Source organism: Emydura macquarii, unplaced genomic scaffold (genome assembly GCF_026122565.2).
Source record: "Emydura macquarii macquarii isolate MOO-44397 ecotype Brisbane River unplaced genomic scaffold, CSIRO-AGI_Emac_v2 contig_3220, whole genome shotgun sequence".
Lineage (NCBI taxonomy): Eukaryota > Metazoa > Chordata > Testudines > Chelidae > Emydura > Emydura macquarii.
This window is the reverse complement of record NW_027133357.1, coordinates 10,143,669-10,247,130: the sequence shown is the minus strand read 5'-3', so window position 1 is coordinate 10,247,130 and position 103,462 is coordinate 10,143,669. Positions and strand designations below refer to the sequence as shown.

Sequence of the window (103,462 nt, the reverse complement as noted above, 5' to 3'; positions counted from 1 at the left end):
CTATGTCTAAAATAGAGACTTGCACCATTCGTAATGGAACCAGCCAGGTGCCCTCAGCAGTGACTAGTTCTTTGTTGTGACTGTTACACCAGTGTTTCTGATCCACACTCACCCTTCAGCTGTAGAGATCGGCAAAGGGAAGGCACACATGAATGTCTAATCCAAATGAGGATCTCATAGTTTAGATGGTGTTGGGAGCATCTTTGTGAGTGGAATCACCTAGTGGTTAACACGTTACATTCTGAGCAAAACTGACCAGTTCAGGTTAACCAGGGTTTCAAGCAGGGGTGAGCTGCGCCTATGCAAACTGGTTTATTGCAGTTGTGCCTATCTACACTAGTGGTATGCACCAATGCAGCTGCATCTGTGTCTTCAGTCGCACACAGGCAAGGCCTCAGAGATAGAGGCAGACCATCTCCCTGACTGATTCAGACATGCCAAGTTGCAGCAACATTTAACTGTACAAGTGTTGTCATGTTTCAGAGGGGAAGATTAAGAAGTGTAGAAACCATAATCACTACTCTCACAGCATTCTGCATTAAGCCAAGGGCAACAGGTTCCCCTGCATGGGACCAGACCCAACCGGTCCCCTTTGATTTGTTTAGAAAGGAATGGAAAAAATGTTCAGGTTTCATTAAGTCTTTAGTGGCCGGGGTGTCTGCTAAATAGCCTTTTGTTTCCTCCCTGCCTGCACTGCTGTGTGTGGACCCCTCACCTCCTATTCCCTTCCTGAAGTGGTAGAGCACCTTCCGCTCTCCCCAGGATTTGGCCCCGTTTGCAGTGGGCATGAAACAAAGCCAGATAATTGTGTTCCGTGTGGAATGTTAATCGGGTTAATGTAAGTTAAAGAGCAGCGCCCAGCCAGAGTTCTAATAAGACTTAGTGCTTAGTAGAGCCCGTTTCATCTTCAAAGCATTTTTGTTAGCACTAAATAGGCTGCAATCCCAGACCTCAGCCTCTGGGATCAGGACCTTCATTAGTTCTTCTTCTCCACTCCATCCTGATCTCTTCCCCTTCTCCCACCAGCACAAGTCCAGATCATTCTCTGTAGCCATGACCAGTGCAATCGTGCCCCGCACCTGTCCCTTCCACAAACAGTAGTTTGCTCAATCCAGTCTCTGCTGAAGTCAATGGAGAGATTTGCACTGATATCAGTTGGCAGTGGATCGAGCCCTCTGATTCTCACAAGCGCGCATCTGCAGAGAGATAGGTAAGTGGCATCCCATTTGATGGCGAAACAGCAGCAAAGAGATCTGCAGAGTCCTGCCTAAGATCACACTTCCCCTTAAGAATTCAGGTGGGTCATGGATTGAGAAAAAAATCCGTCAAGCTGATCGTGTCGTATCTGGAGTGCAACTTGACAGGGTCCTGCTCTACCCTTTTATTCTCCTGTCTCTCTTTAATAAGGGTTTGGGAGCTGTGCAGACATTAAATGGGGGCGTGTAAGTACTACGGCTTTCAGATGATTCTTTAGGATATAAATACAATGAGTATAATAAACATTATTCATGCCAAGGGCTTTACATGTGTATATGGAGATAAGACAAATCTAATGCCTGGCCTGGCCTCTGGCTGAGTTACAAAGAGCTAGTAAAGTATCAGAACACCCCTTTCAAAGTTAGGTCAGTAGTGTTATTTCCCAGGGTACAAATGGGACAGTTTAGATACAGAGATTAAGACTCCAGCTCAACAAAGCATATAGGCACTTGGATAATGCCTGTAGGATTTCACCTGCACTTTAAGCAGGCGCTCAAGTGCTTTGCAGAATCAGGACCTAAATGATTCACCTAAGGTTACCCAGCAGAGTGAAAGCGGAGCAGAGCTAGGGGTAACGTCCCAGTCCTGTGCTCCCACTATGTCAAAACCCTGGCCCCATTCTTCTCTCCCACAAGCACACATCAGGAGTAAATACCCTGTGCTATAAGATGATATAATGCAGTAAAGCTGGCATGAGCTGGGTCTAGGATGTGTTAACAACAAATATTTTAAAATCATGTATTGAGTCAGATTAATTCATTTTGAGTGCCCCCTGCCCCCGGGTTAGTTGTGTCGGTGTCAGAACAGACTGCAATATACAAGGTTGGGCAGGGACTCGCTCCAGTCGTCGTCCATCTGCCATGTAATTGCAGTCCACGTACTAGGATGCCATTAACCCTGCAGAGGGTCAGTCATGTTACTGCTGGCTTGTCTGCAGAGGTGGCACTGTTACTGCAAACTCCTTCCCACTGCAGCAGCCATGCAGCTTCCTCTGACGAGCACCAGCAAGGCTCGCTCTGCGCTGCAGGTTTCAGCTCCTTGCCTTGGCTTTGCGTTCACAATGTGAGTGCTGCGGGTTTGCATAATCCTAACTCAGGGTCATGCTGTTGGACACGCAAGTGCTGTGGCCTGGAAAGCGGAATTTGCCCTCTGTCGTCTGTAGCAATTTGAGCAAAAGGGTCCTGCTGGGAACAAGCCAGGCATAAATGTCCTTTACGTTTTGTAGTCTCCTGCCTTCCCACTGCCTTCAGGCCAGGCTGTGTCTTTAGATGAGACTCAGTAAAGTGCATTTCACTGAGGGGAAAGTGACAGGCACCCGGCACCGGCAAGCGGGGCTGGTTGTGGCAGGCGCTATGTGAACGCCTGCCGTGCAGTTCTGCCTCTGCACCTCAGAGCGGAGCCTCGTTAGGCCCTGCTTCTCCAGCCCAGAGCCAAAGCTGGGATTGTGCAGCGTCTGCTGTGGACAGATGTTCAGCAGAGACTCACTATAACTTGAAACCACACTCAGGTGCCTTCAGTAGGCTTTATCCTGAGGTCTCTGGTGGTCCAAGCCTGGAGTATTAACCCACTGCTCCAGCTCCTCCACTTCCTACCTGAGCCCCTTTATATGGTGACCAGAGGGTTTCCCCCATCAGTCATGGCTACCCTACACCTATTCCCAGGTGCCTTAGTGCCACATTATCTCGCTAATCTGTCTATGTTTTTACAGGGTGACACATCACCCTGATAGCTATAAATCTCTCCCTACAGAACAGCTTTTCACTCCAGCCCATACAGTCTTTCCCATGGGCTCGTAGCATGCCTCCTAAAATGGCTCCCACTTAAACGGTATTTAAGATCTAGGGTAACGCATAAAACGCAGTGTAAGGATGATGCACGGGCCTTTTTTGTGACAGTCAACTGTAGCCTGACATGGCTAAGGAATTTTTTATGGGGCTGAGCACAGTATAAAAACCTAGTCTGATAGTATTGCTTCATTCGCTTTCACGCTGTACTGAGGTACCATGTTCTGTCTCTGCAGAGCCACAGCCTATCATCCAGTAAAGGAATGGGCCTAAGCCAGAACCCCTGATCCCAGCACACATGAACTTTGAGAAACTTCTGATCTGGAGCTGAACTTAGTAGGATCCAATTTCACTACATCTATGATCTTATTTATGTAGAAAGGTTTCCCCCAGCCTCTTCTTTTCAGCCTAGCTCTGTCCTTCCCTCAGCCCCCCACCTCATGTCCATGAAGCTCTCGATCCTCTGACAATAGTTACAGAAGTGACCGTGAACATGTCCATAGCTGTCCAGCCCCACCAGCCATCGAGCAGACAGAGGAGCCCCGTAGGGCCAGGGTCACCCTGGAGTGTACAGAGCAGACAGCAGCACAGCTACGGGAAGGTCAAATTCCACATCAGCATTTTTCTAAAGAAAGCTCTGTTGCTGGCTTCTGTTGAAAAGGGACGGGTTTACTGTGAACCCTGGGGGACTGCGGCTTGTTCATGTCTGTCAAGCACTGAGTGAAAGGAGCCCGCAGGAACAGAGTGTTTACAAAGGCATTTCCTCCCGCCTTCTTGCATTCTTGGCTCCTCTTTTGCCTTTTCTTCCCTGGTAAAATTCTAGAGGTTGTGAGACCATTTTTTCATGCAGCTGCTGTGGGAACTTCTCAGCTTAGCCAGGGCCCCTCAATCCTGGTATGCAGCACCCCTGGCTATCCTAGAGAAGGGTTCCACACACCCAACTCTGCTAGGGCCCTGCAGTTCTGGCCTTTGGCACTCCTGTTCTAGAGCATGGGTCCTGTGGAAAAGCTGCCACCCCAACACACACCCCCTCCTGGATGACTCTGGTGCTGCAGCAACTTTTGCCTCAGTTTCCTCCACTGTCTTTTGGCCTACTCCAGCCATAGTAGTGTCCTGGTCCTCTGGCCAGATCACTTTGCAGAGTCCTTCCCCTTCCAGGTCCCCTTGTGCTGAAGCAGGACCAAGTAAACCTAGACCATCCCTGACAGGTGTCTTCCCACCTGTTCTTAAAGGCCTTCAGTGATGGGGACTCCATGGTCTCCCTTGAAACCCTATTCCTGAGCTTAACTATTCACACATCTAACCTAAATCTCCCTGGCTACAGAGTAAGCCCATTACTTCTTGTCCCACCTTCAGTGGACATGGAGAACAGTTGATCACCATCCCTCTTCAATCTTCTTTTAACCTTTCCTCATAGGTCACATTTGCTAAAACCTTTCATCTATTTTGTTGCTCTCCTCCGGACTCTCTCCAGTTTGTCCACATCTTCTTAAAATCTGGCCCCTAGACTTGGCCACAGTAACTCATTTTGTGCCTTAGCTTCTCTGATTCAGATCACTTGGCAGAGTCCTTCCCCTTCCCGGTCCCCTTGTTCGAGTCTGCTTCTCTGAATTCCTTATTCTGCCGCTCTCACTAACCCCTCCTGAGCAGCATGAAATCTAGCGTTGCATTCCACCGTCCGATTCGCTACCAACTCCTCCCTGTTGAATAACGTCTAAAATGGCTGCCCCCCTGTTACTGCCTCCGCTTTTGGAAACAAGACGTTGTCCCCAGCACATTTCAGTCTTTTACCAAAGTCCAGAAAAAGTAAACAAACCCCAAGCGTCAGGCCAGCTGGCAGCCACCTCATCACAGAAATGCCGCTGCAGCTCTGTCCTGTCCTAGCTAACCACAGGCTTCTGTGCCTCAATCAATCCCCCAGCCTAGGGGCTGACATGCTCCTCTCACCATGGAGGGGTTCAGGCAGGCTACAGCTCTTCAGGGAGTCTGTCTCCAGACAGGCTTCCAGCTGCCCCTGAAGCAGCCAGCCTGCTCTGTTTCTCAGTCTACTTTCAGGCTATTTCCCAGAGAAAAGGAGCTCTCTACCTCCTCCCTCCAACTGGGCTCACCCAGCAGGGCTTTATTTCTAATTACTGTCTCTTTTCCAAGCTGACCAGTCCCGGTCTTTATGATCTCTCCTCCCATGGAAGCTGTTGCATTACCTCTATTCATTTTTTGTTACCCTTCTCTGTACTTTTTCCAATTCTAATATACCTTTTCTGAGATGGGGCGACCAGATGTATGCAGTATTAAAAGTGCCAGAGTGCCGTGGATTTATATAGTGGCACTGTGATATTTTCTGTCTTATTATTTTCCTTTTTGTAATGGTTCCTAGCACTGTTAGCTTTTTTGATTGCCACTGCACATTGAGTGGTTGTTTTCAGAGAACTATCTGCAATGACTCCAAGATATCTTTCTTGAGTGGTAACAGCTAACTTAGACCCCATCGTTTTGTATACAGAGTTGGGATGATGTTTTCCAATGTGCATTACTTGGCATTTATCACCACTGAATTCCATCTGCCATTTTGTTGCACAGTCACCTGCTTTAGTGAGATCCCTTTGTAACTCTTCAGTCAGCTTTGGACTTGGCTACCTTGAATTATTTTGCACCATCTGCAAACTTTGCCGCCTCATGCTTTACCCCCTTTTCCTGATCATTTATCAGTAGATTGCCCAAAAAAGGTCCTAGTACCGATCCTTGGAGGACGTTGCTATACCTCTCTCCCATATGAAAACTGGCCATTGACCCCTACCCTTGTTTTCTATCTTTTAACCAGTTACTGAGCCATGAGAGAACCTTCCCTCTGTGAAGGGGTTCACTCACCCCAACTGATACCTCCTTGTGGCTACTCTGTGGATCAACTCTCACCATGTCTGGCACCCTCTTCAGTCAGTTACTCAAGCTGGGACCCCTCTCTCTTTCTTCATCGCAGGAGATGCTCCTGCTTCCTCACTCAGCCCCCCGGCCAGGTCACTATATATCTGTGGTAACCTTGTCTCTCTGGACCAGCTGTCTGCTCAGCATCTCCAACGCTCCGGGGTCACTTCTTGGAGTTACTAAGGAACCTGGGTCTATTTTCTACAGTGGGTTCCAGCCCAGGAACCCCATAACAAGCAATCAAGGTCTGCACAGTCCTACCCCTTACTGCCATTTCCCTGGGCTTCTTCTTATCTAGCCCTTTCAGGCTTCCTTTTCCTACAATTCCTCTAGGGTTGACCCTTCTTCCAGAGGTGACGCATTGGGATGGGGGAGGCAGGTCACAAGCTCCTTCCCCCATATTTGCTGCTTGGTTTGTACGGAGCATGCGCAGTAACACCAGTGAAGCCAGCTACCCTCATTCTACACCCCCTCCCCCCATTAGCAGGCACAGGTTGTGTCTGCCTTCTTCTGGAGCTAGAATGCTGGAGCTTCTTCCCCCCCCCCCCCGAAAAGAACTGCAGAGTCTCTCTGTATAGCACCTTTCCACTGCAGACTTCCTGGCTTTTATAATCTAGCTCACTCCTTCCCAGCTGGGCTTCTTGTTCACCTAAGCCTGGCTCTGCAGGTGCAGCCAGGAACCCTAATTGGCCCCGTCAGGGTCTGTGCAGGAGGACACACCTCCTCACACCCAGGACTCCTTACTTTGCTTAGGAGCCTAATCAAAGGCTTTCTGAGAGTCCAAGTACACTATGTCCACTGGATCACGCTTGTCCGCATTTGTTGACCCCCCTCAGAAAATTCTAATAGATTGATGAGGTATTATTTCCCTTTGCAAAAACATATTGATTTTTCCCCAACAAATCGTGTTCATCTATGTGTCTGATCATTCTGTTCTTTACCATAGCTCCAACCAATTTATCTGGTACTGAAGTTAGGGTTACCAGCTTGTAATTGCCAGGATCGCCTCTGGGGCCTCTTTTATAAATCAACATCACATTAGCTATCCATGAGTCATCTGGTAGTGGGCCACCCTAGCCTATCCTCCAGGTGCGAGCAGGTAGGTTAATTGGCTTCTTAGGTCCATATTAACCTTTCCCAGGGTGCATGGGGTACACACCCCATCACAGCTTCCCACAGGAATTCTTGCCCAACGCACCTCAGTCCTGATATGCACTCCTCCCTGCTATCCAGTTCTGCCATTCAACACTATAACAAGCAATCTGAAATGTTTATAGCCACTATCTGATCCACTGTCCCTGCTCCTCACACTCTACCTGTAATCTACTAAAGTAGCCATGTTCCGTGAGCTTTCTCCTGAAGTGCTGTCTGTGAGAAGCAGAGAGCTAGCAGCGTGTTAACAATATAGAGTAGAAATCCTGCTAGTGGTCATCAGAACTACTGTCCCAGGGAAACTTTGTCAATTACCCAGCCAGGCATGTGCCCTGCCTGCACCAAGCTGCCGTGCAAGAGGCGTGGGTTCCGTTTCCAGTGTCGTGGCTTCCCGGGGCAGCAGGGGCTGCAGAGATAATGAGCTCAGCATGGTGAGGAAGGGAGTGCACCGCGTCATTCAATAGAGACCCCTGTGACTGATTTAAGAGCGGTGATGACCGCCTCCGGAGGAAGCTATGTCCGGTTCTCAGCAGGAAGGAAAATGACCGCATCAAGGGGCGGTTATGGCAGGGGGAGTAGAAAGAGTAAGTGCACTTCAGCAGTGAGGGATTTACCTAGCAGCTGGCCAAGGCCTGGGGCAAAGGGACATGAGAGTCGACATCCAAACCGCCAAATATGGCACTGGCAGCTTTTCATACAGTTTCCATTGTGCTTTTACTCTATTGCTTTTTGTTATAGCCAAAGGGAAGCTCTCAGACCACTTGGACACTGTGTCCCGAACTTGCACTATGAAGGAGCCTGGTGACTGTCAGCTCACACGCTAACCTGGTAACTAAGCAGCCAGCTCCAGCTTGTTGTGTGGACTGGTCCTTGGCTGCTCCACAGCCAAGTGGGAGGATGACGGCGTGGTAACCGTGTTGGTGCTGTGGCTCACTGGATGCTAGCTGCCCCTTTGGCTCACGCTGCAAAGGATGGGACAGGTTATTTGCATACCTTGCTCTTAGGTGGGGCAGACTGGAGAAGGAGAGCAATATAGGCACACAGAAATCCCTACACCAGATCAGTCCATGCAGTCCAGCCTCCTGTCTCTGCCAGTGGCCAGCACCAGCTGCTTCAGAGGAAGTTGCATGAAACTCAGGAGATCGCTACGGAATAACCTGCACCCAGGGGACGTTTCGTCCTGATCCCCATGAGTGGGTTCATACCCTGAAGCAGGAAAGTTTATATTCTTTCCAAAGCGCCTGAGTTCTTAAGCCTTAGTATGACAGTCCTGGATGCTCTCATTATCTACATCCTTGTCCTGACCCAGGGCATCACCAAAGGTTAATCCAGCCCCGGTCCTTGGGGCTTTGTGAGGAGAAAAGAGGGATTGAATGGCACTGGTGTTGTTTCCAGGCTCATTACTATCAGCCTCCCCTCCCGATCAGGCCCATGAGCTCTCCTGCGATAACACTTTGTTTCCAGCTCATTTTCTGAATCTAACCCAGCTCTCTGGCTGTACCCAGAGTGAGGCGAAAAAATGTTAGGCATGTCCTCAGTTTGTACAGGACAGGTGGCCATGCTGCTGCCAGCTCAGCAGCTGTTGACACAGGAACCCCTGGCTTCACGGAACACAGGAAGTGAGGGCCTTTCCGGATCCCCTCTGCCCGGATGCTTCGGCGCAGGGGAAAGCACTGGAAACTTGTGTGGGTGACGCTTAACTGTATTCATCACGCCCTGCGCAGCATGTGAGTCGAACTTGAATGCACCAGAGCTGGGCCGTCACCTCCCAGCCTACCCCTCTGCGTGAGAAAGGAGATGGGGGCACCCACTTGCTTTGAGAGCTGGTGAACACAGCCCGCAAGTCCCGTGTTTTTCTACAGACTAGCTCACGAGTAAGGCTATGTCTACACTAGCCCTTTTGTCAGTCAGAGGTGTGGAAAAAACACACCTCTGACTGACATAAGTTTAATCGGCAGACGCACCAGTGTGGACAGCGCTGTATTGGTGGGAGAGGCTCTCCCGTCGGCATAGCCGCTGCTGCTGCTGGTTGAGAGTGGTTTAATCGTACCAAGGGGAAAGCTCTCTCGGGGCCAGGCGTACAGCTGGGCTGCTGTATGGTCTCTAGCATAGATGTAGTCTAAGGCACTGAACTAGGATGCAGGAGACGTAGGTTCATGCCTTCTCTCTGCTGCCTATTTGCTGTGTGACCCTCTTCAACTCACTTAATCTTTCTGCCCCAGATCTTCAAAGACCTGGGAATTACACACCTCAGAGGCCTGGGGAATTGGGCATCTGTGCCTCAGTTCCTGTACTGTGAAAGAAGGATAACTATCCTTCCTTTCTGCTACCCGCCTTTTGTCCATCTTGTTTATTTAGACCAATGGTCCCCAAACTGTAAGGCTTGCCCCCCAAGGGGGTGTGGAGAAATGTTCAGGGGCACATGGCGGGGCCCAGGCCAGTTCCCACGGGGGGTGGGGAGGAAGCACCACCCAGCCCTGTTCTTCCCACAGCTCCACTCTGGCCCCACCTCCTGGCCTTGGCCACAATCCTGCACCTGGCCCTGGCTCCCAACCGTGGCTCCTGGAGGTCGGGGGAGCGTGGAGGCAGATTACATTGGGGGCCATGACTTTGAAAGTTTGGGGACCACTGATTTAGACTGTTGGCTCTTCAGAGCAGGGACTCTCTCGCTGTTTGTTTGTACAGCACCTAGCACAATGGGCCCTCCATTTTGATTGGTGCTACTGTAATCCTATTCATAGCAAATGGCTTCCTAGGCCATTACTAAGCTCCTGCACAACGCAACGCTCCAGAGTCACAGTTCAGTACTGATAAAAATTGTGTAGCTGCTGTAAAATGCATGGGCTTAATCTTCTGAGATCCAGTGTGGCTGGACTGTTAATTGTTTCCTTTCCAAAGCATTTTGCTGCCTTTTGTACCTGCAGCCCAGCAATTGGAAACCCATGATTTCCCATCCTTTCATCCTGCTGCCTGTGTGATCTCTGCACGTCAGGGCAGCCTTTTTGGATTTTATCTATTTCTGTTTTCTCGTCTTAGGGGGCTTTTCCGGCATGCTTCCACTTCCTGAGCATGCAGCTGGCCGGGCCGTCAATTAACAAGGTCACGCTTCGGTGTGTGTTGTTTTTGTGTTGGGTGGGAAGGGCGAGGTTTTAGAGCACATGGATTTTCAAAACCTGTACAAAAGACATAAAGGGGGGACAAAGGGATTAGAAAAAGCCAGGTTCTTCTGAACAAAAGAAGTCAAATGATCTTGTTGCCAAGGCAACAAAGCAGGAGTCAGGACTCCGGGGTCCTAGTCCCAGCTCTAGAATGGACTTATTATGTGGTCTTGGGGATGCCTTGGCCTGTCTGGGCCTCACTTTCCCCGGCTGTATAATGGGGTTCATACTTACCTCCCTCCCAGCGGGGTGGAGGGGTTGTGAGGAAGGATTAATTTGGCTGATCCTGCACTACTTTTCGTTGTGATTTTGAGTGCAATGGCAGGGTGCTGAGTGAGGACCCCCTGCACTTGGTGAAGTCAGTGGCAGCTGCAGCCCCCTCTGAAAAAATGGCACAAGGTCATCAAACGATTATTAATGATCCCAGGCCAGCTACTGTAAATCAAAGCCAATGGAGCTCTACTGATTTACACCTGCTAGGATCTGGCTCTAGCACTTGTACGCCCTGAGGAGTGAAGTATTTTCAAAGGGCCCCAATGCTGCGCTGTTGAAGGTTAGAAAATCTGGCATGGTTTCATTTTAGCTGAAAGAAATCCAGACAGTTTGAGATTTTCATTTTTCTTTTATTGTTCCATGAAACACTGATTCATTTCATAACGTGACTGCAAAGGAAAGAATTTTGAATCAGTCCTTAAGGAAGGGAGCATACAATAGAACTCCGCTTCATCTTACACAGAGAAGGGGTTGATATTTGGAGAGTGACCTGGCTTCCCTCCCTCCCAAAGTTTAGAGCCAGAGTTTTGAGCTGGCTGGCTGAAAAGACAAGGGAGGAAGTAGTCGATTACTTATTCAGGAAACCTAGGTTCAATCCCCTGCTCCACCACAGACCTCCTATGTCACTTAGACCCAGATCCTCAAAGGTACAGAGGCTCCGAACTTCTATTGATTTTAGTGGAAATTAAGCATCTAAATACTTTTGATGATCTGGGCCTTGGTTTCTCTGTGTTTCTGTTCTCCTATCTATAAAAATGGGAATAATACTTTCCTGCCTCTGAGGGGTGTTTTGAGGTTAGGTACATTAAAGACTGAGAGATTATTCTGGTAATGGTGGTTAAATAAGTCCCATAGACAGAACTCTGATTCCATTGTATTCAAAGGCAAAACTCGTTTTTGATTTCAGTGAGCACACAAGGCTCACCCATGAAGTTTGATTCCAATGTATGGCATTCTCAATGTTCAGGAGTGTTTGGATGTAAAGTTTTGATTCTGGTCTGTGCCTAAGACACGGGGGTGAATTCCCCTTTCAGTGGCACCAGCAATGCTGTATTTTCCTCACTGTAAATGAGGGCAGGATTTTAAATGCCACCGTCTTTGCAACCTCCAGGATCAACTGCTGAGATCCCTGTTTCTCATTTGGTCATTCAAGCACGGCACGGAAATGACCTTTACAGACAGTACATGCAGTGTCAGCTCCCAAGCCACACACACTTACCTTGGCAGCTACATGCTTTCCAAATCTTGGGCATGTAATTTACAGAGCAAAACAATGCGGTTGCTTTCTCAGCCAATAGAGGTTTATATTAATGTTTACATTAACAGCCCTGTTGATAGATTACATTGTTTGCACGCGTCACGCAGCTGATTTTCAAAATGACAGTCTACACCCACTCTTCTGTTTCCAGATTAATGAAGCAAATATAGATCCTATTTGGATCTTTGTAAAGCTGGCACAAAGTGCACAGTGTAAACTGTGCAGTCTCCATTTTCCATGCAGGGCAGGAGTGGCACTTTCCTAAAATGGTGGGATGGGCCCACACCGCCAAACCAGATCTGAATCCACGGCTGAACTTCCCCGCAGCTCAGAGATAGTGGGATGCAGGTTTTTATTCAATGCCATTGCTTTTTTTAAAAAAAAAAAGAGAGAGAGGACAGCTCATCACTTCACATGCGTCTGGGAGAGCTGGGGGCGAGTACCCCGGCTGGAATAGAAGTAGGTGCTAACAATTGGGATTGAGGTGCACTGGCAGAGCTGTGAGCTAAGCTGTAGTGGCAATGTGAACTAAGCGCTGGGACCAAGATGCGCTGGCAGAGCTGTGCGCAGGTACCTGTGGGCCTGGAACAGCAGTATTAAGATCGACGTTCATCAGTGGAGTGTTGTGAGAGAAGCTTACCTTACATCTGACAGCATAGTGCTTAATTCTAGCTATCCATGCCAATTTCACTGTCAAGAGAGTCAGTCATCAAGCCCTTCCAAAACAACCATCCCAAATACTAAAAGAAAGACAAGTCTCCATGTAAAACTAGCTTGTAATTCCCTGAGCACAGAGGGGTTAAATAACACAAAACATAACTCTTTAGAGCTCTCCATCAGAACAGCTCTCTTGCTGCAGAACCCTGATGACCTTGGTTTCTTTATTTTAAGAGATGAGGTCACTAGTTGTGTTAATATTTGACTCACTCTGTGTGTGGGGGTGGGGAGCAGACCAGAAGCAGTTCCTGTGTTGGACCCCCCCCCCCTCCCCTTCCCTTTCCCCCCGGCCCCCACTACCCTGCTGCAGAAATCATTGGTTCAGGACCTGTCTCTAAGGCACTGAGCTTGGGATCACGTAATCAGTTCTGGGTAGTAATTTGCCATTGACCATTTCCTGGGAGGAAAGGAAAGGCAGGAAGGAAAAATAACAACTGGTCAAAAGTTCCACTGGTGATTTAAAAAAAAAACCCCACCTGAATCAGAGAAGCTGGTTTCATTGATAGAGACAGAACCCTACAGAGCAGTAAGCAATGAGTTCTGCAGGAATTAGTGCAGTTGTGTTTTTGTCAGCGGTGGGGGAGGCAGTTTGCCATAGACCGGACTGAGAACGAGAACATGTATCACCTTATGGGGATAGTTTTCTCTTTGCAGCTACACGAGGGGATCAACGGGATCTCGTGGACAGAGCCAAGGAGCAGAAGCCAGGACTACTACTTCCTCCTTGCCGCTTCCCATTCAGGGGTGGCGCTTTTTATAGCCTTCTTCCCAAACGCAGGCAGTCATGCAATGGGTGTCTCTGAGCTCCACTGACATGCTTCTCCCAGGGGCAGCACCAGGCCAGCACTCCGGAGTCCCTCCCAACTCCCAGTCCAGCAAAGCGAACCACCCCCGGACCCCACTCCCAGCCCCCTTGCCTCATTCCCCGCCTAGGGCTGGGAACACGACCCAGGAGATCCCAGCCTCACTCCCCCGGGCCGGGAATGCTCCCACCCCCCCCCTCAGCCCTCATTCCCCGCCTAGGGCCGGGAATAGAACCCAGGAGTCCGGGCTCCCACCCCCAGATCTCACTCCCCGCCTAGGACCGGGAATAGAACCCAGCCCCCACCCCCAGCTCCCACCCCCAGATCTCACTCCCCCCGCCTAGGGCCGGGAATAGAACCCAGGAGTCCGGGCTCTCACCCCCAGATCTCACTCCCCGCCTAGGGCCGGGAATAGAACCCAGGAGTCCGGGCTCTCACCCCCAGATCTCACTCCCCGCCTAGGGCCGGGAATAGAACCCAGGAGTCCGGGCTCCTGTTCCAACCCTGCCCCCTCCCAGTCCGCGCGGCTGCGGACAGACGGACAGACAGCCCTGGCCCGGACACGTGCACTGCACGCACCAGCGGCGCCACAAGAACCCGCCGGGATTAAAGGGAAGGCGGCGGCGAGCTTCGCAGGCAGCCTGTGATTGGCTCCCCCGCCCTGCAGCCCCGCCTCCCAGGGCCCGCCTCGCCGGCCTCCTTCCCCGTTGCGATTGGCTGGAGCGGCGGCCAATGGAGCGCTTCGCTGGGGGGGGCGGGATCGCCTGTTTCGTCAGCAGGCGGCATCCAATCCCGCAGCGGGCCGAGCCGCAGGCGCCGTGCCCTCATTGGCCAGGGGTGATGTCACTTTCCGAGCGCTGGCCGGCCCGCGCGCCTTCGCTGCTGGAGCGCCGCAGGCTGGGTCAGTGTGGCGATGTAGCGGTAGCGGCGGGCAGCAGCCTCCCGGACAGGGCAGGTCAGTGCACGGCGCTGTACGTCCCGCAGCTTGGGGGCGGGGAGTCACTGGGAGGTAGTGGGGGCTGGTCACCTGCTGGGAGAGGTACCCTGGGAGGGGGCAGGGCATCTCCCTATCAACCCTCCCCCGCCCTGCACACACCAGGGGACTCTTATTTGGGTGGGGGGACCTGCATCCTCCCAGAGCTCAAGCCTGGCCCGTGGCATGCCGGGCGGGTGGTGGTGTCTGAAGGAGCCGCTGTTACATGCGGCCGCTTTCGGGCACGTCCCTTTCATTCCGTCTCAGGCCCGTTGCTAGCGCTGGGTGTGCCCCAGTAATAGGGCCCCCCCACCACCACCACGGGGCCCTGCATGGAGGAGGTTTCGCAGGGTTGTACAGCACCGCGCGCCTGGGGTGGGTTAGGAATGCGTTTGTGTTTCCTTAAGGGAGGAGGCTTATGGGTCAGGCCCTGGCCTGCCCTCGATCCTAGACCCTGTCCCAGCATGGCTTGTGGGGAGATGGACTGGTGTGTGTGTGTGAATCCCCTTTAACATTATTCTGGATGTGACTGGGATTGAGCTGGGGTGGCTAGTAGAATGGTGCTGGACTCCAGCCGCATGGGCTCAGGTCAGGGGAGGAGGGATTGGGGGTATTATCGGGTCATGACCAGAGAGTGGCAGGAAATTAATTCACAGGGCCTAAAGCACCCCATGAAGGTGAACATTGTGTGTGCCATCATTCCTGTTCCTCTCTTAAATTGGAGGTAATAGACCATTGTCAATTCCAGCCACTAGGGCTGTGACCCCGAATGTGTGTTGGGACTGGAGGGGCCTTGTGGAGCTGGCTGGGTTACTTAGATTCCTGAAGCACAGGCTGGTGTATCTGAGCGCAGTGGCATGGCTAGTAATGATCACCAGTGATTCATTGCCTGAATCACAGGCTGTCAGAGAGAGGGTGAAAAGGAAGCACTAAGGGGTGATGGTGAACTGTCTAAATGCTAGTGTCTGTTGCTTAGTGCATTGATGGCTTTTAGGATGTGACACACAGAGCTCTTCTTCACCCTCAGTAAAGATTCCTGGGGTGGAAGGGAGACTGGACTGGGAAGATATGTCAGGGTAGCAGGGTGAAACTCTCTAGCTTCATGTGGGGTTTTTCCCTCTGCCGGGTTTGGGGTCCAACTAGTTTTGCAGTCAGCACTGTTCCCTTTGTTCAGCGTATGTCTTATAAGGTGAGTGGCTTTTCACGACACTGTAGTTGCAAGATCCATTCAGCAAAGCTGGGACTCGACTTACAAACTGAGTGATGGTTCAGTGTGGCAAAATTCCTTTTCTTATCACACTCTCCCCTTCCCCACCTCATAGCTAATGAATTGTGCCTGTAGGTGGACGTCTGCTCACCTTGTATTTGGGCCGCGAGCCAGGAGCACCGAGTAGAACTTGGTACTCGCTATGGGTTTTCGTACCACAACAAAGATGTTACTTACTTGCACTGCAGTAGCAGGGAGAAAGCTCTGGACTTCCAGCTCCCCAGTCAAGTGACAGGTGCTTTCCTTGACCTGCTAGAAAGCCAAGGCCCATGGTGCACACAGAGCACTTGTGAGTCTATCCAGCAGAGTGCAGTAGTGCAGACACACCAGCCCGCTCACGACTATGGCTGATTAACTGGGCTTTGCCCCTATGACTTCCTCTCAGGCATATTGCAAAGGAATAGGGAAATCTTGGCTCTTGAACTCAGAGGCTGCCAATCGGTGTGTCGGCTGGGGAAACCTTCCACTCCGCTCTCAGGCATGGCTGGAGCTTGCAGCATGGGCCATCTGGGGACATGTGCACATCCGCTGCCTGCTGTTGCGACAGTGGCTCCCAATGGCTGAACAATGGTATTTGTCCTCTGGACTGAGCACATCTGTTCCCTGTGTCTCGTGACTTTTGTGCACAAGCATCCCAACCAGGGCTTTCCGTGCTGGGCGCGGGTGATGGGAGATGGATGGGCCGGGTGGAACGGGGCAGCCTGGTCACCATATCTAATGCAATCTGTGCCTCCTCCCCATTTGACACTGTCCCACCAACGTGTGCGCCAGGCGTTGTGGGGGAGGGTTAACTAGCTCAGCTTAGCTCTGGAGAGCAGAATAGTAAAGCTATTGAAGGCTGGTGCAGGGGAGGGAAGCGTTCCTGAATGAAAGAGCCACTTGTGCTGACTGCTAAAAAGTTAGATACAATATTCTTATCCCTTGTTTCTCTCCTGTTTTAAGGTGAAAGCGAGCAGCAGTCCCTGGAGTGTGGGGGTGAGACAGACAATCTCTGAAATGCCAGCATCCATGCCAGTGCTAGATATGCTCACCAAGTAAACCTATCTGAGAACTTCCCGTTCTTTAATTAAGCGTCCTCCTTGCCACGTGTTGTAAGGTGAGATTCCCTTACAGAGGAGGAGGAAGGCGGAGGCAGACGACGGCAGTTGGAGCTCACTGGTGACCCAGCTGTTCTACAGAGAGCACGGAAAAGATTCTGTAAGGCATGAAAAGGCAGTGCTGTCAGCTGCTAGACACCCACTGAGGCTCCTTTTCACTGTCTAAAACCCCAAGAAAGCAGGGTGCCTATGAAGAAGAAAGCAGATCTGTTGCTCTAAAGAAGAGAGCTCATTCCGACAGTGTTTTATTTTTAAACTCTGATCCTCCCAGTTCCTGGCCTGGCTAAGTAGTAAAACTGGAATGGCCCGGAGAGCTGAAATCGGGGGAACTTTATTTATTATTTTAAAAAGATAGAAACCAAATCTCCCCCCAGAAATTTTAAAAAATAAAATCCTGCTTTATTACACCCAGGTTTGAAAGTCTCTTTGACTCGGTTTTACGTATTCCCCTGCTTCCTTTTAAAAGCAGCTGAGCACAAGTCCAGCTGCTGGAGCGAGGGCTGGGTGAGGGAACGCAGAGTGTTGGAAGAAGATGCACTAAGGTGTCAGGAACCAAAGAAGAGAATCTGGGGGACTGTGTGTACCGCTAGGGCTCTTTGTTCCGGGAAAAGGAGAACTAGAGCCAACGTGTTGTATCTGGAATCGTCTCCTGTTTCTCTGCCGGCTTGGTGGTTGGTGTCTCCCGTTCCTGGATTGTGCTGGATGGGGGTCTCTGCTAGGGGATCAGCCTCTGCAGTTGAGGGCAGGAGCGTGAGAACAAAGGAAGCGGCCTCTACGTACGGGAAGGGGCATTGGCTTAAGCCCCTGGCGGAAGGTCTTTTCTGGGACAGCTGACTGCTGTCGTCCCACCAAGGTGAGGGTAAGCAGGACAGCCGCCCTTCAGCATGTCCTCCAAGCTGGAGCAGAAGGAGGCTCACCAGACCAACGGGGTGGTGCTGCCAATCGTGGCTGTGCCCCTGGACTGCCTTGCCAGTCCTGACCGGCAGCAGCTCGTGGAGCCCTCGGAGTTCTTGGAGCCCGACGGGGAAGGGGTGGAGGTGGTGGTGCTGGAGTCCCGGGCGAACGCCAAAGGGGTGCGAGAAGAGGACGCCCTGTTGGAAAGTGGCAGCCAAAGCAACGAAAGCGATGACACCAGCACGGATCAGGGCCCGGAGCCTGCCTCGCCTCTCAAGGAGACCTCCTTCTCCATCGGGCTGCAGGTCCTCTTCCCTTTCCTGCTGGCTGGGTTTGGGACGGTCGCGGCTGGGATGGTGCTCGACATAGTACAGGTAATGCTAAAACCTACTACTGGTTGGGGGAGACGGTGCGGCTTGGGCTCTGAATCCCGTTCTCTGGCTCCTGGCTTGATCCTAGCCCAGTGTAGCAGTGACCCAAATGCTGGGACCATGGCATGGGGTGGCTTGTGGGTGGCTTGCATGGAATGAGACATCGCTGTCAATTCCAGTTCCTGGACGGATTATTCCATAGTGCTAGTTGGACTGGGGTCTAGGGAATGGACTGCCCCAAGTTGCCTAAAAGCGGCCTGTACTAGTCAAGGGCAGGAACTCACTGGTGAAGCAGTGTGGGGGAAAGTTTTCCCTAACCCGGGCCATGTTTTTCTGTGTATAAACAAAAGGGTGGTTCAGTGGTTAACGTGTTAGCCTGGGACTTGGAAGACCCAGGCTCAATTCCCACCTCTGCCACAGATTTCCTGTGAGAGCTTGGCCCTGTCACTTCGACTCTCTGTGCCTCACTTTCCCATCTGTGCACTGGGTATAAGAGCACGTTCTTGCCTGATGGGAAGGTAGTAAGGATAAATGTGTGGGATTGTGCGACGCTTGGCTACTGTGCTGATGGGGCCATAGGAGTACCAGTGGGAACTTTTCTCCAGTGCTTTAAGGTAAACTCAGGGAGGATTGGAATTCAGGCATCTGCTTCCGTTGCTGGAGGTGGGAGGTCTGTAAGCACTCCTGCAGCCACATCTCATTCTGTTCTGAATCTGGGAATTGTTAGACCGAAACAGCAATGCTAAGAGAGAACCCGAACATGGACTGGAAAATTCGGAGTAGCATTCGACAGGTGTGCTGCCGGAGCAGCTGTTGGAGAGTTCAGCCCCTGCTGTGCTTTAATTTTTTATTTTTTTTTAAAGAGCTTCCATGTTTCTGCACAGGGTCACTTTGGGCTCTGGTTACAGGATGCAGAGCCCCACTTTGCTGGATCTCTCGTCTGAGTTTGAAGTCAGAGACTTAAGGCACTAATTGGGGTTGGTTGGGCTTATTCTTTGCCTTAGCCACTCTAGCTCCGTGCGCACGGCCTGGTAGACGTACAATCTCTCCTGTCATGCACAACGGTTAGACAAGAGGTCCCGCTGAAGGGAACGTTCTGCCCTGGGTCACTCTTCTGCTGTCCCAGTTGGAATTAGCTGAGCAATTCTGGATGCTGCTCTTCTCCCGTGCGTGGTTTTGCCTTCCATGATATTGGCAGAGCCCATGAGATTCCTCTGACTGTTGAGCAGTGACTCCAACAGAGGAGTGGTAAGGCTTCCTTGGGGAAGCTAGAGCATCTGATTTTATTTTAAAGTAGTATTGCAGTGACCTGAACGTCTTGGACTTGGATAGCACCCTTACAGCCTGTGAGAGGGTGACTTGCATTGCAGGGAGTGCAGCCAGAATGAACAAGCTGTGCAGGTGACTTGGATTTTATGTGGGGAAAGTGACCTAATTGACCATCGATCTGGTGCCAGAGTCACACACTCTAATCCTGGTGTTCCTGGCATTTGTGTCTTTGGCAGCTGATCAGCAGCTTAACCCTTTCCCAGCTGCCCTGAAGGGTTGGTGCTGTGCAGGGGCTTCCTGAATGCGCAGAACAAGACAGAAAAGGGGCTTCTTTGATCTGTCTTCCACTGTAATGTCACACAGTGCATCAACTGACGGGGAGTAAAAACGGATGCAGGGAATATGGTACCAGTTTGTTGTGGGTGTGTGAAGTTATTTATCTGAGCAAAATACAGCAGTCCTAATGAACAGTTGCTGTCAAAATAAAAATCCTGCTGTGCAAGTCCCCACAGCTGTCCTGAGCTGTGGTATGCAACTTTATCATTCAACATGAAAATACTGAAGCAGCAGTCACTTATTGTTATTGCTGGCTTTTAATTTGCACAGGGTTCAGCGTGGAGACAATAGGCCAGCCAGTTTCAATCTTGGGCTTAGTGTACTATTTCTACCATGTCTAATCAAAACAGAAATCTTTTTTGTGAGCCTTCACTGCTTGGGGTTAGAATGATATTTCTCTTTCTCACCTCTTCTTCCCTCCCTCCAGTTTACTGCAAACGTGTCCATTAAAGCAATTTGCATACCTCTTGTTGAAGCAGCTGGATGACATGGCCTTCTGGACTCATCTGGTGTGGCCATTGCTATGTCTTTACTGGGATGTGTAATTACAAAAAAAAAAAAAAACAAAAAACCCCACCCCTTAGAAACGTTTCTCTTCATAGGTTTTGAGCTCCAGTTCTTTTTGAAGCTCTAAATCAACCTGAAGGTTCCTCTAAACAAAGAACTACCCCAATGAAAGCTGGGGTGGAGGTGGGGTTAGCACACCCGCTCACTGGTTTGGTAACCCCTCTTTTATTTCTGAAGGCAGCAAATTTCATCATTCCTCGGTAACCTGGTAGCTTGACGTGTAACTATGCAGTGTGTGCTGCCAACTCCCCAGTAGCTCTCTTTAGCCTTGGTATCAAATGATGCACCTAAATGCCATGGGACAAAAAACAGGAAGCTTTTCTTGACTCACTGTCCTGCAAGATCTGGGGGTAGCCCTCTTGGTAACTGGGCAGTGCCTTCGTTAACATGACTGGCCTGCTCCCCCTAGCATCCCCCAGTGCTGGGGGTTGCTCACCCATTGCACATGCAGGCGGCAGTTCTGGAGGGGGCCGTTGGGGAGGAAAGCTTCTTCCCTGCTAGGTGCATTGCTCTCTGCACAGTGACAGCTAGCACCGTCTTGCCCCGTTGAGGCCTTCGTTCGTGCTGCTAACACAGGAGTGATACATAACTGGTGTCCCTAGATCTGGCATGCCAGCCGTGCTGTATAATAAGAGGAATATCTAAGAACTAACCCGCTCTCTGATGGAACGTAGCGCTTGGGAGCTGGTGGGTAACGATACGTCCACGCAGTTGGGTTTCCTCTTCGCTTGTAAGGTGATCTAAGCACCGCATGACTGCCAGCTGGGGTTGGGCTGAAGAGGGTGTGAAGGGCAGAGAGAAGGAGCTAGGATGGGTATCACGTGTTTGCTCTCCTTGATGGGTGCCAGCCCGTAGAAGGTTATGTAAGATGTGGAGTGGGGCCATGCCTTTTGCACATGCCTGTAATTCACCAGGAGAACTGCACATGATCTGCAATCTCCTTCGCACCTGCATTTCACACACCCCCTGAGTTTTGGGGTCCGGTGACCCTAAACACTCAAAGCAAAGTTGTGTTGAAACAACATGGTTTTTGCAGATTGCAGGTGGCACCAAGTATTTATTGGAGACCGGCGGCCTGACTTCTCGGTTTGATTTGTGATAGAGTTGGGGGCCCAGCCCCTTGAGCTAACCTTCCAGGGATGTCGTGAGGGTCGTGGCATTGGGACAGAAAGCGGAATATGCACAGTGTCTTGACTAAGGTGCTCATTGGCCGGACTTGTATCCTCCCCAGGGTGCTTCCCCCTTTTCAAGGTATCACTAAACATCATGCAGCTGCAGCCTCTGAATGAGTAGGCCCTGCTCCTCTTTAGAAACACCCAAATATGGTTACCCACGGAACAAGACCGAGTTTTCGATGCAGCTGTTGTCCTTGAAGCAACAGCACTTTTGCACAGACACGGATCATCTCTTATTCAGCACGATGGCGAAAGCTCCACTTGGCAGGGGGGTGACTTTTGATGGCATGTGCTAGCTCCTGATCTTTACAAGTATAGCCCATGACCTTAAAGTGTGCCTGCTCTTGGAAGTGTGTGTGACTTTAAAATAAACAAGGCTTCCGCTGATTCCATATCTGTTCTCAATGATTGCAAGCTCAGTCTCCAGATGCTCCGACTTCCCTAACTGCTAGGGCTGCGTATACATCCTGTGGTGTGACAGTGACACAGTTCCCCCCTTGTGTGTTCTCTGACTGATGGCCCATCACCCTCCCTGCTATGGGAGCTTAACTGACAATGTGGTATGTGAAGCAGAACGGAGTCCACGCCTTGCTGTCGTGCATTTTGGCTCTCGTTGCTGCCAGGAATTTAAAAGCTTGACTTGGTGAAACTTTCAAAAGCACCTCGGCTCCAACGGCCCTTTTGAAAGTGGAACTGAACTTTCAGTGAAAGCTGACGGGCTTGAAGAACGCAAGTCTTGCTGACTTCCATTGACGCTTGGGTTCTGAAGTGCCTCCGTCACATTTGCAAAAGGGATTAACTTGTGCTTCTGAAAAATCTTACACCAGCTTTCAAGTCAGTTGATGTGTCAGCAGACAGCTGAGACTGCCAGGATCTCTTGAGGTCTTCATGTTTATTGTCGGATTCCCCTCTTCGGCCCGAAAAACATTTTCTCCTCATGCTGTTGAAAGGGGCAAGAAGGGATTTATGTGCATGACTTTATCCACAGCATGAGTCTCTCCTGAGCTTCTGTGCAAGCTGGGGGGGTGTTGCATTATCCCACTACGGCGAGTTTTGTCCCTTGTAGGAGCTATTGGGGCTGGTATAAACATACCTGTACATTGGGCTTGTATAACCTCTTATATTAAGAAAGTGGGCGGGAGCCCATGGATCTGGCACTCTACATGAAGCAAGCTGCTGGTGCAGATGAAAAGTCTTGTTTTCCCTCCTCGGGGAGAGGTTCCCTCCTCCCCCTTCCTCTAGGAACATCCCTGGCTTGGCCCAGTGCCTGTCCTGCTCAGGGAACGTGCTGTAGCAGGTTCTGGTGACAAGTCGCTGCAGCTCTCCTGGCACTAGCGTGCTAGGCAGATCTTTAAAGCTCAGTGTACAATGGCAGTGTATGTGGTCAAGACGGGGGGAGGGCAGAAGGCTCTTGCTGCTGTCTGGATGTCCCAGTGTAGTGTCCCCTGCAGCAAAGGTGCTGCTGGGTACGGACGGACCCTGCTGGCCCGCTGTTCTCTGCCTCCCAGGCTAATGCCTGCACTGCCTCGTGTTGTGACGGGTCCTGCTTGGACTTGGTAGAGTTTTCGAAAGCAGGTAAGCTCTCCTGAAGCACCAGTCCCATTGACGGTGCGCCCCGGGCTAAAGAGTCAACGGCGGATCTCTCTTCCCCAAAGTGCTAAGTGCTCGCAACTCCCAGTGCTTGAAAGGTGAGCGGCAGAACGGAGTCAGGGGGGGCTGCAGGTGCTCCGCACCTCTGAAATCCAGACCCAAAACACATCTCAGCGAGCTTCATATGGGGATCTCAAAGGGCTTGATGAAGGAGGTCGTGTCGTTCTCCCCATTAAATGGAGAGAGCATGGCTCGAGGTAGGTAAAATGACCTCGTCACAGTGTGTGAGGGTTGGGACTAGAGCCCAGGTTTTCTGATTCCCCTTCTGTAATTACTATACCATGTTGCCTCACTAACGATCCTTTTCTCACAGTGTGAAGTACCCGTATGTCCAGGTATCCCATGACTTTTTTTTTTTTTTTTTGGCCCAGAAGGGGCCATTCCGATCATCTAGTCTGATCTGCATAACACAGGCCATGGAATTTTGCCCGGTGATTCCTCCTCCTGATCCAACTTGTGGTTGAACAAGAGCACGTTGTCTTCCCTGAGCAGCCCCAGTGACACCTGACTCACTCCGCTTGTGTGGGGGAAGCAGGGTAACCGATGATTGAGTTCACGTGTGGGCTGATAGGGGCTGCCCTGTCAGGCTCTGCACTGCCAGTTCTGCGGGGGCATCGCAAAAAGCAGCAGCATCTCCTACTGCCAGCCTAAAAATAGTTGTTCTGGGAAGCGGCGCTCAGCCGCTCCTATCTGTGACCTTAGAGGAGGCACAGCCTGATCAACCCTGTGGCGCACACAATGTTTCAGAGGGCATTGCTGCTGCTCCGCCCCACCCCCTGCTCTGCCACATGTGCTCTGGTCCTGACCCTGAGCCATTTAACAAAGTCCTCAGCAGGGATGCAAAGCTCCCTGGCTCAGGAGCGGAGAATGATCGCTTGACTAGGCTGCTCAAATGCATGGGCTTTTAGCGCCATACGGCGCCCCACGTAGGAGCCAAGAGGATTTCGCTCACGTTGGAGAAGGGCAGCAGAGACCTGGTTCTTGTCCCACCTCTGCCGTGGGGTTGCGGTGTAAGTAGGTGGGGGGCAAGGGCTGCATGTGACTGACCTGCTCCAGTATTCACATCTGTAAAATGGGGCTAACCCTTGCCTATCTCACAGGTACGCTGGAAGGCTGAGGATGCTCCTATATTGCTAAGGCACCTATGGAAAATCCCCCTCGACTGAGGTCGGTAAAGTGCTTGGGCACGCTGTGAGGAAAGCGGTACATGCTTCAGACCCCCAAGTGCTACCAGATTGATCCATATCCATTGTAGGTACTTGTATGGCCCCATTACCATAGTGCCTGAGCATCCGCGTCTGCAGGGAATGCTAGCAACAGCCCATGTGAGGCAGGGAAGTCATGTCTCCGGTGCGAGACCAAGTGACTTGCAGTTGGTCCCATAGGAAGCCTGTGGCTGAGAAGGGAATAAAACCTCGCCTTCAGTCCCAGACTACTGCGCGAACCACCGAACAGTTCTTCCTCTGCGTGGGTTAAAAACAGGAGAGACAAATCCAGTCCCGAGCTTGTACCGGTGTGATTCTGGGAAGGGCAGTGACGAGGCTGGATTGGCATGCCAGTGGGCCAGTGACCGGGTTCATTACCCTGCCCTGCTGAGAACCTGGCAGAGGAACTGTCCTCGCTGACGCCCAGTGTCCCAACGCTGACGGTAAATGGCTGAAATAATGGAAAACCAAACAAGGCGATGGAAGCCCTTCCCAAGGGAAGGCGTTAGTAATGCAGCTAGAAAGCTGTGTGTCTGCAATAAGTTTTAAGTGCGCGGTGTTCCTTGTGATAGATGGGAGCACACATCTGGCCAGCTTTTGGCATCTCTGCCAGTCTAGAGCTGTGTGGATGGCAGTGCAACGTGGGAGATCTGCACAGCCCATCACAGATAAGGCCTTAGTGGGTATCATGAGCGCAGCAGGGGCGGAGGTGGTGAATGTGTTCATTGTAGGAACAGGCTATGGCAGCCTTTCTAGAGAGCATGGCAATGCCGGTGCCATTGCAGCTGTATGCCCAGCTTTTATTGCTATTAATTTGTGTTACCATGGCACCCGGAAGCCCTAGCTATGGACTAGGACACACACCCCCCCACCCCACACACACACTAGGCACTGTACAAACACAACAAAAAGCAGTCCCTGCTACAAAGAGCTTCCGTCTGATATTCGACAGGAGACCACAGGTAGGTACAGCTGGGTGGGGGCAGTGCCAGCATACAGTGAGTCCGCTTTACGTTCAGGCTTGGTTTTGACTCGTGCTCAGGGCCGGAGTGCCCCAGTTTTTGAGATGCCAGTGTGTGCCACCCCGGGAAGGGAAAAGAGTCCTGTTCGTGTCCCCAACGTCCTGCCGATAGTGGGGCAACTCGTGGGCTTCTCTGTAGGGTTGCGTAAGGGCAGCTGCATAATATACATGTTGCTGGGATGGCCCATAGGCCTTACCTCCAAGAGATTGAGACACCACGTCGCCATCCGGATCTGTTCCAAGGGCAGACAGGAGCAAGGCTATGTAGGGAGCAAAGAAGCAGGTAGTCTGTACCAGAGCTTTTCGCTCAATGCTCGTGAAAATAAAGCTTCGACCCTTTGCGGTTTTTTATAGTCGTCAGTCTTTCGGCTGTGATCTCGGTGGGTTTTTTTCCCATCCTGCCTTAGGAAGGCAGCTGCTCTGCTTTCGGGCTCTTTACCCTGCAATTACTCTTCCTCTCTTTCCTGAACAGCCCTTCATTTTTAGCTCTGTCTCTAGCACAAGGAGACTGGCTTTGCTGCGGAGGTGATGTAGGCAGCATGTCCCCTAGCAATGCAGGTTGCAGAGTGAGCGAGGGGAGGCTTTCTCCCTCAGCAGGATCAATCAGTCTGTCCTCCTCAGGCAGAAGCCTAGAGCACATGATGCTGTCTTTTTGGGGGGTTGGTGGAGGAGGAATGTAGGGGAAATTTTTGCAGCATGACGTTTGTGTTTGCACCCCACACGCCGAGGAGATGGTCTTGTGGGTGGGGCACTGGACTGGAGACCTGGCTTCAATTCCCGGCTCTGCCAAACATTTCAAGTGACTGTCTGCACCACAGTGTCCACATCTGTAAAATGTCCTGTCTATTTGGAGTGTGAGCTTTTCAGGGCAGGAGCCTTCTCTTACGAGCTGTCTATGCAGCACCTAGCAAAGTGGGGCTGTGATCTCAGCTGGGGCCCACAGATGCGGCAAATGAAAAATCGGAATAACACTGCAGGGTCCAAGAGCATGTTTGTTCTAGTTTTGTCTGTTCACTGGCCAAGCTGAGTCAAAAAGTCAAACTGTGTAAATAATGGAATAGCTTTCATGAAATTCCCTTCTGAAGTGAAGTCCTACAGTGAAGTTCTCCTATAACTGACTCTGTAACCTGTCTGTGTCCGTCCATGAGAGCAGGACCTATTGGTCTCATTGGAGAGACACAACGGTAGCTCGGTGCTCGAATCCTGCCCCTGCCCTTAGTGCTGCAGTAGGAGGTGCAGGGTGACTCCAGTCACAGCTGTAGGAAAGGGCACATCAGCACAGAGCCTCTCCAGCACTTGTGTCCACTTTGCGAAGAGCTTGGGGTTACCTTGGTCTTGAAACAGGGATGGAACAGAGCCGCAGCTTGGGGTGTGTCCAGCGCATTTGGGGCTAGGGAATTGCAGGTATTGCCAGTTCTGTTTCAACTGCCATAGATGTACTTCTAAAGGAAGGAGCGCTGGAAATCAAGCTCTTCTACAGTCTGGCTGGTATTGTATTGTAGTGCCTTGTAACCCCCATCATAGAGTAGGAACCCACTGGGCTAGGTGCTGTTCAAACAGAACAAGAAGACCATCCTTGCCCCAGAGGGAGGAGGGTGTGTGTGTGAGAAATACAATACATATACTCTTTTATATAGTCTATATGATTGTACAATACACTCCTTTTGTCTTGCAGCACTGGGACGTATTCACAAATGTGACTGAAGTATTTATCCTGGTTCCTGCGCTGCTGGGGCTAAAGGGGAATCTAGAGATGACTCTGGCATCTCGTCTTTCTACAGCTGTGAGTATCCAAGAAGGGGAGGGAAATTCTACGTCTGCTTGTGTTTGTCTGTGGAGAGGAGGGGGCAGAAGAGAGCTATTGGGGGTGGGAGGGGCTGCCACATAGCTCCTGCCCGTGGAGTCCTTTGTACCTTCCACTGAAGGTGGCTTAAATCATGGTGGCTTAAATGGCTGGTGGATTTGCCTGGCTATAGACACTTCATTATGCAGCTGCTTTGAACTGGACCGTTGTGGGTCTGCCGGTCTCGAAAGCTCCCCCAGTTCCCTCTCTCTGCTGTGCTGTGCCCGCTCTCTGCCGACCAACGCCAGTCCGTTCATTAGGCTTGCTCTCCAAGGCCGGGAGCTCGCTGTGCTTCTCAGTGAGTTGTCAGTATCACACCGTAGTGAGTGTTCCCGAAGCCGACATAAATATTACCCTCTCCCTTCCGGCTCACTCTAGAGGCTCTCCTTTCCTTCACTCCATCATGTCAGAGCAGTCGAGCTATTTCCTGTCTCTTGTTCTCTTTCCCTGAGCTATCTTCGTGGGCGTCTAGTGTCCCGGACTCCAGCTTGCACAGATACGGCACCTGCCCTGCTTCAGTTAGCAGGGTGCTGAGTCATGAGAGAGAAGAGGAATCCTTTTTCAGGGTGAGTGGGTGGTTGAAGAGAAGAGCCTGATCTTAAGCTTTTCCCATACACAAGGGGCCTTCGGCATCAAGTCAGATGAGCAGTCAGCAAAAGAGGCACCTGTCACAGTTCAGGGCAATTACATCTGTATGGTCCAGCGAGGGCGCACACTGGCCGCTGCCTTGCTTGGCTGGAGACATGCATCTCACTCCCTTCTGACCAGGGTATCTTCAGGGTGAACAATTTCCTGCCTTCACTGTGTTATTCCCAGTGCAAGACAGATTGCCTAAGCCGACCCCTGTGCTTTCTCGTTAGAGACTAATAACAGAGCAACTGACCACAGTTAAGCTACTACACAGCGCTTGCCGTGAAAGCTTATTTTTTCTTAGGGTAAAAACGCTACACAGAAAACCTATTAACAACCATAAAAGAACCTACACATATGCTAATCCCAGCAATCGTCTGACACGTGGCCTCTGGCAGTCGATAGCCCTTTAACCCCAGAAAGGGGTCTCTTCTATGCGCACAAGTTTCTAACAGCTTGACTCACAACTAGCACCCCCATGTAAAGTTTAATCTATCTTTTATACAGTTCAGGGGTCTTTGATCTGGAGTTTGCAGGAGCAGTAATCAGCAGACAGTGGGTTTTTCTCCCCAGGGCATAGTTGAAAAAGGCCTCTCTAGCACCTCCTGTGAAGTCCATTTCACACAATTGTCCCAAACTTTTTTTTTTTTTTATGTTCCTAACATTTCCCCAGGGTTTACATTAGTCAGCCTCTTGGAAAAGTTACATGCAATCAGACAATAACACATAAGCAATTGCACTTTTAATACAATGGGCCCTAGAGGTCTTAAACTTAATTCGATAAAGTTAGTCCAGGATATTGCAGGAAATTGCCCTCTGTCACAGTGGCCGCTTTGTCAAGAGCTTGGCAATTCAGGAAGGTGTTATGAATATTACTTGAGCAGAAAGACTGATTCACGTCTTTAAGCCTGGTTTACAGCTCTCACCTGCCCTGAGTGCTGCTCTGCCTAGAGGCATGGCTGGGTCCAGGGGAGTTCTTATCTCCAGAGTTTAAGGGGATCTGACCTGTTCTTCAGGAAGCTAAGTACAGAAACGCCTCAGAAGCAGGCAATGCCGTTTTAAAACCTGCCAGTGAAAGCCTGCAGATAGCAGCGGCTGCAGCGCTTTGAGAAAATCCTACTTCAGAGGCAAGAGTGGAGGCAAGTTCTCCTGTGCAGTGAATCCTGCGGAGATCATTGGGCATCCTGACGGAAGCCTATGGAAGTCAATCGATGGGCAAGATGGGGCATTGCCCCTGTGTGAGGGTAATGGCCAGATATGTACAGTAGTGAGCTTCCCAACTGAGACGGGGGCAAGAGCTCCCGGCTGCTAAGACAGGACTGTGCAAAGTGCCTGAATGCCAGGTGAGCGTGGTTATAACTGAACTAGTGTGCCCATGTTTCCTGAAGGGAAAACAGGAGAATCCCCCAAACCCTCCCTTCCCATCCCCACCATGAGGCTGGTGTTGCTGCTCCTTCCACCCCTCCCAAGCGAGACTGGCGGTGCCGCTCACCAGCGCCCTGCCTTCCCCACCCTTTCTGTCCCCCCCCGTCCCCCTCCCCGCATGTTCCTCCGCTCCCAGCTGGGGTTGCACCGCACTTCTTTTGTCAAAACTAGGCATTTGTCCCATTTGCTCTGCTGATCAGTTGGCAAGAGCAAACGGGACAAATGCCCAGTTTTGACAAAAATGTCAGGACGGCCGGGACCGGGCTTAAAAAAGGGACTGTCCTGGCCAAAACGGGATGTACGGTCACCCTAAGCTGACCTGCCTCTCGCCTCGTTGCATCCCTGCAGCTGAGCGGTGCAGGAGGACTGGAACCCTTTCCTGTTAGGGATTGGAAGTTCTCCCCCCTTTCCATAAGGCTCATTCTTCCAGGCCGTGACAAAAGGCGACTGTTCAATGCTGCCATGCCTCGCAGCACCCCCCCACAATGGGTCGCGAGCTGTGATTCTTAAAGCACCAGCTGCAGCTAAACTCTTAACTCTCTGTGCCCACTGAACGGCCGCATTCAGAGGTGCAGCCTTCGAAGCGCACAGCCCAGACTGGTCTTCATAGCACAGAAGAGCAGGAAACTCTGCTCAGAAACTGCTGACTTTGGAAGAGTGAGCAGTTTCCTCTCCTGGCTGGGTTGGCTCAGTCCAGCCAAGCAGGAAGCATGCAGCCCCCCACTGCGTTGCTGAGATCAGAGCTTAGCCCTTCGGGCACAAAGGCAGAGTGGCACCGCTTCCTCCATCCCTCTCCTTCCCACCAGTGGTGCTGGCACAACCGGGGCCTTGGCTGGGAACCAAGACAACCCTTGCTGTGCAGAAAGTTGCCGGAATGCCAAACTTTCTATCTCCCTCTGTGTCCACAGCAGGGTCACGAGTCAACCAGCCCAGAGAGCGCGCTGACCCGGCCTATCTGCCTCCCTCAGACGGTCCGTGCCTCAGCGCCACACTGCATGTGCCAGCTGGGTCTCCTGCTGCTGCCTGCTGACATGCCACGGCCTTGATCTCACTAGTGTGGAGAAACTAGCTTGGGCTTCTGGCCCATAAAGGGATCAGTTATAGGGTGGTGCATGGTGCGCGGGATGACACACTGCCTCTGAAACTGCTGAACTCCCTTCCTTTTGGCCTTCTCGGGGTCCCTTCTGCATACTTGTGTTATAGGATCATATGACCCATTTGGGTTGCTTTCCCCTCCATCCTCATCTTGTTCCTTCCATGGCGTAGGAACCCACCCCCCTATCAAATGGCGGCAGAAAGCCTTTCTCTGAGAAATAGCTTGGGACAGGGTCACTGCGCTCTCTCTGCAGGACGCCAGGCTGGAATGGCGTCCCCAGGCTGCAGATTTCTCATTAATGCTGCATGCATTAAGGCTCCCCAGACCGTTCCTTTCACAATTAGGAAGCAAAACTTTCCTGTTAGGGGATTAGAATCTTGTTGCCACTGACTACAGCCAGGCTGTGTTAATTCTAACCTCCTTGCAGGATGGCAGGAATTTCAGATCCAGCTTCATATTGAGTTAAAACACCTGTGGGGTATGTGCTGAATGTCCCTGTCGTTGCCTTTTTCCTCTGTTGAGCTGGCCAGACTGCAGAAATTCCTGAGAATGCTCCTTAACCCAGGCTCCCTTAGTGTCGGAAGGTCTATTTTCGGATATGGATGCACTTCCTTCCTGAACAGAATGGTCCTGTGTCCTACTCTTACGCCACGTGCCCTGATAATGGGAGACATGGGGATAGATTTCCAATGAGGCACAAGACTTGTTCAAAACCATAGGTCGAAATCCCTATGACGCCTTGTGCAAGAGGAGGGTTGTTATCTGGGCATCCTGGCCACATTCCAACTGGGGCACCTCTTCTGTTTTACTAAATTGACCCTGTCTACTCGGTTGGCCACATTGTTTTTCTTCCCTTCCTGTCCTAAACAGGTTTAGCATTGTCATGCTCCACCCCAGAAATGGCTGCATTTCCGCAGTGGATGAAGTGATTTGTCAGAGCCTCTGCAATCTCTTGGTTTGGAAGGTGCTATGGAAATGTACAAGCAGTGGCAGGGACTGCGCAGTAGGGAAAGCATGCAGATTTGAGATGTTGATTTCTCTCTGGCCCAGAAACTGCCACCATATCCTTTCTAACTGTTAAGGGCCTTGCTTGTTTTTTGGGGAACCCTTTACACACTGTACTGCTGGATCTGCGCAGGTTCATGGCTTGAGCCAGGAGCTAGCAGTCAGGATACCCGGGTTCTGTTTCTGACACTCAGTCACTGTGACCTTTGGCTTGTCACTTCCCCTCTCTGTGAATCCATTTCTGTTACTAAATTGGGCCTAACAATCCTTATTTTGCCTCCCTGGGGAATGCTGTGATACTTCATGTCTCCCAACCGCATAGAGGTCTGAAAGGGACTGCTCAAGAGATGTGCTGGCTGCCACTGAACGACGACGACGGCAGGGCCGTGTGCAGTGACTCTGCTACAACATTGCAAAACAGCAAAGTTGTCTGCTGCTAGATGAGAGCAACTTCCAGTCTGTTCTTTTTAAGCTGATTAGCGTCTCTTGCAGCCATCCTGGTGCCAAAACAACCCCACCTGCTGTGGCTGCTACTCACCACGCACCCGGCTTCCACAGGGCATTAGCTTTTGTTTACATAAATGTATGTAAAAGGAAAAACTGTCGTTGTCACTTTGACCTGCCTTCCTTATCACAGCTGAGGTGTTACCCACACACTCTAGGATACCCCTCCTTTTCCCAGTCCATAGGGCTCCAGGCATAACCTGGTTAATTTAGGCACCTCCACCCTTTCCCAATCCATAGGACTCAAAGGTGAAAGACACCTACCCTTACGCAATTCCTAGGGCTTAGGGCCACTTCATAGTGCTTGGGGTAAAACTAACCTGGTTAATTTAAGTACCCACACTCTTTCTCAATTCATAGGGCTCCGGATGTATTCTTCTGTGGGTTTTCAGGACCGTTTACCAGTGAAAGAGCCTTACACAGTAATACCCTTAACTTCTCTTTATGAACAATTACCAAACGTAATACACATGCTAAGCACACAGTGCTATGCTCACTAATCCTGATCAGGCAGGCGGACTTTCCCTGTGGGCCGGGCAAGGTCAGTCTCGTCTGGGTTCTGGTTGCTCCACGCCACGGTCGTGCAGAGGATGCAGCTCTGATCTTGGGCCGTGTCTTGGAGGTGAATTCTTCTTCTTCTTTCAGGTCCTTACTACTTCTTTTTCTCTAACTGGTTTCCCTCTTGTTTCCCTATAGCGAAATTTGAGTCCTGCTTAACTATATGTTAACCAATCATTTTACTAAAATATTACAAAATTCTTGGACCAATCCTAACATATTGTGAAATAATTCTCTAAGCAATCATACCTGCCACCTTAATCTATTTCAATTTTGCACACTTGGTTAGGTAGCAGACAGAAACAATTGAAGAATCTGACAGAAACCATACCAATAAACAAACAAACAGAGAATTGGGTACCATAAAACAATAAAAGGTGTAGATTTTACAGCCACAACTATTGAAAAGTGATTCCTTGCCAGACAGAATGCTATCAATTAAAGTTTTCTTTAAACATCTTAAGATCTGGTTCTTCATCTGGTGGTGGTAGATACCATTAGGACAGTAACCCCTTCTTAACTGCCCGATATTACATTGTTTGATGTAATTTAGATGGAAATATGAAGGTGTGACCAAATGCTTCTTAGTTTATAGCTGCTGTCTGGCCTAATATGGCTGCTACTGCTTAGCCAAGAAAACAAGGCCTCAGATCTTACATAGGGTGTGCTCTGATAGCAGAACTAAGGTGTGGAACACTTTGGCCAACTGTGGGAACAGCATGACTTAGATGAGTGTGAGCCACCATTGGTAGTGAGCTGTGGTGTTCTGCGCTTCACTGGGAGATCATCTGCGGTGTCTAAAACCCCATTCCAGCCTGTGCTAAAGGGGAAATGGAGGAGGTCCTGCTGCCATCCCAGATTCGTTAGCAAAGTCTTTGTAGACCCTGATTTCCAGAGCATTTGGCAAACCCTGAATCCTTGCTCCACCCATATGGCATATGTGTTAACCCTGCTTCTGCAGCTAGGAGAACGGAGGCGATTAAGGGGCCTGGCGTATGGGCTTAGAAATTGAGCCTTCCTGCCATCCTGTCCTGTGTTTGGAGCAGTAGACCAAAACTGCTGGTAACCAGCTTCCTCCTTCGCTGATCGGGTAGGTCTTGGGTGCAGGATTCTCTTCTCTCTGCCAGAATTGAGGACCTTGGGAACCCCTAAAGCAATATAGGAAGCCCTCTTCACTCTGCAGCTCATTTCCCGTCTCAGCTGGGGTGGGAGGTGAGTGGCCACCTTGCTAGTATCCACATCCTGCTGCTGCGTTCCTGCAGCACAGCTGACGTGGGGCAGTTGGGAATGTCACAGAATGGCGACTGGATGTTGGTTTTTTTCGTCTATTGAGCCAGCATCGCAGGGGGCTTGGGTCTAGGAGGAATCATTCTCCCCTGTCCCACAACAAATGTACAGCCACTACAAGCAAGTTCAGAGTGCTAGATGTCTGAGTGGGGTTCAGTCTTAACTAATACCAGGGTCTCTTCTTACAGGCTAATATTGGGCAAATGGACTCAGCCAAGGAACTCTGGAGGATGATAACGGGGAACATGGCTCTGATTCAGGTAAGCTCGGGGGGATATGGGCCTGGCTGTGGGGGAGGTAGCAGTGACTATGGAAGGAGGGTTTAAATACTGATACTGAATGTCTGGTTGAAAAGCAAATGGTGATTTCTTGCCCCATGATGAATCCTACCTAAAAAGATAAGTTGCTGTCTCGTCTTCCTAGAAATGAATCTGGGAGGGCCTGGGATGGTGCTTTTTCTCTCTTCCCACTCTGGGTCTAGTTTAACCTCCAGTGTGCGTTTGCTAGGTTCAAGCTACAGTGGTTGGTTTCCTGGCTTCGATGGCTGCAGTGATATTTGGCTGGATCCCAGATGGGCACTTCAGCATTGGCCATGCCATCCTGCTGTGTGCCAGCAGCGTCGCCACCGCCTTCATTGCCTCGCTCGTGCTGGGTAAGACGTAAACCCTTGTCACGCACCTTCAGTCTGAGCGGCAGTGCTGGGGGGCTTACACTCTTTCTTCCTCCTCTGGGCCTAGGAATGATAATGATTGGAGTCATCATCGGATCCAGAAAGATGGGGATCAACCCAGATAACGTGGCCACACCAATTGCTGCCAGCCTGGGGGACCTCATCACCTTGGCGCTGCTTTCAGGGATCAGCTGGGGCCTCTACATAGAGCTGGGTAAGACATAAGAGATGCTTTCCATCTCCCCTCCTAACATGCGCCGTAGCCCTCTGTTCTAGCTGTTTACGAGGCTCTGTATCATGTCTGGTCTTGAGGTTGATCAGATCTCTTAGTGAGGCGTATTCAGAGATGACTGAGGGGGAGGGGAGAGAAATGTAATGGATCTGCATAGACCACACAGGTCTGGAGAGGCGTGGTGGGGCCCTGGGTGCACCCTCCCTGTCAGATAGGCAAGGGGGGCTTTTTAGCAAGGGCCAGAAGCTATAGGGCATCACTGGGTGAAGGCTTCGGAGGTTCTGTCTGTTTCCAGTGCACCCGGCACTTTGAAACTCTCACTGAGGCCTTGTCTGCGCTACATAGATAAACCGACCTGTGTTAGGTCGACTGACAGCCACAGCAGTAATTGCTGTGGTGACCAATGTCCACGCGGCCCTCCTTGGGTCAGTGGTGTGCGTCTGCGCCAGGAGCAATTCCACCGACCTGAGAGGGGCAGTGTGGAGAGCCCGGTCTCTCAGCTCCCCTGGCAGCTCCCTGCTGGGAGCTTGGCTGTCCCACGGGCACCTGGCAGGCTGCCTTCCCACTTCCCTTTCCCTCCAGGAGCCAGGGGAAGCCACGCAGAGCTTCTCCCCCTCCCCACTCCCAGCTGGGGCTTCTCGCCCTGCTCCCAGTCCAGCTGCTCAGCTCTCGGGGACGGGGGAAGGTGGGCTTTAGCTGTCCAGCTTTCTTGTCATGACACAATGGTGGGAAGGCTTCTTGACATGTTGCTTCTTTTTTTTTTTTTTTTCCAGAGGACAAAGCGTACGTGAATCCTTTGGTGTGCGCCTTCTTCGTAGCGCTGCTGCCCCTCTGGGTTGTCATTGCCAAGAGGAATCCAGTAACCCGGGAGGTGCTGTACTCGGGCTGGGAGCCGGTCATCATTGCCATGGCTATTAGCAGGTAGGAAGGCATGAAATCACCAAGAGGAAGGGACACCCTGGCTTCCCTTCCAGCTCTCACCCGAGTGGTGCACACTGTGCATAAGAAACGGGGCAGGGGGCTGGAACCGAACCCCTTCCAATGTTAAAGTTCAGATGTACGGTCCAGGCCCCTCCCTAGTAACAGAGCAGAATTGCACAGCCCTCCAGCAGAAGGAGGCTAACTCTGCTTCTTAGCCTGTGCGGCCTGCTCCTATGGAGCTGAGAGCAGAATTTCTCCTGCTGTCTGTCAAAGGGATTTTAATGTGCACAAAACAAGTGTCTCCTAAAACAGAGCCCACAAGTACCTTGTCTGTTTGCTGTCATCTTATCAGCTAGGAGCTCCAACTGGGATCTGGGCCCACCAGTCTGGCCAAGCTACAAACCCATAGTGAGACAGCCCTTGTCCCAAAGAGTGGAGGAAAGAAAGTATTGGCATCCCTGTTCTACAGGTGGGCAGCTGAGGCACAGAGAGATCTAGTGACTTGCCCAGGATCACATAGGGAGTCTGTGGCACAGCCAGGAAATAAACCCAGACCTCCTGAGTCCCAGTCGAGTGCCTTCACCACAAGAGCCGTCTCTCTGGGAAGAGACTGCCTCAGACGGGTTTGTTCTAACAAAAGGCTCTTTGTGTACTGTGGACACGAGGATTTACAACCTCTGTTCTTTTTGGGGCGTTACATCCAAAAACTTACCACCCAGGTGGTGTGACGTGTGCCAAAGCGCAACATGCGTCATGTGAAAGCGGCTCCTATACAACCCTGCAGCTCCTGCCAAAACTGTCTTCTTGTGTGTCTATGACACACTAGTAACACTTTTCCCTCTGTGCTCTGATATTATGCCTCAGCTTTTAAGAGGCCCCAGAGCCGTGTGCAGCTACTTCCGTTGCACAACTGGGTATCTAGCTACCTGTGACATCGCAGTAACCAGCTGCACAAACAGCGGGCACTGCTCCTGCCTAAATTAGATCCTCGTAATCCATTGGGAGTCTTTGGATCTCTTGAGTGGTCGTTTTCTCTTAGGCATCAACTTCTTCAATGTCTTCCCTTGCAGTGTTGGAGGGTTAATATTGGACAAAACTGTGTCGGATCCAAACTTCGCTGGGATGGCCGTCTTCACGCCGGTGATTAATGGTGAGTTCCCTCTTGCTCTGCCAATGCACCTCTCAGCAGTTCCTGCCGGACAGTGGGTGGAATCATCAAAAGCACCCAAGTCCCATTTTCCAAAAATCTGTAGACTTAAATCTGTAGATGCTGATGGGCCTAGATTTCCTAGGCCTGAGACAGGGTGTTATAGCAGCTCTGTCATATGGCTGCTCCCCCTAGTGATAGATTAACATGGGGGAAGCATCTCAAGTGGTCTGCCCTTGAGTTGATACTTCAGTGAAGATGCACCCCTGGGCTCCTATGCACTTAAGCATCTAAATATTTTATCCAGTCTGACGCCTCTTGCCTGTTCCTTGAGCTTGGGTCTGAAAGTTTCAGTGCCTCAAACTCCCTCGCCAATAGAACTGTGGATCTTCTCATCCGTATGTCTCACGCATTTTAAAAAATCCTATTAATCTCTTGGCCTTGTGGCAATGAGTTCCACAGGTTACGTGCTGTGCTGAAAACAAAATTCTTAGCTCTTTTCAATTGACTAGAGTGACTGTGTCCTTGTGTCCCACACACTGCGCTCAAGGCTCTCCAGTAATGCAGTTGCATCGGGGTAACCGGAGGTTATAACGCAGTATGCTTTCTCTTTGCATCCTGCAAAAGTGGAATGGGGGTCAGAAATGCTGTCTTAGGGCTGACAGCTTGATCTGTAACTGAACCAGTTGCAGCTGCTTTCTGACAACACACGGAAAGAATTCTGCTTGCGCGGAGCCCGAGAGGACTTGTTCGCCTGCTGGGCTGAGTGTTCCAGAGGCATGAGAAGGGTCGAAGTTCGAAGGTCAATCGAGCCCAACGTGGCTCCTGAAGACGCAAGTGCACCTGAGTTGTGCAGGAGGGGAGTTACCCTCCCGCTCTCACTGCTCCCCTTCTGCCCTGCAGGTGTCGGCGGCAATCTGGTGGCTGTCCAGGCTAGTCGCATCTCCACTTACCTCCACATGAGCGGAGTGCCCGGCGAGAGCTCCGAGATGGCGCCGCGCAAATGCCCGAGCCCCTGCAGCAGTTTCTTTAGCTCAGGTATCTGTTCCGTTCGTCGGTGGCTGGGACGCTTCCTCTATTAGCCAGTGCCGTGCCCTGGGGCTTTCCTAGCTAGGGGACTTCCAGTTCACTGCACTGGGGACTTGACGTGGTTTGACGATTCCCTGGCTCAGCTTGACCTTGGGGAGGTCCACTAAGCAGGAAGAAAGGGAAACCAGAGCTGATGGGAGGCAGAGAGACAGGCGCTGGCCTGGCCTGTGCTCTTGCTTACAGAGACAGTGTGAGTGTCGGTGTTGTTTCCGTGGGGGGGGGGCTTCCCCGCTGGTTGGGAGAACCAGGCCGCCTTTGCGGCAAGTGTGCCTCTGACTCCCCAACATTGTAAAGACGAGTTCCCCTTCTGCCTTTTAAATCCTCACCAGCTGCATTTGGGCTGCAGAAGCTTGCCTCAGGGCTTCCAGAGGCTTGGCCTGGCCTGGCCCGGATAACTGCAGCTGCAGGAAAGGTTCCTGTTAGTAGAGGCTGTGTAATGTTTTCATTATTTAGTGGCAGACCCGGATGTTTCAAGTAAGGATGGATGTGGGGGTGGGAGGGGACCATGGCAGAGGCAGGGGGCTGTTTAGGGAGAGCAGGAGGGAGGCACTTATCATAGAAGATGAGGGTTGGAAGGGAGGTCAGGGAATCATCTAATCCAACCCTCAGTTCAAAGCAGGACCAACCCCAACTAACTCTCTCCCCGTGTTTCCTACCACAGCAGAGTGCAAACAGGAAAGGGAGCTGCTGCTCCGCTCTTGCCCACTGGAGAAATCTGAAGCCCTTAGCTATGGGCTGAGAAGCTGCTGCTGGCTGACAGGGCTGTCCCCCTGGGGATCAGCTGCTCCCTTCACCTCCTTGGCTCTGGGGTGGTGAGAAATGTAAATGTCCCAGCTGTGTGGGCTGTGGCCGCTCCAGGCCAGGAGCTGGAAAGCTGTCTGTAGTGCTCTCTGCCCCCTCTCCTTTGCAGAGCCAGTCTAATGAGGTTCCCAAATGCCCCCTCCTCCGGCTAGGTGGCTGAGCCTATGCACCCATTAGAAACCCACTTGCCAGCCCCCGCAGCCAGCAGCAGGACTAGCAGCCCCGGGACCAGAGGGGTGCTCAAAGCCCTTCATGTGGGTAAATAGCTCCTCGTTACCCAGCTGCTGGGATGAACCAGGAGAGAGCAGCTCCTGGCTAGCTGTGGCCGAGAAAAGAGACCTGTTGAATCCTCATCTCCTTATGTCTCTCCCACAAGGCTGATCAGTTTTATTTTCAGCGTGACAGTCAGTGGGTCCCTGGTGCATTTCAGTTGCTCCTGATGGAAATCGGAGGAAGTGGTTGTACATACCTCTACTTCTCAATCAGAAAACAAAAATGTTCTCTTTCTTGAAGTAGTCTCTACCACTGGGACTGTGTTTTGTTTTGTTCTTTTGTACACTTTTTGGAGGGCTCTTAATCCTACCAGGTTGTAAATCTTGGAACAGGTCTCTTTACTAACTTCCTTAATATTTGAGTCTGCCCTTGAAATGATATTGTTTATAGGGCAAATTTTCTTAATAACATTTAAGACAGTTTCCTATTATATTTTCATTAAGGCACGGTTAAGAGTCGTACAATTGGATCACTATAGATACATACTCAGGATTCCTATATTACGTTACAGGACTGAATAATTTCTAGAGGCTAAAACAGGCTTTTAGATCAGTTGTTTGTAAATGCAAGTTCAATTTTTAAATTGTTTTTATGTTTTGAATCTTTCCATCTTTAGAACCTTGAATTGAAGTTTTTCATTTGTGCTGAAGAAATATCATTGTATAAACAGATTACAATGTTTAAGACTTTATTTTTAATTATTGAATAACTTAATAGGAAAAGAAAACACATTGCCATTGGAAAAAGTGATAATATTTTTATATACTGGAAATAGACCTTCAGTTGTGTCAGAGCTGATAGGAAACCCATGTTGGCCAATGTGTTGTAATATTTTCTTTCCAATTATCACTTTACAAGCTTTTGGTCTTTTTTTTTTTTTTTTTTTTTTTTTTTAAAGCTAGTGCCAAAACAAATTTGTTCTCTAATTTGTGAGTTATTCCATGTTTTGAAGAATGTTTGAGGGGAAACTCAACCACTTTAGCCTTCATAACCTTTTAATGAGAAATGAGATAAACACACCAAGAGTGAAAGTTTGCTTGCTTATAATTTTCCAGAAGTTACTTTTTTATTTTTATTTATATTATATGGGTGTTTGAGAGGGATCGCTGTGACGTTGTAAGGACAGTGATATTGAGCAAATGCTGCATGAATTTTATTTTCCAGTTAAAGTTCTTGTATGAAGGTTCCAAAATTGATAGAGGAAAGTTAAATGCGAAGTAATGCACATTGGAAAACATAATCCCAACTATCCATACAAAATGATGGGGTCTAAATTAGCTGTTCCTACTCAAGAAAGAGATCTTAGAGTCATTGTGGGTAGTTGTCTGAAAACATCTGCTTAATGTGCAGCGGCAGTCAAAAATAGTTAAGAATGTTAGGAGCCATTAGGAAAGGGATCGATAACAAGACAGAAAATATCACAATGCCTCTATAGAAATCCACGGTATGCTCACATCTTGAATATTGTGTGCAGACCTGGTCGCCCCATCTCAAAAAAAGAGGTATTGGAATTGGAAAAGGTACAAAGAAGGGCAACAAAAATGACTAGGTATATGGAGAGATTAAAAAGACTTGGACTTTTCAGCTCGGAAAAGAGACGACAAATTGGGGATATGATACAGGTCTATAAAATCTTGGCTGGTGTGGAGAAAGTGAATAAGGAAATGTTATTTACTCCTTCACGTAACACAAGAGCTAAGGGTCACCTGTAATGAAGTTAGTAGGCAGCAAGTTTAGAACAAACAAAAGGAAGTATTTCTTCACACAACGCACAGTCAACCTGTGGAACTGGTTACCAGGGGATCTTGTGAAGGCCAAAATTATAACAGGGTTAAAAAAGATTTAGATAAATTAATGGAGGATGGGTCCATCAGTGGCTATTAGCCAGGATGGACACTGATGCAAAACCATGCTCTGAGTATCCCTAGACTCTGTTTGCCGCAAGCTGGGAATGAACGACAGGAGATGGATCACTTAATGATGACCTGTTCTGTTCATTCCCTCTGGAGCGCCTGGCATTGGCCACTGTCGGAAGACAGGATACTGGGCTAGATGGACCATTGGTCTGACTAAGTGTGGCTGTTCTTTTGATATCTCAAATTTTGGGATTAGGAATATCTTGCTGTATTATCTCTTGATTGTTCTAAACTTACATATAAACTTAAAATATGGCTTTAATTGTATTTGTGCATATTTCTGTCTTTCCTTATATAGGAATTAGATACAGTGCTCTTGTCAGCTAATTTCTAAGTTACTATCTGCCAAAAAACCTGCAGTTTTCAGGTGCCTAAGTAGACCCTGGAATCAAGGTTAAAGTGGCTCTTCCCCCTGTCCCCCCCCCGAAATCTGAAATGGTACCCCTGCCCCGCCAGCCTGTAGCCAGAGAGCAGACGGGCCTGGCCTCTGAGGGCAGGGCAGCCCCCAGAAGCGTGGCTGGACGGCACTGAGCAGGGTGCGTTACGTTCTTGTGTGTCAGCATCGTCTGTTACGCCATGCGGGTAGGTAGGTGTCCAGTCCAGCTGTGGTGGCCAGAGGGTTGGAAAAATGACCCCCAACAGGGGGCAGGTACAGACCTTGGGAGCACCAACTGCCTTGCTTGAGTTGCTCTTTTGAATTCCCCTCAGTGAATTCAGCTTCCCTGTGGATTATTGAAAGGCGTGTCCTGAGCCCCTGCCGAAAGGCACCATTGCTATAGCCGTGGGGTTTTGTGTAGAGCCTCTTCCTTCGCCAGTCCCTTTTGACCCTGTCGGTGCGAGGAGCAGACGTGCATTCTCTCTCCCAGATCCCAGTGCAGATGGGCCATTGACTCTTCGTCAGCTGGGCTCTCTAAGCCAGTGTTCGGCGCACCGACACATTTCTGTTACCCTCCTTTCACTTAGCGCATAGGTGCATGGATCCGGTATGCTGTGCAACGTGATTGACTAAACCCTAGCCTGCTCTTTAGTGGACACATCCATGTTGGTACCCAGGGGGCTGGCCACAGAGTTGGATTATCTGTTTAAATCCTGAGCTCCGTCCTCTCCATTTCCCTCCAGACGTGAATTCCCGCTCTGCCCGCGTGCTCTTTCTGTTAGTGGTTCCTGGGCACTTGGTATTCCTCTACACCATCAGCTCCATGCAGGGCGGGCACACCACGCTCACCCTGATCTTCATCGTCTTCTACATGACAGCTGCACTTCTCCAGGTAAGAGCTGGCTTTCCCTGACCGGTCTCCTGTGCGTGAATCACGGCCTGGATTGTGATGGCCGTGCCAGAATAACCGGCACTAAAGCACCACCTGCAGTAGAAAACGGGCTCGCTGCTGCCCTGGGTCACCCTCCAATGCTCATTTATAGTAGCGGAGAAATAGGTTTCAGCACCAGTTCAGTGGGACCCGTTGGCAGCCACTCCTTAGTGTGGACAGGCCTCCGAAGTGGGGTGGAGTGAGGCACCTTCTCCTAAGTAAGGGGAATCTGCATGGTGCAGGGCTACAAGTACAGATGACGTGATTTTTTTTTTTTTTTTTTTTGCATCTGGAACAAATACAAAATATCCCTTTGTTTGTATTCAGCATAATGCCTAGTCGTGCTCCAGGACCCCATTGTGGTACGCCTGTCTAGGCACAGCAGAAAGACTGTCCCGGCTCCAGGGAGCTTACACAAAATACCCCTCCCCGTTGAGTAGGGACAGAGCGTGAAACGGGCATCTCCTGGCCCCGATCTAGCGCTCCCCTCGCATCCCAAATGCCCGTCAGAGGCCAGACAAGTTCGGGGTGCCCAGTGACCGCAGCGTGCTCCTTACTGTACCAAACGCTCCCCTGCGCACACAGCAGGGCGGGGAGGAGCAAGGGAGAGCCCTGCGTGGTGGACGTCAGTCACCCCTCCTAATACGTGACGGGGAGATGTTTGGATACTAGGGTGATGAGGGCAGCCGAAGAACCTGTGTAGCTGGAACGGTCAGGTGGGGCTGGCTGGTTGAGGGTCCCTCTCTAAAGTCCTTGTCTGTTGTTGTATCCCTCCCGATAGTGTGCCTTCCCTGCGGGGAACCCACTGCCTTACGAATGGTGGTGAAAGGGGTAGAATTAAAATCCCCGTCTAACAGCAGCGCCTTTTAAACCGAGGCATGGCTGTCTGCTTCAGTGAGCCTGTGAAGATGAGAGCATCAGACTCTCTTCTGTGCCCAGCGTTCCCTGCTGCTGTCAGTAGCTTTACAGCCTACGCTTGGCTTTTCAAATCTTCAGGAGCAGGAAATTTGCTTCCTTGGTTGTAAAGAGCCATGAGCGCCGAGTGGGGCTGTGTCAGCATTCAGACTGCCTGGCAGAGGAAACAGTATGAAGTGTGCAGCGTCCCACGTGGCTCTTCTTCCCTTAGCTGGGCCTGTCCCACACTGGAGAAGTCTGGCTGCCCTGCCAGAGCTGGGCTCCCAGACACCTCTCATATTCTGTGTCAAGTAATGATCAGTGCTTGAGGGGAGGTGTGCGCGCTTGGGGATGTGCGGTAGGATTTTGGCTTTGCAGGGGACTTGGGCAGCCAAAACATGCCCTCTGCCTGCCTGTGTAGGAGGGGAAGGGAGACCATGGCCAAGGAGTTGTCCTCCTAAACACAGCCACCTCCTGGTGCTTGTGAAAGTTGTTGCTGGTTTTAACCTCCCCCTAAAATCAACAACCGAGCATCCAGAAGACAGAAAAACAGCGCGTGCTACTGATCTAAATCGTGAACCCCAGCTGTGTGCTGGACTCTCGCCAAGAAGCTTCCACTAGCAACCGCTTTCTAAAGTCCCTAGCACTCTGCCCCCTGCAGAAAGCTAGCTGGGCTGTGGGAAACTGCAGGGCGTGAGCAGAGTGGCAGCTCACAGGTAACAAAATGGATTTTACTGAAGGAAGTGGCCTCGACCTAATCCTTCCAACTCTCACTCTGCTCACAAGTGTAACAGCGAAAACCTGTCCATGGCTTGAAATGTCTGCATCTGATCTGCTGCTAGATGGATTTATGAGCATTTCTTCTGGCTTTGCTTAGGACTCTGTGTGGACCACTGACATGGGATATCCTCAGGGTTATCCTAGAGCAACCGTGAGAACCTGACAATCTGGGGATTCACGTCACTGCTAGGAGACCGCTGTCCTGCCCCCAGGAAGCCAGGACTCTGCTGCTCCAACTGTGTTCCCCTTTCGCTGGGCTTTCTGCTCACTTCTGAGCACCCCATTGTGAACTTTGGATTGGATCCTGCCTCCACCTCCCTGGCTCTGCATCCACGTGCCCCTCTCCCCTTTTGGTTAGAGTTGGGACCTGAGCTGCAAAACTTGGATCTGAGTCAGACTTTCATCCTTTTGGAGGCTGTGAGGCCACATGCAGTGAGCTTCCTCAGACACCTAAATTACGCTGGTGGTGACGCATGGGGCACAGAGCAGCAAAGACAAGTTTTCAAAGGCACAAAGGGGAATTTGAGACTCTGCTCCCTAAATAGTCACTTGCAGGCACCTCTCTGCCCATCAAATCTCCTGTTTTCCCTTGCTCGAGGATGTTCCTCTTAACACCCAGCCCCACCCCTTATTGCTTTATGAGCTATTCCTTAGGCTTGAATGGGTTTGATGGGGGCTTCAGTCAGGCTGCTGAAAATCAAACGCCAGAATTCGGATGCACTTTAAGAGCCCAGGTGGAAAGCTTTGTCCTGAGGAATAAAGGGGTGTGAAGGTCTGGACGAGTAGCTAACATGGCTCTTTCCTCTTGTCTGTCTTCCAGGTTCTCATTCTTCTCTACATTGCTGACTGGATGGTGCATTGGATGTGGGGCAGGGGCCTGGATCCCGACAACTTTTCCATCCCTTACTTGACGGCGCTGGGTGACCTGCTTGGGACGGGTCTCTTGGCTCTCAGCTTCCACATTCTCTGGCTCATTGGAGACCGGGACACGGATGTGGGAGACTAGCTCTCCCCATCATTCACTTTTTCCACCTTTCATTGACTTGCCCCCTTCCCTTCCCTTTGTCTCTCTTGGGACTTCAGCTTTGATACTGGATTCTCATTATTTTCAATGGGAATTTTATGTGGTTTCTATTTCAAGCCAAGTTTGTACAGAAAAATCTAGTTTTAGGAAGGACAAAAAAAAAGTGTGTAAGAGACAATCACCAAGTGCAATTTCATAGCAGTAGCATCTGAACCCAGGTTATATTGGGGACATTGATGGATCAGTCGGATCATAAAGGAAGCCCATGTCCACACCTGTCACTCAAGGCGGAGGGTCATCTTTTGGTTCATAAGCATTCAGTGTTCAAGATACGATTCAGGTTTGTTTTAATTGTAGACTAAACAGTGGTTTGGGAACTAGCTTGTGTGGGCCGAGAAGATCCCTAGTAAACATCCACTCCAACCCCCATATGCTTTTCAGGAGTGCTCACCCTGTTTGTTTGAGGCTTTAAAACATAACTCTAAAGTTGCTGGATTTTTAATGGCATGTAGGTCTTTAGTTTTCCCTTTAAAAAAAATAAAAAATCTTAAATGCATTCCTAATTACGAAACACAGACCTGTGTACCCTTGTAGTGGCTCTTATTTTCTGATCCTGGGTCAACTTCCATATCTCGCACACAGGCTCCTTAAACCAGTTCTGTCTTTCTCCTTCCCAGCTTTCCCCCAGGAGCTGGGAACAAGTGAGAAGCGATACTCAATGTGTTCGTGAAGGATTTTGATTTTCTTCTCCTAAGTGAGGCTGGATTTCCAGATGGGATTGTTGACACCCAGCACATTGGCTAGCTGCACAAGTATGGCCGTCTTGACTCCCATGGCAAGGAGTGATTTTCTGGGAAGACCATCCCACCTTACCCTGACTGGGGGCTACGCAAGTCAACAACAGCCCAGCCAAGTACATCTGTAATGACCAGAGATAGGCCCATGCTGCAAAATTCCAGTCTGGAATTGGCGCGGCGCTTTCCCAGCAGTTAGAGACCTGGTTTAAGGACAGGCATGCTGACGGATTTGAAACTGAAAGGAGAGTTCTGTCATGGACTGATGGGGGGAACTAATACCAAAAAATACAGGAACTTACAGAGATGTCTAAACCAAATCAAATCACATTTAGTGTCTTGCACGCTGGGAAGCTAAGTGCAGAGGGGCCACTGTCTAAAGGTATTTGTAGAAGAATCGTTTCCTGTTGCATACTCTTTGCAGGACTCCTTTTTTACAGCCTTAACTGTTCACGGTATTTGGGAGGGAGACCAGGCTTTTAAGGAAAGGTTGCCGTAAATCACAGAATTGCAGTTCTTAATAGTGTGCTGTCTCAGGCCCTGCGCTAGTAGGGAGCATGTTTCCAGAGGGTTTTCATTTCTATGTTAGAAGGCCTCAGAACTGCTTTTTTTCAAATGTCACTTGTGGTTGTAGCTCTTCACCCCAGTGACTTCTCATTAATCTAACTTGTCAGGGCTTCTGTTGAAATTTTGCTGCACTGGCGTCTCAAAATTTCTTGGAGACCTCTTCCTTAACTTCTCCCATACCTCAGCATTAACAGAGCTGGAAAACGGTTCACCTGCTTCCATGCTCAGTGCTGAGGGATACATTTGAGATTTCCCCCCTTAGCACTTAAGCTTTTAGTAGATCCACTCCTAGTATTTTACATGTCACATCACTGCTCAGTTCCCTAACTAAAGAATTGTGACCATGAAAGAGACCAACCTTAGATCAACCTTTTGAAGGCCTGGCTTGACAAAGCCCTAGCTAGGATGATTTAGTTGGAGTTGATCCTGCTTTGAGCAGGGGGTTGGACTACATGGTCTCCTGATATCTCTTCCAACCCTAATCGTCTATGATTCTGTGAAACCCTGCATGGTCTCAGCTGCATAACTGAGGGACGTAGAGGCGATTGTTTTAAGAGCCATCGTGCTACTTGGGTGATGTACCTAAATTTTTACAAGGTTTAGAGAAGGGAGGATGGGCGGGGAGGGTAAGAACTTAATTTACATTTAAACTTAAAAAAGCTTTGAAGGACAACTTCTTTTTTATTTTTCACCAGTTGCACTCGAATGCATGTGTACTTTAGATCTGGCTGCAAATGAAGAGACTATTGGTTTACTCTTTGTATGAAAATTAGAAAAGACTGTCTGAAATATTTATAGTTGATGTAACTAAATTGACAAATGTCAACTTGATGGGTTTAAATTATATTTGGTAAAATAAAGATGGCATTTATTTATGTGGATTGTGCTCTACATTGTTTCTTCAGGCCATCATTTCTGAATGCTCCTTTCCCTGTCTGTTAGTTTAAAACTGTCCTCCTGAACTAGGGAGCTGTTCTTTCCACTAAAGGGGCCTGATTTTGTTCACACCCATACCAGTTCTACCCTGAGATAGCTGCAGTGGAGATACTTATGCTTTTTGTAAACAGGGAATGAGGGAAAAATTCAGTTCATAGGCTATTGCTATCCAAGGTTACAGGTTTGATGCTGATATGTACAGTCTTGTCTGATTAAGAATTGGCCATTGAATAACACTAGTGTATCCTCTCATGCAGCATAGAACTACAATACATCACTTCTAGTATGAATTAGTTCTGAGGCAAACTAACTCTGGTTTTTAACAGAGTTAACAGCAGAACGGTGCAGCTGTGGAAAAGTACCCAGCGGAAGCTTGCCCAGTCACACAAAGCACCCTCCATAGCGATACAAGTGTTGCACGTTGGGTTGGGCATGCGCAAAATACCTGAAAGTTGGGGAAATCGAGGCTGAATGTCGAGGAAGATTCCCCCTGCTAGGGAGACTTGTTAGAGCGGCGTAGACTCCCAAGTGAAGTGGTGGGAACCCCGTAATCTAAGACACTTCAAACCAGGTGCCATTCTAGAAAATGTAGGGAACAGCTTTGTGTGGGTAGGACTGGACAATCCATTTTAGTTTCCTAACACTCCTCATTCCATGCAACTCTCCAAAGAAAGAGACTGAATCGCAAAATGTGCTGTGCTCCCTTGCTTGGACAGCGGTAGTGGGAATTTAAAGTTAAATACTTTCAACGTGCTGTGGCCTAATCATGTGAAAGCCTGAGTGATACAAGGCTTCCCTGCATCACTGCGTTTGCGGAGGAGAGGAAAGTGAGGCTACAGATTGACAGCTTGGAGCTGCAGGCTAGCAGAGGGAGGACTGGGACAATTCTGTTGCAGTTTCTATAGCAGAGTCCGTCCTGAAGGATCCCAAAGAACTTGCACCACTGCTTCACATTCAGCTACCACAGGGCTGACGGGAGATACCCAGCCAGCACACAGAGGGCATCTTGGTGAGGGGTGTCATGACAAGCTCCTGCTCTTACTGACTCTGCTCTCTAATAGTTACGTAATGCAGACAGAATGCCAGGTGAAAGGCTGCTGCAGGATTCAATCTGACAAGCTGCTGACTAGGGAGGGAGCTGCCAGACACCCTGTTTGAGCAAGGTCCCATACAGTAAACTCTGGCTCCTTTCCCCTATTTCAGAAGGGAGACACATGCAGCTGCCCCAGCTTGCACCAGAGAGAGAGCCATAGCTGACGGAAACATTTCCACATTTTAAATAGAAAAGGCTTCCAGAAAATGGGAACTTTCACCCCAAAAAGCTCGCTTTTTAAAGATTTGCAGGGGTTGTTGGAAAACACATTTGGGGGAGGGAGTAGTCTCAGTTGGGGATGTGTGTGCATGTGCTAGACAGCTTACCGATCAGCTTTAAGGCCAACCTTTTGGTTCAAGGATTATAGATGTGAAGCAGGAAGCACTGACAACCACTTAGCCACTTTGCTTTCCCTGTGGAAGGGTCACCAAGTGGACAGCCAGGAAGCTGATGTCTATTCTGGGTTGGTCAAAGGTTGCTCTCCAGTCCTTGTTTATACAAATGGGTTTGCATGAATGGCTTATTCATTCAGCACATCTGGCTTAATAATTGATTTGGAACACGGTACGTTTTCTGAATTAATAACACCTCGCCTAGTGCATTGTGCTCAAACGTATGTCAAGTGCAGCAGCCACTTGATTAAAGGTCTTTCTCTAGGCCATTGCAGGCTCATCTTGACTCTCGCTAAAGCTCTCTAGCAACTCAGGTGGTTGTAATGAGCAATGGAATACATGTACAAATTTGTATTCAGAGCAAGCAGCCCATGTCGAACGAAAAAGACCGATTGCAGTCCACCAGCATCTACCCATCCCAGCTGCAGCTCTGCGTCTGGATGGAGCCGTGTAAACTGAGCATGAGTTCTAGGCAGAGAATGCAGTAGTTTGTTCGGCAGCATGATGTGTGCCAGAACCCTTGCTGTTTTTGTAATCACAAGCTCTGATGGCAGGCCATCTCTGTTAACATGTATCTCCTCTTCTCCCCTAACCTGTTGGTCAAGGACTGTGCCACCTACAAGCTGCAGACTTATTTTTAAAAGACCATGGGCCATTTATTATCCTGTATGGATGTGCTTTTTGACTGCTTCCCTAAGCAAGGGTCACCTTGTGTTTTCTGAAGCCAACCCAAGCTGTCTCACTGCCCTAAGGACAGGTGAAAACCAGTGACATCTCATTTACTCTCGAAATCCCTCTTCTCTCAAGCTATGTCCTGTTGCCATGAGTCAGACACGTAACAACAAGCTGTGTGCCACTGTCATTCTGGGTTATACATTTTACAGAAAAAGCAGAAACAGGCTTTTGCAGGTGAGAAGTAATTTTATGTTGCAAGCTGCCCTTTCATTGGCTGTACCTCTCACCGTGCTTCCTCTAACAAACAGCCCACTATGAATACATGCCAAAGAGGGCTCTTGCTCATGTCTGTTTATTCATGGGAATCTGTGGGAGCATTTCTTACTGGCTGTTTTTTCAGGCAGAACCGTGCTTTTTGGTCCCTCTTGCCACCTCTGAGCGTTCAAAAATCCTGGGTGAAACCCTGCCCCTGAGTCTCACTCCTAAAAATCATGAGACTTTTTGTTTGTTTGTTTTTGTTTTAATGTTGGGTTATTTTTATTTGCCTTTTAGTTTCTGAGCCATTAGGGCGTTTTCTAATTTTTCTCTACAACTGCAAGGGGCTACAGCTTGAGATTTCATTTTTGTAAAAAAAAAAATTTCCAATGAGAGTCTGTGATCATGAGACTTCAGATGCTGGGGCCAAATATCTCGAGAGCTGGTAGTGCTGTGAGCTGCTTCCATCTTGCTCATTCCACCTGGACTCACTCTCCATGTTGTTCCTAGTGAATTTAATGTTAGAACAGAGGGTCAGATACCTGACTGGAAGCTGGATCAAGCCAGGTCTGACCTACGGGACCAAAGACTCCGAACTTGCAAGGTTATTTCTTCTTTAAAATAAAATTTAAAAAATCAAAATTTCTTAGTCCCTGACTCATTTTCTAGGTGAACTTTTTTCATGTTTATTTCTTCAATTCACCCTTTGTTTTTAATCGTGATTTCACGTTTAGAGTGTGATAGTGCCTACAGGAAGGCCCTTACTGTTATACATAAACATGCAATAAATAACCATCCCTGCCCCGAACACTGTACAATCTCTGTTTATGCTTAATCCTAATTAAAACTGAAATTCCTAGTCTGTGCCAATTTGAAACTTTGTAGCCAGAATGAAACAGTTCCTCTTGCTTTAAATGAACAGGCCCTTACCACCTGATCTGAAGGAGAATCTCTGTTAGCAGTATAAGGTCTATGATTGCATTCTACCCAGCATAAGGGCAGTGGCAGTAGTTAATTACAATGTGCACTTACAAAGCATCTTTCTTCTGGCAATTTCCATATGTTTTGTAGCTCTTAATCAAACCTCACTTCATCCCATGGGTGTCAGTAAGCAATATTGGACTCATTGAGCACTGTCTGCGTACACCTACAGAACCTCCGGTGCTCACAGTCTATTCTGGCTATAGCTAATACAATTCAGACGCATGATACACAGGCTGCAGATACTTTCAGAGGAGTACATTCATTCATTAATCGAGATGGTTGGAAAATATGGGAGGGGAAAATCGCTACCTTTTTTATCCACATTTGAAATGTCTAAAACATTTTTTCATCAAAAACGAGAAATTCAGAAAAGTTTTGATCAGATACCAAACTGGAAGAAAAGCAGCGTGAATTATTTGAGACTTTGGGGTGGGGCGGGGGGTTGATAAATTTATCTTTCTTTATATTTGAAATTTCAGTGACAAAAAAAGTTGGGAAAAAAAATCATAATTTGCAAAATGTCAACCTGTTTTAATAACTGAAATTAAAAAAAAAAAAAAAAAAAAAGTCCATGGGGTAGCAGGGAGACACATCATCATGCCTTTGTGGAATAAATGAATTTAAGCAAAGCGCTGAATGAAAAAGTCATTACATAACAATAGTTACCTCGTAGACAGTGCTTTTCATCTGTAGATCTCAAAGCACTTCACAAAGGAGGTCAGTGTCATTATCCCCTTTGTACAGATGGGGAAACTGAGGCGGGGGGGGGGGGAAGCGCCTTGTCCAAGGTTGCTCAGCAGGATATTGGTAAGGCAGGAAAAAGAGCGCCTGAGTCTATCTGGTGCTCTGTCCTCTAGGCTACACCCGGGCGGCAGCAGCAGCAGGGGTGAGATTAGATCCAATCAGTCTTGCCCCCCCTGCTCTACCTATATGCTACACTGCCTCTCAGGGATGGAATAAGAACCCAGGAGTCCTAGCTCTCAATCTGCAACCACACATATTTCTGCGCCACGCTAGTGCTGGTTGTATTACAAATCCTAAATGTAATCCTAATCCGGGGGAGGGAGGGCATGGATCCCACAGCACGGAAGGAGAGAAAAGCACTGCGTGTCCCTTTAAGAAGAGAAACGCGTCGCGCCTCTCCTCCTTGCAGACTACACTTCCCACCAGCCCCTGCGCCCACAGCCTCCCCTCTCCGCCGCCCTTTGCGCCGCGCTGCCTGATGGATAGTGTAGTTTGCCTGCTGGGGCCGGGTTAGTGCAGACACCTGACCTTCTCACATGACGGCGGAGCAGCTAGCAAAGGGGGTGGTGGCTGGTGCAGGGGGAGCAGCCGCTTTTGCTGTGTCCCACTAGGCGGAAGGAAGGCTAGGTCTTTATCTCCATCGTCCCCTGCAAGGAGAGGAAACAACCACTGCGTGGTGGGGTGGGGGGGGGAACTCTTCCCCCATCTGTGTGATGAGCGTGTTAGGGCTCAGCTCTTCCTACAGTGCAGCTGCATGAAGGTTGAAATTCCAGGAAACCTCCTGGGTTTGGCTGTCGCTTTGTTTTGGGTTGTCCTCATTTATCCAGTGGATCATTCTTCCTCGGGACTAATTATTTTCTTTCTAACTTGCTTTCAATGCAAGCCACTCAGAGGGGCGTACGTCTGCAGGAGGAAGCAGAAGTTATTCAGGAGCTAGATCTGTCTGTCTGAGGGAGCTGCACAGAGAAGGCCATGCCTTGCAGGAGGAAGCGGAAAGTTATGTACTGGAGCTAAGTAATGGAGTGCCCCTCTTAAATGAAGGGCATTCTACGTAGCGCCCTGCATCTCCAGGGAAGAGCAGAATGTTACATAGAAACTAAACCACTTTCTCTGTCTGTGTGTGTTGTGCAGAGCAGGTCATATCTGTGGGAGGGGAAATAAGTATTTACAAACTCTGGCTAGCACTTGCATGTCCATTTCCCTGAGAGTTGATTATAATTTTTCCACAAGAAAAAACTCCTCTTTGGTTATGGGCACTCAGATTAGACTAAATATACTGGAATAATAAGGAGAGGGTGGTTGTGTTTGTTTGATATAAAAATGGGGCATCATGACCATATGTTTAAAGTTCTCATTATTGGAGATGCCACGGTTGGGAAGACGTCGCTGGTCCAGCGATATGCCAACGACAGCTTCAACAAGCACTACAAATCCACTGTGGGAGGTGAGTGATCATCAAAAGGTCGCTGCGTGCAGCAATTTTACTTGTCAGGGGGAAATCAGCAAGATTTTTTTTTTGCCAGGGGGAAATCAGCAAACCTCTTCCTTCCTCCTCCTCTGTGTTCTTAACTGTGTTCAGCGTCTCTAAATATGGAGTATTTTCCCGGCCGGGGATGTATATTTCCCTCTCCTGTTCCTATATTTGTCTGTGGATTGCATTGTCATCTGCTAAAAGGGTACGGTGCGTTAATTGTCTTGGGGACAAGGGCATCATGACAGAGACTCCCAACACAGTTGACTTTAGTATACAGGACCTTAATAGTGTGCAGAAGCAATCCTGTGTTTGAAACGTCGTCTAGCACACCTATAGGTGCTAAAATAGCAGGGTTGAATTACAGGCCAAGTGCAGAGGCACTAAAGCTCAGTCCAGACCATCTCCAAGTGGGACAGACTAATAGGGGCCATTATGGGAGTTTTTCCTCAATTTCAAAGCACACGCTTACTTTAATTTCTCTGCTGGGGAATCTAAGATGAAGAACTAGGTCAGAGGTTCTCAAACTGGGGGTCCACACCCCGCTGAGGCAGTGATGTACAAAGCACCTGGATTTGTCCCTGCAAAACATGCACTTACACACAGCTTTGATCATTTGTAGCAGCAGGAGTGTTGCAGTCTCTCTTTATCCTCAATCTTTAGAAAACAAATCCCTCACTTCAGAAAGTTTGAGTCACTGAACTAGATGTTAGCTCAACTGGACAGCTTTCCTTTGACTTGCAGCTTATCACGTTTTTATCACTTCTGAAAAAACGTAAGTCATGGGTGTGTATTTAAACTCACTGGGCACTTGTTAGAATTGATTTGTTTTGGAGTGGGGAGGTTGCGTGTGAAAGGAAAACTCTGCCCCAAAGAGTATAAACACACTGGGATTGTTTCAGGCGCAAAATGAAGACAAGTAAAAACAAAGCAAACAAATCTGTTAATTTTGTAAATTCTTGGGTGTTTGTGCAGGACCAAAGCTAGCTTCTGACAGATGGCAGCGCTTGTTTTTAATGCGATGAAACGTTTTACTTTATTAAAAAGATTACTAAACATAGCTGCTTACTTGCCATTTTTTTTAGTTTTGATCTAGGATCAGGAATTTAAAAAAAAAGGGGGGGACAGGAGATTAGCAAGGCTGACTTTATCTTTTAAACTAGCCCCATTGTGTATATTGGACCCTAATCAAAACGATCTGATTAGTTCTGCCTGCTGTTTAAACTGTGGATTAAGGGTACAAAATGTGCAATCCAAATACTCTTGACTGAAATGTAAAGTAAATCCAAAGGATTGGAGGAGGGGGAGGTCTCCTGTAAAGCTCTCTGTGTAATAAGATTACCAATATCTTTTTTTTTTTTTTAGTTTACATTGTTATTTCTCAAGGTCAGGTTCTCGAGAGGTCTTATTCTTCAGAACTCTCCCTGCAAATTTATCTTCCTTTGATGATATTATTTATTATTTCCTCTACCATAGCACCTAAGAGCTCCAGTCATCGCCCAGGACCTCGTTGTGCTTGGTGCTTTACAAACAGACCAGAGAGGCTCTCCCTGCCCCAAAAGAGATTACAGTCTCAAGCCGCGGTGCTTGCCTAGCATTGCTAGCTGAGAGTGAGACTCGCACGTGGAGTTTTGAGTCCCATTCTGCAAACTAAAAGTTTCGGGTGGCATTTTCACAAAAGCTAGTGGTGGGCCGAATGCTGAGCCTGTTGAAGTCAGGGCTGGCTTTGGTGGGAGCAGAGTTAGCCCAGCAGTGAGCTAATCCCACCTGGTTTGCCTCTCTCCTAAAGGACAGGGGTGATATCTTGCACCAGCTCAGCCCCGCCAGTGCTAGCAAGTGGAGTGCTAGTGTACCTACCGCACAGGTGTCTCTACCACTGTGTTATCTCACCCTTTTCAAAGTGCCTATAGACAATGTGGCAGTGAAAACCCCAATGCTCTTTCCAGTACCGGTGCAGCTTCAACGGCAGACTTCCCACAAAATGCTAGGGTAGGCAAAACGATAGCCTGCATGATACACCAGTACCAAATGGAGCAGGATGGACATGGGGTTGGCTGTGCCCAGGGAAAGAGGAAATGACAGCAGGGGTTTAGAAGGAGAAAAGTCAAGTGTGGCATTCATGGTACGGTCCACTACAAATTGCCGGTGCTATTAAAGCATCCATCCGTTGTAAAGCATGAAACCTAAGCACCGCTAGAAATGAGTGGGGGGAATGCACAGTGGTTTTGCACAATCCCTAATTAGACTTCCTCTTTCTTTGGGGCCTTTCAGTGGATTTTGCTCTGAAGGTGGTGCAGTGGTCAGAATCGGAGACTGTGCGGCTTCAGCTATGGGACATTGCAGGTGAGCTCTAACAAGCCTCTGGAGTTAGCAAAGGACAGTGTTTCCAAGTGTCCAACTCGTTAGACTTTTTTCTTCTTCAGCAAAAGGCCCTTAAAAAAAAAAATTAATTTTTTCCAACCCAAAATAAATGTTGTATTTTGTAATATACAGGGTTTTTTTCCAATGGTGATTAAATGTTGAATCACGTGGCTAGTCTAGAGAGAACACAGCAGCATGGATTTATAAATTCCACAGTGTCCTGTCCACAATTTTAAAGCAGCAGGACCCTCTGAATGAGGAGAAAGGGAGGGTGACATGTATCTGAATGTGGATGGAGCTTTTCACCTTTAGGTCCCCTGTCTGAATATAGCGCGGGTTGGTGGCCATGAGTAGTGTGCTGATTCTCCTCTCCCTCCGGTCTAAATTTGGAGTAACTCTATGAGAAAAAAATTGGGCCCTAAAAGTTACCATCCAACAGCTGTTGGGGGTGGCCTGTGTGAAAAGAGTGGTTGGTTTCCTAGAGAATAAATGTCCACATCAGAGATGGGGAGGCCAGCAGTGAAATGGCCATGGAGGTGGTGTGTTTGGGTCAGGGTGAGGCACATCGGTGGAGGACAGTGGGATGGAGAAAACTTTGACTGCAGCAGCCTGGGCTGCATCTGCCACTGTAGAGAAAGAACTCAGCTTCCAGCACTGTCAAAGATAGCAGCAAAGAGGAAAGAGACAGAGCAGTGTCAGGGGGCGGGAGGACCGGTGTAGCATGGAACCTGTGAGACCGGGTAACTGAGTGAAATGCCTAGCTGTGGCTTTATCCAGTTTCAGTATCGGGGTCTGTGTGTCACGGATGTCAGTCTAATAAAAAAAAGGAGAAGTTGTTCCCATCGCAGCAGGATGCAGATGTCAGCCAAGTGGCCATTTATGGTTTGTGGGACTAATGGCTGCTGCATTGTTGTGTAACGCCCGGCAACGTGCTCTGTGCTGTACTTGACTGGCAGATACTGCCAGTTCCTGCCCTCTCGTGTTCACACAGTCTAAAAGGCACACAGAGAAAATAGTAGTTGGGAGGTAAGTAGATTGCTGCTGCTGTTGTTGCTGAGCCCTTGCCAGCGTAAGAGCCTGTAAGTGCTTACAAACCTACAGTGCTGTGTGGTTCTAACCCAGTCGTTGTATACAATGGTTTGCCTGTGCAGATTTGACCAAGTCCCATTTCAGTTGTTAGTGAATCATGTAACATGAATGATTCATAGTTTGGTCCTGTCTACACAGGCAAGACCAAATTACATTCTAACGTAAACACGGACTATGGCACTAGAGCGTTTACATCGGCGCAGCTGTAAGCCCTCTAGTGCAGCTGCTCTAAGCCGACGGAGAGCTCTCCCCTGGACTTAATTAACCCACCCCCAAGGAGCAGCAGTAGCTCTGTCGGCTCTCCTACCGACACAGCGCTCGGCCATACCAGCGCTTTGGTCGGTGTAACTTGTCGCTCATGGGGTGGCTTATTCACACCCCCAAGTGACATAAGTTATCCTGACATAAGTGGTAGTGTAGACATAGCTACTGTCTAAGGGCTTTGTTCACCCTGTGGTGAAAACTGTACTGCAACTGCTGTGTACTTACCAGGGTCCTAGCAGTTCCTCTAACTAATGTGGACAGGTTATTTTCTGGGAACAGTGTTCATAACATTAGTCTGTAGCACTCTTTTGGTAGCAGGTACTTCGGAAAAAATCCCGGTGAGGACTGATCAGGGAAATGCCACTAGAACCCTCTGAATAGCTGTGTTTAGACCAAGTATTGCTGCTGTTGGCCAGGCTTCCTTGTGGAGGAGGTAAAGCTTCAAGTGGGAAATGAGAGGAGCTTAAATGGCCTGAAAATGACAGTGAGGAAAGTGGCTGGAAAACAGAGGCTTTGGAGATTTGTGACTCGAGCATGTGGGGGAAGAGGGGGTCAAGAACTGCTAAGCTCTAATACCAGCTGTGTCACTGATTTGCTTGGGCAAGACACTGATCTTCTCTGTACCTCCAGAATGGGGATAATGGTACTTCCTCCCCCAGAGGGGTACTTTGGGGCACAGCGTCTCAGTCAGGTGGCTGGCCCTCGCTGGCTACAGCTGGGGCAAATCCCCAGCATGGACCAATCCAAAAAGACGATGTTTTAAAAACCATCTCTCAAACTCTCTCTCCCCAGGGCAGGAGCGCTTCACATCCATGACCCGGCTGTACTACAGAGAGGCATCGGCCTGCGTCGTCATGTTTGATGTCACCAACGTCAGCACGTTCAGCAACAGCCGGAAGTGGAAACAGGATTTGGACAGCAAGCTCACCCTGCCTGATGGAAGCCCGGTGCCTTGCTTGCTGCTGGCTAACAAAGTGAGCAAGTAGATGAACTTTGGGTCTCTGCGTGTCTGGGGGGAAAGGGGTTTAAATTGAAGTCATAGAGGGAAGACCTTCACCGCTAGACCTCGCCTGAGCTGTTACATGCCTTGTTGGTCTCGCTAATCCTTTCCTTGATCTTTCTGCAAGGATCTTGTGGTTCAAGTGCTGAGCCGGGACAGGGCTGCTACTGACCTGGCTGTGTGCTGTCAGATGGCTGCTGCGTCTCACGCTGTGGGTAGCACCAGTTCAGATCGGCAGGTAGAATTCTCAGAACCGGCAGCAGGGAGCTCTCAAATGAGGGCTCCGTCGCTGGAATCTGCTCCTTCTGCTGCAGGATCAGAGCTAGAGTCTGTGGGGGCTTTCAGGGAAGGGTTACAAAGCTTTTCTGTCCACACAGACCTTTAATTGGCACCAGGTTAGGAGGATGAATATGGATGGCAGGGCAGGGAAAGGGTTAGTATTTTAATGAGGTCACCTATATGAGTGACCTGATACTTCCCCTGTGGAGAGAGATGCCATCTGTGTGTTTGGGCACAGTGTCACGTTTCATTGTTTAAATCACTTGCTGCTTTGTTTAATGACTTAGTTCTCTTGTATTTTAAAAAACCCAATCTTCTGTGGCTACAGGGGCGTCCCTTCTTTGTGCCGATATCAGTTCAGTGGCCCCTTCCAAGTTCAGATTGATGAGGCTTGCCTAGTTTGAGAGAGAAGGTCTAAAATTCAAGATTACTCAAGACCTGGTTATCAACGGCCATGGTAAAGGGGACAGCATGTTATACAGTCATTCCGCTTCCTCTTCACCTCCTTTGGGAGTACACCTCCTCCTGATAGCAGAGTTTAAAGAATGTAGGCTCTGCCAACAGTAAGGAAATTTGCACCAGAGCAACTAAATCAATGTAAATCAAACCCCTAATAGAGATGCACTTCACCTTACTTCTCTATGTTTGCATCAGTGTAACTGCATCAGTGTAGTTAGACTGATGTGAATTGTCTTGATGTAGATGGAGCATTATCTAGTTTGGATGAGTGAGAACATTTCCCTGCCCCACTGCTCACTATTCCGCTCTGGAAGGATCTCCAGCACATGCATAGTTGCACCAGATGTGTCAGTTACTCTGAGCAGATAAGCATGTTGGCTGTTAAAACATCCCATTAGGAACCCCTATCAGATCATGTTCTCAAGGGTGGGAAGGGCTGGCACTCCATGCTATCATTACGTCTGCAAACTGGTGGTGGGGGTGGGTGAAGGCAGGCTGCTCCTTTTGTTTAAAATAAAGAAATAAAACCACTCCTTTTAAAGTGCCGGACTCTTGTTTTACAGTGTGACCTTTCCCCGTGGGCAGTGACTAGGGAAGTGATTGATCGGTTCAGCAAAGAGAATGGTTTCTCTGGCTGGACTGAAACATCTGTCAAGGAAAACAAGAACATTAATGAGTCTATGAGGTAGGTATAATGGCTTGTCATGGTGCAGCTAACGCCGTGATACTCAGATTAAGGCTCATGAGACAGAAGTGGTTCTTTAATGTGTCTCCTGGGGCTCTTTGCAGCACATGATATTAAAATGGTGTGTTTTAATTAACCAATCTAAGTTACTAACCAATCAGGATGCTTTTACTATGTTGTTAACCAATTATAGTTGGTCAGTCATTTTGCTGTGAGAATTTATATATAGTAAATGAAACAATGGTGGCTATTTTGGGTAATGCTGATCGCTAATTTGGTTCCTGAGCTACTGAGGTCTAAGCATCACTGATCTGAAGGGTTAACTCCTTAGGGTACTGAGCACACCAATGGCATTCACCATATAGCAGTAATAATGTATAAATCAGTCAAAAGGGAAACTGCAGCCTGAAAGGTCAGAAGTTCTCCTGACCATGTCTAAGCTGTGGCATGCACTGGGAAATGTAGGGTTTCAAAAAAATACAGTAGATATTTTTCAACTGCTGGTGTCTATTGGGAGAATGGGAGCTGGGTGTAAGAGGTTGGAGATCTGTTTGTAACATGGGGTTATCTCAGAAGAGAACTTGGCCCTTTTACTCTTACTAGGGCTTCTGAAAAGGTGTTGGATTCTCAGTCCCGGGCACCGAAGCCCTTTGCCCACATAACAGATAGGCAGGAAAATGCAGACTTCCCCATCCAAGCCTGCTGCTGTGCTGTAATCTGTAACAGTAGGGTCCCACCTCTAGAGGCGGGGAGGGTACTTTAGTATCCATGGTTCATTCAGTCATTGGCCTCTCTACTGATGCTTCCAGCATATGAACCCCCTAGAGTCACTGGTGGTGCTGTTCGTGATGGGGACACTTGCCCACAGGGAATTGGGTTATCTAGTATTGTCCCTTTTAAGTCCACAGCAACCAGCTCTGCTGTGGTGGGTGCTGGTGTTCCCACAGGAATGGTGGATATATGCAGGTGTGCGCCAGACTGTAGGGGTGTCGCCTGCGGCTGCTTGTTACATCATGTGTGTTGTTTCCTAGAGTCCTTATTGAAAAGATGATGTCATCGTCCACGGGTGAAGGAGATTTCTCTGTTTCTGACCGTGGGAATTACATTACCATAAAAGATGCTTCCCCATCTGGCTGGGGATGCTGTTAGCTATGCTCACTTCCCTGTCTGCATCAGAGTAAAAGGGAATGTCTTTTTCACTGATACTGGCTTTATTAAGTGATCAAGAATTGTTTCCTGTTCAGCACTCCCTGAGTCTCTGTAAAGTGCTGCTGTCAATGACTCTGGGAGAATTCCTCTTATTCCAACATAGTGGCACCTAAAGCTCTCTGCTGCTCCAGTCACTCCGTCTGCTGAACAGTTTGGGTCAACACCTCTGAAGTAAGCGGTCCACTTACTTCTGTAACAAGTTACAAAGACCATCTTTGTTATGAAAGTGAAGAGCTGGCGGTTTGCTTCTGCCTCCTGATTCCTGACATGGCGTTACAGTAACTCCTCGCTATTTCACACTCTGGAACTGCGCACGACTAACTGATCTGTTGTGGAAGTGCCCAGGACTCTTTGTCAGCTGTGGCACTCATCCTGGGTTGAAAGAGGACGCTTTCTGCTAGCCAAAATGCCTACTAGCAACCGGTGTGGTGTTGCCTGATTTGCAAAATGTATTGGTGTGAATTTGGGAGACTCTATAGCATAACTTTCATGTGTGTACATTGACTGCAGTAGTTAGTTTGTTTTCCCTGCCTTCTACTCTGTCTCAAGAATTGTCCAATTGCCTTTTGTCAGTTATCCCTATTTGTCCATCTACCCCATACATATAACTCTTCTGATGCCACTTTATTCGGGCATCCAGCGGTGAATGAGAAAAAGGTTGTAAACCCCCTTGGGTTGTAGAACAACAATGGTACTCTTTGCTTTTATAGCATCTGCCATTCTGTGATCTCAACTCACTTTACAAATGCTGATGAATTACTTCCTTACAACCATTTTGCAGTGGTGAGTAAAGCCTTAGGTGGTGTGGCTCACTGAAAGCCTACCTGCTGCTTTTAGTGATCCAAGGAAAAGCAAAGAAAGGGACTTAACCGATCAGAAGGAAGTAATGGAGAAAACTCCTCTTTGCCCTTTTGATGCCTGCTCTTTTCCGTGCATGTTCTACAGGCAAGCATGGCTGTTGGCTGACTTTTGGGCAAAAAATTCAGATGATTTTGTAAAAGCCTGTATTTGCCAATTTCCAGTAAAGGAGCTAATATGACTCTCAGCCCAGTAAAGCAGTGGTTACGTGGAGTGAGAGGAGGTTCGGTTTTACATCCTAACTTAAAGTAAGGCCAAGATCGATTCTCTGAAACACGGGCATTTTTCTGTGGCAGATTCAATAAGGAGGCTCTGTGGGGGAAGGATATTAAATGGCTACTCTCAAATAAGAGTGTGATCTGAACAAAAGACTGTGAGCCAGGAACATAGAGGATCCATTGCCTGGTACGGGAGTGATCTCTTCTGTGGCCTTTAGTAAATGGGACTAATTACCCTACTCCCCGAAAGAGCTGAAGATTAATGAATGCTTGTAATGTACTTTGGACTCGAGAAATTCTATATAAATGATGAGTGTTAATGAATTTAGGCTCAGCATTTTGTTGACGGTTAAATCTGAATAAGAATAGGACACAAACAAAATTCAAGCTTTTTTTTTTTCATGTTAAATGCATTCAAATATTCCATCACTGTGCAGTCGGATTCACAAAGAACCCAAACTGTGTAGAAGCTATATGAGAACTGGAAAGAGGAACTAAACAGCAATGAAGTGGAACTGACCAGTCTAATTTTACTGTCCAAACAAAGTATAATACAAAAAGCAAACAGCCTAAAATAGAAGTAAATGGGATTTTAAAAATCCTATTTTGGTTTTTAGAAGTCTAGAGATTCAATAGGAAAAGTAAAAGGTCTTGGTTTTAAAAGGGTTAATCTTGACAGCGTTCATCTGATGATGATGATGATTAATAATACCTAGCATTCTTCATCCATAGTCTCAAAGTGCTTTACTAGGGAGGTCAGTATTAATATTTCCATTTTACCAATGGGAAACTCACACACAGGGAGGGAAGTGACTTGCCTGTGATGGCACAGGAAGCTAGTAGCAGAGTCAGGAATTGAACTCCCGTCTCCTGAGTTAAGTCCAGTTCCCCCACCCAGTAGGCAAAATGGCCTGGAGGCATATATTTCATCACATGTGGTGATTTGCTTTAACTTGCTATTCAGTAGCAGTTCTGCACTGCCTTAATTTTGCATAAGTAACTGCCTCTCAAAAATAAGCAAAAAGCTTGAAATCCTTGAAGGTTTCTCATGTGCAAGACATAAAGTATCTGCCCAAGAGCTTTGGAATGCTTGTATGTGCACAGGTTTGTGTTTTTATTTTCACACACAATTCACTGCGTCATAACCGCTCAATAGGCGCAAAAGAAAAAGAAGTGTCAAAAATCAACCCAGTGCAACAAAGTCTTTGCTTGAGAACTGTCTAAAAACTCAGCCAAACAGGAAAACAATCTGACTGTGCACATGAGGGTTTTCAGAGCTGTGTCTCTGGCACACAAGACACTTAAAACAAAATAGCATGCTTGTTGTTAACCTCAGTTAAAACTCCAGTTCAAAGGCCCCATATAAACTCAGGGTTTGTTGTGTTATGCAACCAGTCGTAAACAATGCTTTGTAAAACTGTTTCTGCTAATGTGATTAAGTCCTGTCCATGGTGGTTGGGGTACCTTAGCTTAAAAGTTCGTTGGGTGTGTTAATATGTGAGACCAAGGTTTCTAAAAAAATCTTTATTAAAAAAATAATGTCCCATCTATGCAGGTGTCTATAGCTGTTCTATCAGAAACATGATAGGAAACTGTTTTTAAGTAAAGAAAGTTTGTGGATTTTAATCTCATCAGTGCTTATTATTATGACTTTGTACTCTCTTTGCATGATTCTGTGCCAGTTGACCTCTCTTTCCCCCACATTATTGCTTAATGTCAGAGCTCTTTGGTCTATGGACATGGGACTCAGAATATATTAGATTTAGTTACACACTTTTTAAATGGTGAAACTTGGATTACTACACATCTACCAATAACCAGAAACTTTTACTGCAGTAAAACTTGCAGGTGATGGGTACAGACTACAGAGCAAAGGGCCAATCAACCATATCAAAAGTCTGAGTTCTTGTTTTTTTTAAACTATTTGCTGTTATGGATAGTCTCATAAGTATATTTTTATAGACAAGATTCTGGTTAGTGTTTCTCAAATTACAGTATTCATTTGTTTACAGAAAAGGGAAATGCTGGTGATTTTTCTGTAACAATCAATAACCCAGGCAGTATTGCAAAAACTGAAACAAATCTGAATTAAAAATTCTGACTGTATTCTCTTACTTGGTTATTGGTTTCCTGTTGAAACAGTCCTAACGGCAGATGAGTTCCCATGTCCAAAACAGAAAAATATCTCACTGTCAACAACCATGGTATGTGTAAAGAGAATTGTGTGCGTGAACATTGAACTGCTCCCTCTCTGCCCCAAAAATAAGGTTTCTCTCTTACAATGCCAGCAATGCACATGGGTCCTTTTCATGTAAATACATTGCTGTTTTGATACTCTGTTAAGAATTATATTTGCTGTTAAATTTGTTGACTCTTACGAAACAAGAGATTTAAAATTTTCATGTACCAATCTGAGGCTCTGTCTACACTACATCATTTACTGTGGCACAGGTGCACCAATGCAGCTGTGCTGCTGTAGCACTTCTCATGAAGACGCTCTAAGACGACAGGAGAGAGCTCTCCCATCAGCTTAATAACTCCCGCCTCTGTGAAAAGCGGTAGCTAAGGCAGCGGGAGATGTTCTTCCACTGGCATAGCGCTGTCCACACCAGCGCTTAGATCGGTATAACTTCGGTTGCTCAGAGGTGTGGATTATTCACACCCGAGTGACACAAGTTATACCAAAGTAATTTGCAATGTATACCAAGTCAGTCGTTCTACTTTTGCCGTCTCAAAGCAGTCTACAGTTTCACCTATAGTGTTCTTATATAATTCATGATCATAGCTTGTGTCCCTTTAGCCAGATAGTGGGAATCTGCCCTGCTTCTGGCAATCACTGTCCCAAGTACAGTTACAGTGGTGTTAACAAGGCAAGCTAAGATTCACAGTGGAGCAGCTCACACTGGTTTCAAATACAAGTAAGCCCCACTGTTGCAAACTGCAGCTTTTCTTGTCCACACTTGGTAGAGGTGCAGTTACAGCAGTGGTTGACCATCTAATGCAGGAAACCTGCCCCAAGTCAGTGTACACAGGGCCTTTATTGTGGGTGCATCACATACGTTTTGAGGGCAAAATCCATCCTCTCATGGTATGTTGACAGTGAGAATAAAGCTAGGGTTTTATTACTGGTGAACTTAAACAAGTAGAAGTTTCTATCCCTTTTTTATTAAGAAAGACACACAAGCAAATATGTGCATTCATTTTATAGTGTTTTGGGAGAGCTTGTATGAAATGAGATTTTATGTATTATCACTGGCATTGACTTCTAAAGCTCTGTAACTGCTCATTGTAAATGGACATTGATCCTCCCACCTCTGAGGTACATATATATCTGAAGTCCAGAAATGAAGTGATTTGAGTGAAGTGACAGGAGTGTGTCTCACAGATACGAGTAGAGTTCAGGTGTTCCCAGCTCCCAGTGCTGTGATCAGACCACTCATCCTATTGAAAACATTGTGTTCAAAGAAGGTAGTGAAGCAGGAGGGACAGCCTTCAGAGCATGAGAAAGCCAATGTGAGTTGCTATGTTATCATTAGCCCGATGTTGATAGTTTGCGTGTCATTAAAATTTTAACTAGTGTATCAAGGCTGCTCAAAAAGTATTGCAAAAGCTACCAAATTACCTTTAGGGTCTGGAAAAGTTAATCGGTGTTTTTAATCCAGTACACTCTGCTTTTTTAGCTGAGACGTGTGGGAGGGAGGGCGGGGGGAGGCAAAGTTTGCTTTCCTAGTGACTGTATCCAAAGTTGGTGGTAGTGGGGAAATGTAACAAAGCATGTAGACCTATGAAAAGTCTGGCAGGGAAGGGGGTAGCAACTGCCCCCTCTGCTCCATAGCAAATGACCTGACAAGGAGGCCTGTAGTAAGTTTACCTTTCTACAGTGTGGTTTTCTGTGCAGATGGGCAATTGGCCTCCATTGCCTCAAGTTTGGGGGTATCAATTTACACTAAAGGTAGAGGCATAATTGCATCAACCAGAAATATGGCATTAAGAACTGCATGGGAGACATAAAGCCCAACAGAGGTATTAAATTAATTCATAATTACTTCTGTAATTAGGCAAAAACTGATCAGATTTTTCTGTGGTCAAATTAGTCTCCGAGAATAAAACTTTATAGAAAACTCATGTAATATAAAAGGTACTAATTGCTACATTTAATCACAGCGAAGAATAAATCGTTGATAACATTTAAAATGTAAAGTACAGTAAAGGATAATTAGCTATGACAGAGAAAGCTGCCATCTTCATGTGCTGTAGAGTAGATGTAGAAGCAGAATTCAAAGTGGTAAAATACATGTAGGAATTTCTTCATGGGCTTCCCAATTCTTAGATTAGTCTGAGGGCAAAACTAAACCCATTCTCCTTCTTTAGGGGCTATTTAGGAGCAGAAGTTGGGAAACATGAGTGGTGGAGTGTACTGTTTTCTTAAAAAAAAAAACAACAAATCCAGTATGTTCACGAAGATTCATTGAGTTGCTTGTGAGACCAAGGCACTGGACTCGATGAACCGGGAGATCCCTTCCAGGCCTATATTCATATGTTCCAGAATCTCAAACACGTAAAATAAAATTGTAGGAGAAGTGAAGTAGTGGTTCTGAGAATTAGATAGCTCCGATAGTTGCACTATGGGGGCTTTCAACCCTGGATGGCTGTCTGCAATAACATACAGGTCCATGCAGACTGAAAGTTGGTGGTTCAGTGATGTGTGAGAGAGACAGGGTTTTTGTTATATTGGGGAGGGGAGGAGGAGGAGATAGGTGGGGAAGAGGTTCTGCTTCTATCCCAAACAGTATTTAGAGAAATCAGTCGATGGAAACAAGTTGGCAGGTGCACCCACAGGTCTGGAGTGAAGGCAAAAGTTTTCATCCCTGTTCACATTTGAGGTCCAAAGCCATTTTGTTCTTGGACAATAGTGCCTGTGGATACGACAGTGTCAGGATATTAGATCACATAATAGTCTTTTGAACAGAGCAGTGTTTGTAGCTATCGAACTACACCATGTATTTCGGATTCAAATGAGCCAACCACCTGCAACTGAAACACCGCCCAGACTCTGGCATTTTGCCTAATTTCTACCTGCTGTTAATGTTGCCCTTACTCTCTACTAAAGCCGAGTTTGCTTACGGAAATATTACCCATGCGGGGGCAACAATGAAATCCAAATCAGCCACAATTCATCTACTTGCAGCTTTCCATGAGGAAAATTTTATACACATAGATCCTTGATTCCACATGAAACAATAGATGCAAATCAGCACTATGATGTACTGATATAAACTTCTCCTGATCAGCATTGCACCATAGCTATTGGCCTTATTTTATGAGACCATCCAGTAGACACTTGGGGGATGAAGGTGTGAAAGGATGCTGCCCACTTAAAAAGCTGCATAATTCTGAAGGTAACTAAAAAAAAATGCCACCAGGAGTTTCTGTGCTCATCTTTCAGTGATTTCCTTATGAAATGTTCTATTACAAAGAGGGACATGTTTTTTGTTTGTTTGTTTGTTTTTATTTAGGTATCAGTCCTATGGATTTGTGTGTGGCTGGCAAGTGGTAAACTAGCTTTTTGCACTTCTGGTGGCAGCAGAAAGCAAGCTATCATAGGCCAGTCATCATAGGCCCTAATCTCTAGGTACTGTAGCATGTGAGTGCCAGTCTCAGTCATTATAGTTATCCTCACCCAACCCTTCTGAAACAGGGAAATATAATGATTGCCATTTTAAATGCAGAGAGACTAAGTGACATGTCAAAAGTCACACAAGGAACCTTGTGTCCCAGACAATTGCTCCAACCTTCTTCCCTGGAGGAGGCATAATAGGAAATGGGTGACACACCAGATATGTAGGACAATGAAGTGATGATAAGATGTGTGCAGTTATAGGTGAAATCAGAGCTGTAGCCTGGTGGTGGGAGATCAGTTAATGGGAGGGGAATGGTGAGTTAGCAGGGAATAGGATGAGTCAGTCAGGCTATTATTTAATCTTTACACTATGGTAGCACACAAGAGCCACAGAACAGAGCTGAGGGATTGAAATATCAGGGCTATCACAGGGGGTAGTATAACAGCAGCAGTGGTGCTATAACACTGGACTGGGCCTCCCTCAGGACACCTGGGTTTTATTCCCAGCTCTGCCACTGGCCTGCTGGGTGACGGTGGGCAACTCACAGCCCTTCTCTGTGCCTCAGTTTCCCTGTCTGTAAAATGGGGCCAATGACTCCTGGGTACAGCACGGATGAAAGGTGCTAAGTAAGAGCAAGGCAGTATTGTTTTTGACAGGGTAGAGAGACTGCTGGGCTCTAGACAGCAGAGGAAAGGTCCAAGGGGAAGCAATCAGGGCCTGGGGTAGAGGAATGAGGCATGGATAAGTACCCGCCTGGCCATTGCGATGCTTAGGTCCAGGACAGTGCCAGCCAGGGGCAGAGCTAAGGGGGTTGGGGGAAGGAGGGTTCAGAGAATCAGGGGCGGTATGGGCAAGGGGCTCAGGTTTGGAGGCCCAGCGCTATCGTGCAAGTATCAGGGGAGGGGCTCGCCTTGACTGACTACATTTTCCCTCCAAAATCTACCCAAGCCAGGCCCCGAGTGGCGAATCTGCGGATCCGGCTCCACTTCCCGGCCTGTCGGAGACCCCTCACCAATAATAAAATGGGGGCCGAATACATCTGCCAGCTACGGGGGTCTGTAACTGGGGCTGGGCCGGGCCCCGCCGCAGAACTGCTCGACTGCCAGGGCGACCCTCACCCGTGGCGAATCTACCGCCGTGGATCCCGGCTTGAGCTTGTGTGGGCTGTTATCGGCTGCTCCCTCATAGCAGCTTGAGCGTGTGGGGCGTCCTCTTCTCCCCCGCCCCTCGCGGAGAGGAGGGGGTGGAGCCGAACCTCCGTGATGGTTCGAACAGGCCAATTGGGTTGGACGGGCTGTCCAGGCGGCCAATGAGAGGAGGAGGAGGAGGAGGCAGCGGGCTAGGTTGTATTGCTTCTCCGTTCAGCGCATATCCTCGACTGGGCGAACGAACGCGACCATTTTGCAGGAGGGGGGGGGGAAGCGGCGAGTGGCGGCGAGCCGGAGACTGAGGGCGTGGGGAGGGGAGAGCGGGAAGTGGGAGGGGGGCACCTTCCGGCAGGGACGGGAGCGGCGGCTGCAGCGGCTGAGGGAAAGGCGACTCCGGCGGCGCGGCCCGAGGCGCTGGGCCCAGGGATCCCGCTCGCTCCCGCGGGGGGAGGGGACGGGTCCGTCAGCGAAGCGAGGCTAGTCGTTTGGGGTTTTGTTCCCCCCCCCCTTCCCTCCCCCGTGGCCGACGTCGCCCGGTTCGGGCCCCGCTCGGGTTGGAGAAAATGTCCAGGCCTGTCAGGTGAGTCTGGGGGTCCCGCGGCCCTTGGAGGTGCCCCCTGCGGAGAGGCAGGCGGCCTGGGGAGGGAGGCGGGAAGGCAGCAGCCGGGCCTGCTGCGGGCAATGCCGCGGGGAGGCGGGCCTGGGTGTAACGTGCATTGCTGCGCACGGGCGGGGAAGGGGGAGGGGGGAGGGAATGCATGTCTGCAGGCGCAGCGTGCCCTTGTGCACCCTGTGGGGGGGGGGCAGGAGGGGGGCTGGCTGCTCGTTGGAGGGAGGATTACATGCTTGTTGCACGGCGTGCTCTTCTGCACCCTGGCTGCATGCGTGCTCGTTAGGGGGAGGGGCGTGTGTGCGGGCCCTTCTGCACCCTGTAGGGGGCCTGGGGGAGGCTGCACACTGCATGCTCGTGGGGAGGAGTGTGAGTGTGTGTGTGTGTGTGTGTAGCGTGCTTTGCACAGGCTGGCGGTAGTTGTGTGCATGCAGCATGCTCGCAGGGGTGGGGGAAGGGGCGCGTAGGCATGCATCGGACCTTGTTGTACTCTTGGTGGACGGAGAGCGGGCGTTGCTGCAAGCTGATGGGGTGCAGGAGAGCAGGCATGCAGTGCGCCGTGGTGCACTTATTGGGAGGCAGGAGGAGGAGAGCGGGCATACGGCGAGCTATCCCCCATGTTCATCCTAGGGGGATGAATGTGCAGGATGCCATGACCCACTTTCGGAGAGGAAGGATGCAGGGTACATGGCTGTGATGAGCTATTTAACACTTTCAGGGAAGAGGCATGCAGTATATTTTGCTGGCTTTTCTTTGGGAGAGGAGTGGAGCGCTAGAGAAGGGCAGACCATGCTCTGCGCTTTTCTGGGGGGGCATGCGGGCATTATGCCATAACGACCATGGCACGGGGGCTTTTGATAGGCTCCGAGTCTGCTTCCGCTAGGCAGTGCTGGGGATTTGTCCCACGTTTGGGGGAGGAGTTAGGAGTAGCCGCCCACCTCGGGCGCGGGCGGAGTGGTATTTGAACATACTCCCTTTATTTTTTTTCTTTTGCCCTGAACTCAACATTCCTCTTAGAGTGGGTTTCCTGCTATTTCCCAGTCCCTGGAAGACCTGTCATTAACTGATGGGTTTGGGGATGAGGAAACAGTGAAATATTTCACTAGTCAAGCTGTTCTCTTCCCAATTCAGAAGGAGGTAGGTGGTGATGCTTATACTCATATTAAATGGTTTTGGGCTTGGTTTGTGATGGCGGATTTTCTGGAGAGTGTAAATTACAATGCTAAATTGTGCTAAGATTACAGTTGTAAAGTTCTGTAAAGTTTTCCCATGGTAAATGATTGTAGCATGCCTATATTTTGATTACAGTTTTGTGCATAGCACTTAAAATTGTGGTGTAAATTAGTGATTGTGTCTTTCCAATCTTAAAATATCTTAGATTATTGTTTGCAGAAGGGGATTGTGATATGCATTGGCTTGACTTTTGTTTTAGAATAACAAATATTAGAACTGTTGGAGTTTGTGTTTTAAAGATGGGATTCAGATTTGTCTGGACTGCAAAGAAGATTTTAGAGAATTGGACTACTTTGCTGAACGTTCTCAAATAGGGAGGGGTAAAAGGACACATTCAGTAGACTGATAGTTGAAAACTAATCTTAGCTTTTGGTTCTTTAGTGTATTTTTGACCAATAATTTGTGCATGACAAGATACGGGTGATTATATCTCATAAGACAGGTCTGAAAGTAATTGCCCAGGGTAAAGAAGGGGTTTTTTCCTCCTCCTCCATGAAACACTTAAGTGCCCTGCTACATTAGCAGGGATTGTGTGCCCCTTCCTTTGAAGCATCCGTGTTAGCCTTTTGCAAGACAGGATGCTGTTCTGGATGGATTAGTGGTCTGAGTTTGGATGACAGTTCCTCTGTCCTGGAATACAGTAATGATGCTCCTTTGCTACTCTGTGTGATTTAGTATACTGCTGGTGACTTAAATGCCAGTACTGGAACCTGACTACAGGTAAGGAATGTGTATTTTTAAAAGTGTGGTTTCTAAATATTTTTATACTAAATCTCCAATAATCTTTTATTGTAACTAACTTTAAACAAAATATTAAGAAACTATACATACTTGTAAAAGATGCAACTTACCTTAATATCTGTAGACAGGCTCTGGTTTCCAGCAGATTAGGGTCAGAGTTCAGTGGGATGTTAATAGCAAAATACTGCTGGGATGTGTCCTAACAGGCCTGTAAAAAATGGAAGGTAAATCTTCAGCTGCAAGTGTGTTCAACATGCCCCTCCCGTGTTAGTTAATTGGAGAACTCTCCACATAATTTTAAAGCTTTTGGCTTGAAAATATGTATGATTTGCATGAGGACTGCATCTCTTATTGTATTGTTAATGATACAAGGTGGGTGAGGTAATACCTCTTAGGGGACCAGCTTCTGTTGGTGAAAGTGACAAGCAAAGCTCTTCTTTGGGTATTGTTAATGGGAGATACAGGTGAAAGGCTACCCATCATGAGTCAAATTTATCCCAGGTCAGCAGTGATGAAATATTGCCATGTTCCAGTGGCCTCTGTGAAATGAGTTTATGGTCTCAGTTCACTTTCTGGTTGAACAAGTATCCATCTAAAAATACCTCCCTAAATGGAAATTGGGGATAACCAGTGTTGGGAAAGTGTGGGAAAGCTGGAACTACCACCTTATTCTGCTGATAATTGGAGGACTTTGGTCTCAAAGCCTGAATCAGTGCTAAAACTGACTTTTAAAAAAAACCTAGTTTTGATTTATTTGCAATTTCTTCTATTTCACAGCCATCCAAAAAACCTACCTCCAGACTTAGTATTTTTTGGTGCCCTGGAGTAAAATACTACTTATTTAACTGTGTTGATTTTGCTAGCATCCGTCTTCAAAAATGTGTGTATATATCTATAGATAAATATATCCTGCAGGTATACAGTAATGCTAATACTAATATCAGTAGAACATTGCAAAGATCAAAAAGTAAGGGATGTTATTCTAGGATCTCTATAGAATATGGCTAATGATTTCTGAATAACATCCAGGTCATTTACAGCATGTGGTTGTATCATCTCCTATTGCTCAAATTTTAGAGAGGCTATTAAATTAGACAGCTTTTATATTTTCTTGCATTATTAAGTCTTCTGAGTGTGTGTTTAACATCTAATTTGCTTTTTTTTAAAAAAAAAAAAGTAATGCAGTTTACTTCTGTCTTTGACTCAGTAGTCAGTTTTACTTGCCTCTGGTTTCTTTTACTCGCAGGTACTTCTGCACCAACAGTGTTGTGGAATAAAAAGCTGCAAGCAAATATTTAAATTAATTTGTATTAACTGAGGTCTTTTTAAAATCAAAACCTGTATTGATCGTTAGTTGTGTAAAACTTTGAATTTTTAAGCGAGTGCTATGGTGCTTGTGCCAGAGTGATTGGAAAGGTATTTCCATAGTTCGGCAGTCCCCACTTAGTCTCACTCATATTTTATTCTCTGGCCTCACCTGAGAGGTAGCTGAGTGATTCTGCTAGTATTCATTTAACCAATTTGCTAGGCAATGTGGCCAGTTGCTAGCTTTTCAGGATTTACTCTTCTTGCCCAGCTGGACTCCCTATGCAGTCAGGGGCCAAGTTTTCTTGTTTGTTTTCTTTAATTTTAATTTGAACTTCAAACTTCATTAGTCACTGTAATGCCAAGGACAGACCTTGAGGTTAAGCACCTCATAAAGCAGGGATATATTGCTCTAATCAGCCTTCCTAAAGTATCTGCACACCACCTTCTTGAGCTTTTACTCACTAACGTGGTGACTTGTATATACTAATACTGAGTTTGGGAGTGCCTTTTTGCTTAAGATCATATACAGCTACTCAAGCAACACTTAAAAATCCATTATACAGCCAACTTACAGTTTTAAAAGTGTGGTAAAAGGTCTTTCCACCATGGACGAACACCTCTTAAAACTCGTGGCTCGGGATCTAATGAAGTATGATATGGGGGTTACCCAAAGAGCATTTTGGAGCGAAGTGTTCTTAATAAGTTCATCTATATGCATTTGCCTAGTGAGGCAACATTCAATACTATACACAAACATACTGTCCTTGTGACTTAAAAAGTATTAGAATGGCTTCTATGTCCTAACCCCTTCTGTCTTCAGGACACCCTTTACCATTTTTCTGCCAATGGCCATTAGAGATTGTATTTTTGCTGATCTTCGATGAAACTATCATGATGAGGGAATGTGGAGCACAGAATAAGAATGCTAGACTGAAGAACGGTTTGACTTTAATTTCAGCTTGTAGAGACAACCACAACAGTCTTTGAATATTTGTGTGATTCTCCCTTGGCACCTGTTCTGTACTCCTTTCCAGAAGTTTCTTGTTTTTCTGTATCTGGCCTCTTATGTCTCTGTAGTCATTCTTTTTTTTTTTTTTTTTGTCTTGCAATGCAAAAACTAACAGTCTTCTCTGTACAGCTGTCTACTGATTTTTATGGCACTTGCTCTAAAATCAATATTGCCGTAGACAAGGTAATGAGAGAGCACAGTAGGGGCTATCTTGCTAGCCCAACCTGTAGGGTACTGCTTGGAAGCCAGACAGAAGATTGGAATTTTTTCATTATTTGCCTGACATAATATTTTGCATTTTAAATATTTATACTGCATTATGTTCTAATAACATGAACGAGCTAGGTGAAGCCCTGTATGACAGCTTGTTTATTGGGAGATGCTTATCCTATAACTTACATCTTGGTTAGTAGGTCAGTGAAATGTGAAGACAATTGTCTTGTGAAATTGATAAGCTGAGCATGCAGCAAAATTACCTGCATTTTTTTTAAGGTGGAAATAAGTTCATAATACACACAAAATAAGGGGATGTGCACCAAATTAACTTTTGTCTCATGGTTTCGTGCTCGTATTTCTTTTTAAATATTTTTAAAAATATACAGCCTTAGTCCTTTACAGTGGACATGCTATGTTAGGCCCCAGGAAGGCTAATTGTTGAAGCAGGAATTAGAATTTGAGTTTTTGTGGCCTGGTCTCTACACCTCAATGAATCCTGCCAGTAGGTATAGTCCCCCAATTCATATTTTACAACCTTCAGACTACAAATGAGTGGGCAGTGTGATACATTGCAGCTGTGCTTAAATCCTCTTGTCCTTTGTGTTGGTTTCAACATTGCAAAAGTCTGACCGTCTACCTCTTGAATCTTTTTTTTTTTTTTTTTTTGAGAGGGTTGGCTTAGAGTTGAAGTAATTTAATTATGGTGCATCCTCTTTCTCTAAGGTTGTTCCTAATAGCCATGAATTGAGGCACATGGAGAAAGGAAGCTGAGAAGGAATTTCTAAGGAGTTGACAGCTGTAGTCACAGTATGATTTTAGCAAAAAGAGCCTCACCAAGAGCGCACTGTATTAATCTCAAAGTGCTTCTCCATTCTGGATAATGAATGTAAAATGGCATTGTGTGGTTCTCTTTCTAGATTAGAGGGACTGTGTACACAGATGAGGGTGGCTCTGTTAATTGTGTTCTTAAGGTGCGCAAAGAATACTGTTCAAAAACTTAGTGGCATTTTAAAAAGCAATGTAATGTATACTTGGTAAAACTTCCAGTTCCTATTAAAGATTGTTAACGATTATTTTTTTTAATAAAAACGTATCCAGCCTTATAAATCCTAATAGCTCCACAGGAAATCCTGCATTCATTACTGACGGTTAAGATATAGATAGCTGAGTTTCTGGAAGTGTTTTTAGAGTTGCTCTTTGGAGGTGTTGGTGGGTAATGGACTTTGCAGACTTTAAATTCAACTTCAAAAACCAAAGTGGTGTTTGCTAGTTTAAAAAGGCTGTCTTTCTGAGATTATACATTTTTAATTAAACTTTACTTTTTTTTAAACAGGAACAGGAAGGTGGTCGATTACTCACAGTTTCAGGAATCAGACGATGCTGGTAAACTTTCTTGTTGTTTTCAGAAAAAGATTACAAAATTTTCACTCATCACAATGGCTGTGAAATTAATACGGGTTTGAAAATGTAAATGCATACCTCAATTTTTTTATATAGTAAAAATCTATTTAATGCTTATTATGTTAGCTCTTAAAGTCCATTGGCAAAAACCCTCTTCCCTGGTTTGTCATTGGCAGAATGTTCCTGAAAATACTTCCTTGTATCTTCTTGCGGCCAATTTATTAGTTTATATAGTTGATCCTAGCACACAGGCTTTTCTGTGAATCATCCTTTTTTAGTTATTTGCATATTCATGTGAATTAGATAATCCATATGGCTTCAAAATATTATAATGTTTTATTTTCTTGGAAAGTAGATTTGCTGCTGCTGTCTAACTGAGGAAACAAAACGTGACTGAACTTTGCATAGCTGTTAACTGCAATACTATTAATAGTATTGCAGTTACTGTTGTGCATAATTTGGTACTTAAAACAATTTTATGAAAGACATTATACCTTTATTTTTGTCATCACAAGAACACATGTCCTTAAATATCTGAATATTAAAGGAACACCTAAGATAAGAAATAGGTGCTAATTTGTAATGGATTTGTGTATGATTCTAAAATATAAGGTTCTGATTTTCCATAAAACTAGGATCAACCTTTCTATTGCTGTGAAGCATTTTTTAATAGTATTTCCTATGAGTCCTGCATCTCAAACTGGTTAATTTATTATGCAGTTTGCAGAAGTACAGGTTGATTATATGTCACTTTTGTAAAGTTGGATTGAAATTTTGAAGACCCGGGTTCTTTGACAGAGTGCTTATCTGACCTCCTTTAAAATAATATGAGTTGGTAACTTCAACATATATGTGAAGAGGTAATGCTCTATTGGCTATTTGGATTTCTGGAAGTTAGAGCATAGTTCACTTTCTTTCAAAACCATTTCCTCCAATGTATTGTCCAGATGAAGATTATGGAAGAGATTCAGCCCCTCCAGCTAAGAAAATCCGTTCATCTCCCCGGGAGGCTAAAAATAAAAGGCGGCCTGGAAAGAATTCTCAGGAGGACAGGTAAGGAGTTGTTTCTCTTACTTCTGATTGCCCAACATTAGCTAAACCAAACTTGCTGTGTAGGTTGCAATAATTGTAAGACGTGCACTTCATTGCACTGAAGCCTTCAGTACTAGTTGGTATGATGATAGGCTTTCAGGGGACTCTAGAAAGATTACAGAAATCTTAGTCATGGAATGGTCCCCTTACCCTATATCTAAGGTTCAGTTACTTTAATCTTAGGTTGTGTAGGCATCTCCAGTTTAATAGGATCCTAGCAGAAGGACTACAAACCTTCCAGCACATATTAACCATTTGGTTCTTTTGGGTTGTTCAGATTGCCTGTTGGCCTTATTTTACTTTGTATTCTCTCATCATTCCTAGGCTGATCATTCAATTATCATCTTGAAGGCCTGGGTTGGTTGACCATTAACGTCCCACATGTTTTGTTTACTTTGTTTTGATATTATTGTAGGAACATATGGCCGTCTATTTCTGCCTACCCTGGTCTCGCATATAGGGGTCAAGACTTCTAAACTTCTGGGTTTGAGTGACTAGATAGGAGTGTGACTTCAGCTGCCGTTTTATGGATTTTATTTATGTGGTTGGGTCTCTAGCTTGGGAGAGGTCTGGAAAAGTGTGATGCTTTTTTTTCACCCTATTCTACATTCTTCTACCCTTCAGGTTTACAGAATCTGCCTCCATATTTATTGCATGTGAATTTCCACTTGCAGGTGGCTAGCTGGGCATTGAAATTGATTAATGGAGTCTGCTGTCTAAGGAATTCTATTTAATGTGGTTTCTGGGACTTGGACTCCCAAATCTGAAGGCCTGATAGATCCTACAGTCTTCTTGCTGAGAGACAAAGGGGCAGAAACATCCCACAAGAAGAGCATGTTATGTCTGTGGTACATGCTGGCAAACTCATTCTGTGAACCTTGGAAGGTGCAGACTCCATGTTGTGTAAAAGCACATCTGATTCTAGACATAGAGCTCTTAGATCTCTTGGACCAGTAGATGGAGCTAACCTGAGTCAAAGGAGCATTGAGCAGCTATCTACTGTAGAGCTGAGGAGTCTTCAGCAGAACTCGAGGGTCTGTTGGAATACAGGACTGGATCTGTGCTGAGTTGAAGCGTGAATGTATTGAGGGAGCCAGGTCATATAATACACATGGTTGTGAGTAGGGTGCATAGTCTGTGTAAGCTTCCTAAAATGGCAGAACTGTTGGTGACCAAGCCTGCATAATCGGATTGAACACTGAAGTTGTCTTGCCTCATTCAATCAGGCAGTGAATCCAGGCATAAAGCATTTGTCAGCATTAAAATCACTTTCCAGAGCTAGGCAACTGAAACAGGAGCAAGTAGAATTAGCACAAGAGTAGATGGGCTACCAGTTTGATACATTTCGGTCTGTCTGTAGTTTTACAATGCCTTATATTCATTATTGGGTCTGATAAAAAGCCCTTCAATTATTCTTAGCAATGCTTTCTATAGGGGAGAGGAAGCATTAGCAATAGGGATGATTTATTAGTTCTCCACTTTCATAGTTTGTCTGGCAATTCAGTGTGCTTCAGAAACAAAAATGCCTTATTTTGATTCCTTTGGATGCTCAGAAATGTAAAGGGAGCCAAGGCCTTAAGGGAAGACCGGTTAAAAAATTACCTGCATCTTATCAGATGGGATAAAAAAGGTCTCTTGGCTTCTACTGTAAACCCAAGGCAATCATCACCAAGAAGCAGTTGGCCTACCATTACTGGATGAATGGTGTTCCATAATGTCCGTTGACAATTTGCAAGCTGAAGATTAGTCTTGGAAATCAAAGGTATGCCAACTCTGCTTGGTGATGGCTGCCTTGGGGTTTATTGTAGAAACTAAGGCCATGTTTATACTACAATGGCATAGCTACAGCATTGCAGTGCTGTAGTAAAGATTCTTCCTATGTTGATGGAAGGGGTTTTCTGAATTCACTTCTCCAAGAGGCAGTAGCTAGGTCGACAGGAAACTTTTTCTATTGAGTTGTCTGCGTCTATAGTCAGAGGTAGGTGACCTAAGTTGCATAAGGTGCAAAATTTTTCACAGCCTGAGCAGTGTAGCTCAGTAGATCTAATTTTAATTGTAGATTAGTCCTTAGTCGTCTTTCTGTTGTTGTTGTGTTTGGTAGAATGCAGGTCGTCATTTTTCAGAAGGACCTTATGTAAAGTGTTGAGGTGCTTTTACACTTCTGTGCATTGAGAAGGCAAGCTGGCAGCAGTTGTAGGGTTAAGTAGGTAGTGGTGAGTGCCCCCATGCTGGGTTGGTGTGAGCGGCAAAAGGATAAATGTTTCAGTCTGGCTTTGAACTTCAGTAGTTATCCTAGAGACAAGGACATTTGGAGCTGAGATATTGACCTTTTTACATTAGGTGCTTCAGGGAAGGGTGCTATCCTGTTTGAAAAACACCATAGCTCTATACTGCAACATAAATAATTAGGAATCTGAACCAAAGGGATTTTTAGTGTTGGAGCGTCAAGCACTTCTGTACCACCTTCCTAGGTGGGCTTTTGTTTTAGCCTTTGCTTGCTGGAGGCAGTGTCATGAGAGCTGCTGCAATAGTGTACTTATGCTGCTATGTGTGTTCTACTTACCCGTGCTCCAGTAGCTTAGAAATACTGCAGGCCAAGATTGCTGTCTAGGAATTACTCCCCAGTATCTGAATCTAGATACTTTGGGGCACTTTTAAATTAAATAATTTGAGAGAAGCAGGTCTGAAAACACCTAAATGGTGATTGCTATGAGAGCCATTCCTTCTGTTACTTGTCATTGTGTGGAAAATTTGTGTATCTGTGATGCAAACTTAATTGTTCTTCATTCAAGACTTGAATTTGAAAACAAACTAGCTTATTCAAATAATCGAAACACACTTCAGAAATGCCTGGTGTTAACGCTAGATAAGAAATCTGAAATTTGTTCTGCGATCCCCTATCCGTTATTGGCTTTTACCAGTGTTTCACCAGTCCTATTGAAAACTGTTTACTGTTAGGCTGGGATGGCTGTGTTAGCTTTACACCCTTAGTGTCTGGAAGGACAATCCTTTCACTACACACTGATTCTTCTGGCTAATTATAATAGTAATTATTTCAGAGTTAACTGTTTACTGAGCTGAACTGTGCAGCTCACATTCTCAGAGCTGTTGTTTCAGCTGTCAGTCAGTCTATACTTGGTTCACAATAACTTTTTTTAAATGACAGTTTAGATTCTGAAGCACAAAGTGACAGCCTCTTTTTTTAAAAGTACCAATTCACCCAGCTGCCACAGGCTAATCCAGTACTGCAGATCCATCCTGTTGAATAGCAATAACACTTTGTCCTTCTCTTCTTTGCAGTGAGGATTCAGAAGAAAAAGATGTGAAGACCAAGAAAGATGATTCACACTCACCAGGTAGATACCTAGCTGCTAACAAAGCCAAGAAAGCTTGTTTATAGGACTATTACAAGGATAATATTCAAAGTAAGGTACTGATGATGTTGGCAAGAGTGATGTTCATAATACATAGCTCTGCCATTGCACCTTAACCTGGATGCTAGCTCTGATTCTCCTCTTTCTAGTCCTGGTGGACTAGACTACCAGATTTTCTTCCTTTGTGATATAATGTTAGTGAGACAAGGTGGGTGAGGTAATATATTTTATTGGACCAACTTCTTTTGGTGAGAGGGACAAGCTTTCAAACTATACAGAGCTCTTCCTCATATTATGCTAGCATGATTCTTGGTCTCCCCAGCTGAAAATATGTTAGTCCACTGTGCCTGCCACTCCCTTATGGCTCCAGTGCATATGTTCTATTGAGAAGTATTTGAGACTTCATTTTGTTACCTAGATGAAGACTTTGGCAGCGAGGATGATGACTTAGGAGCAGATGATGGCAAAGCTGACAGTGACTATGAGAGCTCGCAAAAAAGCAAAAAAGGAAAAAAAGCCAAACCTGAAAAGAACAAGAGAGCAGCCTCTAAATCCAGGAAAAGGGCTGCAGGTAAAAAGAGTAAAAACAGATCTTTCCTATTGTTAAGCAATTGTATTAGGTATGTTGCCCCAAAATCAGTATTGAGTTGGCCTAAATATTGTTGAATGTTTATTGAATGCCAAAGGTCCAGAAAGCAAAATCAGAAGTTATGAACTAATTATACTCTGCTGTATCCCTCTTGCAGCTTATGTACACCTCCTTCCCTGCATACCTCTATCTGTTGGATGGAAATGAGTAGAGTTTAAATAACTTACTATAGTATTTCCCAGTTTATTCTGCTTTTGAAGCATAAAAATACTTTGACCACCCAGTCTATAACCATCATGAGTGAAATGTATATTTTTCTTTGTAAACTACTATAATGCAACATTGACTTGAACAGTTTGTCAGTGTTCAGTTATGTTTGCTGTGAGAATCAAAAACTGTTGTATAGATTACTCGTATAATACAACAGCATATGCTATTAAACTTACGTTAATTAAATCTTACATTTATAGAGCACCTTTCATTACAAAGGATCTCAGTAGCATGTTCTCAGTAAGCAGCACTTGGCTTCATATTAGAAATGGTTTGGTACAGTATGCTGGGACAATATAACTGTTAGAAAAAGGTGTCCTGGTTCTTAAGTTCATGGCTAATGGACAGGACCTAGATGTTTAACCATTTCAAAACGTGCTTGAGATACGGAGAATCTGACCACACTCAAATAATCAGTTGATAGTTGTCCAGTAATCCTCTTAATTCTCCCTCTTTATCGTAAGTGGTTTGACCTTCACTCTGCTCTTAGCCCCTATTGCAAACCAGGAATATGTGCAATGTCCTTCGAGTCTTCATTATAACAAGGTGAATTTTGTATTACAGAGGACAGTGAGGATGAGAAAGAAGAAGACCACAAAAACGTGCGCCAGCAACGGCAGGCAGCATCCAAAGCAGCTTCCAAGCAACGAGAGATGCTTATGGATGATGTGGGCAGTGAGGAGGAAGAGCAGGAGGAAGAGGAGGCACCATTCCAGGAGAGTAAGTAGAGGGAGATTGTAATGACAAACACACTAAAACAGCTGTTCAGAGTAGTGTGACCTGAGTGTAGTAAACTTCTTGGGCATTGAAAGCAGACTGGCTCACTAATGCATTCAGTGTTGAGGCGATTCTCTTCAAGTTTAGCTGTAGTCTACAGTGTATCCTTTTTTTGTTGTAAGCTCAAGGCAAAGAGGTGCATGACTAGATATGCAGTCAGTTTACAAATACCAAGTCACAACCTTTGTAAAGGTATTTTATGGTGATCTTCTGCTATGAAACATTATTTACAGATGATAAACTAGGCACAGTGGTAAAATAACTTGTTCAAGACGACACAAGTATGTGTCAGCTTATAGATCTAAGGACTCCTGACTCTTATTCCTCTCCCTCCCATCCACCCCCAGTCTAATTGCTAGACCACTTTCCTTTCTCTGCACTTGGAAGAGATATACAGGCTTCTTCACAAACACAAGCTTCCTTCCTCTGTCCCTGCAGAAGATTCTGGCAGTGATGAAGATTTTCTCATGGAAGATGATGATGATAGTGACTACGGCAGCTCAAAAAAGAAGAACAAAAAGGTGGCCAAGAAATCCAAGCCAGAGAGGAAAGAAAAGAAAATGCCTAAGCCCAGGCTAAAGGCTACAGGTGAGCGTACTTGAGGGGAAGCCACTTGATTACCACATGAGTATTTTGCAGCTGTAAGTATCCGTTACAAGCCTGTGTCTGTGTCTGTCACTCTTTCCTAATTGATCTGTTTAAAGGGACACTATTCAAATGATTTTCATCATCAATTTCTAGAGATTAATAAGGCATAATTAGATGACTTTACTTAGCATGTCAAAGCTAACTAACAGTCTTGTGAAGTAGATAAGAATTAAATCAGTTTTACTGACAGGGAAATTGAGGCAAAAATGAGGGACACCTGAGAAGACTGTAGAAGCTTGCTGTCTGTTAATGCAACAGATTTGTGATGTTGATAAACTTCATATGATGGCTAACTCTGAACTAAAACACTACAGTGGTGTGACATGAGATCAGGGGTTCTCAAACTGGGGGGTCAGAACCCCTCAAGAGGTCATGAAGTTATTGGGGGGGGGGGGGGGCTTTAGCTGTCAGCCCTGCGCATGGCTGACCGCCATAGCCTTTCAGAGCTGGGTGGCCAGAGAACAGTGGCTGCTGGCCAGGCGCTCTGAAGACAGTACCACTCCCAGCAATAGCGCAGAAGTAAGGGTGGCATGACATAGGGGTGGGGTGTGGCATGGCATGAGGGGTCACAACCTGTAATACTTTCAAAGGGGGTCCCAGCAAAAAAAGGTTGAGAATTCTTCCTTTAAATGCTATGTGATAGCCTTCATAAAGGAGTTCTGGTGATAACTTCAGCCAATAAATTGGAGTTCAGTCTGATTGAAAATGAAAAGATGGAGTTTCTACTATATGTTCTGTTCAGTACCTCTCTTCTACTGATTTGCCTATCCCTGACTATCTCCTTTCAGTTTATTTTGAAATTAAATGAGAATCATTGATTTTTCTTTCTAAATTGCTTTCCTGCTTCTGCTGATTTCTCATTGCTCAATTCATCTTGTTACTTTGGATATGGCGTCATTGTCCACATGAACGCAGTTTGTTGCTCCAACAGCATTAATGCAGGACTCCTAATTCTACCAAATTTTTGCAAGTATCATAAAAAAACAACCTGGATAAGGTTTGGGGAAGACATTTTCTAAATGTCTGCTTGTGTAAAGCTGTATGAATTTTCTTTGTTCATGTAATAGTAGCTGATCTCATGAAACTGGTGCTTTTCTTTCTTTAGTGACACCCAGTCCAGTGAAAGGCAAAGGGAAGGCAGGCCGCTCCACAGCTTCAAAGGCATCGAAAGAGAAGACCTCATCCCCCAAAGAAGAGGATGAAGAGCCTGAAAGCCCCCGAGAGAAGAAAAAATCGGCCAGCCCTCCACCAGAGAAATCGGGGGATGAAGGGTCCGAAGATGAAGCAGCCTCTGGTGAAGATTAAATGGCAGTTCGGGGAAATTCTGTTTTTGTTTTTATTTGTTTTTTTTTGTTTTTGTTTTGTTTTTGTTTTTTGTTTTTAAAAAGAGGAAAAGAAAACATACTTAGGGGTAGAACACGGTTTTGGCTGTGGCTTGACTCATGGGCTTTGATTGCTGTCTTTGCTTTCAGCTGTTCAATACAGTTTCCTTTTTTAAAGAAAAAATCCTTATACAGATCCGTTTTTTGAAGTCACTGATCTCTGTTGGCCATTCCGTTCTTGTCCCCCACCAAATCTGAAAGCCATTTAAAACAAATTAATGGATCACTTACTAAAGATATATATTTTTTTGAAGGGATGCTGCAGTTGTGAAGCAATAACTTATGTGGCTGATACTTGGAAATTACAGTTACAAATGATCAAGTAGCATAGATTTCCCAAAGCTGGAAAGGGTCCTTGAGAATTACTGTTCCTTTTTGGAACACACAACAAATTCACCTTCCAACATGTGGTTTAAATGGTTTCCATTGACACAAATTCTTTCCCTCATCAAAAAGAAGTTTAAGGAATTCTCAATACAACTTTGAGAACAATTCTAAATAATTACCCATATTTGAGCTTGTTGGATTCATGCAACTATTTTGAATAGGCAGTGTTCAGGAGACTTGTAATAGATAGTCCACTTTGTGTTTCATCCTTTTGGAAAGGACTCGTCCAATAAGGACATGATACCCTTTGCCTCTGGCTGGGTAGAATTGCACTCTGCTCTTGGCAAACTGCATTCATTAGGCTTCAAACCTGCAACCCACCAGCTGCTCATACCCATTACTCCTGTCATTTTTCATGGCTGGATATAGTTAAGCAGAGCATGGAAGAAAGTTTAAAACAAAATTGTTAAAGCCTGGTTTTCTTGTGGTATAATGGCAGTTTTTGTTTTCAAAGTGAGTCCTTTTAAGCAAAAAATAAACTTAAACTAAAGTGTAGTTTTGGGATCGGGGGAGGGAGGAGGGGTCCTTTTTATAAATGTGAAGTAATGGATTCCTGTAATGCCCACAGTCTCAGATCCCATGAGTCATGCTTAAGTGTTTCTCTTCTCTCCTTCCGTCTGTCCTCAGAAAGGCTATGTAGTCATACCTCTCAACCCCCTCCAGCTGCAGTGTTGGATGGCAGACTCCCACCAGTATAAAACATACCTTTACCCAACCGTCACTTCTATTTCTTCTCTGTCCTCCTTCCTGCAGTGTGGGGGTGCTCTTTATGCTGATCCCATGCCTCTATGTCTGCACCTAATTAGTCAGCATTCTGCTCCCTAAGCCAAAACACTGGCTGAGTAGGAATCGGAGTACGAATAGGATGAAACTGGGAAAGAAGGGGGTAGCGGGGCAGTGGTTTATAACAAGAACAGGCTGTCCCATCAACTTCAAGACACTTGATGTCTGTGCAGTGGCGTTTTAATGCGCTTTTATAAAAGCAGCCATATTTCCTTTAACCCTTGTGAATAAAAGTACATGGGATTTGTCCTTCAGACCTTGTTACAGGGGCTGCAGTATTGGTTGGTGGAAATATAAACTGGACTTGCCACCTTTTTAACCCTTCATGCTTTCTATAGATCTGCACGTTATCTCATAGCTGGTAAGCTTAACAGTCGTATTCTCTCCCGTTAACGAGGTGAATTATATATGTTCTTAAACCAGCCTCTTGAAAGTAACAAGGCAGCTAGAGAGTTGGATTTCTGGTGCACGTGCTGTTGGGTTTTTAAGACTATTGGATTTCTGAAAGCTTTCAGATGTGATGCACTGGTATGATCTGGGAGGAGACTTGGCAGAGCATCGTATGGAGCCTAAAGACACTGAGCTTCGTGTGTGGCGCTAAAGACACAGAATGACTTAATAGCAGCCAGGTAGCTGATTTGTAGCTGTGCACTTCATTGGGAGGCTATACTTTACCTTGTCGTATGCAAATTAAGTTCTCTAACTCTCAGCTACAATGAGACTAACATTGCCACTGTAATAAAGATCAGTGTTCCCTTTGTAAATCTCTATTTTTAGGGGGTTTAGCTTTACAGTACAGCTTCAGGCTCGATTGTGATGTAACAGTCTTGACCAAGAAGTAAATGTAGAACTTTCCCATATGAGGAGAGCAAAAAATCTCTTGCTATCCTTTAATGGAACTTTTCAGATCTTAGTCCTGTAATTCTTTAGTAATGTAGAAACAAATTTACATGATCAACTTCTAAATGGTCAGCTATGTGGCTACTGTGTGTGTAAATTTACTTTTTTTAGTAACATGCTCTTCCATGACAGTCTTTTCTGGTCCATGCAAATAATCCCCCTCAGTACAAGCTGCAAGTATACACACTTAAGCCTTTCTTGTCTGTTGGGTTGTTAGTTCACACTTGTTTTTTAAGTGCACATGATTAAGAGTAGACTGCCCCCGGTAGTAGATCATCATTCAGCTAAATGTATTTTTAATTGTCTAAATACATTTTGTCCCTGGACCAGATTTGTTTTGAAGGGTGTACATCTTGTAGTTTCCATTAGTTTAATTTTTTGTTAAAAAGAAAAATTATTTAATTTCCATGCTGTGATACATACCTGAAACTTGGAAATTCAATTTTCAGTCTTGACCTCTGTTATGAATTCAAATCTTTTAGACCAGAGGTGGCCATACTGTGGCTCATGAGCCACATGCAGCTCTTTTACAATTAAAGTGCGGCTCATAGAGCCCCCTGTGGGGGGCCTCCTCCTGCGCCCCCCGCCCCCCCCCCCTCACTTCTGCCCTCTAGCCAGCAGGGTGGTGGAGCTAGAGGATTCTGCCCTGTGGGGGGGGAGATCTCAGGGGATAAGTAAGTTTGGCCACCCCTGCTTTAGTCTATGGATTCTCTCATTCTTGGCAATTATGGCCCTGAATCTTTGTATAATTGTGATTCTGCTTGTGTATTCATGACTAATCGCTAACATGACAGGATGTAGGATGCTTAATTTTGAATCTGTCACAATCTGAACACTATGTAAATGTTACATTTTTGTTTGGATTTTGTAACTGTTTCACTGTAGGCTAGTGTTTTGGTAGTACATGCAAACACTAATCCTAGTGGGGTAGATCCACTCGTCTCCAGGTTATCCTCTCAGTTTGGAAATACAGCAGCTCATGTTTCCGCAAGCGGAAGGAAGTTGTGAAGACTAAATTTTTGGTGTTTTTAAGATAGATTGAGCCTTTCTCATTAGCAATAGATGTAACTTTTTAAATATGTCCTTTTTAAATGTTTGTTTTTTCAAGCATTTTAATTCCATGAAGGAAAGTTGTAGGGTGTCTCTTTTTAGGAGGAGGATAGGACTGGGTTCCTATATCAAAGAGCAGAAATAGTTTCGTTCCTGTGAGAAGGTTTAAAAAAAAAAAAAAAAGAGAGAGAACAAAACGGATTGCTGCCTCCTCCCCCCATTTACCCATGACTGTCAAGTATTGACTACTTGGGATAGATTGTGGTCTAGGTTTATCTTTGGAACATCTGGACTGAAGTGAATGGACTTACTCCAAAATTGCACTAATCTAGCACCTGTCCTGGTCTCCCTCCTAAAATGGCAGCTTATCCATTAACTTCCATCAGATACCTTTTGAGTTTTCTCCTTCAGGACCCCACTACAACACTTGAGTTTGCATTTGTATACAACTAGTGATGTCTTTAACAAGCCATTAGGTGTGGCCAGCAAAGGTTTACAAGCAAGATTTCACTGATGTCTGGAAACTGTGTACTAAATCTTAATATCAAACAAATATGGCTGTATTGAATTTCTGTTTAAATCCTTAAGACATAAATCCAACACAAGTGTCAAAATTCCCTTTAACAGTGATTTTTTTTTTCCTTTTTCAAGACTAGTTAAGATTAGATGGGGTTAGGTTTTTGGAACGCAGTGGAGGTGAGAGCAGAATTTAGATGTAGGGGCAGTTTGGGAAGCTTTTAATAATTGCAGTGTTTGATAAAACTATCATGTTCAAGCAGAGAAGTGTGTATGGGAGAGGAAATAGTGTACTTCCTTGAGTATCTGTACTGCTGTCCTGGAGTGAATGGAGCATAGGTAATTGTTCTAAGCATGCTCAGTTCCTGCGCCACTATGTGGCTGCATCAGGAAGCAAAGGACTACTTGTACCGTGGTGGGAGCAGAAGATATATTTGACTTTCAATGGCTGTTAACCCAAATGTACAAAGGACAGTTAAAATGAGGAGCCTGGGTTGGGGAGGAACTGATATGCTGGAAGGCTTTTGTGCTGTAGAAATTGGTGCTTTGCTTTGTGTGATTTGTCTGTGGAAGGTTTATTTTTATAACAAATCATACTGTTGAACATGGTTTTTAAAAACCACAAATTAATCCCTGACTTTAAGTATTGAGAAGTGGATGTCAGTACATCTGACACCAATTACAAACTTCTCAGAACAATGACTCTGATAGTGTCCTTGGAAAGCACTTCCCAAAATCTACCATGTCCTTGTTTTAGATTTCCCACTTAAATAGATGACAGGCCTTTGACTGTCTCTCTTCATTCAAATCTAGCTGTTTCTCTTTCTAAATCTAGTCAAGTTCTCATTATGTGCTGACTATTTATCAACCACTACTGGAAAGATCTCTGTAAGCTGCCTGCCCCATACAACTGCAGGGAATTGAATGGTTCCATCGGTCTGAGCATGCTCAGTGTGACTGCAAGACACCATTGTGCATGTGCTTTGTATGTCAGGGGCAATTATAATTGGAAGGGGCAGGGTGGGATGGAGGAATATTCAATCAGTTTAAGTCATAACAGTGTGTGTGAAAGCCCCTGAAGTACTTTGTGAGTGCGCGAGTGTGTGTGCATGGGCGTGTCTGATAACTTTATCCCTCTGTGTTCTGGAAATTCGTGAATTTTACTTTTTCCTGCAGAAGCAATTGTTACAAAATCTGTAAATAAGAGCTGCATAATTTGTTTTACCATGAACATGTCACAGCAAACCCTAAATCCTGAAGTAAAGGCGGAAGAGACTCCAGGTGGAGCATTGGGCCCTTACCATCAGCAAGGCATCACTCAATGGTATGCAATGAATATTTGTCTTGAATATTCACAACCCTGTTGGGCTTTTGTTAAAATCAGCCCCCACCAAGTTCTGCACCTCTTCCCCATTAGTGGCTAGAAAAAAGAGGGGGGCTGCAAATCAAGTATTCTTTCTACTGGTCCATGACATGAGAGAGCATGTTGCACAACATGGCTCTGTCCTTACTGGACAGAAAACCCCAATAAGGGTTGGCAGTCCTTGCAATGCCTTGACAATATGAGATCTGCAGAATGGTACTAGGAGTTAAGTTTGAATGTAACATTAATGCTTATTTAAAAAAAAATGTAAGGGGTTGAAGTGAACATGACTTTGTTGACCATGTTCGTGAATTATAGATGCAACTGCATTGGTAGAATTGTGTGATGGTCTTTTGTGCTACTTAATTTTACATATTCCAGTCTCTGTATGTACCTGCAAAGAAGAAAAAAGTAACACAACCCTGCTTTGCTTTTATTGAGGGGTTCCCAGGACTGCGTACCTGCTCCCAAGCTCTGTTTTAAGTATGTGTATCCTTCGCTTGTATTTTGTATTAAAAAAAAAACAAGAAAAAGAACCCTTTATCGTTCAGCATGTTGGAATTGTGTCCCCTCTTTTATTTTTCTCTTTTTGGAATATATTAAGCAATTTATTCTTCTGTATCTTTTATTTTCTTTTGTAAACTTTTTGGTTTTGTTTAAAAATGGCTTTATAAAAGGGCTTTTATAACCCATAAATATGCCTTGTGTAATTTTTCTGCCATTCTAAGGCAGTAGCTATTGATTGTTTTCCAATATCTAGTAGCTCTTTTACATTTGTTTTGTGACCAGTAGTGATGACTGAAACACTGGAAATCTATTAATCCATCACTAGTTGGCCACAGGATCTCTAGCCTTGATAAACTTTGCCAGACTTATGCTTTACTTTCCATTTCCAGAGGCTACTTGATCCTGGGCCAGAGCAGTCTTTTTGTTATACCACCTGCCAGAGTGATTGAAAGAATCTGATTCCCTTCATGGCAGTGAGTAGAGCACATCACCTGCTCCCACACGGCTTTCCTCTGCAAGAGGAGGTGGATGGTCGTGCTTTGAGGATTAGAATGGTGTTCAAAACGTACTGGAAACAATGAAGAAGAGAGACGATACTATTAACTTGGCATATTACACATCTTTGGGCTTCCTCCAGTAATTGCTAGTCTTTCCTGGCTGTGCTGGTATTTCCTAGCCGTAACGCTCTATGCCATACACTAATTCATCTGTGGTTGCCAGGTGAGGGAACCCAGCAGCGTTTAGGCAGCATGTGCATATTGAGTACCCTCGAAATGTGCCAATTCAAATTAAGGTTAGCATATTAGAAAATACGTTTAGTATTTCTAGGTGTGTATTGCCACCTACATTGCAAGATGTCTAGGTATAGGTAAACTTAGTGCACACAGGCTAAAGAGATTCCATTTAACTTCTTACAAGAAATTAAGATGTTTTCATCTATTTAATCTTTAGCTATTAGCAAGCTAAAGCCAACAATCAGTTGACCAGGCTTGCTTTGAGCATTTTAAACTTAGTCTACCACTTTTTAAACCACGGGTTCTCAAACCTTTTTTGCTGGGACCCCTTTGCAAATATTCCAGGCTGTGACAACCCCTCCGAAAAGTGATGCCCCCCCCCCCATGCCATGCCATGCCACCCTTACCAGCATGCATGTGGGCTGACAGCACACAACTCTCCCCGCCCCCTCCCCTCATGACCCCCAGTTTGAGAAACCTGTTGTAGACATTCCTGGGACTATCATCCCTCTATCAAATTCTGAACGTTTGCCATGGGGAGACAAGGTGAATTTGCAACACTTGCAGTGAAAATATTTCTTTCATGCAGCAGAGGGCGTAGCTTGACCTCTCAATTTTTTCCCCTCCTGGTACAAGTACCTTGTATTACAATAAGCTTTTTTCCCCACTTGTCTGTGACAACCTGGCAGTTGCTCTGGCACTTTTTATAAGGCCATTTCAAACAAGTGAAAACTGGAAGTACTCAAATCTTGATCATCAGTTTGTTAAATCTTGAGGTATCTTGCAATTTAGATCATGTTGGGTCCTCTTACTGTACAGCATGTTTGTAAGATTAAAAACCTATCAAGAGGATGTGTCCTCATGCTTCAAGACAGAAGCCACCTATTTTGTCTCTGGGCTTAGGACCAAGTTTCCCCCTTAGGTGTCTTGCAAAATTGTATCAGGGCCTCAATGGACAGCCAAGTGCATGCATGCATCATCCTCTTACACCTGGTACTAGCTGTGGTCAGACAGGACCGGACTAACCCAATCAGTGGTCTGATCTGATATGGAAGTTATGTTCCTATTAGAATTCCAGATTGCAGTGTGGACTGATCCATATGCAGGAAATGGCATATCTGCTTTCAAACACTGCTGTTGCTCATGCATTGGCATATCTTGGTGTTAATGGAACTTGAATTCCCATTGATGGCAGTAAAATAGTGTCTGGCTCTTAAGTTCTGCGAGATGTGTTGCTCATGTCCATTTCCCAATTTAGGTGTGTGCGCTCGCCACATGCACCGGTGCTGGAAACTTTTTCCCTTTGTGGTACCCATACCAGCCAGCTCTAGCGCCCCGTGCAGCAGTACGCACATGCCCCCGCATATAGGCAATGCTGGCTTCCCCCTCCCAGATAGTATTGGTTCACGATGCTGGTGGAGCTGGCGGGTCCCAGGGTTGGACTCTGCCACTTCACCCGGACCTTCTGTCCCAGGATCAAGGTCGCCTGCTGCAGCCGGAGCTGGCCTCCCTCCATCTGGTGGCTTGGCTGCTCTGTGGCAGAACCAGGAGGAGCAGGCCTGCTCAACCCAAGTTCAGCACATGCTCCTGGGGAGCAGAAAGCCATCGATCAGATCTGCCTATAGTGCCAAGTGGAAGCACTTCACCTGCTGGGCGGACTGAACATGGCGTGTCCCTGACAAGAGGCGTCGATCCCTACAATCCTGGAGTATCTGCTCCATTTGAAACAAGAGGGATTGGCCTTCTCAAGGTCTATGTGGCGGCCATATCTGCTTTCCACCCGTTGGTGGAAGGTAGAAGAGTCTTCTCACATGAAATGACGAGTAGGTTCCTCAAAGGGCTGGAAAGGCTTTTCCTGCCAATAAGGGAATCTCCTCCTCAGGAGACTTGAACTTGGTCCTTTCCAGATTTACATGGGCCTTAGAGCCCATGGCCTCGTGCTCCCTTACGTACCTGTCATGGATGGTCGCCTTCCTGGTTGATATCGCATCTGCCAGGCAAGTGTCAGAGATCAGGGCTTTAACATCAGAGCCACCATACACGGTGTTCTTCAAGGACAAGGTCCAGCTATGACCACATCCGGCCTTTTGGCCTAAGGTGGTCTCCCATTTTCACCTGAATCAGGAGATCTTCCTGCCGGTTTTCTGCCCCAAGCTGCACAACTCCGGTGAGGAGAGACGCTTGCGCACACTCGACGTGAGGAGGTCCCTGGTGTTTTATATCAACAGGACTAAGTCCTTCCGTCGCTCTACTCAGCTCCTCGTGGCGGTTGTGAACTGGGTGAAGGGCTTACCGGTTTCCTCGCAGCGTAATTTGAAATGGATCACGGCCTGCATCGGGCCTGTTATGAGCAGGCAGGAATCACACCTCCGGCGTCCTTGACAGCCCACTCGAGGAGGGCACAGGCATCTTCTGCGGCCTTCCAGGCCCGTGTCCCTGTATTGGACATCTGCAGGGCAGCTGTTTGGTCATCAGTACATACTTTTGCGTCCCACTATGCACCGATGCACCAAGCCCGGCACGACGCTACCTTCGGTAGAGCGGTGCTTCAAAGGTCACGACCCTGAACTCCTGCCCGCCTCCGGAGACGCTGCTGGTGAGTCACCTAAATTGGGAATGGACGTGAGCAAGCACTCGAAGAAGAAAGAAGAGTTACTTTACCCTGTAACTGTTGCTCTTCAAGGTGTGTTGCTCATGTCCATTCCACACCCGCCCTCTTTCCCCTTAGTCGGAGTTCCAGCAAGAAGGAACTGAGAGGGAGTGGGAGCCGGTGGTGCCTATATGTGGGCACGTGTGTGCGCTGCTGCAGGGGGTGCTTGAGCCGGTTGATACGGGTACCACTAAAGGAGAAAAGTGTCCGGCACCAGTGCACGTGGTGAGCGCACACACCTAAATTGGGAATGGACATGAGCAACGCATCTCGAAGAACAACCGTTACAAGGTAAGAAACTGTTCTTTCCTCTGTGTTCTGTCTCGCACTGCACAGCAAAGAGAGGGTAATAAGCACATTTCATAGCTATGTATTTGGCTTCCAGATAGTACTGAAGTGTGGTCAGTAAGTGTTTAAACTGAAATCTGGTCAGCTTTCTTCCTCGCTGAATGCCCCAACTTCCTGCCCCTCGGCTCATTGCGGATTTAACTATTGTTGCACTGTAAAGCCCTTGAATTGGTCCCTTTTTGAGTGCAGCTGTGGCTGTAGTATTATAATCCTTAAACTTTGTTAAACTGCTTCAGTTCCAGGAAAAAGAGAGTAGGGATGTGCACAATAGATGTGCAGCAGCATTTTTTTTGCCTTGGTAAGTCGATAGTATTTTAAGTAGCATAAAATGCAAATGCGTGAAGCAGGGGCTGGCTACCCAGATTATTTTCAAGCAGTGATTTAGGTGCAGGTTTGCCCTCTGGCAGTGTCCTTTCTAAAGTAGTGTTGTTGCAGTATGAGGGTCTCATCTTGAAGTTTTTTCAATTATTTTAGCCCTGAAATGTGTACATACAACTGTGTGGACTGATAACTGAGGAATGTTGAAACTGCAGGAAATTTTTTAGCTAGGCACAGTATAAATTCCTGCAACAAACTCTTTCCTCTTGCACAAAACATCACATCTAATATGGGCTGAGGACCTGTGTGTTAAATATCAGCTGGAAGGTAATATTTGTGGTGATATTATCCACCCGACCCACCCACACACATTCTCTCCTACTTGAGTTCAGCGGCTCAACTATGCTGCTTTGCACACACTTTGTTTTAGCTGTCTTCCTCCCCCGTTTTGAGTCTTCAGATATAACACGTGCCGAGCATCTTCCTTCCTGCTGCCTTGTTTTTGCAGAAGCTGTGTTGAAAGGTTACAAAAATGCAGTGGTTTTCTGTGGTGAAAGGAGGCTATTTACATAAGGACTAGTCCTGTTAGTGATGGATGTGTGGGGTAGAGAAGGGACAGGTGAGCAATATTCAAGTAAAATACGTTTTCTTAACTCTGGTGCCAAACACTAGCTACAGAAGCCTGGTGTTTCTGCATAAACATCCCCTGCACAAAATGTGGTGGCGGGCTGACCGGTGCCAAGTGCATGTCCTGCAATGAAAGTCTGCCTCAGAAGTAGCCCAGTGCAATCCTTCTGTTGTGTATGGCCACAGGCTGGTCAAAATTAGTGAGCTGGAATTCCTCCTCCCCCTCCCAGTGAAGAATATAGACTTTCCTTTGTATGGCAGTAGCTGATGGTCCCATATGTTATCGAAGGCCGTGAAACAGCAGTGTGAGGGTTTTTATATTGGGCACAATGAAGAGAAGAACAATGTCAAAACCCACCTTTCTGTTCTTACTGTACCATCTAGCTAGGCTGAGACTGCCTTCCTTTTATCCCTAGAATTGGAGTGCTGGGAGCATTGCAGAAATGGTGAGATTTCTGAGCAAACCTGTATCTATTGATGGCTAATTTATTAGGTCTGGTTTTCATGTGACATGCTGCAAAAAGAACTACATTTATGCTGTTTCACTGAAGTCTGTGGGCCATGGGCCATGCAGTCAAGGTGAATCAAGCATAGAAAGACACTCCTGGAGATAGCTGGGGCTTCCTGTAATGTGGGGAAAAACTGCTCTGAGGAATAGGGAATAAAGACGGTATATGTCTCCTGTACACTTCTCATGCATTAACTAAGAGCACTTAAGTCTACGTAACCTCAGCTATGGTGATCTGAGAGTGCTGCTCATTAGCTTGGAAATAACATCGTGAGCTAATAAACATCTCCAACTTGGGAGTTTATGTAAATCAGGAAATGCTAGACTTTGGTTTTCTCTCCACAGATGTAGGTCACTATTCCAATTCTGTTATGTTCCCTGGGGGTTAGGCATTGGACCCTGTGCCTCCACTATGAACCCCAGTAGCTTTAGAACAAAAGAGATCAATAAAATACCACTCTTTTTTTTTTTTTTTTTTTTTTTTTTTTTAAACTCACTGATGAGTAAAGCCTATAAGTCAAATTCAGCCCTTGGCTTAAATTCCTGCAATTCCCCTAACTTCACTTTGGTCCCCTATCCGCAAAGGATTTTTGATGAATAGTGAAGGATGACTGGGAATAAAATGTAGAAGCAAGCTTGTACAAATTTTGGACGGGGTTTTTTATTGGCATTTCATTTATATGCCATAGTTATAAATTATACTTTAATTCATAGTTTGACTTAAATTCCTTTTCAAAGTGTCTTGTTACAAGGAGGCTGGTATTTTATTTTAATAATCACTTTGTCTTTCAGCTTGAATAACATCATTTATGTTTTGATAGATAAGATGCCATTCCCAGCAGCAATAAATTTCCTGTTGTCATGCTATCTCTGTCCCATAAGCGCTTCTAACTAGATATTAAGTCTTGGTGGGAGTTCTTGGTTAGCATTATCAATTAGTGGTTTCTCTTAACACTGGGGTCTATTAACTTTGTACAAAAATTTTCCCTTTCAAACATTTTTGATGAATGGGAGGGTTTGCGGTCATGAGAACTGGCCCGTCCCTTTTAGTGAGATGAAGTTAATACTGATCGTAATACTTAGCTCTTTCTGCTGCCTTTTAGCCAAAGGACCCAAAGTGCTTTATAATGAGACATTATTTAAGCTTTTTCTCATCCCTGCAAAGTTAGGGTTTTTGTTTATTAGCTGCAGTTTACAAACGGCAAAACTGAGACAATAGCTGAAGTTACTTGGCGAATTAAGTGGCAGAGCAAGGCATAATCCAGGCTTCTTGGCTCACTCTGAACATTATACATCACTGAATTTTTGCTTTTTTCTTGAATGTAGCCTGACATGAGTAATTAACATCTGGAGGGTGGCCTCATTTCTTGGAAGATAGAATTAAGGAGGCTAACATTATTGAGTTGAAAAAAACAGAACGTCTGAGCTAGCTAAGATAAGAGGGAGAACACTCGGGGAACCATTTACTAACAATGGGCAAGATAAATCTGGAATGTAAAAATCAGGTTCTACATGAACAGCACCTGAACAGAGCACACTGCACAGGATTTGGTTCCTGCAAAGTAACTAAGACAAGCCAAAAATGTGATGCAATGTATAGTAAATGTAATGTAATTTGTAAATGTATATCAAGGAAAAGGCTTTCTGTGTAACTGTGAAGCTCTGATCTACCCTTCATCCACCCCTCTGCGTTTGAATCTGATCAGCTCAGTGTAGGATTGCTGTATTCCAAATAAAGGAACCTGAGTTATGAAATCTGGAGTCGAACTGAGTGTTTGGATCCCAGAGAACTAGAGGAAGTGTTCTCCCAGGACTAGATAAGGTGTTCTGGATAAGCCAAGCAGAGAGGGTCTTAGTGGGAATCTCAACACTGAATTAATCAGGGTTTTAAAAAAGGGCTAAAAATCTATCTTCCGTTTCGCTGTTGTAACTGAAGTCACCTCTTACTAAATTGTCACTGAAGCAGAATTTAGCAGTCGTGGAAACTACTCTGATCCCGTTCTGACAGTGCCTGTTACATCAACTGAGCGCTCATTCTATCCGACAGACAAAGGGAAACCATGTCTAGGATAACCGCTGTGGGGTTTCCAGTGACGTTTGTGTCCTTCATCCCGAGGCCCCTTTCTTCCCTGGATAAACAAGTGCTTTGCTGAATGTCAGTGACCCTGTGATAGGTTTCCTGGGCTATTAGAGCTGAGATTGAAACGGAATGATTAGTAATAGCAATATTGAGTGTGATTTATCATCAAACCATTTTTTAAATAGGGGCCAGTTCAGCTCTTGAGTGGAGTCAAAAGAGCTGCTTGAGAGGTCAATATTTCTCCATTATATAAATAATCACAGCCCCCCTGTGCGGCAGATCAGGAGTGTTAGAGCAGACACACTAGAATCTCTGTGTGACACGGCTGGGCTTAGATCTCCAGAGTTTCTGGCTCCTAGAATCATGTGCAGAACTCACCTCTCAGTGGAAGGATGAGTGGGGAAAATAGAAAGGGATGGAAAGGAGAGGGGAGAGACACAGGACATTAGGATGGAGTTATGCAAATAAGATCTGTTGTAGATCTATGACCACCCTGTGCCAAACCACCTGTCCTGGGTGGGCTGCAGGTGCAGAACACTTCTTCCCAGGTACTTCTTGTCCTAATAATAGGTGCCGCATATTCCATTTTCCTTCACTGACAGGGCAGTATACTGATACTCCTGTAGTCACAGTTCAATAAACCTTTTCCAAGGACTGCATCCTGCTCCTTACAGGGGGATGTTCTTCTCCATCTCTGCTATGAGCATGAGGGCCCCCAAAAGGCATTCATGTCATCAGGTAAGGGTTTAGCATATCGAACAGCCTCCAGCCAGTGCTTTGAGAAAGAACACAGCTGGGGTGCCTTCCTTCTGCAATCACTTCCTGCTTGCATGGTGCAAATCTTTCAGAATAAACACACTGGAAGCTATTGGCACAGTGTTCTATAAACAGGGTCCCTCTTGTTTACCTGAAGCAAACATCTTCTTAGCACACCATCAAATACTTTTATAAAAGAAGAGGTGGGAAAGGGAGGGAATTAAAAAAAAAAAAATTATTCCAGATCAGCTGGTTTGACTACGAATTTCTCCTGCATAAAAATGACCAAGGTGGTTTCTGCAAGTATTTCCTTGTTGATTCAATGTTCCACGTTTCCTGCTTCATCTAGTAATCACTGACTCTTGGCTGGGTTGTTGTCTTCGTTGTTGCTACTGCCACCCCTGCAGCTGGGTTGCTGGAGTGAGTAATCATGGAAATTCTCCTCGTAATTGTGGCTCTGACTGTATCCATGTCAGATTTATATAGAAGACAGCACTTTACCCACAGACTCATAGATTGTGTTTACCTATTTGATTTTAATAGAGCCTATAAAATAAATCATTCCGGTTCAGACTGGGGGACTGGGCATTGTTCAGGTTTGCAAGCTGAGAGCTGTGCACATATTTGTGAATGGGTTTAGAAGGCTGCATACATGTACAAGTCTACGTGTATGATGTGGCAAGTTGTGCAAGTGTGTGGATATTTGTATTACTGCCATGGTAGCCGATGTAGGGCTCTTGCATGTCGGTTTCCCCTCGGAAGACAGAACACAAACTCTCTTGCTTTTTTGCAACAGTTTTTCCATAAAAAATTAGGCTACAAAGCTAACAACGCAGTATGTCTCCAGTGACTGCACAGTGCTCATGTGCCCATGAACAGAACCTGTAAAGGCTTCTCGACAGGGTGCGGTAATGCGTACCTATTGGGTGCTAGGGATTTCTAGTGCATGCCAGCAAGATCCACAGGAGCTAGTGCATGTGCGTTAAAGTTCACAACCCACTGTTGCACATTACTGCGCTATGTAGCCAGGCCCTAAGATCACGTTACCATCACCCCTGGTGACTCCCACCATAAAAGCATTTACGTATTCGGTACATGTGGCTGTAGACATGTGGGCGTGTGTGGATGTCTGCATATTCATGACCGTACATGGGTCTGGATGTGCCTGTGTTTATGGATAGTCTCTGCACGGTATGTGCCTTCTCACATGCGTGTTTCCAGGCAGGTGTTACTGGCAGGGGATGGAGCTAACGTTGCACTGGGATCCTGCAAAAGCAAGGGAACAGAGATGCCTTTCATTCAACCCATTGCATTGTTCCGCCGCCACCTCGCAGGGCAGTAAATACGCGGCAGGGTGCAGGCTATGCCACGGCTCTGCAGTCATTCAGCTCCATCCTATTCCCTGTGCATCTGTTTGGGGCTCCTGCTGTGCCCAGCTGCTGGTGGAGAAGATTGTCCCGCGCGGGAGGCAGAGCTGTCCAATACAAACTGTCATGTGCGACTGGCCTGAGGCCCAGCCTGGGGCAAAGCAGCCAGAGGTCTCTCTGATCCAGTCTCTGCAGTCCCACTGGGCCTCCTGCTCCCTGTTCCTCACTGCCCCTGTACAACAGGGGAACAGGCCCCAGGGCCAGGGGGGCTGGAAGCATCTTCAGCAAAAAGATGCCTGCTTTCCTAACTGCCCATACTCCAGGGGAGTGGATTGGGAAGGAAGCAGCAGTGGGAAGGGGAGCAAAGCCATTGGGCTTTATAAAGCTCTTTGTTAAATAACAGTAGAATGCTGGGGGAAAGCAGGATTCCTGGATTCTGTTTCTGCCCCTGGGAGGGCAGTGTGGATTACTGGTTACAGATAGAATTGCCAAGCCCATAAATTTAGGGGACACGTTCTGAAAGGCATTGTGTCTGCAACTTAGGTCTGTCATGTTAGAGGGCTGGGTTCTCTTCCTGCTTCTGCCAGAGAGAACATGTCTAATCTGATTTATGGTGACGAGGATGAGAGTGGGGGAATGATACCTGCTACCCTTTTGAGGATAAAGGGGTATGAAGCCACGTTCAAGAATAAAGGTCTTACAGTGCACACAAAAACAAGCCGCCGTCAGTGGAAGAGCTCAGTTTAGAAGGCTTGCACTCCTGGATCCCAGCCTGGTGCGTGCTCCTCTAAGCCCAAGGCTGTCTGGAAAGTGCTGCTCTTTCTCTTATCCATGGAAGCAGAGGGGGGGGGGGAATCCAAAACACTCGAGACAGCTGGAGACATGGTGGCTTTTTCCTATCAGGCAGTCTGTCTGTCAGCCTGGGTAGTACAAAGATACTTTAGTCTGCCCTGGGGTTGTCACAAGGGCATTGACCAAGATGATCAGTGATATGTTCTGAAGCTGGATTGCTCTATGTTCTTGAGTCTTCCTTACCAAAAGCTTGGCCCCATGATCTTTCTTGGCTTTTGTTCAGTTAAGTCTCCCTGCCGTTAACGACGGCTACAACAGCATGTCCTAGTCCTCTCCCTTCTCCCCAGCACCCCACTGGAATCTCGTCTCCAATCAGCGTTCAATTAAAATACAGCTATAAATAAAACCTGGTGCATGCACATTCTGGGAGGCTCTTGGGGCCGTGAGGCAATACCTCCTCCCAGACTCTGAGGGTGGGGAGTGTGTGTATCAGGCAGAACTTCAAACAAAAGGATACGTTTGGAAATGTCACAATCTATGCCTCACAGGCCACCTCTAAGGGCAGGGAGGAACGGGGCTGGGTGCTTGAGCTTGCACTCTCCCTAGCTGTGTTTTACGTCCACCTCGTCTCCCATCAGTTACTGAGTCGAGTGGGTGCTTTGGAGCAGCGGCTGTCTTTTTGTTCTGTGGGTGTACAGCGCCTAGCCCCACGGGCTCCTGGCCCATGGCTGGGGTGCTTGGGAGCTACGATAATACAAATAGTAACCGGTTCTGAAAACGGAGGGCAGTGCTTTAATACTCACAGTGTTTTGCCTTTCCCTTCTGAGAAGTGGATTGAACTAATTCACCAATAAAATGTTCTTATTCCAGAATAAACATCTCCAGCCAGGGAGTTAATCTGGAATAGCTATTCCAGAATAACTCCCATGTAGACCAGCCCTAAGCCCCACCAGACCCTTTAGCTTAAGTACATAAAGGGTATTAGCAAGCTGCAGGGAGACTCCCCTTACAGCTGCTTGCCTGGCCGTGAAGGGTTGAGAGTCCTGCAGCTGCTCCCAGTGGGAGCTGGGAGCTGTGGTTTAATGGATTCGGTCTATGGCTGGGGCTGAGGGGCCTGTGTTCTAGTCTCACCTCTGGCATTGACCCTGTGTGACCTTAAATAAGCCCTGTGTCTGCTCTGTGCCTCACTTTCCCCATGTGCAAAGGGAGGGGTAATGATCCTTAGTGTGAGATCTATGGGCATCAAGGGCTAAGTATTTTTAAGTAATTGGCCAATCGGGGAGGGGGGGCTCAACCTCTTCCATACCAAGATCTCCACATTCATCACCTGCCTAACCCACTTGCCTATCCAGCATCCCAGAATCCTTTGGGCCAGTCCTCTTCATTAAAGCCCCCCGTGGGATATTGACTGCATGGCTCAACTGCAGGTGGCTGAGCAAACATGCTTCGGGGAGTGGCTGGAGATGGGCGCTGACGGCTTGCTGGGTGCGTGAGAGAGAAGAGAATCCTGTTTCCTGGCTTTGGCTCTGCGGGGCTCAGTGGAGGAAAAGTGAGCAGCTGTGACTTGCAGAGAGCAAATACACAGGCGAGAACTGAGCCATGTTCACATCACTCTTTGTGTCCAATCACACCGTAATCAAACGAGGCTATTAAACCATAAAGCAGGAGCCAACAGCCACACCCCAGGGAGCAGGATATCATGCATTCACTACAGCTCTGGCTAATCCGCCTGGCGACTGCGAGGTGCCATTGCTTAGCACCCGGACTCTACAGAAGGAAAATCACCCGGCGGAGGAGAGGGTGGGACCATCGCAGCCCCAGCGCGGATCTGGGTGCAGGACCATCCTTCCTTTGGCCCCCAGCCGCCCATAGCTTAGGAAACCTGCAGCTGGGCTCGTGGCTCAGGTCAGGTCCGAGGCAGCCAGGCCAGCACGCCCATGTCACAGCGGAACCGAAGCAGCTTGGACGTGGAGGGGGGGGAGGAGAGAAAAGTGCAGAGTGGGCTCACAGGCACCCTGGGAAGCAGCTCAGGCAAAGCAGTCGTGTCCCCGACAGACTCTGCCTCGGCATCCCAGGCTGCGGTCGAGCCTGTTCGCTGTCTTGGCCGTTCTGCGGAGAGTGAGCAGCCGGCCTGACTTCCCACACGGGTGAAGCATCGAGGGTGAGAGGCCGGGTGGAACTACTGCCATGGTCCTCTTGGACCAAGTGGCCCAGTGTGCTGGCAGGGGCAGTGGGGGGGTCATCTTCAGGGGCTTGGAAGGGGTAATGGTGTGATGTGACCTACTTTAAAGAGGGGAAGGGGAGGGAAGTGAGTGTGGTGGAGGGCTGCCCTTGGGTGGAGAGCTAGTGCGGGGCCAGGTGCCCAGGATAATGCTTGTCCTCCCAGCAGTCGTCTTAGGTCAAGCCTGCTTGTCCCTGGAGTGCTAAGGGTTAATCTGCTGGCCGGCTGCAGGAAGACAGGTGTTAGTGATGGATCAGGCTGTGTGTAATGAGGAGTGACTGGCCAACTGCCAAAGGGCCTGTGCTAAGGTTCAGAGAAGCAACCAAAAACTCTGAGCTGCTCACCCTGCACCGCTGGGCTCTGCAGAGGCTGCGAAACACCGCGAGAGGCCTGGTGCGCCCTGCTTCAGTCTCACAGGGCTGATTCCTCTCTCACTTGCACCTCTTTTACACAGGCGTCCACCATTCCCTCCAGTGGGGTTACTTCTCGTTGACACTGGTGTAACTAAGAGGAGACTCCGCTCCGGCTGTAAACCAGAAGCACTCAACAACAATGCAAAGTTACGGGAAGAAAAAGTTAGCAGGAAGGTCATTGCTTTCCTTTCAAATGTTTGGTCTGCGTTTTACACAGACGCTCGGCCAGGCAATTTTCCCCCAAGCAGCTCGCACGCCTGCACAGCAATGACATGTCTCCTGGCAGGGATTCCTGGTGTGTTGCAGCCAGCGGCAGGGCAAGGGCCAAAGGACAGACCGGCTGGGGCACCGTTCAGTCTTCTAGCTGCGCCTCTGACGGAGGGAAGGAGGCAGTACACGCTGCAAGGCATGTGAGGAAGTGACATGTTGAAGGAAGCAGAGGTTAAGAATGCAGTTTGGAGAGCAGCTGAGTGAATGCTGAAGTGTTTGGCTCACTCAACAATTAGGGTCGATAGACCTGAATTTCAAACCTTGCTTAGCCAAAAAAAAAAAGTTTCATGGGAAGCGTTTTGCAATCCCTTGCTGCAGGAGCAGAACACGGGGCTGCCAGCACCGGGAACCCTTCCAGTATCAATACGGAACTTCACCAGGGGCGTGAGTTTATTTGCTTGGCTGGCAGAGCCCTGGCAATCCAGGAAGGGTTTCACCTCCGGCTCTGGGGTTTCAAAAAGATCCCGAGAAGATCTTGGGGAGCAGAAACGGGCTGCAAGCAGTGAGACGGCAGAGGAATGATCAGGACAGCCTCTGCTGTCACCCCTGATGGGCACCCACAACAGTGCCAGATTTTTGCAAAGTGGACCGCTCCCTCTGCGACGGGGAGGGAGACCGTTCAGAAGAGCTCAGCCCTGGGCCTGGTTGCAAATTTTCTCTCCAAATTGGTTTTCGACGGAACATTGGGTTTTCAGCTAAACACGCTTTCCCCGGGGAAGCGTGTGCTTCCGGCAGAAAATTCCAACTTTTTGCCAACTTCCCCTACTCCCTCTATCCCACCCCCAACCACCAGTAACCTCCTTCCCGTTGCCAATTCTTGCTTTTTGTAATGAATAGCTGACGTTTCCCAAGGACTCAAACTCCACTTTCCAGCTCTCTCCATGCAGGCGTGGCGTGCTCTTGAAAATCTGTCACCGGTTGTGGGTGCTGAGCCCTTTTGAAAAATCCCCAACACCCACCCTGCCTCCTGCTGTAGCAGGTCTCCCTCCCTCCATGGTTCTCTCCATGCTCATCTGGCCGGCCCTATCTGCTGTTATCCTTCCCTAGCTCCACCCAGGGCTTCACCCCTCTTATATGCTGCCTCCTGTGTCTAGACCGACTGTCCCTGTTTTCCTCCATCAGAAGTCTCCACTTGCCTACTTCAGATCCCATTTCTTCTCACCTCCCCCCTGCTCATTAACAATCCCCTCGCCTGACCAATGCCATTAAGCCTTGTCTAGGCACAAAGTTTGCACCGATTAGCTATAACTGCTGTGAGCCTTTCCTGTGGACACTCATGTTGATTTAGGCTCTGGTCCCGCACTAAGATCCCATGTGCGCAGAGCCTCATTGAACTAAATGTACTCACTTTCACCCGCGCAGAGCCTATTGCTCAGACGCTACAGGGATGAGCATGGTGTGAGATCATGTAAAGAATAGGATCAGGGGCTGGGAGTCTAAGCTCATTGGAGCGGAAGGAGCTGTGTGTCAGTGTCTAAAGCAGTGTGTACACCTGTAGCTCTGCATGATAACAAATGGAAGAAAGGGGAAGTGGATAGTAATGGATATAAATCAGAAGTCAGGACCTGTAGGGAATGGATCAGGAGCGAAGAATGTAGGCCCTACTCACAGGACGTAGGACTCTTATCATGGGAAGCAGCGACTCTGAAAAAGAGGTGGGGGTCATGGGGGATAATCAGCTGAACATGAGCTCTCAGTGTAACGGTGGGTAAAAGAGCTCCTTGTGCTGGGATGCTTCAACTGGGAAATCTCATGACTCCTGGAACTGGCCCCTCACTAGGAAGAACCAAATGTCACGCCACTCATGGTGAAATCATGAAAGTGGGCAACTTTGTTAAACCAGCCAAGTGCTGCTACTCTTTCCATGTGGGACGGGGGCAACAGCACAGGAGAGACGCTGCCCCATTAGCCAGGGCCCAGGAATAAGCCTGCAGCGTGTGGCTGCTAGAACTGGCTGGGACACACAAGGGAAGGAAATCACTATGTGCTTTTTCAAACCTTCAGGTCCAGACACTGTGTAGTCTGGCAACGATCCCGCTGCCGTTAATGCCACTCCCGGGGAAGCCCAGCCTCATGCCCTCACTGGCAGCAAACACCAGGGGCTGGTGGAAAATGCCATTTCTCTCGCTCCCTGCAGTCTCCCCCGCTCTGCTGGCTCAGCACTCTTACATGGTCTCCTAGGCATGAAAGCTGGGACTGAGTTTCCATTAACATCCCTCCGTTTCCTAGAGCTGTGCAGGACATTGACAGGAGGATTAATTGACTTGACTTGGGTCCTGGGCCTAATCCTGCTGGATTTACACCCCCTGGAATTCTTTAATGTAGATGGAAGCCTCCAGATATGTCTGCAGTGCGATGTAAGGCCATGGTCCCAATACAAGATCAAGCCTAATCTCCCCTTCCGCCTACACACACATTGTGCTAACCCCAGGCTCAAACCCAGGGTTCCAAGACCCCCACAGGACTGGAGTGTCCGAGCCTGAATCAAGCTGGGACCCAGGGTACAAGCCCTATTGCTTTGCAGTGTAGATGCAACCCCCACTGGACTTTGGCTCTTGGAGTCCACCAAAAT

General features: G+C 47.1%; 3 protein-coding genes across 7 annotated transcripts; all 3 read left to right on the top strand.

The window, feature by feature from the left end:
- Positions 1-14,212: 14,212 nt before the first annotated feature.
- On the top strand, positions 14,213-46,784 carry SLC41A1 (solute carrier family 41 member 1). 4 transcript variants are annotated; one of them, XR_010916933.1, is made up of 12 exons: positions 14,213-14,276; positions 16,504-17,926; positions 26,822-26,929; positions 33,683-33,754; positions 34,002-34,146; positions 34,232-34,378; positions 35,170-35,317; positions 36,388-36,467; positions 37,368-37,502; positions 41,663-41,811; positions 44,345-44,888; positions 45,226-46,784. XR_010916933.1 is itself a non-coding variant. In XM_067531831.1 (11 exons), exons 2-11 carry the CDS (start codon positions 17,543-17,545, stop codon positions 44,528-44,530), a joined length of 1,554 nt encoding a protein of 517 aa, XP_067387932.1. In that variant the 5' UTR covers positions 14,213-14,276; positions 16,504-17,542; the 3' UTR covers positions 44,531-46,784. The 4 variants fall into 4 exon arrangements, 3 of the variants coding, with proteins under 3 accessions (XP_067387932.1, XP_067387933.1, XP_067387934.1); XM_067531831.1 differs by having other exon boundaries at positions 44,345-46,784; XM_067531832.1 differs by lacking the exons at positions 14,213-14,276; positions 16,504-17,926 and adding an exon at positions 23,751-24,171 and having other exon boundaries at positions 44,345-46,784.
- Positions 46,785-51,559: 4,775 nt separating this feature from the next.
- RAB29 (RAB29, member RAS oncogene family) lies at positions 51,560-64,536 on the top strand. Of its 2 annotated transcripts, XM_067531546.1 has the most exons (5): positions 51,560-52,432; positions 54,731-54,802; positions 56,966-57,147; positions 58,475-58,596; positions 59,628-64,536. In XM_067531546.1, the coding sequence occupies exons 1-5, from the start codon at positions 52,309-52,311 to the stop codon at positions 59,743-59,745; spliced, it is 618 nt and encodes a 205-aa protein (XP_067387647.1). In that variant the 5' UTR covers positions 51,560-52,308; the 3' UTR covers positions 59,746-64,536. The 2 variants fall into 2 exon arrangements, with proteins under 2 accessions (XP_067387647.1, XP_067387648.1); XM_067531547.1 differs by lacking the exon at positions 54,731-54,802.
- Positions 64,537-67,971: 3,435 nt separating this feature from the next.
- Positions 67,972-87,995, top strand: NUCKS1 (nuclear casein kinase and cyclin dependent kinase substrate 1). Its single transcript, XM_067531866.1, has 8 exons — positions 67,972-68,230; positions 74,101-74,150; positions 75,116-75,221; positions 78,561-78,616; positions 79,053-79,205; positions 80,058-80,213; positions 80,709-80,858; positions 82,024-87,995. The coding sequence occupies exons 1-8, from the start codon at positions 68,214-68,216 to the stop codon at positions 82,221-82,223; spliced, it is 888 nt and encodes a 295-aa protein (XP_067387967.1). The 5' UTR covers positions 67,972-68,213; the 3' UTR covers positions 82,224-87,995.
- Positions 87,996-103,462: the final 15,467 nt, after the last annotated feature.

Coding starts and splice junctions, on each gene's coding strand:
- SLC41A1 (XM_067531831.1), top strand. CDS start 17,543: ATGTCCTCCAAGCTGGAGCAGAAGGAGGCTCACCAGACCAACGGGGTG. Junction 17,927..26,821: donor TGGTGCTCGACATAGTACAG/GTAATGCTAAAA, acceptor TTTGTCTTGCAG/CACTGGGACGTATTCACAAA. Junction 33,755..34,001: donor GGAACATGGCTCTGATTCAG/GTAAGCTCGGGG, acceptor TGCGTTTGCTAG/GTTCAAGCTACAGTGGTTGG.
- RAB29 (XM_067531546.1), top strand. CDS start 52,309: ATGGGGCATCATGACCATATGTTTAAAGTTCTCATTATTGGAGATGCC. Junction 52,433..54,730: donor CTACAAATCCACTGTGGGAG/GTGAGTGATCAT, acceptor GGGGCCTTTCAG/TGGATTTTGCTCTGAAGGTG. Junction 54,803..56,965: donor TCAGCTATGGGACATTGCAG/GTGAGCTCTAAC, acceptor CTCTCTCCCCAG/GGCAGGAGCGCTTCACATCC.
- NUCKS1 (XM_067531866.1), top strand. Junction 74,151..75,115: donor TCAGGAATCAGACGATGCTG/GTAAACTTTCTT, acceptor TGTATTGTCCAG/ATGAAGATTATGGAAGAGAT. Junction 78,617..79,052: donor AGATGATTCACACTCACCAG/GTAGATACCTAG, acceptor TTTGTTACCTAG/ATGAAGACTTTGGCAGCGAG.